General features: G+C 45.9%; 2 protein-coding genes across 2 annotated transcripts; both read left to right on the top strand.

The window, feature by feature from the left end:
* Window positions 1–8,821: 8,821 nt before the first annotated feature.
* On the top strand, window positions 8,822–24,491 carry SLCO4A1 (solute carrier organic anion transporter family member 4A1). The gene is given in 12 exon segments (XM_030963258.1): window positions 8,822–9,177; window positions 9,179–9,776; window positions 11,778–11,868; window positions 12,741–12,862; window positions 13,300–13,411; window positions 17,485–17,639; window positions 18,305–18,500; window positions 19,073–19,238; window positions 19,832–20,004; window positions 20,394–20,458; window positions 20,961–21,109; window positions 21,900–24,491. Coding segments are annotated over 12 exon segments (2,223 nt in total). The 5' UTR covers window positions 8,822–8,931; the 3' UTR covers window positions 22,050–24,491.
* Window positions 24,492–51,331: 26,840 nt separating this feature from the next.
* Window positions 51,332–107,810, top strand: NTSR1 (neurotensin receptor 1). Its single transcript, XM_030963338.1, has 4 exons — window positions 51,332–52,024; window positions 87,954–88,155; window positions 102,100–102,190; window positions 104,936–107,810. The coding sequence occupies exons 1-4, from the start codon at window positions 51,359–51,361 to the stop codon at window positions 105,183–105,185; spliced, it is 1,209 nt and encodes a 402-aa protein (XP_030819198.1). The 5' UTR covers window positions 51,332–51,358; the 3' UTR covers window positions 105,186–107,810.
* Window positions 107,811–143,680: the final 35,870 nt, after the last annotated feature.

Here is a 143,680-nt window from a genome sequence, read left to right on the forward strand (position 1 = left end):
CAGTGGCAGCGTGGCTGTCCCTGCACCTGTGCCCAGCTATCCCAGCCCTGTGTGCCTGTGGGATCTCCTCTCCTGCAGCCACTCTCCCTTTTCAGCCCTGATTTATTCCTAGAGCTCCCCACCACAGGATTAGTTTTGTTCCATCTTGGCCCCGAGTGACCCGGTGGCGTGCGAGCCGCTGGACGGCGGGGCTGGAGAACAAAGAGTTCCTGCACACATGATCGAGGGAAAACGCTCCCACAGAGCCAGAGACTTCATCTGTTCTGTGAATCCCACACAAAACCATCCATCCCACTTCAGTAGATGGGATAAGTGATTGTAGACAAGTGCTCAGAGAGGGCCACCAACTTCAGTGGATTTTATGTCAGCTCTCCCGAGTACAGAGGAGAGCGTGTGATGAGGCAGTGAAGTGTTTATTATTAGCAGAGCAGTGTTGTTCTAACCTTAAATCTCTCTTCAGGCAGAAGTACCCCTGAACCTGGGGTTCTGCAATGTTGCTGCTGCCAGAAATAGTGTCAATTCCACCTCTAGATTGTAAATGAGCTTGAGCAGTGGGCATGTGTTAGCACTGGGAAATACTCTGTTTATCCTGGTTCACCTCATTCAGCAAAGTGCTGAGCCTTTCCAGCAGCTCTTGAAATTCCTACAGCAGTGAAGTCCCCTTTATTCACTTGTGCTACTTCACTGACATCTGTAGAGTTATAATAAAACTGAATTTAATTGCTATTGTTAATGGCATATTTCTATATGGCATCAATAATCTTCAGTCACTGGAACTCCCAGAGCTTGGCTGGTTGCTTCAAGAAGAAAAATGAAATGCTGACAAGCTTTGTTTAGCTGTGGCTGATGTTTGAAGGAGTTAGGGAGTCATTTCTATGTTGAGAAAGCAGGATCAAATATTTTTTTCCCTAAAAAATACTTTGATTTTGTAATATTCTGGCTGAACAAAAAATCCAAGAAAAAGTACTTTTTGTCATATTTTATAGCTTCATATCTGTCAGTTCAAGTGCTTTGGATATCTTCTATGATAGGAATTTATTTTTTGGGATGGGATTAAGAGAGGAAAAAAATAACATTTAGATTTTAGAGTTTTGATAAATGGTAGCAACCCATGACACAGAAATAAAAAGTCCCCAAAATATCTGAAGGTCTTGAGCTCTTTTAGACCTTTTTTCTCTCCTAGCCTCTCCTTGAAAAACTACATCAATCTTTTTAGCTTGCCATATTCCAAATAAATCAGGTTTGAAATTTTAATTCAGTATTCTTTTGCTTTAAAAGCCCAGTAGGAAACAGAATCTCAGCCAGTCAGATGAAGGGTGTGCCAGCCTGCAGGGCCTGTGGTGCATGCAGGGCGTGTGCACTCACCTCTGAACATCTCTCTGTCCCTTGGTGTGGATGTTGATGTGTGTGTGTGGAATTGCTGTTTCATGCTGAGCTGGGGTTCTCTTAATGCTGGAGGATATGGCTCAGCATTTTCCCACCTCTCAAAGGAGTTGGTGGAGTCTCACCTCTTCTGATCAGAGGGGATTTTTATTTATTTTTTTAGAGGCGTCCAGCCATGGGAGAAGCCAGCAGCCATGGACAGCACAGCCAGGATGCACCTGCCCATTTACACCCCCTTGTGCTTTGTGGGCATCATGCTTGAGATGTTCAGGGCTTTCTGCATGAGAAGTTACTGCACCCTCTGTTGGAACTTGCAGTACAAGGAGCTGCCATTGGAATGAATCTGAGGTTTCTAAGGGAAGGAGCATGCCAGGTTGGCTTCTTCCCACCCATCCTTGGTGGCAGTGGCCAGCTGCCCTGCACGCTGCCACTGTGCTGGCCTTGTGCTCTGCCCCAATTCTCCTGTGGTCTTTAGTTCCTGCCCTTCATTTCATAGCTGCTCCAATTCTTGGTTGTAGGATTTTGAGTCAGAGAATGAAGAGAAGTCATCCCTTTGAAAGTGTTCATCATTTCCTCTTGATGACACAAACAGGGATCTGCCCTCTTCAGAGAAATCCCCCAGTATACCACAGCCTGGCAAGATCTAGGGTATTGCATGAGCAAATGCAAATTATCTGCAAGATGACATTCTGTTTGTCTAAAAGCATGAAATAAAATGAAGTGTGATGCCTGTTTAAGTCATCTTTAGAGGTGGGTGGGGAGTACTTGGTATCAGGAAACTTAGAGGCTATACCATGTCAGAAGTCTTACAGCCGTGTGAGCCTGTGCCAGTGCTGGACCAAATTCCCGTGCCACATCAGATTTGTGCTGAATGGGTTAATTTTGCACCATCTGGCTTTGTGCTAGATCTAATATTGTTTCTGTTGTGGTAGCCAACATGAGGCCAGGATAAGCTGGGAGTAATATCCTCAGTTAATCCAACAGAAATATGATTGTGTACCTGTTCCTTCTCCAGGTCATATCTGCAATAATGGGTGATTTAGCAACCAAAATAATCCTTGTGGAGACAGGGGAGAGGACTGAGGGTGGAACACTTCTGCTGGGAATACAGACTCTCACAGCTGGGGTTGTTCAGCCTGGAGAAGGTGTGGCTCTGGGGAGAATTTAGAGCCCCTTCCAGTGCCTAAAGGAAGCTGGAGAAGGAATTTTTACAGGGGCATGGAGTGATAGACAAGTGGGAGTAGCTTGAAACTGAAAGAAAATAGTTTTAGGTTAGATATTAGTACGGAATTCTTCCATGTGAGGGTGGTGAGGCCTTGGCACAGAGAAGCTGTGGCTGCCCCTGCATCCCTGGAAGTGTCCAAGGCCAGGTTGGATGGGGCTTGGAGTAGCCTGGGATAGTGGAAGGTATCTCTGCTCATGGGCAGGAACTGGATGGTCTCTGAGCTCCCTTCCAAACCAAACCATTCTGTGATTCTGTGACTTGAGGGCTGTGGATAAGCTGAATGTGACGATCTCCTTGCAGTTGGCAACAGAGACACAATAGGAATGTCTAACTCAGATTAGGTACTTAGCTTTAAACAAGTCATTATGAGACAAAAAAATGCAGTCCTAGTGCAGAATTGCTTCCTAGGGAGTCACCTGAGGCACAGAAATGGAGGTGATTTAACTTGGCAGTTTTGCACGCCGCAGTGACCTCCAAGGCGCTAATCTGAGGTTAACCAAAGCAGAACAGCTGGAGTTCTACTGCATTTTGAAGCATTGCACATTTCAAGCAGTGAGTTCATTTAAGTGCTGTCTGGGAGGCTCTGCTGCTCCCCTGCTTGGCAGGAATCTCAAGACTAATACCTAAGAGGATTAGGGAGCATCGCTGGATGTTAAACAAGATCCAGGCTAAGCGGTGTGCACCGGTGAGCTTGTGCTCCCAGGGCTGTTTGGGGAAGCTGTAACTTGCTGATCTACAAAAAACAAGGGGATTTGTGGGGAAATGCCCTTCCCTCAGCTGAATCCTTGGTGTGTGTCTCTCCTGCTCTCACCTGGCTCTGTGTTTCCACCTGCACATCTCATGTTGTCCTGTGGTGAGTGTTGCGGGAGGTGCTGATGAACAGCAAGTTTCCTTTTCTGTGATGATTTTAGCTCTTCTAAAGTGCTTCATTGAGCTCTGTGTTGTCTGGTTGGACTTGAATGAGTGAGCATCCAGCCCACCAACACAGGGCTCAGCTGGAGTACTTGTCATAGAAAGCTCAAGCTCTGTCCTTGGCTGGTAGAGCAAAATGACTTTGTGGTACATGATTTTCCCCAAAAAGTCCCTGTAGTGCAGAGAAGAGGGGCTGGAAGGCAATTGTGTCTCGGGAAAAAGTGAAGTTCTAGGTAGTTTCATGGTAACATTCCACCTGGTTTTCTTTTTTTGTTTCTACCTTCATACTGATTAAATCATAAGTATAAAAAAGTGTAAGTGCCTGTAAACCATGGTAAATGTCAGCATGAGATTATTGAATCTCAATAATATTGAAATACATCTATTATTTGAAATACATGTATTATTGAAGTACCTCTATTCTGAAATACATCTATTCTCAACATCCTTGAGTTGTGTAACACAGGATGTTGCATTTTTTGCATTTTAGTGCTTCTGTCTTTAGAAGCACCAGAGGATCACGTGTTTCGTGTTCTTTATTTGGGTTTTGCTAATTTCGTTTAATTTCTTACATCATAAAGGATTTGCCTGAGTCTGCATCTTCTGCTTGGAAACAGAGAAGGGACAGCTGTAGGAACTAACTGGTAATCCTTGGGAAGAGCTGACCAGCAGCTCATGCAGAAAGAGTGCTGAATATAAAATATTCTTTAATGGGTTGTAAGAGTCTAAATGATGGAAAATAACACCATGCAGGGGTTGGGAAAATGCTGGCAGTGGAAACACCCAGCTCCATGGGCAGTGACAGTGCTGTGCCAGCATGGAAACCTTCCCAGCACTGGCCAAATGTATGGGTAGGAAAAAGACATTAAAGCAAGAGTGATATTAGGGAGGGGGAAGTTAGGAATTATAGCATAAAAGACCCTTTTGTCTGGTTAATCTGTGCTATGGCAAAAAGCAATGTCCGGGTTAAATCTGCTCTGTACATTGGCACTGCAAGTTTCTAAAGATGGTCTGAGGCAGCTGCAGCCAATTGTATTTGCACAGATAAGCTGGAACAAGTAAATAGACTCAGAAAATCTGGCTAGATGTATCTTCAAAGTATTTTCAAGCAGCTAATTGAAAACTATCCAAGCCACCTTCCTGATTCCTTGCGTATATTGCAATAATTTCCCGGTGAATGGAAAGCACTTGGAAAACATACAAAGGGTTTGTGAGTGCTAAGCTCTACTATTTGGAATTTATGTAATTATAAATATATCCTTGCTCATGTGATAATTCGGAGCCAGTTTCTGCTGCTCTCTTCCATGTTTCAGACTCCAGTAGGGCTAATCATGTAAAAGCAGGTCTCTGACATGAGGGGTGGGTCAGGATATTCCTATTGCCCCCCATTCCTAGGAAGCTCCTCCCTCATCCTCCCTCTGTCCCTGCAACACTGATGGTAAATACAGCATTCAGCTCATGGTCAGCTGGCTGCTCTCTGGGTGTGTTTCTCATTCCTGAAACTTTTCCATGTGTGCAGGACCACGCTGTTCCCACAGGAATTGATTATCAAAAGTTCCAGTCCAGTCCTTGTGCCAATCCCACAACAGCAGCATCCTCTGTGTTGCTGATCCAAAGAGATGCTTTGAAAAACTGGGCTAAAAATGTGAAGTTTACACTTGGTGTGAGCTGGATGGAGTTCCTCAGCTGCCAGGAAACCAGTTCAGTGTTACTCAGAACAACTCACTCATCCCATTCTTGCTTTTATCTCCTTTGCACTGAACCAGTGCCCTAAGGACAAGCCCTGTTCACGGGACTGGGACGTGGATTTATCTCACTTGTGGGAGGCTTCCCCACTCCTAAAGAGTCAGTGGATTACACTTGATTCCATATGGTGTTTATTAGCCATGACAGAAGGAGTGCTGCTAATCCTCTGAAGCCAAACTCTCCGAGGAAAATTCACTGTGTGTTACCAAGGGAAGTTAAATGGCCAAACCCAGATGAATTTATCCTTTGCTGCAGTAATATGAGCTTGGTACTGGGATATGGACTTGGATATGGTACTTGGATATGGACCAGAGTCTAAGTACTTGATCAGTAATTCCAGGCTCACTCACACATCGAGGAAAATAAAAATAGAGGAGACTCATCACAGCCACCAAGCATTGCCTGAGGCTGCTCCTCTCCTGTTTGCAGTACACTTCCTGATCATTTTTAATCCCTCACCCCTGTTCATTAGGAAATACCTCCATGTATGCAATAGAATTGAAAAAAATGCTAAGTCTACTCATAAACTGCGCTCAGCTGTGGAAAGCAGAAGTTATGTATAGATGTTATTTGCCACAATAATACCATATAAAAGTCAAAAAACCGTAATGTGGAAGGGAAGATTAACTATTATTGGGCATGTTTCAGCAAATGGGATTATTTTGCATGTCAGTTACGAGTTAATTTGCAACATTAATCTCATTGCAGTCCTTGGCAGAAATACAAAATGTTTTTAATTGGTCCTGTGACTTTTTAAATGATCACCTGATGAAAAGCTTGTAAGTTTTACTATTGATTTAATGCTAAATATTATGGGGGGGGGAAGTCTTTACAGATTTCATCAGGAGATACAAATCATATGCTTTCATTGCCTTGCTACTTCTGCTGTGTTGACTCGATAATGTTGGCACTCTGGAACCAGCTGTACAGTGGGAAAAAAAAGTAGAAATCTTGCAGCAAAATGAGGAAATCTATAGCAGAGAGATAATAGCGTTGGTACTGATTCAGTGTAAGCAAGAAATCACCCGCTGAGTCATTAAAAACAGAGATGAATGGGAGGCAATAAATGGATGGCTCGGAAGAATATGAATGATTAGGAAGTGCATGAAGTTGCTTGGATTTTTTCCCCTGAAGATTATATTTTGTCCTCTGAAGTGGCATATGGCTCCTGTGAAAGCTGATACCCACAGTGAAGGTGTCACAGCCAGTTTATAAATGCTTCAAGAGGTGCCAGGCAGCTCGGGGGGCAGCGCAGAGCAGGAGTGGGCTCCCTGCCCACAGCACCTGGGCACGAGTCATCAGCCCAGGTCCACTGGGATGTGTACAGGAGGGGCTGAGAAAGCTTCTGGGTAGGGGAAAACATCTGCTGCCTGGAGGAAAGGCTGGCTGCTTTCTTGGAAGTGTTTCACCCTGTTTGCTGTTAACAGTGGCAGGAGTTGAAGAGGGGATGATGTGGTCACCTGGGTCTGGTGGCCCAAACCGCTGCCACCAAGGAAATCAAACCTTTGATGAAGAGCTGTAATCTCTTTCCTGACTCATGAAATACCAAAATATCAATATAAATTCATGAGGTATCAAAGGAGAGATCCCAGTGTTTAAAGGAGTTTTTCCTCCAGGGTGAAGCTGGGCTAGTTGGGGAGCTCAGGGCTCCTGCTTGCATATCAGGTAATAACAGAGATGTGCTGCTTCTGTCTGCTGCAATCAGTGAGAGCAAAATCAATCCTCAGCCAAGAAACCTTCTTTACAAGTGCAGTCAAGTGTAACATCAGACATGAGTCTGATACAAGTTTGATAGGAGGAGGGTGCAGCTGCAGCCCTGTCTGCTGTGCAAGGAGGCGTTTGATTTACATGAGTATGAACCATTCCGCCCCTTAGAGCCTGATTCAGCACCTAATAATCACTCCTGACTTTAACAGAGTGCTAAAGCAGGCTTATTTATTGCTTCCAATATTGCATCCAAAGATGAGAAACAGATTTAGAGCTGTAAGAGTCATAAGAACACTGGAGAGGCAAAAAAAGTGGAAAAAATAGAGCCTTGCACCAAGGCATCATTTATTTGTGCCAGCACATTACAACAGTCTGTCTCTGCAGCAAAATTTCAACCCCTGCAGTCAGTGTTTGCATTTACACTTTACAGATCAAAGTTACCTGGCTGTACTCAGCCAACTAAGGCAGGAGTTACCTGGAGGAGTGCAGCGTGGAGCTGCAAAGCAGTGCCCTCCTGCCCATCAGGCTCACCTGCCCTGCTCTGTCATCAAATCTCTGCTGGAATCTGGAGCTTGAAATAGGAAACAGTCCATGCACACTGCTCCCCAGACAGGGTAATTGAGATAAAGTTATTTGCAAGTGAAAGTTGAACCTCATTTGTTTAACCTACTTTGACCAGATGTGTTGTAGCACTCCTGACATGAATGTTTAAGATTTGGTAGCACATGTGGGCTGTCCTCTGCCCTTCTGGGGTAGGAGCAGCACCTTGGTGGTGCTCTGAGCATCACTTTCTGCCAAGTCCTCCTGAGATCTGCTGGTACACAGAAGCACATCTATTTACCAAATGTCAATTTTTTACAGCGACACACAGGTAAGTATTAAAGTCTTCACCAAAGGCTGCAATATTCCCAGGTTACAGCCATCTGAACATAGTTCATTTTATCAGGGAAAAAAAAATGCCCTTTTCCCCTCTTCCGTGCTGATGAGGCTGTCGTGTCAGGGGGAGCATTTTTGTGGGAACCTCTCGATCAGATATTGGCAAAATTATTGAGAAATACAGGATGCTTTGAGGATGCTCTCTGGTTAAACAGTTCTCACTTAGCATTTGGGGCATATTTAAGACCAGTATTCAAGGGGGAACCTTATTATTTTCATCACTTATAGTTCAGCCAAGGCATTTAAGGAAAAATACTCTTGGTTGCTGGCAGGGTCAGGTGATACAATGCACAGGAACAGGGTGAAAGAAGGCAGCCTGCATTGCTAATCAGGTTAGAGTCAGCTGCCTCTGCCCTCCAGCCTGCTCTGAAATGGCATGTAGTATAATTAGTTATAGAAAGGATTTTACTGAATAGTTGTAAACAGATCTGAGGGCTTGGAATAAAATCAATCTGACTGTGGAAACTTTTCAGGATAATTATAAACTGTTATTGGCAGAGTGTGAAAGAGAGACCAAAGGACTTCTAGCAGTGGGAAACTTGTAGCTGTGTGGGCTGTTCTCTGCAGGGAGAAGAAGGGGGATGCAGGTCTTTATCAGAGGAGGGATAAGGGGCTTCAGTTGGTGGGGACACTGCCTGAAGGTGCATTTTTTTAAGGCTCTTGAATGTTTTGTTCTTTTCTGTAATGTTAGTGATGCCTGACGCCTGAGGTACCAGCACATCCCATGGTGGAAGGCATGTGTCCAGGTAAACTGCATAGTGAAATGCTTATACGTCTTAAAATAAGGAAAAAAAAGGAAAAAAAGAAGACTATTTGAGGGGTTTAAGCATGGTTTTGTATAAAGGCATGTAAAAATTCTCTTTGCACAGATCAGAATGGTCTTGGCTCAGACTTTCACCATCTCCCTACTGAAATAAGTGCTGAAAACTGAATCTCCTGGACAGGCTGGTCCTCACTGCCCCACAGAGCCACCCTGGCCACCAGCCCACCCCTGTGTGCCGCTGGACTCTGCATTCCCGTTCATGGCAATGCCCCAGAGCTCCACCAGAGAAAATGGCTTTTGTTTCACCCAGCCCCTCGACTTCTCCCGCCCATCCCCTCACCGCGGCGAGGCCAGCCGGCCGTTGGGCGCAGCGCGGGAGGACGATGGCTGCAGCACCCCCCTGAGCAATGGCATGGCCTCCTCGGAGGCCCCCAGCCCCTTGGGGGCTCCCAGCCCCTCAGACTCCTCTGCCGAGCCCCTCTGCGCGCCCAGCCCGGCGCAGGACCCAATGCTGCACGGAAGAAGGGATCAAATACGTGTCTGCCGGAGGGGAGAAACTGGCCTGCGGCTGGGGGGCCTTCACTCCCGGCTGCCTGCAGCCCTGCAACACATCCAAAGGGGTCTTGTTCTTCCTCTGCGTGGCCTCCTTCCTGCAGGGCATGACCGTGAACGGCTTCATCAACACCGTCATCACCTCCATCGAGCGCCGCTTCGACCTGCGCAGTTACCAGAGCGGCCTGATCGCCAGCTCCTACGACATCGCGGCCTGCGTCTGCCTCACCTTCGTCAGCTACTTCGGGGGCAATGGCCACAAGCCCCGCTGGCTGGGCTGGGGGGTGCTGCTCATGGGCCTGGGCTCCCTGCTCTTCGCCCTGCCACACTTCACCACGGGCCCGTATGAGGCGCGCTCGGCGGCCCAGGTGGGCGTCTGCGGGGGGAACCAGAGCCTGCCCTGCTCCCAGGCCGCCTCCAGCCTCTCTGGCTACAGGTTTGTCTTCATGCTGGGGCAGTTCCTGCACGGCATGGGAGCCACGCCGCTCTACACGCTCGGCGTCACCTACTTGGATGAAAATGTCAAGACCAACTACTCCCCTGTGTACATTGGTGAGTGGGGCTGAAGGGTGTGACCGTGTTCACAGGGGTCGTAGGATGAGGGAAGAGACGAGGATCTGACTCCATGTTTCAGAAGGCTTGATTTATTATTTTATGATATATATTGTATTAAAACTATACTAAAAGAATAGAAGAAAGGATTTCATCAGAAGGCTAGCTAAGAATAGAAAAAGAAAGAATGATAACAAAGGCTTGTGGCTTGGACAGAGAGTCCGAGCCGGCTGGGCTGTGACTGGCCATTAATTAGAAACAACCAACATGGGCCAATCACAGATCCGCCTGTTGCATTCCACAGCAGCAGATAACCATTGTTTACATTTTGTTCCTGAGGCCTCTCAGCTTCTCAGGAGGAAAAATCCTAAGGAAAGGAGTTTTCATAAAAGATGCCTGTGACAGAAGGGCAGCTCCAGCCCTTTAGCAGCAGGGTGGTGGGAGGGAGAGGTCATGGTCCTTCATCATTGTGGGAACCCAGCAAATTCCTCTGGCTGCCCTGGAGGGCTCAAGGCCCTGTCATGGGGCTTGGAGACCTTGGCACAGAGCCCAAGACCCCTGTGCCTTTGATTTAGCCCTTGGAAAAAACAATTACCAAGCTCACTATCTAACATAGGTGATAGGTATTGGAAAGTAATTGTAAATATTGTACACGTAGTTTTTAGTATAAAAAGATAACACCACCCCGGGAGCAGGCAGAGTGCCTCTGACTGTCTTGCTGAGCAGACCTTGGCAGGCCAGGAGAAAGAATTTTATAGATAAGATACAATAAACAACCTTGAGACTGAGAAATGAAGAGTTCTGACTTCTTCTTCGACCTCCGGGCTGGGAAAAGAGAATTTCTAACTTATCTCGGGGTCACTCTGAGCAGCTAGAGACCCCGAGAATCATCTCCCAACCCACACTGGGAGCACCTCTCCCAACACTGCTCAGCCTTTTGTTCCTGTTGAGGGTGGAACTCAGAGGGATGTGGCAGCTGTTTTGATTATTTACCAGGAGGACAACTGTGAGCTCAGTTGGGTGTTTTTCCTCCCACAGCTCGTGCCCTGTTGGTGGGCAGTGCCTCCTGCTCCTGGCATGGGGCCAGCCATATGGCATTAGCATCACTGGCAGTCAGCCATGCGGCCATACCCCATATCCATGCAAGGGGGCATAGAATCACAGCATAATTTGGGCAAAAGGACCTTTAAAGGTCATCTAGTCCAATGAGAAGGGACGCCTTCAACTCAATCAGATAGCTCAGAGACACGTCTAATCTGACCTTGAATGTGTCAAGGGATGGAATATCCACCACCTGTTTGGGCAGCCTGTGCCAGTGTTTTATCACCATCATTTATATCTGATGTAAATCTTTAGATCATCATCCCTTCGGGCCTCAGCACAGCAGGGATGGTCACTGGGCTGCTCAGCTACTGCTGGTGCAAAGCACAGCCAAGAGAAGAGGCTCAGCTCACTCCTCTGCATCGCTGGTCGCTCAGCAGCTGCCAGACACTCACAGTCCTGTTGGTGAAAGTGCCAAAAGGGTGATCTTTGAGCAATTTCAAAATGTGTCAGTCTGCCCATGCTGTATCAGAAGGCTCTGTAGTGTGGGAAGGAGATCATGAGATCATCAGCAAGTTGATCTTTCCACGTGTCATGGTTTAAACAGCAAACTGAAATAAGTGCTGTGTTTAGTGTAGACATTCCGTGTTGTCAGTGGGGAGAGAATCCTGTTGCTCATTGCAGTCGGGATGTGGCAATGGGATCTATAGCATCCCTGCTAAATATGGTTTAATTCTGAACCAATTTTGCCTGCCCAATAAAACTTCCCAGGTTGGATGCAAAAGCTTCTCTGGAGCAGAAGCATGAGAGGAAAACTTGTGGGAACGATATGGATTTGTGTCTTGGTGGTTTAGTGGGAAGGGTGTGAGGCAGCCAGAGGCTGAGCATCCTGCATCCAGGAGGGAATCACACTGGGATCCCTGGCTGACGTTGTCTAACACGACTTGTTTTCCCTTTCAGCTGTTTTCTACACTGCTGCAATCCTTGGGCCTGCAGCGGGTTATCTGGTAGGAGGAATGTTTCTAAATATTTATACTGAAATTGGCAGAGAGTAAGTCGTTAAAAAAAAATCTTGTTCCTTTCCCTTTCTGCTCTGTGTTTCATTTGGGGTAGAAAAAAATAATACCAATGATCTGGAGCAATGAGCTGGTGGCTGGGTGGAAGTGTGCCTGGGGTGTTGGGTGGTGTGTCTGCAGGCAGGGAGGCTGGAAGGGTGGTTTGCATTAGTGCTGCTGCTGAGGGGAAATTGCTGACAAACCTGTCAGCTTAAATCCTTCCTCATGCTGCACTGCCTGTGCTAATGAGGCTGCGAGCAGCAGGTGAATTTTTTGAATGAGTTCCCTGATGAGGTTGTGCTCCCAGCAGTGCTGCTCACCCTCCCAGTCATCCCACCAGGATGCTTAGTCCATCTTTGCTTTGTAATATTTGTGGTTTATTCTTCTTTCCTTCCAGGCTCTTTGGTAGATCACAGAATCACAGAATGCTTTGGGTTGGAAGGGACCTTAATGATCGTGTAGTTCCAGCCCCTCTGCCTTAGGCAGGGACACCATTTACTAGGCCAGATGAATGGATTAAAGAGGGGGAATGGGTTTCTAGGGGAAGAAATGAGTTATTTCCACCATTTTTTTTTTTGCAAAGGGTGTTTTTGGGGTGGAGCAAGGATCTTGGCAACCCTGAAAGCACAGCTGAAAAGCAGTGAGGTGAATGATGAGAATGGTGTGATTTCCTGGGCTCATGTTGTGCTGCGCTGAGGCTGGAGGCATGGAGGACATGGCATCCCCATCAGATCACTCAGTGTCCTTTGCTGTCACCCCCGTGACCCCTTGGCCCTTGCCAGCCTCAGGGAGAGGCCCACGGGGCTGCCCTGCTCTGTCCCCAACCATCACCTCTGTTCCTTTGTCCCTTTGGCTTCTCTTCCTGCAGGACCGACATGGCCCCCGAGAACACGCTGTGGGTGGGGGCCTGGTGGATTGGCTTCCTGGGGGCTGGAGCTGCCTCTCTGCTCATCTCCATCCCCATCCTGGGCTACCCCCAGCGCCTCCCAGGTACAGGGGATCCTCCTGGGCTTGGGGTTTGGGGCTAGGACTGCACAGTGCTCTGCTCGCCCTGGGGCTTCCATCCATCCTCCTGCACGTGCCTGGCTGGGGACGTGGGAGCAAAGGAACAGCTCCCTGTGTTTAAATTGGAATTCCTCAATGGATTTCACCCCATCTGCTTCTGTTACTGCTTGTCCCTTGCAGCTGTTGCTGGAGGGAGGATGTCACGTTGCGTTTTCCCCCTGCAAATCCACGGCTTCAGTGGCAACCATACCCCGTGTCTGACACACTCCTGGTCCCTTTGCCTCTCATTACTGCTTGTCCCTTGCAGCTGTTGGTGGAGGGAGGATGCCACAATGTGTTGTTTTCCCCCTGCAAATCGAAAGCTTCGGTGGCATCCGTGTCTGACACACTCCTTGTTCCTTTTCCTCTCATTTTTCATGTAGGGTCCCAGCGCTACATCGTCATGAGGGTGTCAGAGGCTCATCAGCTGAAGGATGGCAGCCACAAAAAAGCGTTGGATCCAGACTTTGGGAAAACAGTGAAAGATCTGCCTCGGTGAGAAAAGCACCCCACACAGAGGTTAGGGAGCCCTGCAAAGGGGAGAGAGAGTAATGAGCTTCCTTCAGCCCTGCCAGCTCAAAGGTGTTGCCCTTCTTCGGGCAATGACACTTTCTTGCAGAGGAGGTGTCAAAGAGCCTGGTCCTGTCAAGGTCTGGGAGCTCTTGGCAAAGAGGCTGAGCTAGAGCTGGTGCTGGGGATCCCATGGGGGAGCAGGGGACAAGTGGCCAGTCCCATCTGGGTTTTCAGAAGCTCGTGTCCACCTGCAGTGCTGTGCCACACACTGAGTTTCACTGAGAGTGGCTTGATGCCCAGCTTCAGGTGATGGGAGATGCCCAGGCATTGCCAGCTCCCTCTCCCCAGCAGCATCATTTCTGCCTGTCTGTTTCTGCCTGGCCTCACCTGGCCCATGTTTCCAACAGCTCCTCCTCCCCAGCCCCTCAGGGCTTTATTCCTTTCCTCTATTTTTACTTGGGTTAGATCCCTGTTTTGTCCTTTTTAATGAGAAACGAGATGAAACAGGCCCTGTGATTCTCACAGCTCCATTCCAAAGCCGGGGAACAAAATATACCACACTGTAACTTTCAGTTCCTTTTCTCTTTTATTCTTGGTTTCCTTTTTTTTCTTTTGCCTTCACATCTTCCAGCCACCTTTTATATATTACTACTTCTTATCTCTCCAGCAAGGCAGTGACACAGCAACTTGCTTAATCTTGAGCTGCTGCTTGGCTCTGTGATGGGAACAAAGCAGGAGCCAAAATAAAATGTGATCTTTTAACCATGTATTTTTGTTATGGATTTTTGAAATATTTTATGATTTTGTTGTTGTTGTTGTGTTGAGTTGTACTGAAATGGAGGGCAGGGGGAGAGGTGCTGCTTTATGTATTGCAGGGGGTTAGCTGGCATGGAGGCTCTGGATGTTGCAGACATATCACACACCTGGATATTGATTCCTTTTGGAGCTTGCAGTCAATAAGGGGATCTGTCACTGTTGAGATCTTCTTTTTTTTTTTTATATTATTTCTCCCAGGATCGTTTTTAGGGAGGAGATTTTATCCATGTGTGATGGCTGCTCCCTGCAAAGATGTTGCTAAACCCCAGGCTGCTGCCAACAATCATTTCTGAGCATTAGCTGTGGTCTTTGTTGTGCTGGCAGTGGAGGATGGAAGCAGAACAGGTGCTCAGAACAGGAATTTTCAGCACCAGTCGAGCTGTGTTGTGTCAACACAACGACTCACACCCATCTGAAATGCTTGGAGACTTTGTAGGAAGTTTACCAGGGGTTAAGGCAGTTGTATGAAGAATATTACACTGAACAGACTTCAGTGCTGTTATTAAATGGCATTCTTGACTGGGTGCCATTTTCCGAGGTCACGGCTTGTTCTGCTCACGGAAATTGAATTCAAAACCTGCATTTAAATAACGATAAGTCTGTGACTAAAACTAACACAAACAGGGCAGCAGAGAGGGATGAAAGTCAGTGCTTGATGCTTTTCTTGCTTGTCTGGAACAAAGCTCCCACTGTTTCTGCTGTCTGACAGCAGGAACAGAGACAATCCTCCTCCAGGAGCATCTTTCACACCTTGTTTCTGAATAATAAATCCCAAAAGGTGGGAATTTGTATCAGGCAATTCAGACCAGTCCAGACCTCAGTGTGCTTTGAAGGCAGGAACCCAACAGACTTTTGTGGTCCCTGGTTTTGATTAATGAAAGGGAAGTGCCTTCAAGGCTTTCTGCTCTGGAAACTTGCATTAAAGAGGAGATCCCATCTGTGCAGGCAGCTCTTGGGGACACGTGGACCAGGCTGGAGGGTGAGGCCAAAGGACACTCCCTGTTCCTTTTGTCTTGGTCAGGGACTGTGTGCCACACATTTTCTCACAGTACCGGCAGTAACAGTCTCACAAAGATAAGCAGAAATACTGATGAAATAAAATACTGTTCCATGCCATCAGGTCCTTTCTGAGGGAGGTTCATGAGTTGCTGCATTCACAGTGCTGCCCGAGAGCTTACAGGAATGCAGCCCATGCAGCCTAATCCTCTGCCCTGGAGACACTTCTGTATTAACAGTATTTCACTGATCACTCCTGGATTAGGTGCAGGGTGGGACTTAGAAAAGCCATGAAATGGAACAAAGGGAGGTTGGTTTATGTTCCTGTGGGGTGCACGTGGTGCCCTCTGTTCCCTTGGTGCTGGTGACAGTGGGTGTCATTTTTTGCTGGAAAAGCCCCAATTCACATGCTGTAAAATTGGATAATATCCATTTATCTGGGGTCTTCTGAGCATGCCGTGCTCAGAGGAGCAGGCTCTGATCATGCAGGTGGTCCCAACCTACTCAGAGAACCATTATGTGAAAAAGAGTTCTGATATGTGAGAAAGAGACTGATATGTGCCCATATCAGTAAAGCCTTGGAGGCCCAGCTTTTTTAGCTGGTGGGATTCTTCTCTGCAGTGCTGGGCCTCCTGAAATCCCTTTGGCTGCAAGAACTGAGCACTGCCAAGGCTATTCAAGAATTAGGTGATTTCTGGGTTTGTTTAAAGTCCTACTGATGTAATAAAAAAGTTTGTGCTGTCTTTGGTAAGGTTTTATGTGCCATAGCTCCTCAAAACTGCATCTTCTGTCTTCAGACGATTAAATTGAGTGAATCCTTATTCTTAGTGCTGAAAGGAGTTCTTTTGCATATTCCTACTTGCAAGTCCAGCCTGTAACTTTTGGGCAGAGGGTACAAAGTCACACTAGTGCCAGGGAGCAACTCTTCTCCGTAAAAAGGTGAAGGCACTGTCTGTTTTCTGCCTCAGCCACAAGATCTACAAGCATTTTCTCACTCAAATATTAAGCTTTATGCTTCTAAATTAAGCACAGCCAAAAAAATCTGGAAAATAAAATAGTACATTAAACTAATCCCAAGAGCTAGGCAGTGTAAAGCCCCCTGTAATCAAAGTGTAGGAATGTGTGGCATTTCTGTCTTTCAGCTTCTTTGTTCTTTTGATGTAATGAAATTCTCCATGTGAGTAAAGTTGCATAAATCTGACTCTGAGCCTCGGCACGTCTCTCCCTTACTTGTACCAAGGCAGGTTTTCTCTGATCTCACATTTCCACCAGAGCAGGAGGTGGTGACTGTGCCTTTCTGCTCTGTGAGCATCCCATGGCATCACTCTTGCAGGATTTGTGCCCATCCCAGAAATGGGATAACCCATGGCCTGGGCTTGACTAGGGGGAAGTCATGGGGCAGAATTTGAAGCTGCTTACAAAACATCCCCTGAGAAGCAATGTCGGTCCTCTTAGTCCAATATCCGAGATAGTGAGAGATAATTGAGACCATTCCCTGTGCCTGAGGGCCTTTCTGCATCTCAGGGATGGAATTGTTGCTGGATCTGCATGTAAATGACACATGGCAATTTCTCAGGCATATCTGTGGCTCTCTCCTAAATCCCAGTGGGTCAAAGTAAAATGGAGTTACTCAATTTATACGTTAAGCTTCAAGTAAAACTGGGCTTAGATTGTGGCAGAAAGATTGCTTTCTGTTTTTCAGGTGTCTTGGAGGTGTTTCCTCCATATAGAAAGGCTTGCTTGGTATTTCCCCTGAGTTACAAAACATCTCTGGTTATCAGAGGTTGTTATTGTTCTGAGAGTGTGGGTGAACAAGTAACGTGTGTATGTGAGGATGTAGCACAAATTTGCTCTTGGTTGAGTCAGGAGTCCCAAGATATCTGCAGCAGGCACTAATAAAACCTTGAAATGATGGAGATTTGGTGAGGAGTTATGTCCTCTCAGTATTGCCCCATTGAAACAGACAAAGTACTCAGCCTGACCCCAAATGTTGGAAAATTCCTGCTGAAATCGTCCATGTAGAAGTTGTGGGTGCCCTTAGTGTGAGTTACATCACACACATGCACTCTGTGTCACTGATGGAAAAGCTCCTTCAAACCCCCGTTATCTTCCTTTTGGTGTTTTTCCTTTCAAAGAGTTGCAGGATGATGGGATGCTGTATGTAATCCTTGTGACTTGGAAGACCTGAAATCAAAATGTGCCTGAAATCAGTGATTCAATTCCGATATATTTGTCTTTCCCAGGTCAGTGCTGCTACTTCTGAAGAACCCCACCTTCATCTTCCTCTGCTTGGCAGGAGCAACTGAAGCAACCCTGATTGCTGGGATGTCCACCTTTGGACCCAAATTCCTGGAGTCTCAGTTTAGTTTAAGTGCCTCTGAAGCTGCCACCTTTTTTGGTAAGGAAAACATGTTTTTGCAATGTTTTCCCATTTTGCCAACAAATAGAAGAGCACTTTTAGCTTGCTTAGAATGGAGACAGATGCTTTGCAGTTTAATTATGGACTGGTTATCCCCCTCAGCTGTTGGATGGGATCATTTCCTATCAGCACACCTACACCCAGTGCATTTCCAGAGCTGCATCTACTGACATCAGGAGGAAATGTGTCACTTCTGTAGCCATCTGTTACCCTCTAGAGGAAGGCAAAATAATTGTAATTTGTCCTAGTGCATCACCAGGAAACATTGGCTAAACATTTCCTCTGAGGAGGGATGTCAGAGCTGGTGGGGGATATTTTGTCAGCATCCAAAAACAGAGATCCTCACCTAAGTGCTGTAACATAGACCAAGGAGTGGTGTCCAACAAGCATGAGCACTCCTCAAAGAGCCAGTTTTAAGATCTCTGGGTAGGAGAAGCTGCCTTAACAGGCTCATGCCAAATTACCTGAGCTGTTACACAGGACCACCCACTACAGCAACATCCACTGAACTCCCACCAAGAAGCCACACAGAAAGCAAGGAGTCATTTATATGCAAAACACACTGCAATTAATGTATTCAAACCTGAAAACTCCTCGCTGACATTTCCAAACTCACTTGAGGGTTTTTTCCTCTTCTTTTTCAGGTTATCTGGTGGTGCCAGCCGGAGGGGGAGGCACATTCCTGGGAGGATTCCTCGTGAATAAATTTAAACTGCGCTGCTCAGGAATCATCAAGTTGTGTTTGTTTTGCACAGTGTCGAGTCTGCTGGCCATCTTCATTTTTTTTATCCACTGCCCTAACATGCCCATGGCAGGAGTAACCCAGATGTATGATGGAAGGTAACAACAACCACCCTGTCTGTCTGTCTGTCTGTCTGTCTGTCTGTCCTGAGGGGCTCTGCTCAGAACAGGGTAACTCAAGCACACAGTGCTGGTGGCAGTTATGTGTGGGTGTGTTGGGGGTGGAAGTTGGTGTCTGGTCACCAGAGTGTGAGACAGAAAATAGATTTTCTGTGTGAGACACAGAAAATAGATGTCCTGAGTTTTGCAGTGAGATGGAGTTTATGGAAGAGGCTCCCTAGTTGGTGAGGGAGGGATGATCAGCAGCACCAGAGTGGGAGATACTCCCACTCCACCCTTCAGCTGCCTTTGCAGCAGCCCCCATCTCTATCCAGTGGGATAAGCTGGACCAAAAGTGGGAATCTCCTCTCTGAATGGAAGTGTCACCCTAAGAGCTGGTCACTTCAACTCCCTTGGTGGCTGTGGGAGAGACAGCTCCAGGACATGGTTAAAATTTGGTGGGATGAAAGCCTTTCCAAACCTGGGGATCCATCACAACTCCCACTGTCCCTTCCTCTCCCCATTTCCTCCTGTGAAGTGCTGCTCACTGACTGCTGCTGTGTTTCCCTCAGTGCTTTGCCAGGTGGGCACCTCAACCTGACAGCAGCCTGCAATGCCCAGTGTGGCTGCTTGCAGGGCACCTACAGCCCTGTCTGTGGCGCTGATGGCATCATGTACTACTCCCCCTGCCACGCTGGCTGCAAAAGTGTGTCTGTGAACCTCAGGAATGGCAAGAAGGTAGGTCTGGAAGCACTGTGCATGAGCAGGGTGGTGGCACATCTCTGGAGTGATTTGGCTGGCTCAAAAGGGTTTGAGCTTTGCTGCAAATCAGTGTAAAATCAGGCAGGGCAGGGTGGATGCTCTCAGGTACCACGTGAGATGGAGGCAGGAGGTACTCTGAGGTCACCCTGCTTTGCTTCTCTCGTTGTGTCCAATCATCCTTGCCTCATTCTGGGTCAAACTGTGCTGAAATCCATGGAAAATCACCCAGGCAGGCAGGGAGCTTGGTAAGCCCCTGATTTCTGTCCTAGTGCTCCTTTTGGGTCTCGAATGAACATGATGCACCTCCTCATCCTTCCAGCATGTTGCTCATGGAGTCAGGCAAAGGCTTAGAGAGGGTAGAGGTGATACTCAGCTGCCTGGCAGGGTTAATTTCCCTTGCTTGATTTTCCTGTTTGGAAACAGACGTGTGTCAAAAATGCAGCTTCATTTCTACTTCATTCTGGGAGTCTAACCAGCTGCTTTCTGCCCTCCCTGAAATTCTTATTTTTAAAGCTTTGACTGTCACCACACTCTCCTCAGCAGACCCCCCACCAGCCTTTCTTTCCCAGGTCTACCAAGAGTGCAGCTGTGTTGACAAAGCCCTCCTGCCTGGCTCTGGCAGAGCAGAGGCAGGGAAATGCACCTCCTCCTGTGCCAAAAAGCCCTTGCTCCTGTGCTTCATATTTGTGGTCATCCTCTTCACCTTCCTGAGCAGCATTCCTGCCCTGACTGCCACTCTGAGGTAAGCAGGGATGGCCCTGTCCTCTGCCAGCACTGCAGGAATCCTCAACGTCCTCCTCTCTGCTTTATCCCGCTGGATCAAGCATGGGAAAGGTGTGATGGGAACCACTGAGTTGGTGGCAGCCTGGAGATATCAGGGCTAATTCCTGTCCCAGTCTAGCTGGGAAAGGAAATTTCAGCATTGGGAACTTTGTCCTCTGACATGGGATACACACATTGACAGCAGGGGTGGAGGGACACTGCACTGGGGTGATCCTAAATCTCCACAGGGATGGAGGTCCCAGGTGAGCTGGAGGTCCCAGGTGTGCTGGACTCGAGGACCTGGAGTTGTGAAGCAGGGAGGTGATGCAGCCTGGCAGCATTTTTAAGCAAACCCCTTTTTCTCCCCAGGTGTGTCTCTGACAGACAAAGGTCCTTTGCACTCGGGATCCAGTGGATTGTGGTACGAACCTTAGGTATGGAGCAGAGGGAATTTGCACACCAAAAAGGTCTGGTGGTTCTGGGAGGTGTGTGCCAAGCTGTCACCCAGGAATAAAACACACTGGGTTAGAGAAGAAGGGATTAGGACACACACTGCTGAAAAGGAGGATGCTTTGTTTCTTTTGCTGTCTTCAGGACAACCTAATTCCCTTTGCATGTGATTTACAAACTGAATAGAGGGTTCTGTAACACATCACAGGTGACAGAGGTTCAATGTCCTGCCAATGTGCCCTAATTTTAAGGAAAGGAAGCAGAGGTGTTGAAGCTCCTGAGTGTCTTTTGGCTCTTATGCAACTTGTAGGTCAGGACAGCCAAAAGACCTGCTGGACTCTCAGATCTTGAAATCCAGCATATTTTTGATCCCTGGTGGCTCTGGATGTTGCCGGATGAGCTCTTTTAATCATGGTATCAGCAGAGCTTGGTGCTTTTCTGCAAGGTGCTGCCCAAACTGAAGATGCCCTCTCTCTCTGCCCACAGGAGGCATCCCTGGCCCCATTGCCTTTGGCTCCATGATTGATAAATCCTGCCTGCTGTGGCAGGACCAGTGTGGGGAGCAGGGCTCCTGCTACGTTTACCAGAACTCAGCCATGAGCCGCTACACCCTCGTCGCTGGACTGGTCTACAAGGTGATGCTGCTGCTTACCTCCACTCCCTGGTGAAGCAGACAGGTTTTTAGGACATAATGTTTTGCTCTAGGAAAGAATTTTACAAAATTGGGTTGCCCTGATCTGGCCCACTCCCAGACAAAATTCAATTTTCACGCAAGAAATTTCTCAGGGAAGGCAAAAGCCCTGTTAGCTTCTCATCAGGTAATGGTGCTCCAGACACCATCATTCTGTTAAATTCCCATTATTTTCTAGGATTACAGCTTCTATTGCACCATATGAAATACCTCCTTCCAACAGCAAACAAAGTGATTTTTGCTAGAAATGGAGTAAAATATCCAAGTGCAGTGTATTAGTGAGAGTGAGGGATGGCATTGTGGGCAGGCTGTAAATAACCATTCCCCAGTCACTGCTAGAAAATAAGAGAACTTAGAGCTGTGGGCTTTATTTATTAGCAGAAAACCATCATTTTAACTGCTCCCAAACAAGCACTTGCCCTAGATAGTAATGTTTAGCAGCTGCTGTGATAAAGGGGTTTTCAAAAGCCTTCCAGCAAAAGGCTGAGGCAGTGTTGGCTCATGCAGCACTGTGCTCCAGGTGTCTGTGTGGGGCTGAACTTTTCCAAATTCCCATTGCTATGGGGATGGCTAAATTCAGATTTTTACCCCCTCTGCTTCTGAGTGCTGCTCTGCTTCCCAGGCTGGCCAACATCATCTCCCCAAAGCTTGGTCAGCAAAGCTCATTGCAGATGTGGGGTGGGCCCTGGTTTTGGGGGAGAGCAGAGGGTAACGGGGTGTCTCCATGGCTGCAGGTCCTCGGGACAACCTTCTTTATAGTGGCCTGTTTACTGTACAAACCTCCACCTCCAGAGTCACCTCCTGGCAGCTTGGATGCATCTGAAAATGGCAGCAGTGACCTCCAGGAGCACAAGCCTTCACTGCCAGCTGAAGAGGATATGTAGTGCTGTCCACATGCAAGTGACTCTTTCAAACTGAGAAATACCACGAGAAGACATTATGCAGTTTCCCAAGGGGTTTTTAAATCAACAGTAATATTTTAAATTTTTATTCTTTTTTTAGTTGAAGATAAATAATTTAAGTAACCACTGGTGTGCTTTGCTATTTTCTTAACAGCAGAAGCACATTTAAAGTTGTGCGCTGGTGCCACGTGCAGTTATTTAATTTTATTTAAAGAAAGGGCTACTGTAGCTTTATTCTGTGTCTGTGACAAGCCAGGACCACGTTCTCCACTTGTGGAAGTAATCACTGGTAACTCCAATGGAGCATGTGGGGTTTCAACCACCAGAGGATCTGGGCCAACTGTATTGAATATCTCAATTGTAAAGCCAACTGTAGCAAAACTGCTCTTGGGACTTCCAAGCTGGAGAGGAGCACTGCTGTTCTGCAGTCTGCACTGCAAAGGGGTCAGCTGGCCCTTGAACTGTTGCATGCAAAGCAGACAGCCCTGGCAGTGTCCTCCTCCTTCCCATGGCACACAGAATCACTCTGTTCAGGAGCAGCTTCTCTCATTATGCAAGTTCCTATTACTGGGAGAGGAGATTTGATTAGCAAATCCATCAGTACACTACAGGCAGCCATTCCCAGAGCTGCCAAGCACTGTACACTCACTGCCTCACTCATTGCAGGGTTTACACCGTGGTGACACTTCGGTTTTTTTTATTTGTGTTGTTTAAAAGTGATGCCTTTTGTAATGTACTGTGCAAAACTTGAACTTCTTGCTGTTTGCTGGGCGTGGGAAGACGTGAGATACAGATCTATGCAATGTTTATCTTGGGTTGTTCTGTAAAGACAGTGGGTTTGGGTAAACAGAAAGGTTGGAGTGAGTTTAGTTTGTCTCTAGACCAGTAGCCTGAGGGATGGGTCTGCCTTGTGGAAGGGGGATGCTGGCTTGCAACTCTTGCAAGGAGAGAGGGCAGCGTTCCCAAAATGACCTTTGAATGTGCTCTTGCAGTGTGGATCAGGACCTTTCTGAGGGGCAGAAGTGGAACTGGGGCGTGTGTGAGTCTGGCTCCCCTCTGAGTGCAGATCAGGCCAGGCTGGTGCTTGGTGTGCAGTGTTTGCACAGCCACGGGGTGCAGGTGCATGCCCAGGGGGGCACAGGGAGCCCCTGGAATCCTGCCTGGTGTCACCGTGGTCACAGGACAGCTCCTGCAGCCCTGAGCTGCACAACTGCACTTCCTTCCTGCCAGCTCCCACTCAGAATTGCTTTGTAGATGTTTTTGTATATTCTGTGTATTTATGCTTCTACAGATGGACACAGGATGGGCATTTGCTTCCTTCATTAGCAAAGGACTGACTCTCAGTGTTCCTGTTGCAGACAGGGATGGTGCTGCTGGGAGTGGAGTTGATATTCAGGTCAGTGGAGGAAAGCAGCTTCTTCCATTCACAGATCCCCTTCCACCAAAGCCACAGGGTGAGCTCTCTGCTTCCAAAGCCCTTGTTTGCCAGCCCCTGATGAGTGCTGGGACACACTGTGCACCCCCTGCCCCATCCCTGGAAGTGCTCAGTGCCAGCTTGAGTGGGGTATTGAGCAAACCTGTCTAGCTGAAGATGTCTCTGCCCACAGCAGGGGATTGAAACAAAATGATTTTTAACCTAAACCATTCAATGATTCTGTTTCTATCTCTAGTAACTGCTGGAAAAACTAAAAGTGATAAGGGTGAGATGGATGATGGCTTTTGGCTGCTTGTGGAAGGGCAGCTGGTGCAGCTTTGATGGGGCACAGTGTGCAGGAGAGCCCTGTTTTTCTAGGGAGGCAGGATTAGACCCCTGATGCAGGATTTAACCCCAACACTGCCCCAGCACCTTCACCTGGGTTTGGAGCCACCTGCAAGCACGAGCCTGTCTCCAGGCCTTGCCCTTCCCAGCTTAGACACCTTGGGTACAAGCAGGGATCTTAGATAGGGAAATGCATGAATGTATTTTGGGAGCTTATTTTATGTATGATGTATTTATGAAAGTTAGAAGTTTTTCTTCACATATATATATATAAAAATATATATATATATACATGGATATTGCAATGCAATTTTAGTGTTTATAAAAATGAGCTTTATCTGAGTGTGTTGTTTCCAGAGCTAAACAAAAGCTCCTGGGATTCTGGGCATTTATTATGTTGCTGTGGGACTGGCAATTCAAGGATTTTAGTAAGCAGCAACATGGCATTCCTGTTCCATAACCAGGCTGTTTAGGTGTACAGGTAATTTAAAATATTTGGAAGTATGTTTTCCAATAGTATATGAAGTATTATATTGCTATAAAAGCATAGAAATATAACCACTCTTTCACAGGTACTTGTGTGTGTGTTTTTCATCACTTGTCACCCTTTCCCAGCTGCAGTTCTTGGCAGGGGTGTATCCATGGTACCATTTGCTGCAAGGCCATCGTGGCATCTCTGAGGAGGAAGGTTGGAACTCAGGTTTGTGTTTCATTTGTAGCATTAATAAAGCTTCTCATGGCTACAGGAGCTTCAGGCACCAGGTGACTGTGGAATTCACAGGGAGCCCCTGATGAGGGGAGAGAGAACGATGCATCTGACTCCATCTTATCAGAAGGCTAATTAATTACTTTATTATACTATATTATTCTGTACTATATTACATTATATCTGAAGCGAATCTGCCAAGCACTCAGCCCTGCACCCAACTCACAGAATCTCGTGACTGTCCCCCAAGAGTCCCAACACACACACACAGGCCAAGGAAACAAAACCCCATCACTCTGGGTAAACAATCTCCATATTGCATTCTACTTTTGCACAAACACGGGCACAGCAAATGACAAGAATTGTTTTTCCTTTCTCTGAGGTTCAGAGAATGTGAAACCCAGAGATATTCTTGGGAAGATTTGTGCCTTGCTTTTCTCTGTGAAGGGAAATGTGGGGCTACAGGTAGCATCGAGGCCCTGTGAGTTACTGTCTCCTGCTGGATTACCCTCTCCTCCTGCGACAGAGGATTGCTGCTTTTGAAGGCAAAAAGAGGTTTGTGTCTGCTGGGGAAGTGTTGGAACCCAGGACATTCCTCTGACTGCCCTGGATGACTTGAGACCCTGGTGAGGGGCTCAGAGACCTTGGCATGGAGACAAAGACACCTGTGCCTTTGATTTTAGCCCATGGACACAATTACCAACTTTGTGTGAGGATTTACAAGCCACAAGAGTTTGAGCAGAATGATAGTTAATTTGTCACAGGGTGAAAAAGTAGAATTTTGGGGTTGTAGAATGGGGGTTCAAGAGGCAAGGTCAAGGGATCTGGGTGTGTCCTGTCCTCCTTCTTCTTGTCCTCCATCTTCTGCTGTGATGGTGACACTTTTGGATTGGTTTAGACTGTCTAACATAGGTGATAGGTATTGGAAAATTACTGTAAATAAAGCACACGTAGTTCTTAGTATAAAAAGCTAACACCACCCCAAGGGCGGTCAGTGTGCCACGAACTGACCTGCTGGAGAGACCTCAGCAGGTCAGAGAAAGAATGTAATAGATAAAAAATAAACAACCTTGAAAAGCAGAGCTGAGGAATCTTGACTTCTTCTTCAGTGCTGGGGCTGGGAAAAAGACTTTTAATACCTCGGGAGCCATTTCAGCAACACAAAACCCAAGAGAGAAGAAAAATCATTTCCCTTCTTCATCCACAGAGCAGCCCTGTTGAAGCCATGGGGTGTCTGCCCTACCCTGGTAAGTGAAGATCAGCATCTGAGTGTCACCTGTTGTTTGCTCAGGGCCATTCACGCCCTTGGGGACTGCAAACAAACCGGGTCGGTGCTGAGCAGAGCTGCGGGGAAGTGACACAAATGAGCGCCTGGGGCAGGGCAGGCAGCAGGAACTGCATGGCATTTATTGTGGCAGCATCCCAGGCAGTCAATGAGCCGTTTCTCTCTGCTGAGGAGTTTGTTTGGAAGCTTCCTGGAGGTTTTAAAATGCCAGTAAATAAAAGCTTTGAGTGACACACAGATGGTTGTGCAGAGCTCCCTACCCTCGGTCTCTCCTACGCCTGGATGTGCAGGACAGCCTCATATTCCTCCCTGTCCCAGCAGCTGCATCGTTTGGCTTCCCTGCCCCATCCCTGCAGCTCTCCTGCCTTCGTGCCAGAGACAGGAATGGGAGCAAACACCGACAATTCACTTTCCATACTTAGCTTCATATAGCACAGGAAGGGAAAATAAACACCAACCAAACAGAAGGTGATTGGCATGATGTGATTTCAGCAAAAGGATGAACCCTCTCTTTTCCAAGGGCCAGCCCTTGCTGGTGGCCGTGGGTCAGGGATTTGTGCAGGGCCAGGTGGGCTGGGAAGGTGCCACTAGATGGCAATGGAGCTCGGTGCCATGGCCAGCACCTCCCTGGGCTGCTGGCAGCGAGTTCTTTTTGTATACGACAGAAACCCAGTCCGTGAACTGCATTCTGGCTTTGCAGCAGCAAAACCACAAATACCTTTTATGAGATCCAAATAAGGTCCAAAAGTAAAATTTTAGTATCTAGTCATACATTATTCCGGGGAAATATACAATTTGTAAGCAGAAAGCTGTGCAACAGGTGAGGGTTCAAACTGAGCCGCTGTATAATTGCTACAAAAAGCTGGTAAATTCCTGTTTCAAGCATTCCCTTCCCAAGCAGGGATGGAGGGCTCTGACCTGTCATTCATATAAAAAGGAAATTTTTATATTTTGATTTTCTTTCTTCAGTTGTTATAATTGGGGTTGCTATTAGCCTGATCCTTTCACCTCACTCTGAGACAAGCCTGCCTGGATTCTCCTGAAGTTAAAAGGATGTTTGGTTTGGTGCTCTGGTCCAGGTGCTCCGGCCCAGGTGGAACTCCATGGTAAACCTTATACTGAGCCCAGTGGTCTCTGGGTCAGGCTCATAATTAATAATTTATCTAACTTGCTTTAATATCAAACAGGAAAAAAAGAGGAGTGGTAGGTTAAGGGAAATGTGTGTGTTTTACCAGCCAGGGCAACCTCAACCCAGCAGATGTGAGGGTGGCCAGGAGGTGTGAGGGGTGGCTGTGGCTCTGCCAGGGAGCAGAGCTGGGTTTCCTTCACACAGTTCCAGGGAATTTGAGGAAGCAGAATGGGCTGGCATTTTCTCTTGCCAAATAATTTTCTTTAGAACAGAATAAATGCCAGAACTTTCTCTTCCCTCAAGTTTTGATATTGACCTGCAAGCAGCAATTTTAGAAGAGGAAAATGAGACCATTCTTCTCCTTCTAATGAGGTGCTGCATGTCTTCTCCAGCCAGGAACCCACCATCCAGTTTCCTAGAGAGGCACAGAAGAATGAATCTCACATTAAATTCGAATTTTCCGAGGTGTTACATCTCGCCTGCTTCATTACCAAGTAACACTCTGTCAGTTAAGAGACTCCTCTGAGAAACCTAAAAGTGCACACAAAGGGAGGACTCACCACAAATTCTCTTACAAACCTCTCCTTCTAGTAAGGGGGGAGCAGAGCTGCTGTAGAATGAATATTGCAGTAGTTCAGAGAAACCCTGATGCACGAGTAACTATAGAAACTGTAGCTCCACACATGAGTGTTCAACATACTAATGTGCCCTGCTCCAAACTAATGTGAAAAATGTGATCTCTTACTATTCTGGCTTTCTGCTTTAAAAATACAAAATCTGTTCCAAGTGGAGCGATGCTCTGAAAGTTGCTGAAATCACAGATGAAGCCTTGCACCTCAGCAGGGGGAAGAACAGAAAATCCTGAGCTACCCAAGCCTCTGTGGCATTGCAGGTAAAGTCTGCCCTGTAGTTCATGGAATCATGGACCCATGGAATGGTTTGGGTTGGAAGGGACCTCAAAGGTCATTGATTCCACCCCTCTGCCATGGGCAGGGACACCTTCCATTATCCCAGGATCCTCCCAGCCCCATCCAGCCTGGCCTTGGGCACTTCCAGGGATCCAGGGGCAGCCACAGCTGCTCTGGGCACCTGTGCCAATTCCAACTGTACACTTACCACCTAAAGAGTAGCAATGAAAGCATTTTTAATAGAAAAAGTGAAGTGCTTGTTGTCTCTGCATGCTTTCATTCCTAAGGGGGGATTGGCAGAGGATTTTTCTTGGGAGATGTAGACACTTTTGTTTTACTCTGTAAGGAGTAGGGTTGAGCTTGATGCACCAAAAAAAGGATGGATTCTTGATTTTTAAACATCGAGGGTTGTCCATTTAACTTCTCAAAAATTTGCTGCTCCCTGTGCTTCTCTTGAGAGACAGCCCAAGCTGGTAAAGAAACCCAGTCAGGGGCCTTCTGAGGTGTGGTTCATCTTTAACAATATCTTAAAACCTTATTTTCAACTCATTTTTTTCAATTTTCTCTTTTTAAATGTGATAATTCCCAATTCCCCACCAGCAATCTGAGAAGATCATTTGTACAATCCTTTTAACACTTCAGTTGGATCTGCTCTAAGAATATTCCCTCATTAAGGCACTGCAGTGTCTTTCATTTTCTCTGTGCTGGGAGCTGGGCCCTCAGCAGTGTGTTACCTGCATCTGCATAAATCAGATAACCAGGAGGAAAACTGATGAAGGCCCAATTTATCAGTGTTTTTCAGGCATCTCACACTTTGTAGGTCAGTGGATTTGTGAGTGTTCCTGGTGCCTTATCTGCTTCTTGTCTTGCTCTACATCTCACGACACTCTTCTCTGGGAGATAAAGCTCCTCTCATTTTTCCATAGCTCTGTTATTTTGCTATCCTGGAGATCCCAGCAGCTCCCAGGTGGCTCCTGGGAATGGGTTTTAGATTCCTGGAGGATGCTGTGAAGCTGGAGAACATCTGCTCCTCCCTGAGCTCCGCTGGGACAGCTCCAGCTCCATGGGCACTGGGAGCAGCCCAGGACAGACCTAGAGCTCCTAAACCTCTGCCTCCAGCCTCAAACACTTAAAAACCGTGGGGACAACTAGAAACAATCCCTGGCTGCTCTGCTGCCCGTCCCCAGGGTGGGCGCAGGGGATTCGCCTCCCTCCGGAGCATCCCGCAGCCAGATGGGTGATGCTCCACCCTGGGAGCTGCAGGGGGAAAACCCGAGCGGCCGTGCTCGTGTTCTGCTAATCTAATTAGGCTAAAGAACATCATTAATACTCGGTGTGCCTAATTGATTAGCATTAAGGTTGCTCTCGTTAGCGGAGTTTGGGAGCCGCGAATTCCTCCTTGCCCCGAGTCGCGAATGCGCTGTGATATCTCGAGGGCAGCGCCTCCTCCCCGCCTTGCTGAAGTGCTTTGCATTTTTACAGGGCTCTTAGTGATGGGGGGAAAGGGAGGAGATGGGGGAAAAACCCCCGAGTACGGAACAGCAGAGGGTTTTGCACAACGCAGGTTTGTTATCTTTTTGTGCCTCGTTAACAGTGAAAGGGCAGAAAGATTATTAATTGTTTCCAATCTCATAACATCATTTTTTTCCTATCCCAAAACGTGACAACAAGATTCTGCACAGGAAAAAAGATATTAACAGGGGCTTCAGTGAGCTGAAAACCTGGAACTGTAAAACTCCTTTCCATCAGAATGAATCAGACCTCAAAATTTTCATTTTGCAGGTCTCCTTTATCTTTTTTTTCCTTTCTTTTTTTCCTTTCTGTTTCATAAATATATGTATATTAATTTTTGCTTATACCAGGAATTTTCAGTTCCTGGAAGGATAAATGTGAGATGATTTATGTCTCTTGCCAGACACACACTGACCAGAGGGATTTCCCAGGCTCCAGCAGCTGATCTGGGTGTAGGAACAGAATTAAATTTAGGCCATCAAATTATTCCTTTTGCAAGCAACTACATGCAAATTCTGGTCGAATTTCCCCTTTTTCTTGTCCTACCAGAGGGATAAAAGGAGTAATAAAAATAATAAGAGCTCCAGACTCTTAGGGAATTTACTAAGACACTGCTTTTTCAGACAGCTTTGCCCTGTTTCCTAGAGGGAAAACTGTTTTTCTGCTTTTTTCTCAGTTGTATTTACCTGCCCCAATTTTCCCCAGCAGCAGAAATCAGTCTGTAAGTTACACATGGTCCATCTGAGCCCATCCAGGGCAAGTAAAAGCCCAGGGTGAGGCCAGTGCTACAAAACCTCCCTAAATGTGGACTGGCCTCTGCATTGTCTGGCCGTGTTTGGTCTCATTCCCCAGCGTGGTGACAAATCCCCTGTGAATCTGGGTCACACCAGGACAGTGACAAAGGAGCAGCACAGGCTATGTGTGCTGTGGCTTCTGCTCAAGGACAGCCCCTCTCCAGCTGGGAAAAAATGGGTTTATTCTTCAGGAATGCACATTAAAAAAAAAAAAAGAAGGCTAAGCAGATTAATGCAACTAATTGAGTTTCATGCTTTCTTCCTATAGAGTCATTGTGAAATTTTATTTCTGTTTGTTTCAGGGGAGAAAAAGGCACTTCCAAGAAGCAAATAATTGTATTTACAGAACTATTTTTGTGTTCATGGGCTCCTGGGGGAAAGCAGTGGGAATGAGTTGGGCCTGTTGTGATCTGACTCACAGATAAACTGCTCAATGGACCCACTTCCCAGACTGCTGCTGCTAATTTGGGCTGGCATTTGTTGACTGTTTTCCTTTCATGCTGCTCCTTTCCTCTCTCTCACCCGCCTGGCATCGCCCACACTTCTCCTTTCAGCAGGACAAAGCATCCAAAGGCTCAAGATGTTCAGGGAAGATCCCACGGCAAATGCTGCCCTGTGCCAGGGGGCAGCTGCAGGTTATTAAGGTTTATTCTTGTATTTTTCTGGCTTCCCATTTCCAAAGGGACACAGCTCAGGGAAGCCAGAGCCAGGGAAACCTGGATGAGGAGTCCTGTTGGTGGAGTAGAGATGGGACAGAGGGGCAGCAGCTTTGGGAGGGGATTTATTGACCCTCCTCCTCCAAACAGCTGCCCTGGGGGTCTCTCCCATCCACATCCCCTCCATAGCCACAGTGCAAGGAAGTGATCCCACATTTATTAAAATAAATTCATTTCATGTCTCTGCAGCTCAGGAAAAAGCACCCATCCTATACCTGGAGTCCAGTTCTTTTGAAACACATATTTTTGCATGTTTTCAGCCTAAAATAGGGCTTCTGTGGATTTAGGGGGGTTTTACCCACATCTACGCCAGATTAGGTTTTGAAAGAAATAACATCTTAGCTTATTCCACCCAGGATCACAGCAAATCCTCTACCTCTGGAGAGCTTTAGTTACCAGATTTTGTAGAATTCTTATACAAATCCTGTCAGTAGATTAAAGGCAGATCTGAGCATTTTATACCCTCCAGACCTGCAGGGCCAGGGCCCCTGGGTCCCCTTGTGGCCCAAAATGGGGGACAACCCTCCCCAGGCACACTGCAAAGGCTAAAAAGCTCTCACCCACATCTCCTCAAAATCTCTGAATAAGGTAAGCCAGAGAGGAGGTGTTCAGCAGGCCCTGGATTGTCTCAGCATCAGGAATAATTGCTGTGACATTGTGATTTTCTGTCTGCTCTATTAAGGCAACCTTGGGGACCAGGGTCCCCACGAGGACATGGCCTCCCTAAGGGTCCCTGTCACGTCTTCCAGCCCTTCTGGGGATGCCTCAGCTGCCCTGGGGGGTTCCAAAGCAGCACATGACGTGTGCTCAGGCACCTGGATCCCTCCTCAAATGTCAGCCTCCTTCAGAAGTCTTGCACTGCAAAAATTCACCTCACTTTCCCTCTGGCATTAGGTTACGTTGAGTATTGCAGGAATATGCATACACAGGGCTGGAGGAAGAAAGAAATGCTTTAAATGAAAGATCAGGTTATGAATTAAAGATAAAGGAAATGTGATTACTGCAGAAACCAACTGAGAGCAGGCAAATGCTGAGGTGGATTAAGGAGGAAGCGCTCACTGAGCGTTGCCACATTTGCTTCCATAATATTCTGTTTATAGAGATAAAACCAAAAACAATATGTAGCTTGAAAAGAGCAACATTTAACCTTCCCCGTGCCAAGTGCTTTGATTTAGGCTCCTCTTGGTGTGCCAGGTGTCATTAAAACTCCTCAGCAGCTGTGGAAATGGTGGAAACCCATCCTTTCCTACCTGCAGCCACTTGGAGGCTGTCACTGGAAGCAGCTGGTTAAGAAGGCACCAGGGACAGATCATTCCTGGTGACCTTTTGGCTGACAAGTGTGATGTTTGGGGCTTCCCTTCCCTCTCTCTGCTCCACAGCACTCCCCACCTCACTGCCTGGAGCTTTTCCCTTTCTCTCACACACAGGCAAGGAGTGACACTGTGCAGCTGTGGGGAAATTCACCCTGTGCAGCCTCCTGACCATGCACAGAGTTCAGAGATGCATCCTTCTGCAGTCCTGCTGCCCAATTAGGTATTACATACCTGGCTAACAACATTAAATGGACCCAGACTGGAAAATATCTTGAAAAAGACAAAAAAAGTTAATTTTTTGACTCAATATAACATGACGACCATGGTAGATTAGCTTAAAACTCTGTACCAGACCCAAGTGCTGCTAAACCTTGATATTCAGTTTTGAATCCAGGTAAGATCATACAAACTTTGGTGCAAACACTTAATTTTAGGAGCTTTAGGTCTGAGTTAAAACCCAAGGAGGGGTGGATCTTACATCTTGCTCAGCACCTGAGCAATCCAGGTGACTTCAACCCCTGCAGGGTCTTGGTGCTCAGCCCCACCTCTGGCCCACGCCTAAACTGAAATTTCTGCACAAATCTTCCCAGAACTAAGAAGTTTTACTTGACATTTTAGAAAATCGCTCGAGGGAGACAGAGTTAACACACATCATACCTCCCAGCCAGCAGCACATGTTTCGAAAATAGGCTTCATTTCACCAACTCAGGTTTTTTAGCACTATCCCTGCTGGAGAAGATGGCAGATAGCAAAAACACATGGTGGAACCAGGAGCTGAAAGAGAAATGTTCTTATCTCATGCTTACTCATTTATACCCTTAAGTTCTTATTTATCCCATGTCCACCAGCTGCTTTTCTCCTAATTAATCCCCTGTGGAGGGTAAACCTTCCTCCCACTGCCTTCCCCACACACTGGGCTCTTCAGAGATGCTCCAAGCTGCAGTTAGATTGTGCTCCACAAAGGCTAAATAAGCAAAGAATCACCTCCTTGGGGCATCCTGTAGCTGCAGGGAGCAGAGGGGACTCCCCAAATCCCGTGTTCTTTCTCCTCCTGCCTGGAACAGCATCTTGCCAGGTATCAGCGGCATTTGTCTCACTGCCATCACACCTGGTCCTGAAAACCTGAAAAGGTTTTCTGTGTGCTGTGCTCTCAGCTGCTAATTTGAGTAAAAGCATCGCTGTAATTAGTAGGGGGAAAAACCCACAGAAAGAAAAGGAGTCCTGGGGTGTGTAGGCAAAACAATGAGGTTTGTTTGAGATTCCTCACTGCTTTCTTGATCTGATCAGTGGTTGCAGTAAATACACACAAGTACATAAATTCGCTCAGTCTGGCTTTTTCCTCAGCTTACTCTCTGCAGACAGAATGTAAAAACCATCATCATTTGATACTACAAAACTGCTTGACATTTTTCATTGTGAATATCAAGATTGTTTTCTTGCCACCGCAAATCCCTGCGGATGCGTTATGCCCGGTTATCTCAGCTCAACACATTTCACAGGGGGACAGGTTGTAAGAGTGGCAGGACTGACAAAAATAAAAATTCACTTCAATGGAGAAGGCAAATCTATTTCTTGTTTGGCAGGCTCTGGCAACTGGTGCTTAAACAGCTCCTCATGCATTTCGGATGCACTCACAGCACTTGGGCTGAGAAATTGCTGCCTCCCAGTCTGGAGGAGAGACAGGCACTTTGCACCACCCGTCTGATCGTGGATCATCAGAGCTAAAGCTGCATTAAAGCTGCTGCTTAAGTGCATTTCAGCCTGGGGAATTCAGAGCTGCCTTTGGAAAACGTTCCACTGGTTTGTATCCAAGTGAATTGGATTAAGCATCACCCTGTGGTGGTGTTCGCAGGGGTCCTAGGATGAAGGAAGAGTTGAGAATCTTGACTCCATGTTTCAGAAGGCTGATTTATTATTTTATGATATATATTATATTAAAAAAAATTATGTACTAAAACTATACTAAAAGAATAGAAGAGATTTCATCAGAAGGCTAAAAGAAAGGAATGGAATGATAATAAAATCTTGTGACTGCTCACAGCCTCATACAGGTGGCTGTCATTGGTCTTCAAGTAAAAACAATCCACATGAGACCAATCAAAGATGCACCTGTTGCATTCCACAGCAGCAGACAATTGTTGTTTACATTTCATTTCTGAGGCCTCTCAGCTTCTCAGGAGAAAAAATCCTGGCAAAAGGATTTTTCATAAAGCGTGTCAGTGATATCACCCCTACCCAAGGCAGGGCAGAGTGAGGGGTGGTGGAGTTTGTGCTGCCTCAACTAAGCAAAGCAAATGGACATTTTGCACCACTTCTGGGTAAAAATTTCCTCCTCTAGGAATGGGGGCTGGGAGAGTTAAAACCCATTTCAGGACTCAAAATATTTTAAAGTATCTTATCCAGGACTTCATTCTGGTGGAGACTTGCCTTCAGCAGAAAATAAAAACCTAACAAGAGCTGGATAAGAAGAAAGAGCTGGTGGGACAGGCTGAATGGTGGGATTTGGGTTTTGTATTCTCCCTGGACTCTTCACCAGTCAACTCCTCTCCTGAGCTGGCCATGATGCCCAGAGATGTGGGCAAAGGTTGGGGTCCCAGTCCATGGCTTGATGTAGCTGGGAACCAGCTGTGGGTGGCACTGGAGCAGCAGCCACAGGTACTCACCAACTGTTATCCAGATTAATGGAAAATGGGCAGGAGACATGGCTGGCTCCCCTGGGTCTGGTGAGCAACAATCCCAATGCTGAGTGAATTGCAGGAACAGAGTGTGCCTCATTAGAAGAGCTCCTCATAAGTTATTCATTGTTATTTAGACTCAATACCAGACAGCAAAATTTAATCAGCCAGCATTGTGAAATAGCAGTGAGGGAAAACTGGCTAGCAGCTCCACATTTCCAGAGGAATTATGAAATGGTCCCTGTGGCTTTAGCTACTCATTTTGCCATGTTTTCAGCAGCCCTGCTCTTCCTGTGTTATTCTCACCAAGCAGAGCCTGTTGGTTTCACTCCTCTCCACGGCAGCTGGGAAGGTCCTTGCTCACCTGCTCTGACATGTCTTGGTGGGTGAGACCTTGTGGTTGGTGGCACACGGGCAGGAGAAGAATAACAAAGAGTTTTTGGTGGAGGATGTATTGTCTACACTGTGTTCACACTCAAAGCCAGCTCATCCTGTCCTTGAACATTTAAATGGAGAATGACTTTCAAAGAGACCTGCTCCAGAAACACAATTACGTGGATTATAATGCAAGAATATTACCAGTCTTCCATCCTTTTGATAATGCCAGGTCAAACCAGCAGCAGAACTTGACTGCCATGAGGAAGATGGGGCTTTCCTCTTTTTCCATCTTTTTCTATCTGCGTTTCAAGTCTGTAAATGTGTTCTCAAGGCTTCATTCACTTGACAATAATGTCGTATTAAGATTCCCATTCAAAGCCCCTCAGGTATTTCCTTTCCCTCAGTGCTGCTGTCCTGGGTGAACCAGAGAGTTCTTTAAACTGCAATAGTGATTAATTACCATCATTGTGAAGAGATGCTAAATTTCCCAGTTGTGACTTGATGGCTAATTTGGTTTGTGAGACGAGCAGAAAGGACCACTGGGCTCTTCTCGCTGGAGTTTGAAAAGTGATGTTTTAATTAAAGTTAGAGGCACCAAAGAGGATTACCCTGTCTGCAGCGCCAGCTCTGAAGGCACACAGATGAATGGGCAGGGGGATCAGCACAAGATCACTGCTAAGCTGGGGCACAGAGGGAGGGAGACACCCAAGCTGCCCCCAAAGAAAGGCTTGGCAGCCTCGCCTTTCCTGCTGCAATCCTCATTTGAAAAAAACTAGGAGAAATCAGAGAATAAACTCAGCTTCTGGATTTTCCCTGGAGCTCACAGGGGTTGCAATTGCTTTGGGAAAGATTATCTTGCGTTCAGCACAAGTGAAGCCCTGAGAGCCATGTTTGAGTTTCCCATGCTGTTAATAACAATGCACGATATTACTCACACTGCCAGGTTGAGTCCCCACCAAGAAGGAAAGGGAAAACATTCCAATAATTGCTATCATTGGCTTGTGGCTATTTACAGCACCTTGAGGGGCAGCATGCCCTGTCAGAGAGCTTTGTGATCCTTTATCTGAGTCCTCTCTTCAGCTAAAATTGGAGATACTCCCTTCTCATCTCCCTGATGTCCTTGGCAGGCAGCAAGCCATGTGCTTTTTAATACCTGCTGGTAACAGAATTTCCAAGTGCTCCAGAAGTCTGATATTTTTGTGTGCCTTTTTAAAATGGAAGGACACATTAATTAATTAATTAATTCCAGGATCCAGGAGAAGCTCCTTGCTTCCCAGCTACAGTCTCAGGGCTGGCTCCCAGTATCCATGTCAAACCATGCTGTATCTCTGTGAGATAAGGAAAAGGAGGGTAGCAAATCCCCCCGAGCCTGAAAGGCTGATGCATTAGCTTATTGCCTCTCCTACCCTCACTAATGCCATAATCTGATGGAATTAGGAGAGATGGCCCAAAAACCAGGAGAGTGGAATGGTTCCCTCCACAGCCATAGGTACCCATGGACTGCTAGTGCACATCTCCATTTTTGCTGGGTACCTGGGGTGAGAGGGGAGGCAGCAGTTATCCCAGCAGATGTGGAGGAGCAGGGCCATATGTTTGAGTGGTTTATGGCTCCCAGGGGGGCTGCTGCAATCACTGTCCTGTGGACAGCAACCCTTGCTGGGAAAGACAGCAGAGAGGCTGAGGCAGAGCATGTCCCAAGAGGAGATGGTTTCACAGATGTAGGAAAGGGCTGTTGGAGGGCCCTGTGAGCTCCTGGAAGAGGTGACAGGGTTTTCTCACTGGCTTGGCCCATCTTCCCTTCTCCTATCAGCACTTGGAGGGGTTCCATCCTGCAGCTTCATCTGCTTGGCTTCCTTCAGCAGTGCTTGTTCACAGCCAGCCTTCTGCTCTGCTTGCTGCTAATGAAGTAATCCAGCGTCTCTGCCAGCCACCTGGTGCCTTTGTTAAATGGGGAGGGAGCAGCAAACTGTTCTCATCTCATTGCTAAGCTGACAACTTTTCTCATGTGCAGAGTCATAAATATGCAGGAAATTCAGCGACCACATCAAATGCCTGATCCTGACTTCAACCTGACTCTCAAAGAAAGGCAAATCTGCTCAGAAATCCTGGACTTTGACTATTGTGCAGTGCCTGCTCTCTCCCCTGATCTTCATTGTGTCCCCTCCTGAGTTCTCACTAAATGAATAAATTCATACCTGTCAGTGCAAATTGGGAACCCTGTACCAAATGGGGGAGAGGTTTTGTGAATATTTAATCAAATGGAAGAACAATGAAAAGTGCCAAGGCATGCAGTGTTTCAAGCAGCAGGTGATGGAAAGCAGGTGTGAGAGGCTCTGCTGGTGGCTGGATTTGGCTTGGCATGGGGAATCCTCGAGGGGCTTTGTGCAGTGCAATGGTCTGTGGGGAAATAAGTGCTGGAGAACAGAGCTGGACCACTCCATCCATCAGGATTCAGAGGCAATTTTATGTGCTACGAGTCTCACGCATGCTTGTGTTGGTTTCCCACATATCTTGTGTTATTCATGGCCTGAAGCTGTAACTATTTGGCTGAGGAAGAGACTCTGGATGGGTCCTGATCTTTTTGCCAGCCTGCAGATAATGGTGTTACTCCACTGTCTCCACCTGAGTAAGAGATCTGAATGTGAACAGTGCATTTCGCATGCTGGAACAACATAAAATTATGGAGCTTGCCAAAGGTCACATAATGATGGAATTGGGAAATTATAAAGGTATTGGAAAAACATTAGATGATATCACATCTACAGGGCCACAGAGCTCTTAAAAGATTACCCCAAGCCATGGCAGCACTGACTGTGTTTTATGACTCATTGACTTTGTGGGAAAATATTTTGTCTAAAAATCTGCAGGACCTCTTGAATAAAAAGGACTTTCATTAAAACAAAAAGGAGTTCCAGCATTATCAGAGCTTTCCTTTTTCTTCTTTCAGGAGCTTCTTCAGAGTCTAAGATGGTATTTGTAAGTCTAGCTGGAATTTGGGAATTAATAAATAAAGATTATTTATTTAATAGACCAAAAGGGAACGAGTTATTAACTGCATTAAACACCAGGCTAGCCCTTTGTACCAGAAGTGAAGGAAAGTGGGTGGGTATGGATTAATTAAACTTGATCTTCTGGTTGCCAAAGAAATTTAAATTTGCCATGCCATGAATTTGCCACTCTTTTTCCCCCCCTTAGTTTTTATTTTCATCTCTCTGTTACAGAGTTTTAAATACTGACTCCAAATGTAATATGCTTCCAAAGCAGCATTAGTGCTGAGTCTAAACCAAACATTATCTGATTAAATCTTGACCCAGATGAGTTTGTCTACTTTCTGTGCTTCTAAATACATATTTACCATATGTTGCCTCATATGCTGCTTTTGTTTTTTACTGATTCTTGGGTCCAAATGCTGTAATAATCATATGTTCCTGTTAGTTGTGAGTCAAACAAAGTTCCAAGTTTGCAACCACGTTTGCAAGTCTGAAAATTAAAGAGCATCAACATCCATGGTCAACCATCACCCTGATCTGTCCTGATGCTGTCACTTCTTCCCAGCTCCAGAATCAGTGGCCAAAGCCTCAGTGGATGTGGATTTTTCCCTGTGCTGAGGCTGCCCAAGCACACAGCACCTTGCAGCCTCCTCAGGACCCCTTTTGTGCTGCAAAGTCCTGTATTGGTTACATTTATCTCATTTTCAAGCTGTAAGCAGCCCATGGCTCCATGCAGCCCTTGCTGCCTCAGGGAGGAGGTGATGCCTGCTCCTGCCCTGGATTTCTTCCCCATGAGGTTTCACCTCTTTCAGCCATGGGAAGGGCAGGACAGAGCTGAGCAGCTCCTGAGGGCTGGAGTGCACAGGTCAGGAGACCCCCACGGGCACCCAACCCTCTCCAGCTGGGCAACCTCAACATCACAAATCTTTTAGCAGCTGCTGAGCCTCCAGCCCCAGGTCACACTTGAGCTGTCAAATGATTCCACACAGAAATGTGTCACATTGGAGGGAGGGCTTTGGTTGAACCTGGCTGGTCCCTGGCTCCTCTTCTCCAGCATCCTGCAAGGAAAATGTGGGTTTTTTCTGCTGGGGAGGGCTGTGTGCACACTCCCGTGCAGCTTCTCTTTTGTGGCCAAATTTCCAGAGCAATCATGAGGAGGCTGTATGGATCCCATTTCTAGTCTGCTGCTTAAAAATATCTTACATTTTGGGCTGGGCACAAGGCTTACTAAGCTGCATGTTTATGCAGAGTATTCAGACTTCTTCATCGACTTAAATCAGATTTGACAGTGCCTACAAAACCTCTGAGGATCTAGAAAATCTAAATCTTTTTTAATGTGTTGAAGTATTTGCACTGTTGAAATGAAAATGAACATAAATGCTGGTTTAATATTTATCCCTGTTTGTACTTGGATTTTATTTTCAGGGTTCTGTGACAGCAACATAAATGTAAGTTATTGCTGATTCATATTCACACTTAATTCCTCTCTCCCAAACCTCTTTATACTTCTGCTACTTATTCTTGCTTGAGCTCTTCCTTTTTTTGCCTGTTTCCTAGCAAATTATAGTTAGAGGTGAAGCATTTTCTAGTTCAAGCTAATTTCTAGAATTATTCAAGCATTTAATTTAAGGAAAAGCGTGCAATTATAGCAAAGTACTTCGGAAAATTTTAATCCTTAACTAAGAAGCTGCCTTGGAGTTTCTGGGATGCACAGGCTGAACTGGGAGCTCACAACAAAACTCATGAATTTCATTCTCCAGTTTCAGCCCTGTGGTTGTGCTGTAGCAGACTCAACAAAGTTGAGTCCCATTAAACACACCTACGAGGAAGCCTCCCAAGGGAGTGGGTTCCTGCCTGAATAGCAGAAGTTGCTGTGTTTAATTTAAACATTTAACATCGAACATCCTCGCACCCCACGCTCAGAATTGATTATAAACCTGGGGATTTATGTCTCTTTCTGTCAAGGAAAATCCTCAGTGGGCAGAATGGGGAAGGGAAGCGAAAAAGGCTGCTCCTTTCATGGGCTCAAATCCACATGTGCTGGCCAAATCCCATTATGTATAATGTTTACACACATTCTGCATCCATAATCTGCCTTATTGCACTGCAGGTGCTCAGCCTGGCTCCAGGAGTGGCAGCTCTGAGCAGTAATTGCAGGTTTCCTGCAGGTTCATTGCAACCTGCACCACCAGCCGTCTCCTTGATTTATTCCAAAACAAAAACATTTCTCTGGATATAAGCACACAAATTTAATTTCATTCATCTGTGCCAGGTTAGAAATTGCACCCGTGAATGGAGTTTGCTGCTGGAGTAATGGGGAAACCACTTAATGTCATTTAAGCCATTTGGGACCAAACCTCACTGTCATGACAGCCCGGAGGACAAATCCATGGGCTGCAGGAACCAGGGGGCTTCAAGGGAGGTATTGTTTGAGATGTTTGCTCAGTGCCAAAACCAAGCATGAGGATTTGCTGCTATTTTATAGGTTGGCAAGAAGATCCACATAAACACAAGCTGTAATAATTCGCTTGAGACAGTAACACACGAGTGCACAGAGTTAGAGGGAGGGAGTGGATTTTGGCCCTGTTGTTTCTCCACTCCATTTTATTTAGGTGATGGCATAGAATCACAGAATCATTAAGGTTGGTGAAGACCTCCAGGACCGTCAAGACCAATCTTAATGGAAATATGAAAACACATTGGTGGTGATATCTGAACCCAGCCTGTTATTTGGCTCCTAATCAGCTGGGATGTGGCAAAAATCAGAAACTTCTGAATTCTGGTGCAGGTCTGGGCAGTCAGAAAGGCAGGATCAGACTCAGATGTGGAGCTCTGCCACTGATTCCAGACTCTGGGCAGAAACTGGGCTCGCTGAGGCTGTGTCTCCATCCTCCTTCCACAAACTGGCAACATTCAAACCTAATTTGCCTTGTAATGATTCCCATCTAATGTTTTTTCAGAAACAACAGTGAAACGTGTGATTTCATGAAGAGAAAATCAAAGATGCTCACAGGGTGTTCCTGTTATTATTGGCACATTTTGGGCTCTGTCTGTGTGATCAAATAAAGCAATGAGAATGATGATGATTGCTGTTGTCACTTGCAGCACAACCTGCCCGTGATCAATAGCAGGGCTCCTGCTGAGCCCAGGCCAGCCCATCCCCTGGGCCAGCAGGACAAGGTGATGCAGCAGGTCTGGATCTGCTCCTGCTCCCTCCTGCTGCTGGAACACAGCACAGGAGAGACCCTGCAGATTGCTGTGCTTGGATTTGCACTGCTGTGCATTGAGTTGAGCAGGGAATGGGGGACGGGAGTGCTCTGTGCACTAGACACTGAAGGGAAGTCCTTGTTTTTGGGGAGAATGCCCTCCTGATCCAGCTTGAGGTGGCTAAAGCCAAGGCACTTCTGCTCTTCATAAACCAGAACCATGATTGCAGATCTCCCTGCACATCCTGGACAGTGGATCTCCAGGAAATTGGGGTGACATTTATTTGTTTCCATTTTTATCAGCTCCCTGGAGCCAGCAGGACCACTCCCTGTGTTTCTCTGGTGTGTTGACACCCCATCTGTGAGGAAACCCTGGCTGGAAGGCTCCCCTCCAGCTGCTGTTTGCCATGAAGCTGAATAGAGCAGCTCCCTACCAGGCAGAAGAGGAGGAAAAGTGTTTTCTCCATGAAGTAGCTGTCTCCTGGAGGAGTTATAAAAGTAGGCTATCACCTGGTGAGGCTGGTGGGAAGATGGGCAGAGCCCTGTCAGTGAAGAGTGATTCACTGGATAACTGTTTTACAGGAGAGCTCGCAGCACTAATCACAACTTCTCACTTGCTAATGGCTGAGAAGAGTTAAATGAAGAGTAAAAATAGCTTCATGTCTTCTGAGTTCTGCATGAGCATGGCACCTGTGAGGAAGTCTGCAATTAGCCAAACTGAGAATCTAAAGACAAAAGGGTTTGACTTCTCTCCTTGACTTTTAGCACTTGAAGAAGAAATTCAGCCTGTCAGGAAGTGAACATGAGACTATTGCACCTCTCCTGGGTTAGGAGCATCACCTTCTCCCAGATCCTCTGTGATTAGGTTCAAAAGGCAAAGAGGATGAGGAGTCACCCCTCCAGCAGTCAGCCCTGTCTCCAGCTCTCTTCTCCCTTCTTTTGAGGCTGAGCCAAAGGGCTGGGCGCTGCCCTGGCTCCAGCAGAGTGCTGTGCTCCCACCATGGGCTGCAGGAGGGAGGGGACCAGCTGTGACAAGACCCTGCAGTTGGGTTTGCTATGGGTACGTTGGTGGCTGAGGGTGAGATTGTCACATTTTCTCTATTTGCTGTCAAAATCTGCTCTAAACCAATTTCGCTTAAATTCGCAAAATTGTTTCTTCACATTATCCCTTTTACATCTTGAAGCAAGTGTGCATTTGATCAAAATCTTTCTTTTTATACTTTGAGCTCAGGCTGTGACATGTCACGCAGCTAATTCAATACCTACACATGCCCTTTTATTCCAATAAAAGGCGAACAGATAAAGTGATCTCCTCATATTGCAACACGAGATGGATTTTATTTCTTGCAGGTTTGCCCTTTTTCAAGCATATCTCAGATCTCTTTATATGGCTGACTATCAATTTCTCCTTCTAGCTGGCATATTAGGCTCATAATAAAATGTGTTTGCATACTCATCAAGGGAAGCAGAGAGGCTCACAGAGGACAGGGGTGTATTTCTGAGCTCCTTGGAGGGGCTTCTGGGAAGTGAAGATCTCCATTAACGTACAGATACAAGCAGGTGGGAGCTACACATCTTCCTAATGCATCCAAAGCTTAGTCCTCACAAAGATGAATTTAGGACTTGCTGCTTGCTCAGCTCATTTGTCAGTGGTTGCAGAGGCTCATCAGTGCTGTTAATTTGTTATTCTCCCAGTTATGATCCACTGAGGTGTCTCAAGTGCCTCTGTTTCTTCAGCGAGACACACAAATGAGACACCCCTGGAGACAAGACTGTTTGGGGACAAGCGAAGAACTCCAAAAGGCTTTAAAAATAACTCTAAAAATCTTTTAAAATAACTCCTGGTATTTATGGTCAAAATCCCACATTTTTTTATATGCCCCATATTCGTTAGGCCTCAAACATTGGAAAATCATTTCCAAGCATTGGCCTTGCTGCGCAAATTAAGCTGTAGAGGTGTCAGAAAATGTTACCTGTGAACTTCTGCCCTCTAAAAGTATTACTTATGCAAACAAAATCCGGGCAGATCCTGCCACCCTGACTTCAGCTTGACTTTTGGCTTTTAATTCTTGAATTTCATAGCTCTGTGCCTCTTTGTGCCTCCCATGCAGAGGAACATTTCTCCTTGCACTGAGGTCAACCTGCTCATCTTGCCAGCATAGCTCCAGGTAAGACAAGGGCTTTAAGTGAACCTCACACAGTATCAGAGCCAAGCTGACCTGTTGCTGAAGGATCAGAGCAAATTCTGGAGAATCAAGTCATTTAAAGAAATAATTTTGTTAATTGAACTCTGTCCAGCTGTCTGCCAGTTCATCTCACAGCTGCTTTTGTGGAAGTTTCTGTCATTGTTACTCCACTTTACCACCTGGTGAAATATGACTTCCTTTGGTGACATTACTGAGGAAGAAGGACTCCATCTAATTTTTCTAACTTATTTCACATCCTTGTCACCAGTGTGGCTTTGCTGATGTTTAGCAATTTCCTGTATGAATGCACCCTTCTACCCAAATCATTCTCCAGACATTTTCCTCGGGCACTCAGACCTGGATTCAAGGCTGGGTGGGCAACTTCTTCTGTTCTGCTGTAAAATCATGTACTGCACTAAAAATGAACTTGTTTTGGTTTCCACATCTGTACACATGGGCTTTGTAAACAAAAGTTTACCAATTCTAGCAAAGACAACCCAGGATCACGCCTTGCTTCGGCATAAGGCTTTGGAATGATATTCACAGGTTAGGCAAGACAAGCAGCAGAGCAGGGAAGTCTCTAGAAGCAAAAATGAAAAGATGCTGCAAGAGCAGACATTGTTTTCTGTAAGATGAAAAAATCCAACTTGTTTTTTTAACAGTGAAACAGTTGGAAATATTTTCCCTTGGAGTCAGAACAGTTTGTCTGTGATTTATGAGAATCTTTATAATGATAGCTATTGTCCAGAGAGTTCCCCTTCTCAGTAAACATCTTTCCACTAAATCAACCAAAGATTTGTTTCCCACAAGCTGGGCTCTTTTTTCTTTTTTTCCCCACATTTCTTCAGTACCTGCAGTTCCCCAAACACTTCTGATGAGACTTATGGGAAAAAAGATGTCAGGCACTGAATGCAGCCCCAGTTATCACTAAAGGCACTGAATGAGCTCCCTCTCTAACACAGGATGAAAGGAATGAACTTCCCTGGCCTTTTTTTTTTGGTAGTTATATTTTTTCTTTATCTCTTGCATCCTTTGGTTGTTTCCTTACAGTTTAATTTAGAGCAGTCCCAGGGCTATATATTATATATACATAAGATATATAATATAATTATATATATATATATATAAATTATATATATAAAATATATATATATATAATAGAGCCTCTGGAGTTGGGGGCTTTTACCTGGTTATGGGAGCCTTTTCCCTTGGGTTGGGTGCAACAACCTCTGAGCCATATCAGAAAAAGGAAATGAAAATCCCTCTCCAGGGATTCTCTGCTCACTCTAACAGGGTTAATGCTGGTTTTGTCCTCTCTGGTTCAAGATGCTGAGAGTGTCTGGGTAAATATGGCCAAGGGGAGGAAGGACATCAGCACAGGCTGAGGTGTGAGATGTGGCTGGGAGGCATCAGGGTGGGCACAGGGCAGGGAGCTGGTGCCTCTGCAGATCTGCTGGGGTCAGCAGGACTGCACCTGCCTCGGAAACAAAGCACCCCAGGCAAGCCCGTGATGTGATCCTGACAGTTTCCTGGCCACAGGAGTGTGAATAAACCCTTCCTCTGAGTCATCAGAGCAGCAGGTCCTGCAGGGACATCAGTGAGGAAACAGGACAGAAACTGGGCTTCTCCAGGCTGAGCTCAGGCTGTGCCCAGGCAGCTGCAGGGCAGGGATGGAGCTCAGCAGACTCAACAGAGCCTCTTGTTCTTCCTCCTGATCAGGAGGGACCTTGTCATATCCTCAGAGGCTGCAGAGCAGTGTCAGCACCCTCGGCTCACACAGGGATAGGGATGCCAGGCCAGGCCCAGGATCAGCCCAGGCCCAGGAGCAGGCCCAGGCTCAGGATCAGCCCAGGCCCAGGACCAGGATCAGCTCAGGCTCAGGAGCAGCCCAGGCCCAGGACCAGGCCCAGGATCAGCCCAGGCCCAGGACCAGGATCAGCTCAGGCTCAGGAGCAGCCCAGGCCCAGGACCAGGCCCAGGATCAGCCCAGGCCCAGGAGCAGCCCAGGCCCAGGACCAGGCCCAGGACCAGCTCAGGCTCAGGATCAGCCCAGGCCCAGGACCAGGCCCAGGATCAGCCCAGGCCCAGGACCAGGCCCAGGATCAGCCCAGGCCCAGGATCAGCCCAGGCCCAGGAGCAGCCCAGGCCCAGGATCAGCCCATGCTCAGGGTGTCAGTGCTTGGAAAAATAGGAGGATGTGGGCTCTTAAAGGGAAGAATAGCAGGAACGAGCCAGATTACAGAGAACCAATAATAAGCATTTGCACAGGTCACAGCGTGCTTTGGAAGACACAAAGTGCCAAGTTTTTGAGTTTGAAATGTCAAAGTCAGTGTAGGGAATCCCAGGAAACTTTCCTGGGAATCTTTCTGGCGCTGAGCCTGCTGCATCCATTAGTGCTGGTCTCCCTGGAAAAGGAAAGGATTTTCTGGGTGCCAGGGACCAGGGTGAAGGGTGTCTGAACACATCCTGTTGTTTGGTGACATAGAGCCAAGGAAAAAGCTCTTCCAGCCCATGGCATTTCCAGCATTTAATAGAAAAGCTCACACCAGGAAAGAGCACAAAGCATGGCCAGTGCTTTTTATGTTTCCTGAAATCCAAGGCATGTAATCAGGATCTGTGAACACTTCAAACACACAGGAAGGTCACTGGGAAGAGACAGTAAAGAGCATTTTGCTGCCAGGGATTTTTGCTGTGCTGCATTTTCCTTCGCATTTTACAACTGCCAGGCCCACCGAAATTTTGGAAAACAGCATCAACTCTTTGGAGGAGGGCTGAGAAAATGAGGTTAATCTGCGAATTGAGTGCTGAGAGCTCCTGAAGGATGCTGGTGGGGTGTGTGAAGGGGCTGGGCTGGGCTGGAGCCTCCTGGCAGGCAGGGCTGTGCTCCGAGCCGGCACCGCTGTGTGGAGCTGTTGGGAGCACAGCTGGCACAGCCACTGCAAAAGCAGATTAAGCCCTGGGGAACCCAGGAACAGCCCATCTGCATGTGCCTGCTTGGGGCTACAATGCAGGGTCACAGCCACAGCGAGTGCAAAGTTTCCATTTAGATCCACTGTCCCTTTTTTGGGTATTTGTTCTTGGAATAAACCCCAGGATTTCCAAAGAGAAACCCTGTGGGCAGCACGTCTGTCGGCGTGGTGAGCACTTGTACTGCATATATAAAGGCAAAATGCATTTATTGCTATGAGGAATCAGATTTGGGCTTGTTGCAGTACCAGCCCAAGAGACCCCAAACTCCTTTATCTCCAAGCTAAAGCAGTTGATATCTCCTGTGTGTGTCCAGTTAATGCATCACTCTCTGATGTTTGAGACAAATACCACTGAGTCTGTCAGCCAGTACATTCATTATCTAAGAAGGGATTTTGCCGTAATAAAGGACTGAATTTGACCATGTAGCACACACAGCACAAGACCTGTAAAAGTTGCCTTGACACCTCATTTCCCAATTCTTCCTTCCCAGAGACTGATCCTTCTTCAGAGTGATTTTCTTTCCAATAGTACCATACACATCACGGCCTGTCCTGGGTTTTGGGCTGCCTTTTTCTTTTTTAAAGCTGCCCAAGAGCACACATGCTGGGGTGTGTGATCATTGCTCTGCTCTGGGCATGTCTGTCCACTCTGCCAACCCACACACCGACGTGCTCACACTGCAGAGCCTCCGTGGGTGAATCTGCCATGAAAACCAGAGTCAATAAATTTCCTGTGTATCAACTGGTTTGATTTAAAATACTCTTCTGAAAACAGTTCAGCCAAAGGCAGTAAATATTGTTTATTGCTCAGCCAAACCAACACTTTATTTTGCAGTAAGTTGAGCGTAGGAGTGCCTGTAAGTAATGATCCAGTCAATATTGCCACCAACGATGCTGATCAATGTCTCTTTTTCTACCACCTCTTTCTCCCTCACTTCCTCACTTTTCAGGCACAGCATGCCCCAAAAAAATCCCTGTACACTCCAGGATTTTACCTTCCCAACTCATCTTAGACAGTCCTGACTTTTAGGGGACAGCCTGTCTATAGTGAGCCCACTGGGAAGTGATTTTAAAGGCTTCCATCAGTCCATCATCCCCCGCCTCACAAACCTGCTCCAACAGGGGTTTGGGGCTGGGTGCTCCATGGGAAAAAGGTTGATGGTGTCTCTTAGCACCAACCTCTTGCAGAGCTTTCCCTTTGCTGCTTCCCATGCCCTTCAGAAAAATCCCTCCCGTTGAAATCGGGCAGGAATAAGATTAACATGAAAAATTCCTAGTGACTGGAATCACCTGGAAAAAGAAAAGATGAAAAATACTTGAGTGTCCGTAAAAGGGGAGTGAGGCTTCACATCTGAGGCACAGTGGGACCCTCGGCTTGAAGTCCAGGCAGTTTAAATAGATGAGGTTTTTGGGTGACATTTTCCTGCAAGATTTTAAGTAAATGCCTTGCTGTAACATTTGAGATCAGGCGTTTTTTTAGTTTCCATGTTTCTTTTCCTTTTTTAAGCCTCAGACACACACACACAAAATATATTAAAACGAGCCCAGATTAGCTAAAAGGTCGGCTGGTTCCGAAACAAACACTGGGGATTTATGGTGGAGGCTTTGGAGCACCAGAAGGAAGCGGTTCATCCTGCCTCTGCCTTGGCTGTGAGGGGAATGTGGATTAAAACCTTGCTGGGAGCAGGAGTGAAGGTGAGAAGAGATGTTTTTGTCATTCATTTTGTAGAGAGGGAATTCACAAATCCCCCAGGGCATTCGCTGGCAGCAGGGAGAGAAAAGAGGTGCTGCACAGAGAGGCAGGAAAGGGGTGGGAGTGGGGTGGGAAAGGGGGGAATATTTTGGGTGCCTTCCACGGCTGGCCTCAGGCTGGACCAGCCCAGCTCTGTAAAAGCCAGGTGAGGACAGAGGGGAGAACCTGCCTGGGTAAAAACTTTGTGGAAAGGGGGAAAGGTCGATCCCTGCCTGGGGAATGCAAGGCTGCATCCCAGGAGACAAGCTCTGTGCTCAGCACCCTGCCTGTGAGAAACAGAGCTGCCTGAGAATCCTTCTTGCGTGGCTGAGGCAGGTTTGACAAGGAATTATTAGAATTTACTTAATTAATTAGCTCATAGAAATGTGCTGCTGAGGCCTTTCCTGATGGGAGCACTCAGCCCATTTTTGGGGTGGTCCCCAACAACTTTTGGGGTAGCACCTTCCCCGCACACTTTTAGGAAAGGAGAGATTTGGTTGGTACAAACTGCACCAGCCTGTTGAAGTGTTGATTGTAAATCAACAGCCACATTATTTCCAGGTACCTGCTCTTTCAGTTTGCAATTAGAATTATTTTTTAGATTATATCTCTTGATATTCCCTGCAAGTGCTTGGCATGGAGGGAAAGTGGAGGAGGCAGCACATGGAGCCTCAGGAACAGCTGCTGGGGCAATTCTCTCCTTGTAGCCATGCCTGAGCATTGCCTGTGTGCAGAAAGATGAGGCAGCAAAAGCCAAACCAGAGCATTTCTGCAGACAGCTATTGATATAAACGTGCACATCCACACTGCAAAATTAGACCAGCAGATGGGTATCTTGTTTGTGGGAAGAGCAAGAGCTTTTCACAAGGCCAAAATGAAGTTACAGCACCAGAAGGGACAATAACTCTTCGTTACAGATGAAGATCCCAAAGGAACTCTCTTGCTGCATCTGTGGGAGAGCTGCTTTAGTCCATAACTGTGGGTTTGTGTTTAAATCTTGGGGCTCTGAGCTCCCCGCCAGCCTGGGGGCTGAGGGCTGGGGACAGTGGGCAGCCAGGAGAAGGTTTGCATCCCAGCTGCAGCTCTCCTTCAGTACACCCCACCAACTCACCTCATGTTCCACTCTCCTTTTCCAGGATACTCTTGATCCATCCCAAGACCTTGTCCAAGGCTCAGGAGCAACTGGGGAGACCAGCTGGGAACAGCAGCTCTGACAAACTCCTCTCAACTAATAGAAATTTCCTAATAGAAGAGCTTAAATGGAAGGAACATTGTTGTTAAGAGATTATTAGTCATTCTCTAAACTAGAGTGGGATGAGTGCCGGAAAATATTTCTCTCCAAATTGGTATGAATTACATGACTAAATAAATCTGATTTTGGTTAGTCTTCCATGGTGCTCTTATTGGAGGGATGTAGGAGGAGCAGAACTGGGGGGAATATTGACTCTTGGTGGATGGCTGGGGAAAGTGTGCTGCTTGTATTCAAGAGATGATTTGATAGACTGAAGAATTACACATCTTTCATCAGCTAGGTAAGTCTGAGTGAACACAGAGCCCACTGGCTATTGGAAACAAGGTACTCAGCATCTGCTAATGAACAGGAAAAATGATGGCTGTCTTTGGATAAACCAGTGATGTCCTGAATGGGATTTTCCTCCATCTCCTCTCTTCATTTTTAAAGATTTTTCTCTCAAAGGTGACTGAGTGGACAAACAGCTCACCAGAGATTTACAGGGTGGCTGAAAGGGTAACCCCATCACAGACCACCCATCCTTGGGGAACCTTTCCCTGTGGAGGATCCATTTGTCACCTTCAGCATCACCACGACACCCCCACAGCCCCTGTCCCTGCAGCAGGGAAGCTCATAGAGGAACCCATATCCCCAAATATGAAGATATTAAGGGAAAAGTCACTGATAGGGACCAAAGCAAAGCAGCTGTGCCATGGCACTGAGGGTGCCCTAGCAGGTCAGGGCACAGGTAGGTATTTATAAATGTGTTTCCCCCTTCATTTACATGCATTTATCCCAGCAGCAACAGGAGCTGAGTGGATATTGGGGAATCAGCAGCACCTACAGATGTACAAGAGTGTCAGAGCACCCCTGATCACTCTCCTCACCCTGTGGGGATGCAGGAGGGGGCTAAGCCCCACGAGCAGCTCCTTTACCAGCCCTCAGCTTCCAGCTGTGCCTGGCTTAGAGAGGGATGTGGGGCAGTCTCGGTGGGGAGCGGCTGTGCAGCCCAGCCCGGGACCTTCTCCCTGCCTCTCTCCCTGCACGGCCCGGGCCTTGGGGACAGGGCTGGGGCTGCAAAACCTCTCTCGGCAGCGGGGCTGGGGCACCGCGGTGAGCGGCGGGGAGGGCGCAGCGGAGCGGGGCGGGCGATGTGCGTGTCCCGGTGTGTGTGCACCTGTACCGGGGTGTGCGGGTGTGGATACCGGGGTGTGTGAGTCTGTGTGTACCGGTGTGTGTGTCCGTGTCCCGATGTGAGTGTGCCTGTGCCCACCGGTGTGTGTGCACCTGTACCGGGGTGTCCGTGTCCCAGCGTGTGTGCCCGTGTCCCAGCGTGTGTGTCCGTGTCCCGGTGTGCCTGTGCCGGTGTGTGTGTCAGTGTTCCGGTGTGTGCCCGAGTCCCGGTGAGTGTGTGTGCCTCTCCCGGTGTGTGTGTCCGTGTCCCGGTGTGTGTGTCCGCGTCCCGGTGTGTGTCCCGGTGCGTGTGTCGGTGTGTCGGTGTGTCGGTGTGTAGGTGTGCGTGCCTCTCCCGGTGTGTGTGTCCGTGTGTCCGTGTCCCGGTGCGGTGCGGGTGCTCCGCGCAGCACACACACACACACACACACCCACACACACCGTGTGCGGGGGAGCCGCAGGGAGCAGGGAGGAGGGATCCGGGGCCGCTCGCACCGACACCGAGCGGGGGGCGCGTCTCGCCCTCGCACACGCGCGGCAGCCCCGGGACCGCCGGCTCCTCCCGCCGCATTAAAACCGGCCAAGTTCCGCGCCGGGGGCAGCGGCGGCTCCGGGCGGTGCTGCCGGGGATGCACCCGAACGCCACGGCCCCGGCCGTGCCCGCGGGGCCGCTGCAGCCGCAGCCCAGCTATGCCAACGGCACCAACCGCTCCGACCTGCTCCCCAAAGTGCCCGACGAGGAGGACCTGGACGTCAACACCGACATCTACTCCAAAGTGATGGTGACCGTCATCTACCTGGCTCTGTTCTTGGTGGGCACCGTGGGCAACTCCATCACGGCGTACACGCTGGTGAGGAAGAAGTCGCTGCAGAACCTGCAGAGCACCGTGCACTACCACCTGGCCAGCCTCGCCTTCTCCGACCTCCTCATCTTCCTCCTCTGCATGCCCATCGAGCTCTACAACTTCATCTGGGTCCATCACCCCTGGGCTTTCGGGGGGGCCGTTTGCAAGGGCTACTACTTCCTCCGGGACGCCTGCACCTATGCCACGGCGCTCAACATCGCCAGCCTCAGCGTGGAGCGCTACATGGCCATCTGCCACCCCTTCAAAGCCAAGAGCATCATGTCCCGCAGCCGCACCAAGAAGTTCATCAGCTGCATCTGGATCGCCTCCTTCCTGCTCGCCATCCCCATGATCTTCACCATGGGGCAGATCTACGGCAAGGACCGGGATCCCGACTCCCTCATCTGCACGGCCATCGTGGACACCTCCACGCTCAAGACGGTGATCCAGGTGAGGAGCCTCCTCCCGCGGCTGGCCGAACTTTGCGGAGCCGGCCGGGGCAGGAGGGGGAGGCTGGAGCGGGGTCCGGCTCGGGATGGGATGTCCCGGCCATGGGATGTCTGGAATGGGATGTCCCGGGCAGCCCTGGCGGGACGCACCGACCCGGGGTGCGCTCAGGAGGGATTTGTGTGGGTCTCGGCTCCGCTCGCTGCTCCCCTCCTGCCCCGCCGTGCTGAGCAGAGACCTTGCACCGGGGAAAATCCTGCTCCGTGCTTAATCCGGCCCCTTCCCGTGCCCGGAGCCTCCCGTGTCCCGGTCCGGAGCTCCTGGTGGCCGATCATGGCCAGAAACCCCCGAATCTCCATCCTTTCCCTGCATTTTCTGCATCTCCCCCCTTTCTGCTGGAAAGCGGCCAGCAAGTTCAGGGGAAATAAAACCATCTCTCCCCAGTCTTTGTGTTGATCCAGAGCCCTTTTCTTCAGTGTAGTGACAGCTCCTAATTTCAGAAAGTTTTGGACAAAGGCTGTATCACAGGCTTCTGAAAAGGAGCTGCATGGTGGAAGCCAGAGGCTGCTATTTTTGCAGTTTTGGGGAAACCCGTAGCTGGTTTTAGCAGCCCCTCCTGACTTCAGCACGGCTTTGCTGCTCTCCACACGGTGCTAAATCCAACACGCCCATGCGTGGAGCGGATTTCAGCATCAACACTTGCCGTGCTCCAGTGCTCCGGCGGGTTGAGGCATTTGTTTACTGGAGCACTGAGCTTGAAAAATGTAAGAGACACGGAAGGAGGGACAGAAGAGAGCAAGACACCAATCTCCATGGCCCCTTGGCTGCCAGGCTTGCATGTGATAGCTGCTCAATTTTTTATTTGGAACATGAATTTCAGGTGGGGTTAATCAGCGGGCAGCTGGAATTTAAAGCTGCATGGGCACTGAAGTCACTGGGATGTTCCTACATTTGAAGGGAGGGAACTTAAGTGGAAATGAATCAGAATCATTCCTTCCCACTAAAAGCAGGTGAGGGTATGTGCATTTAGGTTTAAGACCAGAGTCGGTAAATGTTTAGACATAACTCTCCCAGTTTCCCCTCTGTACTGTTCAAGTAAACCAAAATCAAGCCCTGATAGAAGCCCTGGATTTCCTCTGCATTTTATCATGATCCCTAACTTTCAGCTGAGGCGGTGAGGGCTGCATTTCTCCTGTAGATGCCTGGAAGGTTTTGTCAGCGGCAGCCCAGTGTACTTAACCCAAATTCTCTGCTCTCTGAGGAGACTGAGCCATCTGATTTGAGAACAATGGGACTGAAATGCATTATTTCCACTCATCTTCCTTCTAGGATTAAACTGATGCTCGTTGTTACCATGGTAGGGCTAAAACCAGAGGATTATTTCCTAGCCATATCTTTGGAGATTACACTTTTAACAATTCTCAGTGTACCTTACACTCTTGCAATTATTCAGGCTATACCTTATCCCATTAGCCAAGTCAGGAGTAGGAAGACATGAATATATTATGTGTATGTGAAGTTCACCTGTGGGCTTTTCCTCATCTATATATCTTTAATTAACTAGTGGATTAATTTAAAAATTAAAAGAAAGAAGCAGCTGTTGGGGGAGAAGGAAGAACCAATCCCCAAACTGTGCCAATCTGTTCCTTCTCGGGGGATCTGGCTGCAGAAGTGACTTTGCCAAGCCAGGAAGGTTTTTTCATGGTTTCACTCCATTCCTCTGAGCACAGGGAAGTATCACACAACGTGAGGCAGGGCCCTGGGCCGGGGAGGGCTCTGGAGTGAATAAGCAAAGCAGCTGCAAGTCAGGTTTGAAGTGCGTTAATGGAAACCATGGCACAGCGTGTGAGCCGGCCCGAGCTGCACAGAGGTTTAAAAAAAGACAAATGATGGAAGAGCCAGGGGAGAAAGGGCAGTGCTGATGTGCAGTGTGACGTGCAGAGGTCTTGCTGGGTGGCAATCTGGAGCCCTGGTCTTTCGTGGTGGGTTCAAGCTGCTTTAGAGCATCTCTGCATCTCTTTGAATTCATTTTCTGTCTTTAAATTAAGGAGAGCAGTGATGCACTTGCTCGAGCTGGCAAATCACTTGTAATAAATCACTCAACACATTTCACTCCTATTCCTGTTTGGCAAACTGTCTAAAGCAAACTGGCATTTCTTTTTTGGAAGCCACTAGTTCTCCAAGTGGTTTTATTTGTTGACTGATTGAAAGAAGTTCAAGTTCCGTCCCAGAACAGGGCATTGTAACCATTTGTACCCTCAGAGACCAGCGTCAGCTATGGTTTTGCTGGGATCATTACAGGAGAATGATCCTCTCTGAACTGGAACAAGCTTCCTGGAAAAAGTATTTCACAGAATCACAGAATATTCTGAATTGTAAAGGCCTATTTGATTGTAGTAATTCAACATCTCTGATTTTGAAAAAGTTCCTCTGTATTTGCTTTGAGTATTCAAATTTTAGTGGACATTCCTCAGTGGAATTAGACTGAATGTGAACAATCAGGATTCCTTGTAAGAAAAATAAAAAAAGTAATTATTCAAACAACATTCAGCAAATTTGGTTCTTGCACGTATTAACCTGCACCACTTAAGCTCCACAACAACTCTAAGAGGTAATGACTGATATTCTTCTAGCAATTACAAATTGTTCAGGGCAGCACATAATCAGGAAGAGCAGCAGGTGAGACATTCTGCAGGGTGATGCTGTGTGTCCCCACCATCCCTACACCAGGCACATCTCACCTCTTGCCATCGAGGCATAAAGCCTTGTGTGGCCTCTAAAACAGAATTCTTAGAACAATTTCCCAGCTTTGCTCATCACTGTCCTTGCAGATGCTTTAATCAGCCTGTGGATCTGGTTTATTATGCATTCTCCACTGCCAAGTTTTCATGTTGCTTCTGCCAGTCAGGGATGTCTGCTTTGGATTTTGGCATCCACGTGGGATCTGGTACCAGGAGCAAGTCCATTATAGCCACATTATTTAGGTCTAGTAAACTCTTTAGCTGGCAGACATCCCCTGAAAAGCACTGCTGCCAGTTTTAGGTTCTTTTTCCACATAGATTAAACGCCTCTTTAAGCCATACAAGTAAATTCATGTTTTCATGGCACTTCAGCTGGAGGAGGTTTTAAAGCTCCCTGTTGTGGGAGCAATAGAAACGAGAGTTCTGGGGCAGGATGAGAGGTTTTCCCTGTTCACTTTTGAGTCTGTGCCTGTGGGGCTGGCTCTGGAACCAACTTCCCCCAAACAGGATCCCAGAGTGTCCTGCTCTACCATGCGCAGCCCTGTGTGCCATTAGCATTGCACAGCCTCAGCCCTGATTTTCAAAAAGCTCTGAATTTTACTGGTCAGATGCAGTGCAAATTGATTTTCCTGCTTATTCCTTTCTTACCTTCATCCCTGTTTTCTGGAGAGGTTCACAGCAGAACCTGGGGAAGAGGTGAAGCTGAAGGAAACACCTCCAATCCTGGTGCACTGTTGGTCCCCACACACATATAGAGCTCCTCAAACTAAAATCCCAGGATTTCATCTGAGCCTGGGCTGGGCACAAGGGGAGATGGGTGTGGGCAGCTCCTGCACCCCAAAATTCCCAGGGGAAGGTGTTTTCCCACTGGTGTGGCACAGCCTGTGCTTGGATGGCTCTGCTGCAAAATGTCCCCCAAGTCACAGCAAGTGCCTGGAGAGTGTCTGACACATGCTAATGTTTGATTTGCACAGACAGCTGGTGTGATCCCATTTATTAAAACACATGGCAGCAGGCCCTGCTCCTCCAGAAACTGCCACAGCTCCAGCAGCTCCAAGTTGCTCATTTGTGAGGGCAGCACTAGGGGAACTCCTCTGGCCCTCCTCACCCTTTGGCAGGATCTCTGTTCCATGTGGATCTGCTCTGCCTCAGCCCAGCCTGTGTGGCTGCAGCTCACCCATCCCTCCAGAGCCCTCGTTTATTATGTTTTATGAAGCCTGCTCACAGTTTGGATGATTTGTAGAGTAAATAACTCTGCACACTAAACAACTGTTTGCCCAAGTGGCTCCTCAGCTTTATTTCTGCCTACATTTCTTCATGTAATGCCTTTGAAGGGACCTGCCAAAGAGCCTCAGGTGTGAAGGGGACAGAAAGGAAGGACCAGGAGTCTTGACATCCATTGCCATGCTCTCTACACACTCTTTCAAGATCATCTATTTGATTTTCATTTGTGTGAGAGGCTCACAGAGTTATTAACTCCATATATGATGTTGCAAACACTCCCTTGCACTTTCCCCTGGTAATCTTGTACTTGCTTGTCCCAGAGGAAAAAAAATCCAAAATTTCTGCCTATATTTCTTCATACAATGCCTTTGAAGGGACCTGCCAAAGAGCCTCAGGTGTGAAGGGGACAGAAAGGAAGGACCAGGGGTCTTGACATCCATTGCCATGCTCTCTACACACTCTTTCAAGATCATCTATTTGATTTCCATTTGTATGAGAGGCTCACAGCGTTATTAACTCCATATATGATGTTGCAAGCACTCCCTTGCACTTTCCCCGGGTGAGGAGCACCTTGGCAGGGTGGTGGGATGTGCTCACTGCTCTGGTGCTGTGGAAGGCAGGGCCCTGCCCACCATCAGATCTGTGATGCAGAGTAAATAAACATGACAAGCTTTTCTCCATATTATGTGAAAATAGCAAGCCATAAAACCAAGTGGCTGAATTCTCTCCAGGTTTGCTGGCAAATCCTATCAAGGATTAGTCAATGCTCCAGGAATCCTGTGTTTATACTGGTATTGACTAGAGGAATTGAAGTTGATTTCTCTTCCTTAAGTCACAGCCAAACTCCTACTGTGGCTTTTAATAACAGAGCTGCTCTAAATCACTCCCTACACCAGAGAAGTCCTGGGTGCCACTCACCCCTCACAAAGGCACCTTTGTGGCAGAACTGTGTCCCATCAGGTCACGGTGCTGCCACACCCTCAGGTAGACAAGAAAATGAGGATTTTGGTGTGTAAATGTGCCTGGATCCATCCCCACAGTGGTGGAGAGGGACCCCTGGCCCAGCAGCAATCCCATCTGCTGTGGTGGGAGCATCCCTAAAATGCTGCCTTTTTTTCATGGGCTATTCAGGGAAGCCAGGGCTTTAACTCAGCATATGCACGACAGCCCAGCCTGCCTAATCCCAGCCCGTTTACACTCTGCTCTGTCTCGCAGCTAGATCTAATTTAAATAAGCTCTTGTGTTCATTGCTTTACATAACCGCTTCGCCTGCTGTGTTTTGCCAGTTCTTACATAATTTCTTCTCTTTTTTCCCCCCCAATTGATTTTAATTCACTTGATTTCTTTCTCCCTCCCCCTTCCCAAGATGTCAGCTGGAGAGATAATAAAAAAATGAGGAAATGTGGCCGATCAATTCAGCTCTTAGGTTTTCCTCTTACCAGCAGCTTGTGAAGGCAGAAGACATGAAGGTAATCTTGTACTTGCTTGTCCCAGAGAAAAAAAAAATCCAAAACCTTCATCTGCCTTTAATCTCTCAGATCATTTAAAACAGCTATTTAATTGTCATCTCCCTGCTTCCCCCCTCCTTTCCCTTACAGACTTTCACTCTTGTCTCTGTGCAGCATCTGCTCCAGACTCACAGATGGCTTTTTTTGCTTCCTGACGTTTGGAAACGCTTCTGTGTCCTGCCCGAGGCAGGCAGGATGTGCAGCACCCCCTCTGTGGGACACGGGGGTGCCTGGGTGGGGAATTTGGGCTTCCATGGTGTCCCCATGGCTTTTTCCCTGCTGTGAAGTTGTCCTTTGGTATGGGTCATGGGACAGAGAGCAAAGGTGGCTGGAGGGGCTGGGGGATGAGGTGAGAAGTCTGAGCCTTAAAGCAGAGAGCATTAAATGAGCCAAACCCATCAGTCCCAGAGCTGACACCTCTCCTTTCCCTCCCATTAGGCTGATGAATCTGGGTTTTACATTCCCAGTCTGTCTGGTTGCCCTCCAGGACAGGCCACTCTCGCTCTGAGAAGCTGGAGATGCCTGCAATGCCCAAATGGAGATGTCACTCAGTGCTCCAGTGACATCTCCTCCATGGCTTGCTGCCCATGGGTACCATTTCTCCTATCCAACTGCAGAGTCTCTTGGGTGTGGGATTCAACGAACCCCAAACATATAATGATGATGATAAATCAGATGAGTTATTTAGGGGAAAAGTGCTCGGGTTTAGAAAAGGTGGTGATGGTGGAGTACTGACCCTGACTGGGGAGCACATTTCTGAGCTGACAGTTCACTCCCAGTATTTTTCTGTATTCCCTTGTTTTCTGTGTATGGGAGGAAAATATTAGTGAGACAAGTTTGTATCCCATTATCCAAGCACCTTGTCTATGGAGGTCCATCCTCCTCCTCCCTGCTTGGGGTACCAGAAACTCATCACCCCCCCTGCTCCTGCCAGGACAGGGATGCTGTGGCACAGGGCTGGGCTGTGTGACTCTCATCCTCAGCCTTTGGAGAGGATGCATCTGCTGGGCTGGAGGAGCTGCTCACCTGCAGGTGGTTTCAGCATGTGAGACTTGCTCCTCATCTCCTGTGGCTTTTCCACTTCAGTAATTCTCAGTGCAGAGTGCCCTGCTGGGCTCCATGGGGGCTTTTCCTCTCCCAGGGAGAGAAAGATACAATGGACAAGGTCTTTGTAGCTGAAACTTTTCCTTTGAGGAAAAGTTCAGTGAGGTTTCTCTGAAGCTTTTGTGTTCTCGTGGGCTAGGGGTAATTGTCAGCAGAAGACAGGAATCAAAGAGATGAGATTCGCCTTGTAGAAATGATTAAAAAGAAAAAAACCAAAGGAAAAACGTAAACTTTCATAAAGCCTAATATTTGAAAGGGGAGAAAAAGCATCTATTTTATGCAAAATGCTCATGAAGAAGCTGGGAGTAGCTCTGAACTGAAGAGTCCTGGACAGAGCAGGCAGCATGCTCAGAATCACTAAATCAGGAGCACAGGAGGGGCAGCTGTGCCAGAGCTGTGCCTGGGCTGTGTGTCACCTGCAGGGGAGCAGCCCCTTGCTGCCAAGGCTCATCCAGGGCTGTCCCTGCTGCCTTCTCCTCCTGGGCAGGTCCTGCTGCTGGTCCCTCCTGCCAGGCTCAGCCTGAGGTGCTGCCTGGTCTGCTCTCAGGGCTTTGGGAGGTGTCAGACAGCCAGGGCAGGAGCAATCTCACCCCTTCACCATCCCATTTTCTTCCTCTAATCTTGAAAGAAGGGGTTCATCACCTTCCAGCTCCACCCAGAGCTGGGAGCAGGGACCTGCTGCAGATGTGCCACGAGCACTGGGATGCAGGATGACATCTGGCTCAGCAGACCCCTACTTTTGATCAGGACTCCAAGGAACTAATTAATATAGTCATTGCAATGCCACATCCTATTAATTTTAACTTAATCAAGAACAAAGGGTGTCTGCACTGCTGAACTGAGCAAATGTGGTCTTAATATGTGGCAGGGCTTTCGTACCACCTTGTTCCCTTGGAGAATTTGTTTAATAAGTCCATAACTATTTGAGTATGTTCAATAAGAAATTAACCCACTTTCCTCTCCTATTCAATGATTTTTTTTCAAAACCATCTTATAAAAATGCAGTTCACACAGCTGCTGGGAAAGTTTAACTCATTACTGGCATCACTATTGATTCCTCCTGCAAAGACCTTACACTTTATCCCCACGGGGGTAATTTATACAGTTTAATACTCTCATTTAATTCCAAAAAAGAAGCTCAATCCTTTGAGTTTCCCACGTTTCATTTTTTATTGCTGTCAGTCATGGGCTTGTGACACTGTCATACTTGTTCCTTAAATCCAAGTGTGTCAGGTTTGATAAAGCACTGTAGGCAGAAGAAGGATAGGTTTAGACTAATAAAGAGACTATTTGACCTCAAGGTACAATGATGGGGAGCTGTGTATGCCCCAAACACTTAATAGACTGCACTTACTAAGCCAAGGAGCAAACTGCCTCAGGCTTGTCTCCCTGACAGCTTGCAGGTGTTTCCTGGCTAATGCAGGATAGAAAATCCCTTGAAAGGGAAACAAGAAAGGGCAGGGATTTGATCAGTAAGTGTCTCAGAGTGCAGCAGTCCAGAGGAGCTGGGCACATGGCCAGCCTGGCACTCAGAACCCAGCCTGGAGATCAAACCATGCCAGGAGAAAAAATCCCTGTAATACCTGAGGCTCCACGAGGCCGAGAGGAGCTGCAGCAGAGAAAAACACTGAGGAAAAGCAGTAATAAAGTAACCAAGAAGTTCACTTCTCCTTTGGGATAAGTCCTTTTTTTCTCCCTTGAAAGTCTAATTGAATTTTCTTTGCTGCCATCCCCAGCAGCCCAGGGAGAAGCTCCAGCACAGCCTGCTCAGCCTTTATGGAGAAAATCCATAGGCAGAGTGTGGGCATGGGAGAGAGGGAAGCAAAACTGTCCACAATACTTCCAGCACTCAGAGAGCTTGGGCTGACACCCTTAGCCTCAGAAAACAGGTTAATTTTCTCCAAAAAAAGAGTTTCTCGGGGCACCAGTGCTGAACTTGCCACCACTTTTCCCTTCAGCAGGTCAGGCAGATGAGCAGAGCTGCCCTGGCCACTGTCAGCAGCTCTCACACTTGGGGCTGCAGACAGCAGGGGGACAGTGTTTGACTCAAATATGGCCTTTCATTTATTTATACTGCATATCCACCACTCAGTATCATATTTAATGCAAGTAACATTCAAGTGAAATCCCCACTGAGAGGCACATTATGAAGATTTACAGCCTGGCTTTTCCATTACTGTGGTTTATACACTGTGGATTTGTGCCTTGTGCTTTGTAGGCAAGTGCTGGCAATATTTGAATCCAGAAATCTATACCTAAGCCTGCTGTTTTGCAAAAAATCAGTGCCCAAGAGCCTACTTGTGATTCCACAGCCAAAGCAAAGGGCTGGAGGCATGAAAACCTCTGGGAAATGCTGGCATCCAGGTAGGTGAGAACCTAGAGAGGTTATTTTTGCTGATCACATAACAGGGCATTGGAGAGGGGTTTATTTCTTTTAATCATATAACCCACTTTTCTTTTAAAAAGGCTGTCAGGAAAATTAACCTCCCCAAGTTTAAGGTGATACTGAACATATCCTCATGCCCTGGAATTATCTGGAGCTGGTTTATTCCTTTGGATCTTTTCCGGTGAATTTGTCAGGTGAAATGCCATAGGCCCAGCACGTCATTATGGATTTTTCTAGTAGGGTTTGGGTCTGTTTTGGGTCTGTTCCTCCCTCTGTTCACCTTTCATGGAGGAGAAATGTGACCAACACCACACTGTTTGCTGCCCCTCCATGGAGAGTGATGCCACTTGTTCCCTGTGCCACCCCACAGACACTGGCTCTGTCACTGCTGCACTGGCTGCCTGCTGAGAGCTTGTCTCTTGTGGCAGAGAGGAAGGGAAACCTCTCCCTCCTTTCTCCAAGGGGGACTCGAGCAGTGATGAGACTGCCAAGGGCAGCGGCTGCTCCAGGGCAGGGCTGGAGCATCAGGAGGGAACAGCTTTAGCTGGACAGGGGTCAGTGCAATGGCAGCATGGCCAGAAACACTGCCTGAGCTGACAGTTGTTTTCCAAGAGCATCCTGGAGCCAAGGAAATACCATTTATTCTTTAGTATCCAGCAAGAAAGGGAGTTTGTTTGAAGACAGAGCACCAGCAGCTGCAATAGCCAGTTTCTGAGTCAAAGGAAGCAGCAGAAGCCTTTTAGACCTTGTGTCACTGCTGAATACCCTGCTGGGGAGCAGGAAAAAGCTCAGGGAGTTTCCAGATGAGCTCCATGATGGGTGCATTTTCTCTCAGCTCCTCACAAGCCAAAGTATGGGGGTGTCACCAGCAGTGTGTCCCAGGGCAGTGCTTCCAGTGAGAATCTCAATTACCCAAAGAAAAAAGGGCTTTTCCAAGGGGCCAGGGCAGAGAGGGGGCAATAACAGCAAAACAGAGAGGCTGTGGCTCCCAGCACCCCCTGCCCAAGCTCAGCCCCAGCCACAAACCCTCCCTGCTCCTCCAGGCCCCATCAGGTGCCACTGGTGCTTCCCATAATGTCCTGTCTCAACCAGGTTCCACCTTGGTGCGATCCCTGCTCTCCCAATTCCCCCTCTGCAGGGTGGTTCCCACTGCAGGAGGAGCAGGCTGGAACCTCAAGGAGATGCTTGGAAGGAAGAGAAATGTTTTAGCTTAAAAACAGGGATGAAGCTTCAGGATGGAGCTGTGCCTGAGGGAGCTGCTCTGCTTTTTTATAAGGAAGACCAGGCCTCTTGCTCAGTGATATTAATGTTAGGGGTCCTGCAGGAAAAGAGGATGGAGATGAAGCATGGCAGGAGCCATTTATTGTTGAGAATGAGATGCCAGCTGCTTTGCTGCTTTGCAACTCTGTCTCTTCCCAGCCAATGAGTCTCCCACCCCTGTCCCTGCCTAGCTGAGTTCCTCTAAAAGGGGCTGGAGATGTGATCTGCAGGGAATGGATTTATCAGAGGGACACGAGGCAGAAGGTCCTTCCCTTTCATGATTGCTTTTATCTTCCCTCTTGCCCCTGTTATCAATGGAGCTGCTGCAAGAATTACTGCTACAAATATAGTGAACACCAGAAATAAATAAACTCCTTTTTGCTTTAAAAAGAGTGTGTTTGGGAAAGGGAAAATCGCTGGTCATACCCCAGAGGTCTTCTCCTATCATGTAGAGCTCTGCTAAACTTCATCCCTTAAATATTGCCCAGGCAAAATTTGCTGTTAAGGGCCCTCAGGAGCTGCCCCCTCATTGTGAGGTTATATCTCTGTGCTCTTCATAAACTATGTTCAAATAATGTTTCTGTTTTCTGCTCCAAAGGTTGTTGGTTTTACCCCCATGAAATAATGGAAAAATTTGTTAAACTCATCAACTATTTCGGGGAAAAATGCAATTTACTCAGTTTCAATTAAAAGAAAACACCCAAAGCAATAAAAAACCAAAATTGGCAGCCTGCAAGAAGTAGAAGCAAAGAGGCAAGGCCAGAAACAGGGCAAGAAATGACAGTTTTATAAACCTCCTGCTGGGTAGGAATAGAAGAGGTCTTTGTGCCTGCAAAACAAAACTGTTTTTTCTGTAAAGCAGCTATTGACTGGGGCTCTACAACTGCAGCTGGAGCTGCACACAGCAGCCACACGCCTGCACACAGGCTGACTTCCTCCCCACTGAATTCAGAGGAGACAGCCAATGCTTTCCCTTGGGGCTCCAAATCAGAGCTCTGCTCTCAAATTTGAGAAAAAAAAAAGCCCTGAAACATTCCAGGTGATTTTTCAGGAGAAGGAGTTAGTTCAGGTGATTTGCAAGCCTTCCTTTCCCTCCCCCCCAGTTTCACAGGTGCCCTTTGCTGGGGCTGTGTCTGTCAGGGTGCAGTGCCTGATTTTCCATCTGGATTTGCTCTGACACCTTTCCTGAGCCTCGTGGCAGCATAGAGGAGTTTAAAAGGCCACATGCATTGATCAGGCTGTGGAGATGGTCTTGACTTGTGACCTCTGGGTACTGCTGAGACAAGATTGAAGCACAGCTGAAAATCATCTGGGCATTAATTCCATTCCAGCACTGGGCTTCTTTCCTCTTTGGGAGGCTGGTCCACACCTCAGTTCCTCACCCTTTGGAGGGTCAGCCTCTGCTCCCAGGCAGTGATTGGTAGGATGAGGTGAAACAGCCTCAGACTGCACAGGGGAGGGTCAGCTTGGATGTTAGGAAAAATTCCCAAAATGAGTGGCTAAGCAGTGATAATTCTGTGAAAACCTTAATAGTTTGCAGATTTCTCTCTATTTTTGTCCTACAAATTTCACAAATTTCCATCCCTTGGACCCACCCCATCCTCCTCTCCACTTCCAGGCACCCTCAGCAGCAGTGCTGCTCTCCTGCCCAGACCCAGCCTGTGGCTGGGGCCTCTCAGGTGGAGAAAGATTCCTTCTGCCTGGCTGCCTTCCCTTACAAACAGACAGCAGTCCCAAACAGGGGCTGGAGCTGAGGTGGGGTGAAGCTGCTTTCCTTCCTCAGAGCTGGGGAATCGCCCAGGAATGGGTTTGGCAATCAAAGACCTCTTCCCCAGTGGTGAATTACAGAATCACAGGATGGTTTTAGTTGGAAGGGACCTAAAGATCATCTCATTCCAACCCCCTGCTGTGGACAGGGACAACTTCCAACAGACCAGGTTGTCCCAAACCCTGTCCAACCCGGCCTTGGGAATTGCTGTGCCCAGCATCCCAAGAGACTGACGGGGAGAAAATCCCCCAACCCTTTCTGGGAATGAACTTGATGAAAATTATTACCAGCAAACATCAAGAAAGAAGTCTTGAAAAATTACTTTCCAGGCTGTGGCAGTGGTTGTTTTGACAGAGTTTTGATGCCTTCATTCAATATTCCATTGAAGCTTTGCTGGAGATAAGTGATCTCATAGAAAACAGGGCTTTTGTGTCTGGTCACAAAGAATGATTTGCAAAGACTGCTGAGGGAAGTAGAGTACTTATCCAGGGAGACAAGAATTTCAGCTGAAAATAATCATGGCTTTTTCATTTATAATTCTAGCTGCAACTTTGTCAGAAATCTGCCTCCATCCAAGCTGATTGGGCTGGAAATGGAGCAAACCAGTGAAAAAAAAGTGGACTGGTCACCCTTAAGAAAACAGCTTGTTCCAAAACTTACTCACAAAATGCTTCCAGCTTCTCTTTCTGCTCACAACGTGGTGTGCAACAAAACCTGGGATGTTTTTAGGAGCACATGGATGAGGCAGTAATGTAGATGTGGAGCTGCTGCCCTGCCAGCCTCTCACAGCTGTTGGGTGAAGTTTTGTATTGAAGTTGTTTTAAAGGTGAACGAGACAAACTTGCCTGGAGCACCAGCACCAAGCCCAGCAAAAAGTGGACTGATTAAATAAACAGAGATCTCCCTGTTATTAGTGCTGTTTAGATAACTTTGAAATGCTTATTTTTCAAAGTAAATGAATTACATAACTCTTTTCCCTATTTTTGGCTCAAGAAGGAGTCAGTGAATTTTCTGTTTCAGAGCAGAACATTTGTGCTTTTCCCCATGATTCAGGGAACAGTTTTTAGTCTGGAACTGGTGTGTGGATGATTCACAGTGACACATTTTGTGTTGGCAGCAGGCTCCACCTCAACAGCCTTGATGCACTGGGTGCTCTGGGCTGTGCCTCTCCAAAATTTGGGTTTGAAGCTGCTCTGAGTCTGGGGGAACCAGGCTGAGCCCTGGACCACACCAGAGTGCAAGCTGGTCTGTGACAGCCTTCCTTATCAGAGCACATCCTTATACTTGTGAAAAGTTTCATGAGTTATTTTACTTCCAGTTTTCCCTTTCTTTTGTTCTACTTTCCATCATGGTTTACATGTTCTCCTCCATTTTTGATGTTTTCTGGGCATCTTTTGGTTTGGAGCTCTGAGGCTTTTCTTCCTTTTTTTTTTTTTTTTTTAACAAAACAGGCAGGGTTGGAGTGTGGACTGAGTCTGTTTCCCAGAAAGGTTCCTTGCTGCACTGGAAGGAAAATAATTTCCCACCCTAGCTGTCCCTGGCTTCCATCACTGAAAGTGAGAAGAGATGGAATGGTGCAAAAAGTGCTGTGGAAACTGTGCTGTGTAACTCTCCCTTTAATGTGTGTGATCCATCAAAGTAATTACACGCGGCTCAGGAACCCCAGACTGCAACAATGGCATTCTCCTGTAGCTTTTCTATTTCCATCTAATTAAAATGTTATTGTTTCCTTGATGTTAGTTTGCATTTTAAATAAGGAGATAGGGACAGACTGGCTGATTGGTAACTTATTCTCTGTGTGAGTAAAGATCAGCACTAATCACCCTGTCACACTTGTGCTTTCCTCTTCCTCATGCATCTCAGACATCAAATTGCAAAAGAAGGGGAGAAAGAGGCTGGGGTTTGATGACAACAGATGACATTGATTTATTTTCTCTGCTGGGTGTCAGGAGGGGAAGGTGATGTGTCCTTGCCCACTGCCTGAGTAGTCACTGTCTGCACAAGTTGAATTTTGAGGAGTGAAGGAATATTCATCCCAAAACACAGCTCTAGTTTAGAATTTAATGGGCTTCCATCTCCTCTTGCCTTTAACTTTTGCTGTGTTTTATCCCCTGCCTCCTCATTGTGCCGAGAGAGGGCAGGGAGGGGAGCAAGGCTGGGCATGTGTGGAAACATCCCTGCTGGAAACAGAACTTGAAATTATCTCCATTAAACATGGCAGGGCTCTGCAGCACCTCAGAGCCACGATTTGCTCCCCAGAGAGCCAGGATGCAGCAGGGACCATCCCCACCACCCTGGGCAGGCTCAGCAGCTCAGGCTCCCCATTCCCTGGCCACAAAGCCCCCCAGCCATGGGAGGATGCTCCTGGAGGTTTGGGCACATGAGCTGGGGGCAGAGGTGTGAGACCCAGCCCAGCTGGGGAGGGAGGATCTGGGATCTGACCATTTAAAACCCCTCCTGCTCCCAAGGCTGAGCTGGGATCTGGCCATTTAAAACCTCCCCTGCTCCAAAGGCTGAGCTGGGATCTGCATTTAAAACCTCCCCTGTTCCCAAGGCTGAGCTGGGATCTGACCATTTAAAACCCCCCCTGCTCCCAAGGCTGAGCTGGGATCTTGCCATTTAAAACCTCCCCTGCTCCAAAGGGTTTCTGCAGCCCTGGAGCACGTGTGCTTTTGGAAGGTATTTTTAGCAAACTTCAGTTTACTGAGGGTCACAGAGAACTGGAGCATCAGCATCTGGAGGAGCTGTCATTCCACTTCCAGTCTTGCAGGAGTAACACATTGACTTATTTATGAGAGCAGTCAGCTCCCCTCTCCCTGTGTGTAACAATCTGCTTTACCTCTCCCAGCTCAGAGAAATAATTTTATTGTCAACCATTCTGTGCCTTAAATAAAACCTTAAAACAAGTTAAGCAAGCTTTGAGGGAAATGGGAATGTTCCCGGATTTTATTTTATTTTATTTTATTTTATTTTTTTTTCATTCTTTCTAGAATAACCCACTCTTTCACTGCCTAAACCAGCAAGCAGTAATCACTGCTCTGGCCAAAAGGAGGGGGAGGAAATTACTTATTTTGCAAGACAACATCCAAATACTTTGCACCCAGTAGGAGAAGCCTAATCTGTTGGCTGGAAAATGCCTATGTCAAGAATGACTAATCTGAGACCAAATGATACCTGGAAAATGAAGATATTCAGTTCTCCCTGCAGAGAAAGATCCATCAAAATGAAAGGACGGGCTGTTTCCTCCTCCTTTGTTTCAGTCCAGATGAAGTTTCTTCATTTCTACAGTTTTGGGGTTTTTTCTGGATGGGGGTGGGAAAGGCAAAATACTCTGAAGGCACTGGTGGTTCATGCTTGAAAACAAAGTTTTCTTGCTGTCACAACCCCTGCACCCAAATGCTGGGCTCACAAAAGCTCTGATGCTTTGGGAGAAATCCTGACGTCCTCTGCTGTGGCAGGAACCCAGAGAAATGTTGGTTAAGCAGGCTCCAGATGAGATCAGAGCAGGTGGGGGATCCCCAGGGGCTGCAGCCTTTATTCCTCCTCCCTTCCCACTGGAGATGTTCCTCCTGCACGTGGGAGAATGATGGGGCTTGTGGTTTCATGGTGAAATAATTTGTTTTCAAAGGAGAAAAAGGAGCTCGGGTCAAACCAAGAAGAATGAACTAAGAAATTTATCAGGGATGAGTCAAACAAAGCAATTAATCTGGGGTTATCAAATTAAACCTACAGCACTTTGTGTGCAAATTGAGCTTCTAGTTCGAGCTGAGGTGGATCACTCTGCTTCAGTTTGGGCTTGTAACCCATCTTTTTCTTCTTTCTTCTTTAGCTTAGAACAATTCTGAAATAAAGCAGGAGATCAACATTCTTATTTATTTATTTTGAAACAAAATGTGTTGGGTTTTTAAGGAGAAAAGTGTTTATTTGAAAACACTGAAATCGTTCAACATTTCCCCCTTTTTGGGCTGTACTGTATATTGAATTATGACATGAAGCTTTTGGTTTCCTTCCAAAAATTCATTTTGCATCAAATTCACCACTCTCTTAAGGAGATTGTTTGTCCATAACTGCTGCATTCCTAAGCAAGGGAATTCCTGTGTCCTGTGCCCCCAGGTTTGTAACTCCCCACCTTCTGCCTCAGCCTTCGTGGGTCACTGGTTGAGCTGCTGGAGCTTGAGCCAGGCACCTCCAGAGGTACAAGCACAGGGTTTTACCCTCAATTTAGAGGCTTCATTCTGCAGAGGGGTCCAAAAACACACTGCAAAAGCTCTTGGAGCAGCTCTGGGTTATAGCAGATATTCACAGCTCATAACACAGCTACAGGAGGCTTCTAGGGCCACAAGATTTGCTTTCACTTTTTCATTTTATTAGGTTTTTTTTCTAATTGCCTTTAGTCAAGGCAATGAGAACTGCTTCAGCTATTAGAAGCCTCTTACAGGACAAAAGCATTTTTCAGTCGTTTTTGTAACTTGTGTTCTCACGTCTCCTCAGTCCCTGTACTTTTCATTGCCTTACAACAGCATGTCAAAACTCCTTAAATTCACAAAGATCTTAAATTCTCCAAACAGATCTTCCTGGTAATATTTTTGTACAGCTTTCCCTGTGTCACTGTGATGACTCAAAGCACAACTGATTTGGCTTCATCACTCCCTGAGCCAGGTTCCACTTCTTTTAAGCATTTTAATTAATGCATAATAAATGAGTAAACTGATACTTCAGTTGTCCCCTAGAAGTTAGGCACAATCTTCTTGGCATTCTCACTTGATCCATTTTGTTTGAAGTATCTGTCTTCAGTGTGTCTTTTTTAAAATTTATTTTGCTTTTGCTCCTTCACTGCTAAAGATCAAATGTTTTTCCTTGCCTGTTTCAGGTATAGACTAGAGAGGTCCTGGGGGAAGAGTCTTTAATAAGGTCTCTAATTTGTTCTAAATACATTAATCCAAATAGCACTCAAGTGGCTGATGTCTCTCCTTCTTTATGTTTGGTTTGTGCTTTTTATTTTGGCTCTCAGGTTGTGAGACTGGCTGTATCATTAAAGATCAGACCAATCCCTTTTTTTTCCATCTGTGGGATCTCTGCTTTACCAAAGGCTGTGCAGAAAAGCAGAATTTCTGAATGCCTATGCATCAACAGAGAGAGGTCCTCACCTGTGAAGTTTTGAATTAGGTTTGAACCCTGCCTTTGGAATTAAAGCTGGTCCATGCATGTATTCATACAAACAACCTTTTTTCATGCAAAAATGGCTTCATTATTGCACTGAAATGGGATTTTTGCAGAGGCAACAGCTTTGTCTGCTTGCAACAAGTGCAGCTGCAGTGACCTGCGTGTAGCTGGATGCCCACAAGCTTGGCCTGAGTGAGGAGGGACCTGCCCCTCTCAGCTCCCTTGTGTAAGCTGAAAAAGTGGTCAAAGCTGCCATAGACCTGTCACTGGAGCATTTTTTCCAAATGAAGCAGTGCCAGGAAATAGAAGGTGAAATGACTGAGAGCTGTAAGTAGTGGAGGAGGAAGCGGCAGTGTGTGTTGACCATCCCCGCAGGAGAACACCTGCAGCAGTGAGGGAGTGATGCTCTGCAACTCCCCTGGGCTGGCTGAGCCCTGCCTTTGGCCACTGTCCTTGTCTCCACCTCCCTCCTGCTGGTTGTAAACAGCGGCTCAGCAGGGAGCTGAGTTTGGGGAATGTTTAATTTCTATCTTAAACAAAATCCAGCTCTCTGAGCTGGCAACTCAGCACAGCCTAAAGGGAGGGAATTGCTCGCATGGTGAGACCCTGGCACAGGGTGCCCAGAAAAGCTGTGGGTGCCCCATTCCTGGAAGTGTTCACAACCAGGACAGACCTCAGAGCAACCTGATCTAGTGGAAGGTGTCCCTGCCCATGGCAGGGGGTGGCATGAGATGAGTTTTAGGGTCCCTTCCAACCCAAACCAGAGTGAGTTTGTGATTCCCACCAGGTTTGCCTGCAGTGCTTCACCTTTCCCAGCATTTAATTGCAGTATACACGAAGGAAGCAGCATTTGTATCCTTGCTAACATCTAGTTTTGAAACCAATTCAAAGACAGGAGCCAATTAGAAGGAAAATGTGCCATGACTCTTCCTTCTTTGCCCACGGTGTCACCTTTGCTGAGCGCTGCTTGCCCGAGACTTTGTGAGTCATTGCTACACAAGAGAGCTCAGAGTTCAGAGTGAAACCAGCACTTTTGTTCTTGCACACTCTTACTTGATATCCCTCCTCCTCCTTCAGCTCTTCCAGTGCCAGTGGAACAATTGAGAACATGGATGTTTTAATTTCCATGGCTTGGTTTCCAAGTTTGCAGCACACGGCAACAGAGGAGTCACTTCAAAATACTGCAAATTCCTCTAAACAACCATGGCAAGGCCCAGTTCTCTCTGAATTGGTGTAAAGGCATGTTTTTGTCCTGAAATCCAAATTTTGCTTCATTCATTTATAATATTCATGCACTCAGTCTTCCAGCCTGGCATTTCAGCTCCCCTGTGGATGTTTTTATTGCCTTTAGTCAAGGCAATATTGCACAGGATTTAGATGGAGGCATGGAAAGTCTGACTCTCCAAGGTCACTTGGAGGCTTCATTTATAAATAAACCTTGTTAGAAACCATAGAAAGTCACTGTGGAAATGCTTGGGCAGAAGAGGTTTAGGTCAGACCTAGTAATTTTCTGCCTCCATCTATTTACCTGAAGAAAAGGAATAATAAAAACTTATACCCAGAAGGGAATGGATGGTTTTGCTTAATGAATCACTTAATATCTTTGTCCATAAAATGATGCATAAATTCATCATAGCTCCACCGTTTCAGCACTGTGCATGCTACTCTCTCTCCATGAAAATTCATTGCAGTACCTGAATGCTGAGTGCTAATGAGAATTCTCTGCACTTAAAGGGTTGAAATTAAAATACTGCAATTACCAAAGTATCTTCCATTAGATGGAATTATTTATGAGAACTTGTCACTTAAAGACTCTCAGATTTTACTGAATTAAAAATCAAGAAGTTTCAGGCCATTGTCATGTCTTTCTTTCTACCAGAGAGACACAGGATCATCTCTTCCACATTGCCATGAGTTATCTGGGAGAACAAAGTCCAGGTTTTCTTATGAGTCTCCTCTAAACATTGTGGAGTCTCTGTGAACAATTCAGAGCTGAATTGCTTCATTTCACCAGTTTTGATGCTCATCCTTCTCATGTCTGGTCCTTCATGGAAAGTGAGTCTGGAAGGGCTTTGCTGTGCTGGACTAAATTTAGTCCTAGGCACTGACCAGAGGGAACATCACCCCACCAAATAATAACGTTTTTTAGGGTTTTTTTGGCAGAAACAGACCTGAAATCGGCATCCCTGATCTCCTATGGTCCATCTCACATTTTCAAAGCTTGGAGTTTCTGAGGCTACACTCAGATCCCAACTGAATGGGGCTTTACTGCAAAAATTGCTTTTCAAATGGAAGAGGTAAATAATATCAGAAGCGAGCCTGTCATCCATTGTGAACTGTTATTTTGTAGGTAGAGAAGACATCTTTTATTAAAATACTGAACTGAAATGAAAAGCAAACAAAGACAAAGTAAAGATGTGGGTGAGTTCCTGGGAAAGCAGGTCCTTCTTTGATCTCAGGTAGGAGCAGACACCTCAGTTATGTATCAGAAAATCAATCTCTCAGTGTAACTGTGGTGCAAAGGTGCCCACAGAAGAAAAGCCAAGGACACTCCTGGCAGCAGCAGAGGTACATTTGAGGTACATGTTTACTGTCCCTGGGGTGGAGGTGAGCTGGGGTATCCAACAGCCATAAAAGCAGTGTCAAAGTCCATCTTGTGTTAGTTAAAGCACTGGCTCTGCTCAGAAGTAGATGTTTATGAGTAAAATAAATTCCTTGGTTCAAGGGCAGAAAGGGTCACAGTGTATCTCAAAATTTTTATTAGCCTTTTGCAAATAGAAATTATTTTAAGAAATGGGTAGTAATAGTGCTGCTTCTCTGCCCCTGTCTTATTGTTGAAAGAAGAAAAAAGACTAGAGAAACTAATTAGGTTTGAAGTGTACCTGATATTAAAAAAAAATAAAAATTGCAGAAGCCATCAGTCACTGAAAAGAGGAGAATGTTTCATTATGGAGCCAATTTGCCCTTTTTGTGACTGATGTGTGCAGGTGTTTGCCTGCTCTGTGCCTCAGAGTTGGGCTCTGAGAGGATTCCCAGAGCCCTCTGCTCAACATCTGAGCTGATCCTGTCCCTCTTCCCATCCCACACTGACCCATGTTTTCACAATATGCTGGAGAAAAAATGGAGCAACTTTAGAGCATTTTGAGACAGAAATCAGCCACCAGAGAGACCCACACTGACAAGGGCAGGGGCTGGAGCATCTCAGCTCTGCTTCTCACCTGGGTTTCTGCTCAGGGAAGGGGAAGGGAATGTGGCACATCATCCCTGAGAGCTGCCAGCCCCCAGCACAGCCTTCTCTGTCACTGAAATTGTGTCAGAGCCTGCATGGATATGGGGGCTGCAGGACAGCAGCAAGAGGACACCTTGCTGTCCCTGCCAGAGGGGACAGGGACCCTGCCATGGCCTGGAGCCTGCTGCCTTCACCTGGGGTAGCTGAGGCCACCGTGCTGAAGTTGGCACTCTGTCACCTGGGCAGGGAAGGGACAGTGAGCTCCTTTTTTGGAGCACCAAAAAGGCTCTTTCCCCCACGCCTGGCATCCTTTCAGCAGGCAAAGCTGGGCTTTGTCTTCCCTGTGGCCACGCTCAGGGTGAGTGCATCATTGTCACTGCTAGAAGTGAAGGGAGGGACTATTTGCAAGCTAAGAAGGATTTATTGCTCAGATAAACATCAATCTCAGAGGCTGTGAGATTTTAGAGGAGCAGGCATTTGGCCATAGCTCAAGAGTAGTGACAAGTTCTTTGTTACAAGGCAATACAGAACTTTCTAACCCAATAGAGTTGCCACAGGGTTTATTTTGCTTTTCTAACCGATCACCTTTACTTAATTCTACTGCAGTGCAGATACTTTTATCTAAGGGACTTCTAACTCACAGGCACACAGATGCTTCTCTTAAAACTTCTAAACTCTCAGTTTATTCCATACAACCACACCCTTACATTATAAACCCTTCACCATCTTATCAGGAAAGTCTCTCACTTAAGGCATATTCTCACATACAACTATAATAAAATTTTATGATTTTTTTTTACTTAATATTTTACATCAATCCAAGCCTCTCCTAAGGCTGCAGATCAAACCCTGCAGTGTCTGTGGAAGTTTCTGTTTTCCTGATTCCCACAGGAGCAGAACTGCTGTGTTTGTGTGGCTGTGAAAGCCCAAAATGCTCTGCCTGCCCTCCCTGTGCAGGGCTGGACATGGCACAGACCAAAACAGCAGCAGCAGCCCCCCCTGAGAGCAGCTTTTTGCAGGAGATGGAAGGGAAAGGATCAAAGGATGGTTTTGCTGTCAATTTTTGTTCGGCAGCATCAAACAGAAGCGCGGCTGTGTCGGCTCATGTTGGGTAGCAGAGCCAGATGCTCCAGAGAAAATCTGCTTCATTTCATTCCTTCAGCTCACTCTGGAGCTGGTTTTTAGTAGTGAATTAAAAATATTAAAAAAAAAAAATTCAAGGCTAAATAGTCGATTCTTGGCTATGAATATTTATGGCAGTATTGGACTTGCAAATCCAAGGTAATTTAAATGTCAAAACTGGTGTAAAGTCTCTCCTTTGGAGGGTAAGTCAGAAAATTAAACTTGATTACAAGCCATAATATTTGGAAATTAGCATCTTAGGGTATCAGTGATAAACACTTCTGTACATCCCCTTTTTAAGTGATACATTTTTAAAATATGAGAATTAATTTTAATAAAAAAATGATCCCTTAATTAACAGTGAGGTGATTAACAGGGAAACCCTGGTTGCATTCATGACACTGTGATTACTTCATCTTGCTAAATCACTTCCTCTTTTGCAAGGAATCTGCCTCCACAACTCTTTGGACAGGAATGGCTCCTACCTGAGACAGCCTTGTGTCTGGGCAGCCTGCCTCAGGGATAAAAGCAGCAATTTTTGTGCTGAAATTTTTGTGCTTCGAAAAGGAAATTATTTTGGTTAATGCATAGCACAGGCCAGTGTAAGTAAGTGCCAGCAACAGCAGCTGCAACATCTCTGTGAGCAGAGGGGGATGTGACCAGCAGCCATGCTCAGAGCCTTGGACAGCACCATGCAGAGGTTCTGCTCCTGATTCCTGCACTGCACAAATCAGGACATTGGAAGCTGATACCTGCTCCAGGCCAACATTCTCAGCCATTCCTCCATGGAGCTCGGTGGTTTTGAGAAAGGTAAAGCTGAAAAACAACCCACCTGTTAAGAGCCTGTGAATTGTGCTGCAGGAGTTGGAGCTGCCGTGGGGAACTGGTTGGAGATTCTTCTAAACCTGCGATCAGAATCCTGATTTGAGGAATAGCAATTCATACCTTTGCTCCATACAGAGTCCAAGCAATTATACCCAGCACTTAGGGTTCCCTTATGTATTAGATTTTTTAGCAAACTTCAAATGCTGGCTACAGCCAGGTGGGTACCTCTACCTTTTGGGGTAAGGTCCAGAGAAATTTATAACAGCAAAGAAGCCACTCCACAGGCAAAACATCTTTCTCATGCCAGTCATTAGCTGGCTGGATTATGCTTTAGAGCAAAGCAGGTTACATAAAGTCTGTGCTCAGTAATGACTCCTCAGCAGAAACAAATCTGACATTTGGCCTATTAGCCTCATTTGCAGTCTGCTCCCATAGCATTTGGTCTCACATGTTCATTTTGTACTTTAATTTGGAAAAAAGAAAATCAATTTTGAGAAATGGGAAAGCATTCAGGGCTTGCCTGTGCTGTGGTTTGCAGGGGAGAGCCGTGACCTCCTCGATCTGTTTTGCCTTGGGTTCATTTTCTGAGAGACCATGAGGATTTGGGGTTATGGGGTCTTCCAGCTGCCCAGCCAGGCTTTGGACCCACAGCTCATTAGGACCTGACCTGTTCAATGCAGTGGCTTTTAATTGGCCAACAGAGACTCTGCCACCAGGGACAGATGGCTCATACCTGCTTTCCTCCCTACCTGTGCTAGATTTAGGATTTCTCCCCCTGCATGTCACTTGATCCTTCCATACTGTCCCCAGTATGGGGGTTTGAGCATTTCCCTGCTGATTTATCTTCATGGCAGGGCAGCAGCCTGAAACCAGGAGATGCTCTGAGCTCCTTGGAGATGCCAGGTCTCTCTGCAGCCCCTTGTTTGTCTCGTCTCCCTGGCAAAATGGCTTTTCTCCAAAAACCTGCCCCCCACACACACCTCCTCAGGATGACACCTGTAATTCTACTGTAAGAGCAGCAGAGTGCATAGTATTACTGTAAAAATATTAAATAGGCCCTTTCAAGTAACTTGAAAGCCTGTGCATGAATAATCACCCTGGTGTCTCCTCAGGAGCTCATGGTTTTCCATGCAGTAATGTTCCCAGACCCCAGGTGATGTCTCCACAGCAGCCCTGAGTGCCCATTGCAGCGCAGGTGGATCCATGTGGAGGGTGGTACTGGCTGTGGAGATGTCCAGGATGACTTGTGTCCACTGGGGACCCTCTCAGAGCAGCTGTTTTCCCTGAAAACCCCAAAACTGCAGTGCCAAGATACCCAAACCATTGCTCACCCTTGCACCCCTCTGTGGCTGCAGTTCCCAGCTGGTTCAACCCTTGTGTCCATCTTGCAGAGAAAATGACCTGTCCCAAAGCTTCAGGCATGGAAATTGCTCACTCAGAGGGAAATGGACAATTTCATCCAGTTCTTAAGCCTCCTCTGAAAAAAAAAGGGCTCTGAATGTCTCTGGCTATGAAGCTTTTATTTGCATTCCTTTCCACATTTCTCTGAGCCATTTGTATTTCATCCTTACAACGCAGAAGACAAAAAAGGGAAAAAAGAGTGATAGACACATTGACTGATAGTGAATGGGCTTTTTTTCCACCCTCTGGATTTATTCCTTTTCCTCCTCCAGCTCCTGACATCTTCAGTTCTCCAGCTCTCTTTTTCTGTAAATATCCTTAACAATGAATGGACTCGGGAAATGTTCTCAGGGACACACAGTTCCATGGAGAAACCAACAGCCACACTCAGATCGCACAGGCTGGGCTAAGAAAGCACCTAAAAATTATGATGATTATTAAAGCTGCTTCCCAGAGGCTGTTTCATCTCCTGAGGATGCTGGGGATGCTGGGCACAGCAGCAGGACCAAGCAGCAGCCACCAAATTCAGCAGGAGCCCTGGGAAGCCAGAGGGACCCAGTTTCCTTCTGACCTCCCTGCCTTGCTCCAGGAAAACTCCCTGGGTTTGTCCATAATGTTCACAAATTTTCTGCTGGTCTGTTTTTTCCTTTACAGCCATGGCAAGTACCCTGCAGGAAAAGGAGCTCATTTCAGCAGCTCCCCGAGCCAGCAGGAGCAGCCCTGGGAAACAATATAATGACAAGGCTGTTGATTTAAGTGGCATGAGCAGAGCAGGAGCACCAACACACTCCCAGGAGCACCAGGGGACCAGGGTGCTCCCATTTCACATTGTATTCCTATTTTTTCCCTCACTGGCATTCATCTTAAAAACTGGGGGTTGCAGTGGAATTAATGGGTGACGCAGAGCTAATGTGTGATGAAGACAAATCTGGTTTTGTGTGCAGTTTATGTCTTGCCCACAGCAAGAGTGAAAAAAACCCAAAAGGATTTGGCCATTATAAAGGAGGTGCTCCATGAAATACAAATGTGCTTTCTGACTTCCAAAATAGAAAAAATGCAGGGAAGTGACTGAAATTGTATCAGGCTAAGTAAGATCACAAAGAACCCGAGCCCTCCATGAATAGTGCCTTGATGATAAATCAGCAAAAGAAGTCTATAAACAATTGTGCTCTGTGATTTGCCTTGCTCACCCCGCTCAAGTGCAACAAAGAGAGAGAATTTTTTGTCTTCCTCAAGACTCTGCCTAGTCAATACTTTTCCTTGGTAGCTGATCCAATCACCCTGATTATGGGATGCTCTGAGGAGCAGGAATCAGGAGGGATGAGCTCTGCCTGACCTCCCCTCTTGGCTGTGTTTGCCAGGCAGAACTGCTTGAAGGAGAACTGGAGATTTTTCCAGCCTGCTGGGGAGAGGGACAGACAGGTACAGCCTGCTGGGAAGGGCTGCCACGGAAATAGGGACGTCAGGAGGGTCCCACAGCATTTCCTGAGAGAAAGCTCAAACCTCGCTCTGCTCAACGTCACCACTGTCCCCAAGTCTTTGTGTCAGCCAGGAGAGGGGCTGGGGCTGCCCAAGCTCTACTTCAGGCTGCAATTAATTGGTGTAAACTGGGAAAAAATAAAAAATGGGAAAGAAAAGGAAAAAAACAAAAGGAAAAAATAAACCCAAAACAACCAAGGAAATAAAAATCCACATTGCCACCGCTTAATAAAGCAGCCTGGGAGGAACTGTAGCATTTTCTCTGTAAAGTGAGGTATGTTCCAAACTTCAGCTTTTAAGTTCAGACCCCCAGAGAGATTGTTAGATTTTAATTGCTACCTTAATCAACATTTATTAGTGCTAACCAAAGCTCCTCATGGATTTAAAATTCAACCCAATTGTCAACTACTAATTACTTTAAGCAGACAAGCTGTTATTTTACCAGCTGTATTAATGAGACTTTACAGCACATGTGAAATATTACAAAAAGCTTCAGAAAATTGATCCCAAAATGTAATTCAACAGATAAATTTTTTTTGTCACGACATTACTTGTCTCTCAGGCACTATAGCATCTCTTACCCTCCTCTACCTCCACCTCACCTGGCAGAAATGCAAAACCAGAATTGGGTCTGAAGTATTTTTCAATAGGAGAATGATTTTTTTCTTTCCATTTGTTTGGGTTTTTGTTTAACCTAACTTTCCTTTGAATGGTTCTGAATTAGGTCTAATATGTTTTTCAATAGGAGAATGATTTGTTCTTTCCATTTCCTTGGGTTTTTTGTTTAAATTAACTTCCCTTTGGATCCTCCTGCAGTGTGCACCTCATGCATCAGGCTGAAGGCTGGTTTATAACAAAGTCTTTACCTTAAATCTTCAGCACCATCTTGGGGAATGGAGCTGATTTATTAATTACCCTGTGCTCTAATGAGTTTCTGCTCTCCTGTCAGCCAGCTGCTGGTTGCACCCTCATTTTTTCCCCACAAAGGGCAGGACAGAGGGACACGAGTGGCAGAGGGGAGCCCAGCACCTGAGTGCTCCACGCTCATTTATTTACACACTCATTCCAAGTAGATTACACACTCATTGCAAGTGTAAAACTGGAGAAACCTGGAGTCTGACAGCCCCACGTGAGCCAAACAGACCCACACGTTTATCTGTCATGATCCACCTACCAGGAGAGTGTGGGAAGGAAGGAAGAAAGAAAGCAAGCACCATTTGATTCAACTGTTTGCTGCTCTTCACAGGCAGAAATCTTTGCTTGTTATGCTCCTGTGCTCGTGTCTCTGGCTTTGTTCCCCTGCTAGAGCAGACTGTTCAGCTGGAATCCTGAAACAGCCACTGCAAGTGACTTCATACCCATGTGGGAAAAAGGCATCCATTTTGATGATGAGGGATGAAATGACTCAGTATTGCCAGAACAAGAGAAGCTGGGGGATAATTGACTGCCACCAGGGGTTGAATATTTTTCTTGATGCTGTCTTTGAGTAAATATCCAAGCATAACAGTCTCATTCATGACAGCAGCCATCCCAAGCATGAACCAAAGAATGGAATAGCAGGCACAGGTTAGACAGCAAGGATCTGGATGCTGGCTCACAAAACCAGCTGCTGTGAGTTATTTACGTGGTGACAGTGCCCTCAGACACACCTGCAGCCTGTGCTGTCCTTAAGGCTCTGGTGGCTGCCCCTCCTGCAGCATCCCAGGCTGCAGAGGCCACACAGGAGTGTCAGATGTGCTGAGCACTTGCAGTTGTGGTGAGGAACACGGGAAAGATGTGATTTCCTGGGGTTTGAGAAGGAAATCATCAGCCATACTCAACACCAGCACCAGCCTGCTCCACAGGGAGCACCATGCAGACACTTTGGATGAAAGTCCACCCCGTGAGCCCCCACAACTTGCGCAACCCAGCAGCAAAGAAGAACCAAAAGAGGATAAGCAGAAAATAACTGCAAAATCTGGATTAGGATTACTCAGCTGTTAGGAGCATTAGGCACTGTATGAACATTTATTAAATTCTTTAGAGGGCTGACAAGCAGCAGAGCTGGAGAAACCCAAATACCTTGTGAAAGGCAATGGGCAATATCCCTTTGGCAAAAACAGGCAGGAACCAAAATACCAGCAGATAGTGAGAACTGAAATCCAACTGCGCTGGTAAATTATTTAAAGTGTATTTCCAGTCTGTCATTTGAAGTTGAAGGATTATTTCCCCTTCAGTAGAACATAGCTGCTGGGCAGGGTGAGGGGGAAATGGTACCAAAGACCTGTGTGTTCAAAGGGAAAAGCATGAACATTATTCACTGAGTTTTTGTTCAACCAAAAATATTGCCCTAAATAGTGCAATGGATCTGAGCAGCCAGGCTGAGGCCAGCAAACTGACAGCATATGAATTGACTTTGTTCCTGTTTGCAAGCAAAATTGGCTAAATTGAATTAATTTACCTTGTAGCTCACTGTACCAGTCACAGGAAAGGGAGAAGGAAGGAGCTGGACTTGGTGATCCTTGTGGGTCCCTTCCAGCTCAGAATTTTCTGTGATTTCCTGAGGGAGGAGGTGGGGAGGATTTGAAGCTTTGGGTTAATGATGATGGGATGGAGGATCCTCACTGCTGCTCTGTCACTTCTTCTGTCCTCCTTCACCAGGTATAGGAAAGCAGCAGCTGTCCCACACCAAACCCCGTCCTTTTTATATTCCACATGTCCCTCTTAAATCAGTAGCAGGAAGCCCTAAATTAACTGAAGTGAGATGGAAAAGGCCCCAAATTCATCATCTTCATCAAGCTCAATCCTAGAGAGAGCTTGGGTTATTTGGTTTTTGGGTTTCTTTGGCATTGGGCTTTTTTAATTACTCCTCCATTTTTCTAAATAAGCATTTTTCCTTCAGTTTTATTAAGAGAAAAAGCTGAGTATCCATGATATACAAGGCATTTCCAGTGCACAGTGGTAAACATTAGAACCTTCCAATTTGTCTATTCCCCAGTCCATTGTTTGCAGGATTTCCTGAATTTCAGTTTTTCTTTCTCTTTGGAAGGTGGAATCAGCAGAGCCATTCAAGTTTGAGTTTGATGGGCAAAGACCAGGAAAGGAGGAATTTTTCTCTTAAAAACAGTTATAATGGAGTAGGTTCTCCGGCATTTAAGGAGGTAATGAAAAGCTCTGAGATCCCCAGGGAGTTCAATATTTATGTATTACCCTTGTGTACAATTAGGAATAATAAGATTTAGATGAAACAGTTATGGATGAATCACACTTTTGCTGTTACTTACAATAAATAAATAAATCTGAAAATAGTTCAGGTCACAGCATTGTAACCATGCACAGAAATGAGGTTAAATGGTCCTTCAGGTATGCAGTCATGCTCAGGAATGCCACCATTATTCAGTGCTCTGCCATCTTTCCCAACCCATCATGAGCAAGAGGCCCATTTAAGTTGTTCTGCATCAGATGTTATTTTTTATGTACAAATGTTTTCTCCAAGGAGGGAAGTTTATGAATGGGAATGTTTTTGCCATGGATATGATGGATGTTTTTTTGTCAGTACGCAATTTATTTCCATCTGTTCTGTATCTGATTAACTCCTGCAGAGTATGTGATTAACTCAACTTCTCAACATCATTAGCTGCTCTGCATTCCCATTATAGTTCATCAGTGTGGGACCACACACAGGCTCCAAAATGGTACACGTTGGTTATTCTTAAAACCTTAATCCACACTGCCTGGTTATTCTCTGTGATGGCCACAGATCCAGGGAGAGAAGCCAGGAAAACATCACTACTGTGGAGCACACACAAAATGCTAATGAAAACAGAGTTTAAGCAGATCCTCTTTCTGATCTCAGTGCTTGAGCTAAATTAAGCCATTTGGAAGAGTTCAGGGCTGGTGTTATCCAGCTGGAGACAGCTCTGGAGGCATCCAGGCAGCACAGAGAGAGGAGAGGACCACTGCCCTGTGCATGGCCACGTCCTCCTGCTCAGCAGCAGGTTGGTGGTGCTAGCAAAATTAATCCACAAACACCAGAGGTTTATGTCCAAAAAGGAGACAGAGGAGTCCTTTCTGGCTTTATTTGAATAAAGGGAGAGGCCATGGGGCATTCCCCTGGGATGTCAGATTTTTGGAGGACACAGCCTCCCTTTTCATCCCAATTTCCCAGCCACATTTCCCTTCTCTCTTTCCCCATTGGCTGAGGTACCTGAGAGGTTCAGACTTCCCAATACACCTGATACCAAAGATTTCCCTCTAATGTATAACCCTCCCTTTTAATTTTTAATTCTTATGGAATTTAGGGGTTTTTCTTCCCCATTGTTTCTTTCATCTCTCAATGTCTAACTTCGTTTATCAGCAAACCTAAAGTTTATTTGTAAAAGCAAATATCTTTTCCCATTCATCAATCAGTGGAATCCTTCCCTTTGTTTCTTTTATTTTCCAGAGCTAGTTTCATCTACCAGCAGACCCACAGCTTGTTTGGAAAGACAAATCCTCTATTCCTCTCATAGGTACTTGCACCTTGTAGATCTCCAAGCACGGCACAGACTGCAGTCTGCCACCCCAAGCCTTGTAGTAATAAGGATTTTCTTCTGGTATAAATATCTACCAATACAAAATTGGTATAAATATCTACCAATACAAAACCTGAACCTCCTCCACAGCCTCGAGCAGCCAGAGCTCGAGAACAAGCCTTGTGCATTATCCTCTGGGCTGTCTTTGCAGGGGTTTTCCCTCAGTGAGTAGAGCAGTAAGTGGATGTGTCAGGAGCAGATGCTCCTTGCTGTGCAATTAAAGAGCTCCAGCCTCAGGGACACCCAATGGCTGCAGGGCAGCAGCAGCACAGGGACAGGAACCAGTCCAGGGACCCAAGAGCATCCAGAAGTTCCATCTGACCATTTATCTTCAGATTTATCTGCTCTCTTTCTCACCTCAGCACCAGTAGCTGCAGTCTGCTGTTCCCAGACCACATCCAAAGCAGAGACAAGGCTGGGGCTCCTGCAGAGGTCTGAAATACAGAGTGTTGGCCAATTCCAGCTCCCGTGGCTGATGTCAGCTGAGATCAACAAAACCTGCTGAGTTATTTAATCAGCAATGGACTGGCCAGGATGAGCCTGTGTTCCAGCTTTTCTTGGGGATTTTTCCCCCCTGCATGAAAAACTCTGGATGTCCTGCTCGTGTCTGTGCTCATGCTCACACTCTCATCACTGCCCCAGCCCCTGAGCTTCAGCTGCTTGTCACTGCCATCCACCCCCTGTGTCCTGGCTTCAGGCTCTGCCTCTTAACCCAGAGCTGATCATACATTTTGACATCAATACCTGTGACTGGGAGCCACATTTTACATCGCTGTAACCTTTCTTTGAAATGTCTGAGCTTGATATTCAGCGAGTTTGAAAAGGTCTCCCTGAGGCACAGGGAAGGTCTCTCTGAGCTCCTGCAGCTCCAGGGGGTGAACAGGGCAGCTCTTTGGGGTGAGATAGAGCAATTCACCCAGCCACACTCTGTTACCTTGGATAATGTGTGTGCAATGTGTACTCACCTCTAGCTGGGTAGAAGAGGCACAGGGTGTATCAGGATGTAACAAACAGAGGCTTTTGTGGCCAATTCTCAATACTTGAAAGAGAAAAATAATAGCTGGGTTTTGGTATCTTTTCTTTGATTATTCATTAAGCTAATGATGGGATATTACATCCTGGATCTACACAGATATTTGCATCCTGTCCCTTTTTGTGAGGAAAGGGCAGGGTTATTTCACAGGGCTGAGCTCGGTGGGGTTTGTGTCACTCTGGTGCTGTGAGGGGATACAGGATTCCACCATCCCCACCAGAAGTGTCTGCACAGGGCACAGAGTGCCCCCCAGCCAGGTCAGCAGGCATCCTCTGTCCGAGGGTGACAGCTGTGTCACCCCTGCCACGCTGCCAAGGCTCTGGAGACAGAGCTGCCCAAAATGAAGCGTGACAGGCAAACCTGCCCCAGATAAACCTGGCAGCCTGCAAAGGTCAGGCTCCTGCTCAAATGCACTGGTAGAGCTCCAGATACACACACAGGCTTTGGCCCTCGGCCAAATATTCCTATTTACCCAGCATTTGTGCTCCCACACCAGGATGCCCTGAACCAAGGTAAGGACCAGAGCCAAGACATTGCAGTACTGCTCCCCTCAAAAAATTCCAGAGGAGATGAATTCCCTTGCTAGGCTGCAGTTGTCCAGCTTCCACGCTTTTCCCTGTGCCAGGTACTGGCTCCAAAAGCAGGGTTGTTTTCTTCTATCACCCACAAACACTAACCTCTCCTGCCCTGCTGTAGCTAAGGAATGGCATTTACCTGACAATCCTGAGACACTTGGCATGGAAAGCTGGAGAGCCAATGTAAAGGTGGGGTTAATTAGATGGTTATTTATTTACTGTGGAGGAAAAAAAACCTGTGGATAGTTTTTTTCATCAGACACATCCTGGGAACATCAAACACGAGTGCCATTGCCAAATGCTCCCTTTGGCATCCCAACACAATGTACCTTCCCCTGCCCTGCTTTGTCTTGCACAGATTGCTGTATCCTGGAATGCAGTACTGTGCTTATTAACAGCTGAAATTATCCACTGGCTGGTTAAAAAAATGCTAATTCTGGCTACTGAGTGAGATAACCAGTAATTTTGTAAAGTACATTTAGTCAAATAAGATTTTTTGGCAGCCAAATGTTGTTGTAGCAGAATGTGCTTCCCTGATTGACATATGCTAACAATACTGCCTCCACAGTCAGGGGGAGGATAATTTACTTTCCATTTCCATTGGAAATGAGGTGAACCAGAATGTGGTAGATTGTTGAAATGCGGCTCTGTGGTTTAACAGATCTGCTCAAAACCACAAATCAAATGATGTGCTGTATCCTCATTCCTCTCCCTCGTCACTTCCAGGAAACCAGCAAGGACAAATCTCCTCCTGAGTCAGTTTTCAGCTCCTTTGGGGTTTCTCACCCATTTCCCCAGGAGTCTCTGCACTGAGAATCCTCCCCAGCAGAAAGCAGGGAGGCTGCAGCCATCTCACAGCATTCCCCAGGTGTGCCCAGGGAAATGAGCTATGACAGAAACTTAGTGGGTACAAATGAGGTTTTCCCAGCTCCTCGTCATCCACACTTCCCTCCATTTCAATTGTCCTTCCCACAGCCCTGAAAAGAAAGGCAGAAAAATCTCTTTGGGTGCCCCAGCTCACTGCTGGAAGGGGCTGTGTCCCTGGAGAGGCTGAGCTGACAGAGACCAAGGATTGGCTCTGCTCTCGCCTCACTTATCAGGCTACAAGGGAACATCTCTGATCTCTGACACAAAATCCCTGTCATAACCCAGGGTTAAAATCATCCCTCAATCTCAGCTGCCCCCTTGCCCACGCCAGGGGCCTTGCTGCTGCTGGCAGAGCACCCCAGCTGCTGCTCCATGGGATGCACCACACTGTGACCAGCATTTCATGCTCCACTGGCTTTGGGGGATTTTATTTACTTGTCAGGAAAAAAGGCATGAGGGAAAACACAAGACCTGTGTTCAGAAATCTTTTACGTTCTCAGTACCGGAACATTTCCTTTTTTCTCATCAAAACTCTTTCAATTAAAACGTTGTGAGTAGTTCGGATTCTGGGCTGTTTTTATCAGAAATACTTACAGTGACGAATTTGCCACTGTATCTCCAGAAGAGTCTCTAGCCTAATGTGTTTACTTTTAACCAGTTCTCCAAGGCTTCACTCATTTTTTCTGTGCCTGTCCAAAATCTTGTGCTGATAGACCATAGGAACAGTCAGCTGCAGGTGGCTCAGGGGATGGAGTTTTGCTGGGAGCAAAGGCGACCCATAAACAGGTGTAATACTCATAAATTTTACCCTCCTTGCCTTCAGATGTATCTAACAAAAAAAGTTTCATCTTGTACTAAGGATCCAAACCCCATCTTTTTCCAAAGTGGCCACTGATGTTGGAGACACTGTAAAAAATCCCATTAATCACCTCCAAAAGTCTTCCTGCTCCTGAACTTTCGAGTATGCAGTCCTGGGATCCCAGACCAGCTCCTCTTGAGCAAGTGGGAAATTTTCCACTGACTTTGAGAAGTTGTTGGAGGCACCAGCTCCAGCAGTGTGCAAAGTCACACTGAAAATGAAGTGTTGCTGCACTGATGTGCACAGGGTGCTGGGCTCCCAGCAAGCAGCTTAACAGAAAAACAGGGAATTTAAATGGTTTTCTTAGGAAAATTGGCTTTTCTAGCCCTTATGTACTTTGGGACTTTGTGTTTGCAAATAATTCATAATTCTTTCAACAAATTAAAACATTCTGCTACTGGGGAAAATATTGATTTTTTAATTTTTTTTTTAACATATGAGAGTTTTGCTACAAATCAAGGCAGAGAAAAAAATCTTTAAATACAGCCTTTGATGGAAACTATGCAATATTCCCACTTTTATCATAACAGTTCCTAAAAGGGAAAGTCAATGCTATTCTAGCCAATTTCATAAGCTCTTTAAAAGACTTCACAATGCAACTATGGAATGAATGAAGGCTTTTAAGACAGGTTGGAAAAGACTTTTAGAGTTCTGCAAAATTATATCAAGCAAGTGTAATTTACAGCTAGGGCAAAATTTTAGAATGAAAACCAATAAATCCTGAATCTCAGGTGACAGAGCGAAACATTTCCAGAGTTAAGTGGTGCATTTTGCTGATGTGCAGACATTGTTCAGTGGTGGGGAAGAGGAAGGGCATTCTGCAGCTAAAGCCACAGAAATTGGAGTGAGGAGCTACAGGGTTCATGTCTGACCTGGTAAATCTGAGCAATCATTTCCCCCCTGTGTGCTCCAGCTCAGCCTGGCTGCAGTGCAAGGGTTAAATAATTGGTCTTTACTGCTTAATGATCTGTCTTATCCTGTGGAGGCAGCTCCTAAAGATAACTCTTCTTTATATACAGGAGGCTGTGAGATCTTTTAGAAGCATAAAAATCTGCTTTATACTTAATAAAAGAGGCCATTAGCAGCTTGTAGTGGTGGGGTGTATCTAGGAATTCACTCAGCCCGCAGAGGAGCTCTGTTGTTATTACCAGCATAAACGGGAGAGGATGTTCTCACCATGTGGGAAGAGACAAAACCCAGCTGGTGCTTTTGCTTAACACATTTTGCTCCAGAGCACAAAGTTGTACAGACACTTGATCCATCCAAAGAAAAGCTGGGCAACAACCACAGAGCCTGTCTTCACCAAGAGAGGAGTTTCTGCTTCAGATCTATGGACAAAGGAAGTGAAGTGCTTCTGATGTGCCTCTGCTGCCCTGTGCTTATGTGCTGCTCATTATTTTACGGATGCCCTGCAGCATCTTGGGGAGGTGGTTGCGTGATTCCCATTCACCTCCAGCATTTCTGAATCCCCCCAGAGCGCAAAGCCCACAAATCTGCACCAGACACAGGGTGTACAGAGAACCCTGTTGGGTGATTCCCATTCACCTCCAGCATTTCTGAATCTCCCCAGAGCGCAGAGCCCACAAATCTGCACCAGACAAAGGGTGCACAGAGAACCCTGTCCACCGTGGTGATGGTCCAGCAGGGTGGGTGGGTAGAGAGGGGATATCTCCATCCCAGCAGATGGAGCACCTGTCTCTAGATGAGTTTTTGCAATCTACAGAGGGACCTGGCGTTGGCTCGGAGTGCAGGGGTGTTCAGTGTCCTAAATCACTGAGGTGAAAGATAAGTCCCTGTCTGGGAAAGAAGTCAGCCTGCCTTGGAGCTCTCCCACTGAGCAAATTCCCTCTTGAGTTTCAGAGTTTCATCTTTTTGTCATTTTATCACTTCTAATACAATTGCTTCCACAGCGATTTGCAGCACGGTTCAATTCTTGTCAATATTTTGAAATTCTAAAAACTTGAAGGGCTTTTCATTTGTTCCACACTCAGCTGAGTGATGTGCTGAGTCTCCTCCTGTGCCATCCAGCAGAGAGGATGAGCTCTTGGGCTCAGCAGAGCAGCTCCCCATCCCACCGTGGCAGATGTGCAGGCAAACCCTACCTGTGCCTCTGTTTCCCTGGGCTGCCCTTTGCCAAGCTCAGTTCCACTGGAGTTTTTAAACAGCCCAAAAGCCTTGCATTTGACATGAACTGTGACTTCCACTTGATTCAATCACTGCTTAATTTGATCCTCCATTTAATTTTATCAAAACTGTAGTAATCAAATAATTTGTACTAAAAACATTACAATTTCCACTTGTTTATTCTGATCAATTTTAATCCTTTAAGGCACAAGGTTTATTTAACGTAGTTATGAGGTAACAAAACACTGTCATTAAATCCACAAGGAAAGGACACAAGGAAAAAAAACATAGTTAAAAAGATCCCAAGGAGGGCTCATAATGCAGGAAAAAGACAATAACACACTGTTATTTAGAAGTCACGCTATGCATGATGAGAGCTAAGCAGCATCCTGCTGGTTGTGAGATGAAAAGATCAATGGCATGTTTCAGACAAGACATTTCTGGCAATGAACTGCACTGAAAAGGGGAAAATACATGAATGATCTGAATAGATTAGATATGAATGATTTTGCCTTTTTTGGGTGTTGACCAAATGAACCTGCGTTAGCAGTGTTTGAGTTCTCCCTCTGTACAACAAACCTCCAAAACCAGCTGAGTAAGAGGAGGGAAAGCTTTCCACTGCAGGCTGTTCCTCTGCTGCTTTGAGAAATAAAACCCAACCTCCTGCTCCGCTGCTCCTCTCCCTGATTGTGCCCCATCCCTCCCCCGCAGGTCAACACCTTCATCTCCTTCGTGTTCCCCATGGTCGTCATCTCGGTGCTCAACACCATCATCGCCAACCAGCTGCTGGTGATGTTCAGGCAGGCGGCCCAGGAGAACCAGGTGTGCACCATTGGTGGGCAGCAGACCATGCTCAGCATGTCCATGGAGCCCAGCAGAGTGCAAGCCCTGAAGCACGGCGTGAGGGTCCTGCGTGAGTATCGCCTTCCCTCGGGGAATAAAGGAATGGGACTGGAAGAGGAACAGGTGGGAATTGGAAAACACTTTTGCCCAAAACGCCCTCTCTTTGTGTCTTTTCTTGTTGGTGTTAGGAAAATTAATCTACAAACACCAGAGGTTTATGTCCAAAAAGGAGACAGAGGAGTCCTTTTACTTTGCTCAAATAAAGGGAGAGGCGATGGGGCATTCCCCTGGGATCTCTCAGATTTTTTGAGGATGCAGCCTCCCTTTTTATCCCAATTTCCCTCTCTCTTTCCCCATTGGCTGAGGTACTTGAGAGGTTCAGACTTCCCAAAATGCCTGATACCAGAGATTCCCCTCTAATGTATAACCCTCCCTTTTCATGTTTAATTCTTACTGAATTTAGGGGTTTTTCTTCTCCATTGTTTTCATCTTTCAATGTCTAATTTCATTTATCAGCAAACCTAAAGTTTATTTGTAAAAGCAAATATCTTTTTCCATTCATCAATCAGTGGAATCCTTCCCATTGTTTCTTTTATCTCCCAGAGCTAGTTTTATCTACCAGCGGACCCACAGCTGGTTTGTAAAGACAAATCTGCTATTCCTCTCATTGGTTTGCAAAGCTAAGGAGCAGACCTGCTCACTCTGGAAAAGCAAAACCAACCCAGCATTTTAATGATTTAGTTGACAGCAATTTAAGCCTTGTTTGTGTTGTTTCATTACTTCTCTTTTTCTGCATAGCTCTCGTTCAGACAGAGCTTGAATAAAAGATCCTGCACTCAGGAATTGAGCTGTACTGCAGAGTAGTGGATGTCTTGATTAAATAAACTGAGGAAAAGACCAAAGAATCTGGTAGCTTAACCTCAGAGAGGATAAGGCAAAAGCTGCCCAAAAATAGTACCCAAAATAGCTAACAAAGGGTGCCCATAGTGGTTTTAAACATGAGATGGGAGAATTTGTTAGCAGAAAGCTTTCTGATGTTCTGGTGTTTTTAGAAGGGTTTGGGTTGGCAGAGACCCCAAAGTTCACCTAGTCCCAAACCCTTGCCATGGGCAGAGACACCTTTCACTACCCCAGGTTGCTCCAAGTCCCATCCAGCCTGGCCTTGGACACTTCCAGGGATGGAGCATCTTGGTATTTGAAGTGCTTTGGCTCAGACCAGGTTTCCAATGAGAGAAATCCCTAGAGAAGGTACCAAGAGCCTCCATGACATTTTCCCAGTGTTTTTCACAAGGAATGCATCCCATGCAGCACTCCTTGCCTGTGCCATAGGTGAACCACTTGTGCATTCCCAACTGGGAAACACCTACTGAGAAAAAGGAAAGAAAAACCACAGGAGACATTAAATTCCCCACAATTATCTTGTTGGACTGTATTTGTTTACTGTCTGTGCACCCCAATGAACTGTTACCCAGGGGTGGGTGAGGAGGGAGCCTTGCTTCCCCATGGAGCCTACCAGGACCCTGCTCCTTGCTATCCCTTTGTTTTTTAACACTTCTGCCTGCTGCCACAAAGTGAGAAGCTGCCTTTTCTCACTCTACTACCCCCACCTCACACACCTCTCTCTCTCTCCTTTTAGTATTGGACCCTCTTTGATCATCAAGAAGAGAGAGCTCTTTATGAGTAATAGCAGAGAAACATAAATTTATAGCTTCCATTCCTCAGCACTGGAGGAAGTGCACCCCTCACATCTCCTCTTTTACGACAGGTGCGCTTTACGGCAGTTTTGTGACAGTCGTGCTTTACAACACCTTTTACGACAGTCGCAGCGCTTTACGGCAGTTTTACGACAGTCGCGGTTTCCGGTAAATTTTTTTGCGACAGTCGCACTTTACGGCAGTTTTACGACAGTATCGCTTTGCGGCAGCTTTACGACAGTCGTGCTTTACGGCAGTTTCACGACAGTCGCATTTTACTGCACCTTTTATGACAGTCGCGCTTTATCGCACCTTTTACGACAGTCGCGCTTTACGGCACTTTTGCGACGGGCGCGCTTTACGGCAGCCTTTTACGACAGTCGCGCTTTACGGCACCTTTTACGACAGTCGCGCTTTACGGCACTTTCTTGCGACAGTGTTGCTTTACGGCAGCTTTCACGACAGTGTTGCTTTATGGCAGCTTTTACGTCAGTCGCGCTTTACAGCACTTTTGCGACAGTCGCGCTTTACGGCAGTTTTTACGACAGTCGTGCTTTACGAGTTTTTCTTTACAGCATTTTACAACAGTTTCGCTTTGCATCACTTAAGGGCACTTTTTTAGCACTTTACGGTTTCTACTTTTTTAAATTTTTAATTAATTTTATTGGTTAATTTTTAATTTTTTTAAATTTAATTTTATTTTTAATTTTTTTATTTATATATTTTTTTTAAATTTGGTGCTGTGCAGACCAACTCTAGCCAGTGATTGTGATGCTGTTTGAGGGTCCCCAGGATGAGGGAAGATATGAGAATCTTGGATTCACCTTTCAGAAGGCTGATTTATTATTTTATGATATCTATTTTATTAAAAGAAAATGAGACATTAGAACTATACTACAAGAAAGAGCATGGAGACATCAGAAAGCTCGAAAGGAATGAATAATAAAAACCTGGGACTGCTCACAGCCTCAACACAGCTGGACCATGATTGCTCATCAAGTAGAAAGAATGCACAGGAGACCAATCCAAGATGCCCCTGTTGCTAAACCATCTCCAGCCCACACTCCACAGCCAGCAGATCGTTATTGGTTCAATTTCTGTTCTGAGGCTTCTCAGGAGAAAAATCCCAGCAAAAGGGTTTTTATCAAACACGTCAGGGCCAGGTGATGGTTCAGGCAGCATTGGCTGGCCAAGGTCACTGTGTCATCCCTGCCAGCCCGGGTGTCACAGCAAGGAGGAGCTCAGCCTGTGCTCACACAGCCCTGCCAAGGGACTGGCTGCCAAACCAGAGCTGTGCCATGCATGCCAGTGTCTGCATGGCAGAGAGAGGACATGAAAAGCCACTGAGGACAGACTGCCACCTCCTCCCTGAGCTCTGCCCTGCAGGCCTGGTCAAGGGCAGCCACTTTGGGAAGGCTGCATTTGCTGCCCATCAGCTCCTCCGTGTCTTACAGGAGTTTAAATGCCCCAGGTTTGGGTTGGTGCTGAGCAGAGGGCAGTGAGGAGAAAGGGAGAAGGCTGTGCTGCAGGGCAGCTGGATCCAGGCAGAGCCAGTTTGGGGAGCAGCCTTGTCTAACAGCATTTCATTTTCCAGTTCTACTACATTACATTTCATTTTGCACTTCTGCCTGCTGCCACAAAGTGAGAAGCTGCCTTTTCTCACTCTACTACCCCACCTCATACATCTCTCTCTCTCTCCCTCCTTTTAGTATTGTATCCTCTTTGATCATCAAGAAGAGAGAGCTCTTCATGAATAATAGCAGAGAAACCTAAATTTACATCTGGCATTCCTCAGCACTGGAGGAAGTGCACCCCTCGCCCACAGGTCCACATCTCCTCTAAGGAAAAACAACCCTTCACTTTCTGAACAATAAGCATAATTTTCTTTTTCATCTTCTTCTTCTTCCTCTTTTTTTCTTCTCCAGGCAAATTTTTGGGTTTGCTGTGTGCTGCAAAAGCTGAGAATATTTGGCAAAAGTGAGGGTTTTAGTCTGGAGCCTGAGGGGGTGCAAAAGTGGGTCAGATGTGGCACCAAGGGGCCCCAGTGTGCAGGGATGCCCAGATATTCCAGGCATCTCCTCAGGGCCACCCCAGCAGCAGGACTGAGCTCCCCTCCCTGCTGGGAAGGCAATGAAAGGGCAGCTGTTTGCTGCATTTCTATGCTGAGGAAGATCCAGCAAATAAAAAAATCCTCCCTCACTTTTGTCTGTGATTCACTCCACCATGCAGAAATGCTCTCTTTATCCAGAAAATGGGAGTGAAATCCTGTGCATTTCAGTTTTTCAGATGCAAGAAACTGATTTTTATTATTACTGGAAGTGCTTGATTCACACTTTTGTCACCTGTTCCTCATGAGTTACATTTTAATAAACCAGGTCTCTGAGCTGTCTGAAAAGTAGCAAAGAATACACAAGGATTCATATGATTTATCCTGGCATCCATGACAGCCAAAATCATGAACAGAGTCTGGGCTCATTTATGGAAGAGGGTGGGAAAAGAAAAATGACTTGTCCCCCCTTATAAAACTGCTGGCAGAGTATCAGAGCTTCATGGTGGTGAAAGTATTTTCCATTTTCAAAACTGAACTTTGGCCTGAGGTACAGAGAAGGAGGATTTAGGTCTAAGGGTGAAATGTTTCAGAACTTGTAAAAGCAGTGTACAGAAAACAATTTTTTGTGGTTCATGGTGTGCAGGGCTCTTGGATAAGATCAGAGCAGCAAGAAACTTCCTTGCTCCAAATGTACTGAGATTAAGTATTTGTTTACATTGAAATAAGAGCTAAAAGTGGCCAGGCTAACAGCCTCATTCAAAACATCCACAACAGTGTTTTCCTCCCTTTTGGTAGCATTTGTGTATTTTCTTGGCTCTGTCTGACTGTGGTCATGTACAAAATAATGAGGGTGATGAGGATCAAGGGATGTGTCAGGCCTGTTGCCTGGGAGCCAACTCATTAAGTCAGTAAGCAAGAGATTCCTGATTGTAATTCCCTCTCTGCTGTCAGAGCTCACCAGGTGTGAGGATTCAAATTCAGAGGGCTCCAGGCACTCACAGTTTCCCAGATTTTTATTGAAGACATCGGGGCAACCTGGTCTGTTGTTAAAAATACCTTCCACCAAGAGATTCCTCACTATGGGAATAAAATCCTAATATTACCAGGTGGAATGTGCCTGGGCTCTTCTGGGCCTTGCTGCTTGGCCAGAGGCAGCAGCTGTGGTCAGTGTCTTTCAGGTGGAGTGCTTCTGTCAGCTGCAACCTGTAAGGCTCATTGACAGAAGACACGGTTAACATAGGTTCACCTAAATCATAACAAAAGTTATTTTGTTTCTCTTTCAACAATGGGTTAGCAAACGTGGTCTTTGAAGCATCTGCTTCACTTACAGAAATATTAATATTACCCTGTGCTTGGTTTATTTTCCTTCCCTTATTCCCTTCGCCTGCTCTTTTTGTGTCTGCACACCTGGCAGGCCGGCACTCCCCATTCAGTTTTTTTGCTGTTGCTGACCCCCCAGGAGTGCTTGCAGTTCTCCTCCCCTGCCATTTCTAAATTCAACAAATTGCATTTTCAGGGGGCACTGGCTACTCCAGTGCCCAAGGTTATTGCAAAGCAGGCATGGCTTTGTGGGGTCAACCATTGCTGTTCTTCGCTGCTTCCCAGGGTACTGCTGTGCTGAGGGAATGGGCGCAGGGCTGGCAACGGCGACACGCTGAGGTGGTCTTGGCAGCAGCCTTGGTCTGGTGTCTTCAGCAACACTCATCAGAGGCACTTTCCTGTTGCAAACTAGAAGCATATCTTTTAGTGTAGGGGGAGGGGTCTAGAGGAAGGCTCAAAATTGCCGCTCAACACTGTTCATTTGCATTTGTAAATACCATTTTTTCTAAAACCTCTTCCCTTGCATTCTCTTTTTTAACTTGTATTTCAATGGCTCTAGTTAACCTTTCTACAAATTTCAGAAAAGGCTCGGATGGTAGCTGCTTGATCTTACTATAGGGCTCAAATGGGCCCTCAGGTTGAAGGGAAAAGAAGGCCTTTTCAGCTGCTTCTTTGACTTTCTCAAGTGTTTCTACAGGAATTGAGGTAGATTGGATTGAGGGTAAAGACCATTGGTCTTCACCGGAGAGATGCTCAATGGTAATTGGCATGCCATTGGTATCTTTTGCTGTGTTTGGATCAGCATGCAAGCCTGGGAGAGCATCTTTTAGCAGTTGTTTCCATGCTAATCCCCACAATTTGAATTCTGTAGAGGTCATGAGGCATGAGAAGAGCTGTTTTAAATCATGTGGGACTACTACAGTCCTGCTCAGCTCAGAATTTAAAAGGCCACGGAAGTATGGGTGCGTGGGCCATACTCCTCATGGGATTTGCAAATCTCTTTAATCAATTCTCATCCAAAAGTTTTCCAATTAGCAGCTGGGGCTGCTCCCCCTTGTGCTGCAGGCTGATACGTAACAGGAGCGAACGACAAAGTGGGACCCTGTATTGAGTCTGAGGTTCCCTGCCCTGTATCCTTTGAATCGGAAGCATGGGGATAACAAATACAGCAGTGGGGACATGCAGTGGGCGTGCCCCCACCGTGGGAACCCAGAGAGGGGGCGGGGCAAGGGGTGGGGATGCCATGGGAACAGGGGGCAGGGACACCTGATGACATCACATCAACAGACACCCCCTGGGAGGAGTAGAGGGGCGGAGCTGAGGGTACAGCAGGTAAGGGGTGGGGAGGCGAGGCAGCCAAAGCTCTTCCAGTGGGTGCTCAGCTGCCTTTTAGCTTTTCCGAGGTTCTGAGATCCGTTCTTGGGGCTCTGAGTCGATCAGCCGCACGTTGGGGGCTGGGGGAGGGGAAGGGGTAGGCGTGCCACCCACCAGGCAGGAAGGGGGGAAGGCTCAGGGGACAAATGACACTTGGCTAGGCCAATGACCCCCGGGCTGAGGGGCATCTCTTGAACTTCACCAATCACACGACGCCCTCGCTGGAATGTGAAGCTTGACGGACAGCAGCCAGCAAGGGGAAGGGAGAAGGTATTGGCACACCTGGGAATGGACTGGGATAGCTGAAAGAGGAAACTGCATCAGACTGCAACACCACACTCTCCTTCGCCCATCCAATTCCTTCCATTAAACCACCTCCAGGTTGTGTTGCTATTCCTTGGCTATGCTGGAGCCCTGGAATGCTGAGTCTCCCAAAGCTGTGAGATGCTTCACAGGAGTATGAGCATTTTCTGATTGCACAGCCTGATATGCCAGTCACTTGATAAAATTCTAAATAACCTTAAGTACTCACATGTATGCACACACCAGAGCAATCATAGAATCATGGAATGGTTTGGGTTGGAAGGGATCTTAAAGCTCATCTCATTCCACCCCTGCCATGGACAGGGACACCTTCCATTATCCCAGGTTGCTCCAAGCCCTGTCCAGCCTGGCCTTGGACACTTCCAGGGATCCAGGGGCAGCCACAGCTTCTCTGGGCACCCTGTACCAGGGCCTCCCCACCCTCACAGGGAAGAATTTCTTCTTAATATCCAGTCTAACCCTTCCTTCTTTCACTCTAAATCCACTCCCCCGTACTGTAACTCCAGGCCCTTGTCCCAAGTCCCTCTCCAGCCTGCTTGGAGCTCCTTTAGGCGCTGAACAACCCCAGGCTGAACAGCCCAAATTATCTATGCTGCTCAAAAATCAGTGTGTATTTGAGCTTGGCTCAGAATGAAAGCCCTGTTCAGCCAAAATGTCTTCTGGAAATGGGGCAGTTTTGGGGCATGGACTGATACCCCCACCAATACCCCTGCCTGCAGCCCCTTCTCCTCCAGGCAGCCCTCAGCAGCTCCTGCTGCCTGTCAGACCATTCCCACGTGGATGGAAGGAAGGCAGGAGTTACTGAATGGCACAGCTGAGCTCTGATAACGACACTGAGACAAATTGATGGACATCAAGGGGAGGCTTTGCACGGGGGACGTTGGCTAAGCCTATTAAAATGTAATCAGTCCCAGGTAGCGTTTGCTCTGTCACTGAAGCTGCTTAGTGAAAGCAATTACAAAGCACTTAAGGGTTTAGCCAATTAAAAGAATATCCTTCAGTCTCCCACAGCTGGCTGGGTGATCCTTCAGTAAAATGCCTCTTAGCAGATGAAATCACGATGCATTTTTTACTGAACATCTGTGAATTTTTAAATTATTGGGGCCTCTGTATTTTGTCAAGTAATACAAGACAAAGGCCAAGAATTAATGATGTATCCATGTATTTCATTAATTTGTGCATTAATAATTCCCCTCTGAACAAACACTTTGAAGAGTCCATTCATTTCTCCTCAGCAATGCTCCAAGTCTGAGTTATTCATTTCAGGAGGAGAATATTGCCATGAGATTTAGTTTAACCAGCCTACAAGCAGGAATTTCTCATACTTTGCAGCCCCAATACACAGAAGAGCACCAGCCTAAAACTCCTTAAACAGTTGTATTTCATAATTCCTATATTCTAAGGAAAGCAGATTTATTTGTTCATGAATAATTTCTTTTCAAGAAAGGAATAAATTTCATGGCAGTTTGTATCTCTAATAAAAAGTCTGAGCAACTCCAAGTGGAGTTCAGCAAAACCCCTGTGGCATTAAGCTTGAGTAGAAGCTGATTTTAACAGCTGAAGTGTCACACTGAAATTTGGGAGGATAAATTACCCATTTAACAATTGTATATATTTCCCAGAGATGTTTGTAGTTGTAGGTTTACTTTGCAGCCTGCCAAGTGAGATAAAACGGGCATCAGAGTGCTCTATAAACACCCTCCAAGGAGCAAAAACCAGGGGTGGCTGTGCCTCTTGGGGCAGGGAGTCTCTTTTTTCCCCTCTCCCTTTGCTTGGCCTGGCACTGCATTCCTGAAGGAATTGCAGGTTCTTGTGGCTGCATCTCTGCAGGAAACTCCAGCTTTGGCCATGCCCTGAAAGCAGATTTTCCAGGTGTTAAGCCGTGACAGTGTGAGTGTTTAAAAAGTTAACTAATGTGATTCTGAACATGAAGTCTTGCCAGGGCTTCAGTCAGTGTGGAAGCATGCAGTGAATACAGCTCCAGGGTCCCTTTGATGAGCAGAAACTGTTCTGGGAGGAACAACGGATATGTGAAACTCAAAACTGGAGGGGAAAGAAGAAAGGGCGGCAGAGGAAGGCAGTTCGGGTTACACCTGATCTCACCAAATAGAAAGAGACTTGAATGTGGTGAGGATAAAATGGGATCCCTTCTTTACCTTTGAAAGAGGAAATTCTCTGCCTTTCTTCTTCCTTCTCCTCCAAAAATCCAGACATCCCCAGGGGAAATGGCACGAATGACGTTTAAATGGAATCAAGCAACCTCTTCTCTAATTTACAAAAGAATAATTACCTTGGAAGGAAACTTGGGAAGAGACCCCAGTGTGCACTGGGACAGCAGTGCTGTGCTGCTTGCTAGTGCCTGTTCTTGGGCCAGCTTTAATCTGCATTTTCTGCCTTGCCCCTTATGGATGGAACTGGTGCCAGGGGATGATTTAACCACTGGCGTGAGCTGGGGCAGGAATTCACATCTATTTTCAAATCTGTCATGTGAAGCCATTAAAAATCAGGACTGGAGAATACAGTCTGGGTGAAATATGTTGATTTTGAATGCCAAAAGGTTTTTCCATTCTCTGTGCTGTCTCACTTTCACTAATAAAGAAGAACTTGGGGTTTTTTTGATCATACATTCAGGAGAATTAGGGGATTGTATCCAGTAAATGTTGTGTGTTTTCTGTGGTGTTTAAAGGAGCTGAGGACTTCTCAAGCTCACTGTTACTTCCAGTTTCTTCTTTGCTCTCCTGAGTACTCCTGGTTCATGCTGGTGGTCCCCAAACCCTGCTGATTGTTACTGACTTTTATGGAAATCCTTTATTCCACAGCCTCATGACCCAAATGCCAGCATAAGTAGTTTTAATTTTACTGGGCTCCTTCAACCCCTACTTTGGGGCCTGCTGATATAAATATTGCCAGGAGCCTGTCAGGTAGAACATCATGTTAATATAAACAGCACCCCAAGGTTTAAGGAGGCAGTGCCAGCGGTGCCTGCACTGGCCCAGCTTTCACCACTCTCAGGTCAAACAGATCTTTGGGAGAGCTTCTCTTGTAATGGCATAAACTAAATAAGTATACAAAACCCAGGAGACTGGGATTTACAAGGATTGTTTCTCCAAAAACCACCCTGATAACCTTTTTCAAACCTCATTAGTACCAGCCGGTGGGTGTGCACCCCCTGGGCAGCGTTTGGGATGAGTCTGAAGCACAGAAAAAGCTGAGAGCTGCTGTTCAGGGGGGCCAACACCTCCCCAGACAGCTCCTGCCTTTGCTCAGGAATTCCACTGCGCTGCTCCACATCTGTATGTGGCTCAGATCCCCTTCAAGTGCAGAGAAAAAGAAATAAATTGGCTGAAATAGCCTGGACAAAACTATCAAGGGGAGATGGATCCGAGCCTCTCTGAAGGCCTTAGCAGCAGCAGGGGTGGTTTTAAGAAGGAATAGCATCCCTTTTCTGCCTCTCCTGGAGAAAGGAGGACAGGACAGAGGGATACCCTCGCCCAGGGCCACCCGAGGCTGCAGGGCTGTGACTCAGCATCCCAGAGGGGCTGGAGGAGGAGGAGGAGGAAGAGGAACACAAGCCCAGCCCAGCCCAGCTTTGTGCCGCAGCAGCTCCGGGTGAGTCAGCGGCTGTGGCTCCTCACCCGTCACTGTCCCAGGGCTCTGAGTCACTGTGAACCTCACATGGCCCCACCAGGGCATGGGGGCTGCAAACCCCTCCTGAGCCCACTCCTGAGCTCAGCCAAACCAGCCAAACCATGGCCTTCCTACTCATGGTGCCCTCCCTGTGCATGTGCTAACCCAGAGGAGCTCCTGGGGCAGGGCAGTCCCCAGCCTCAGCCCAGGGTACACACAAGGCAAAATAGAACACTCAGTGTGATTTAATGGAGTTTAACTTCCAGGATTGCTGCCATGTCCAGTTGAGTCTGAGAGTAGAGACTGGCATAGTTTAAATCTCCTCTCAATGAAAAAGATGTCAGTCAGACTTGATGTTTCTCTCTGCAGGACTTCTGAAGGAAAAACAAACCAGGGCTCGTCCTCTGCCACTCCTCCTTCCTCTCCCCTTCTTCCTTGGCATGCAGTTCAAACAGACAGTGAAAAGAGCCATAATAGGACAAAATAGAAAAACACAGGATGTAATAATTCATGGTTTAATGCGCATTTAAATTGGGAGTTTGATTTAGAAGGGAAATGAGGGCATACATTGGTGAAAGGATCATTCCCTGACACCCCTGGCACACTGGGATCATCCTGCTGGGGTCCCACATCCACTCCCCAGCCTTGAGGTTTGGCACTTCATTTGCTCAATTATGGGAAATATCAGAAGCTCATGGAGCAGCTCTGCTCCTATTAGAACCTTATTGAATTAATTAGAAGTGAGGGATGTGTCTGGTTTATTTTTAGTTCAAAAAATAAAGGCAGGAAATCTCCAACCTCACAAACACCATCCTGGACAGTGACCCCATCACATATTGAGTCAAACCCTTCCCCTGCAGTGCTCAGCTCCAGTAGGCTGATCTGCTCCTTCTTACTCCACCAAAGGAACCCATGTGTCAAGCTTTTGATGATGAAGAACACATCCTAGGAGCTCATAACAACAATAAAAATTCATTTTGGCAGATGGTTTGCCCAGGATTTGTTTTACAGCTCAACCATTTTGACAGGAGAAGGAACCAGGTATCTGGGAGAAAAGGGAATTTTCATTCTCTATTAGGTGAAAGTTAACACAGTCTCATGTTTCATATTCCTCCCAGGGGAGATGAGCCAAGAGGGCAGGATTGCCACCCTAAATCTGCCTGATCCCTTGTATGATAAAATGAAAACATACGGATTAAGGGTGACAAATTCAGGTCGGGATCTCCTAATCTGTGCAGCGCAGAACTGCACAGTGTGTCACCCAGCTGGGACTTCCAAATCAGACCAGAAGTGTCTCCAGTGCACTTCACATGTTTAATAGAGATTTAATTGCGGAGTGATTGCGTGTGGTATTACAGAATTATCACAGATCGCTTAATTGCTGATGTTAAGCAGATACTCCCCTCAATTTGTGTTTTTGTTACTATAGATCCATATTATTTGGCGCAGCATTGCCTGAGCAGCAGAAGAAGCAGAGATCATTTACCAGGAGAAAACCACTTTGATTTAACGTGTTGGTAAATTTAACAAGCAGATGTGTGAGATTCTTATAATTGGCTGTGGAAAGAATCTGGATCCTGCCGTTCCTAAAGAGCTGCACACAGGGGTGAGCAGCTGAGAAGTGCCAGAGTGTGGAGGTTTCTGCAAAAATTAAGATGTGCCTGAATGAACCTGTGTTTGGAGGCTGCTTTTGCAGCCTGAAAGTGCAGCTAATCCTGTGCAGGCGCTGGGAGAGCAGATGGGCTGGAGCTGTGGTGTTGGCTCGTTCCCCTCAGCCCGAGGCTGACGGATGCAGGAGGAGAGGCTGGAGAGTTTTGCTTCTCCTGCAGCCCCTGGGAGGGATCTCCTGAAGAATGACAGGGCAAACCAAAGGCCCATCCAGCAGAGAAATGGATTTCTGGAGGTGGCCAAAAGTAGAAATGTGAAGGAGCAAGGCAGGCAGCCACGCTCCCACCGACCTCCCAGGGGATGTCCCCACCTCTCCTGTGCCACACATCGTGCAGGGGCTCTCCTGCCAAAGTCCCATCAGAGCTCTTCAGGGAAGGATCAGACACAGGTCAAATTCATTCACTTGATGGCATCTGAAGGGCTGCAGGCTATGCAGTGATGAGTTACATCTGTGATCACTGTGGCCAGAGAGCGGCCAAAAAAACAGTTTGAAAAAATGAATTCACTTGGACAAGAGAATAAAAACAGACCCTCTAGCCTTCTTTCCAAAACACGTCCCTTCAGTTGCTTAAATCTTTATTGGATAAATGGCTTTTGCAGCATTCCTGGAAGATGCTGTCATGCATCATGGAATAGAACCTTCTCCACTGTTAGCTGTGTGTTTGAGAGAGGGAGCTCATGGAGTTGGAGTAGGGTGGGAGTAGGGAGCTGGACACCAGGGATTTTCTAATTTCTGCTCTCCTGTGCCTCTTAGCTAAGCATCAGTGATGGGGAGATGCAGCCACAGCCAGACTTATTCCTCCTGGACTGCATTATCCAAGGGAAACATCTCCTTGAGCTACAACCTGGTCCCTCTGGGATGACAGTGTCTGGGTTTGGGACATATCCACATAAATATTTTTAACTCCAAGGCAGAAAACCCCCCAGCCTTTGGCTCCACATGCCAAATCCACATTTGTGGTACCTCACTCTGGAGCAGAGCTTTGCTGCTTCCCAGCCCCTTACAGGTCACATAAAGGACATGAGTGATGTGTCCCTTGTTGTCTGTAGAGCAAATTTGGGACCAAAAATAACTTAATTATTTTATTTAGCTTTTATTTTCTTCTTGCCTTTTATTGTGTTACGTTTTAACTGAGATTTCTTTATTTCCTGCTAGGATTCTGCCAGAATCCTGCTGCTCCATACGGAAGTTGAAACACATATTACAAAAGAAACAAATCTTTCTCTTGATTGCCTGATAGATCTGCTTTTTAATCCAGACTGACAACTGCGCTCTATCAGCAGCACTTTTATGCCTCAGAGTTGTTGCATTTTATTTTCCATTGTCTGATATTCCTCAGAATCTGGAAAGGAAAAAAGCAACAGTGTCTTTCTCTGCTTACCCTTTAATTGATCATTTTTATTATAACAAAGTCCAGACCCAAACACATTGTAATCTCAGGTATGGCACAAATGTAGAACAAAAGGATGAGCCCTGCCACTAGAAAGAGCAGTTTAATGATGCTCAGCACTGTGGCCAGTGGCTCCAGTAGTAACAAACTAATGGGATTAGAGTGGCCCTGGCTCCCTGTCTACCTGGATGGAAAACATACACCAGCTGTCTCTGTGAATACCATGGACAAAAACCCTGTGCCACAAGGGCGTGAAATTCAGATGCAAACAGAGTTTCCTTTGAGCCAGGAGCCAGGCATGGCCAGTCCTTCATCTGTACCTTCTGTTCCTCATGTCCCTGCCCCAGTGCTTAGTGCTGTTCTCCATTACTTCTGTTTTGCTTGTTTTTACAGACATTTGCAGGCTGCTTGTCCCTCAGGGTTATCAATTCTTTGCACTACAGCAACACAAGAACAAGTGGGGCTGCAGGAAAACAGTTACAGCAATTAAACCCAAGCAGACAGGTCCCTTTTTCAGCCTGATGGAGAGCTGCTCACAAAGTTAAGGCTCTTTTCCTGCCTTGCAGGTGCTGTGGTGATTGCCTTCGTGGTCTGCTGGCTCCCTTACCACATACGGCGCCTCATGTTCTGCTATGTCCCCTCCAGCCACTGGACAGAGTGAGTCACAATTTGGGGACATGGTCCCCCCATGCCAGGACAGGCTGGGGGCTCAGGCTGGGCTGGGGATTCCAGGGCACCCCCAGGTGTGGAGATGGAGGTGGGGATCTGGGAACAAAGATGTTCTCCAGCCAAGGGGTTCAAGTCTCAAAACCTGTCATAGACATGTTTTATGAAAAATCCTTTCCTTAGGAGTTTTCCTCCTGAGAAGCTGAGAGGCCTCAGGAACAAAATGTAAACAATGGTTATCTGCTGCTGTGGAATGCGACAGGTGCATCTGTGATTGGTCTCATGTGGTTGTTTCTAATTAATGGCCAATCACAGCCCAGCTGTCCAGACTGTCTCGGTCAGTCACAAGCCTTTGTTATCATTCATTCTTTTGCTATTCTTAGCTAGCCTTCTGATGAAATCCTTTCTTCTATTCTTTTAGTATGGTTTTAATATAATATATATCATAAAATAATGAATCAAGCCTTCTGAAACATGGAGTCAAATCCTCATCTCTTCCCTCATCCTTAGACCCCTGCGAACTCCATCACAAAAACCAAATTGCTGTTTTGGTTTGTCTTTTGGATGTCTCAGTGTTTGCCAGGCAAATTAAGAGTTTTTGTTTTACCTAAATCCAACCTAATTGCTGTTTTGTTTTGTTTTTTTCTTTTGGATGTCTCAGTGTTTGCCAGGCAAATTAAGAATTTTGTTTTACCTAAATCCCTCAGGAAGCATTATTTTGAACCAAAAGGTACCATCAGCCCCTCCTTCTCCTTAGGGCTGCAAGCACAGGCTTCAGTCTGGCAGCCCTTGATGAAATGACATTTGGACAGGGAGGTTGGTACACCCAGAGTGGATTTCAGTCTCTGTGCAGAGATATTGATCCCCAGCCCTAAGATGCAGCAGCTCCTGTCAGCACACAATTTAGCTCCATGAGGCCACATTTCCTCTCTGACAGGGGAGATGACACAGGTGGGGGAATGGCTGTGCTACTTACTGAGGCTGGGCCAGGTTATTTACTGGGTTTTGCAGAGAGTGGATCAAAATGAAATGCCAGCAGTTGCTGCTGATTAGGAAATGCCCAGATTGTCAGAGAATTCCGGGATAATTGCACGGACGCTGCTCGCAGATGTGCCAAGGCACCCCCTGCTCCTTTCTGAGGCACCAGGCTAGGCTCTCCAGCAAAGCAGCCACAAAACTAATTATTATTTTTAAATATGTCATTAAGAGCTAATGCTGTCTGGGGACACACACTGAGGAAGGCTGAGATGCCAAGGGATGCTGTCTTGTGTCTCCTCCCATGGTGTTACACCCCTGCTCTCCCTGAGACCAGGCCTGTTTCTTTCAAGGGAAAGGAAAGAAAAATCTACAATGCCAAAAAGCAGAACAACAATAAATAAATTAAATTCTCTCAATTCCAGACTCAAAATATAATAAATTAGGATATAGCAGTCTACTGAATGGGATTGTGGATCCAACCACAGTAAAATCCAACATCTATCTTCACTCATGAAAACACAGCTCTAGGCACACACTGGGACAAATTCTTGTTTTTTCTTTGCTTTCCTATATGAAAAGCACTTAAGGCACTGTTCAATTATGTAATGACTGCACTTGCTTTGAGCAAGAGGGGTAGAGAAGTCTGTCTGCAGTTAGTGGGAATTTATGCATTGTGGCTGTGTTCACATAATATTTTTTCTTCTTTTTAAAACCATGATTAATTTTAGGAAAACACTGAATTTACAAAATGATAGTGAACTATCAGTCTGGTGGCTAACCAAGAGTTTGCAGCAGCTTGGCATGTTCATTTATAAACACATGTACCTTGCCCCTGAATAAGAGAAATTTTTGCAATATTAATTCTTCATAACTACACAGAGAAACTCTGCTTGTAAGGACTGGATGGGCCATGCAGCCCTTGGCAGTGCTGAGGGGGTGTGGAGGGATGGGCAACACAGTCCAGCACTCCTCTATTTATCTTTTGTAAAGACACTGCTCAGACTAGAAAAAAGATCTGCAATTTTCACCAAGATAAATGATTCTGAGGGACATCTTCCTGAAAATGAGACCCGTGGTGTTTATAAATGCTTTACCAGCTCAGGGCTGTTGTTCTTAGTTGGCCCAAGGAAAGATATATCTAAAAGCATAAAAGATAATAAAACATTTTCAACCAGTTCTAGTTGAAAACATTAAATTGTGGTGGTTAGGATGTGTTTCAGAAGCATGCTATCATCAGTTTGCCCCCAGAACAGGAAATGCTGTCCCACGTTATGGACAAATCCCAACCCAGGGACCCATTGAATGAGCTGATGCTGCTCTCACTGCCAGAGGGAGGAGAGAGATGCATCTGTTCCTGGAGTTTGGCTCTTCTGCAACCTCTGTAGATCAGAACTGCAGCCAAAAAAGTCAAGCTAATGTGTATGTATGACACAGAAGTGAATTTCCATCTGGCTCCTCGGGTTCCAGAATGACTACTTCCAAAGGAAAATGAGTGCATGAGGTAAATATCTTGTCTGGATGCAGGGCTTAAATAAGCCTCTAACTGCTGGTGAGTGGGGCAATATCTTCATGGAGGCATCTGGTCCATGTTTGACCAGTTCCAGTTGGAGATGTAGTGGGTTGTGGTGGCCCAGGCACCTCTGGTAAGCTCACGTTTGCAGCCTAGGAAGGTTAGCTGGAAAGCAGCTCATGTTTTTCTCACCTTTGTGAATTTGAGCTCTTCACACTCAGATTTTTCTCTTTCGTCTGTTCTTCCAGTTTCCTTTACAACTTCTACCACTACTTCTACATGCTGACAAACGTCCTCTTCTACGTCAGCTCAGCAATCAACCCCATCCTCTACAACTTGGTGTCGGCAAACTTCCGCCAGATCTTCCTCTCCACACTCACCATCCTGTGCCTGCCATGGAGGAAGAAGAAGAAACGACTGGCCTTCACCAGGAAATCCAACAGCATCTCCAGCAACCACACATTTTCCAGCCAGGTCACAAGGGAAACTACATACTGAAGCCAAAGGAGGAGGAGGAGGAACGCAATTCATCGTGGAGTCAAAACTTGAGAGAGGCCTCTGTGACTTCCATGCATGGTCTCCAAATTCACCTAACACAAATGTGTTTAGCAAAGTCATTTTTTTGGAAAAAATAGGCTTTGTTCTGCCAGTAACTTTGAGGTTATTTTCAAGCATTGGCCTTGCCTCTTGTGAGTAATGTCTACATGTATTGTAACTTCAGTCTGGCATAAATCCAGATGTGGTGTTAACTGGGAAGCCAAAATGTGTTCAACTTAGGCAAAACTGTTCTGCATTTCATCCTTTTCTCAGTGCAGAGATGCCATGTCCACATCCAAGGGTTTGTGATCACATCTCCTGGTGGCACCAAGCAGAGGGTTTGATGAGGAGAAAGAAGTTTGAGCAGAAAAGGATGTTCTTGGAGAATGGATGTGCTCATCTGTGGGATGTTCAATGAATGAGGAGCGAAAACTCAGGGAGCCAGGTGGTTATTTTAGAAATGTATCTCCATTGTGAGGAATATGACTGAGGTGCTCAAGAGAGCCTCTCTGGCTCCTTGAAATTAAATAAGAACAGATGATGCCTTACCTAGGCTGGGGTGGCTGTGGCCTGGGGAGTGGGGTCACCTTTGGCTTTAGGGCATCCACAGTGCCTGGCTTTGGCACCACTGCAGCAAAGTCTCTGGCAAAGTCAAGAATGCAGAGGCTGTGCCCAGATGGAGCGCTGAAAATGAACAGAAATGGAAAAATCTTCCTTTTGCCATACAGCCAAATCTTATTTTTTACCAGGGAGAACAGTTTGCTGGCTTGCATTAAGAGATGAGAAAACTCTGAGATCATGAGGGCTCCAGGCTGCTGAGATAAGAGCAATTTGCCCCATTTCTGTGGGACCTTCAGCTCTTTCCCATTCTTATTCCAGTTTTACTTGTTTCCTTGCCATTTCCACAAGGCTGACATCTCATATATAGCAGTTTTAGGCAGCAGGTCCTCTTGTTCTACCTTTTCTTGTATTACTTTTTGCTACCAGAACTGTTGGCACACCCATCTGCACCTCTAATATTTACATAGTTCAAATGCAGAGCATAAGAAACACTAAACTGGGGAGTCTTTGCTCTAAACCCACTTTCTTTTAACAAGCCAGAGGAACAGAAACAAGACCTGAAAATTCTCTTTGAAATTTAAGAGAGGAGGTAAGGAGAGCTTGAGCTTTTGTCCCATATGGTTCCACCTCTGATGGCCCCTTATATGATACAACAAATTGCTCCAGAGTCTTTAGTACTGAAACAACAGGGCTCAGAGACAAGCTAAAGGGCTTTTTGCCCAGATGGTGACCTTCCCAACTTGGAGCTGACCAATCACCCTGTGCTGGTGGTGACCTGGTGTCCCCTTTCACACCACACATCATCAGGAGAGCAGGACTTGCCTCTGAAAGGTGACAAAGCAGAAGAGTTGTCTCAGTTTGACTTTCTGGGCTTTGCCCATGTCACCCTTCAGCTAATGAGCACCTGTGGTCCCCAACTGGAGTCCCAGTGTTGGAGGTGAGGGTCACACAGTGATGGAGACCAGCACCACTGGTGACATCTCCTGCTGCAGATGTTGCATCACAGAATCACAGAACAGGTCAAGTTGGAAGGAACTCACAAGAATCATTGAATCCAACTCAATAGACTTGTGGTTTAGGTCCTGTTGGGCTCAGCACAAAGTGGAAACACCCATTTGCGGGCATTGGGTGTGAGTTTTTGGTGATGAATGACTACTTTTGAGGCATTTAGAACCTGTATGGTATTTTATTTTGTCATTTAGAACCTGTACCCTGCTGGCTGCCATGGCATCCCATCAGCCACACCTGCCAGGGATGGGAGGTGATTTTAATGCCTAGTACAGAATCCCTGCAAAAGAAAGGGCTCAAAATAAAAGCCACTGGGGCTTCAGTTCCTTCTGATTCAGCCAAACTGCAAGCTCTGTTCTGTCATGCCTTCTTGTGATTTCTTGCCCTGGTTGTACCAAGCAGAGGGCAGAGATTATATTTGACCAAGCACTTTTGTTGCTCATGGACTGTTGACTTCTTTTTGACAAAGAAAACAGGTAGTGGCACACAAATAAATAAGTTGAAACAAAGAGGAATAAGGGAGACTGATCTCTTCAGAAGGAAATCTGTGAGAAAACAGCAAGAATTTTGTGTGTGTGGTGTGTGTGAAATGATCTGGGCAGGTTGGAAGAAGACATGCTCATCCTGCCTAGTGGCAAAATCCAGGTGCAATGAACAGGAGAGGGGAAAAATCTGCCTTGAGAGAAAGAGGAGTCTTGATGTCACACATGTAACATTGGCCTTCCAGGCAAGACACTTCAAAAGTTTCTGGATTACTCAAATTATTTTACTTCACCTCTAAATACAGCCAGCAGCTGGGAGGAGCTTTCTGAAACCTCCCAGGGAAGCTGTAACTGCATTGCTTTGACTTTCATTACCATTTAACACCCTGCATGTCTCATTTGCTTTGAAATATTAAACATTATTACTACACTTGTTCAACACCAACTTGCTGAAATGTTGATTATCTTAGAAAACACTGTACAAAAATTGTTCTTTCACTAAGATGCTTGGTTTAGATTTTCACTGCTGAGATACACAGGCAGCTTACAGAATATTTGATCACAGCTCAGAGAAGCTGGCAGGTTTATTTTTGGTTTGACATGACAGTGGGAAAAAGCTGGAGTAAAAGTGAACTTATCATAAACTCTTTCTACAGTGTTTCTTGGACTACTTGAGTGCTGAAGAGCTGGGGGAATTTGGGGATTTATCCAAGTGGTTTGCTGACTTCTACAGCTCCGTTCTTTCAGTTTGACAGGAAAGCAGACCTAGGTCCATGGCCTTAATCTGAGATTGCAGCTCAAAGCTACCTCTTCCACTGGCCAAATCTGACAACCTTGAGCTGAGCAGTGTAAATTACAGCTGGTTTCATCCTCTCTTCCCTCCTTACCTAATTTTGCTATATTCAGCTTAGAGATGTGGATCCCTTAAGCTCAAAGAAGTGAGGATAGCTGATTCAAACCAGATGGTTTCATGATTTCCAGGGAATCACTGGACAGTTTGGGTTGGAAGGGACCTTAAAGATGATCCAGTTCCAAACCCCTGCCATGGGCAGGGACACTTTTCCCTAGACCAGGTTGCTCCAAGCCCTGTCCAACTTGGCCTTGTAAAAGAAAGCTGATACAGTAGAGAAGAAAAAGGTACAAACTTTCCCATATTTACCAGAGAAATGGTTCTTTAGATGCCTTTCAACAGTGACTGAACTGCGAACCCAAAAAGGTTTTTTAATTTAATCTCATGTGGATGGCTTTTGCCATTAGACAGAAAAACTCCCATCCATTGTGTCCCTGCCTTGGCTGCACTCTTCACCAAAGCAGAGGTGAGTTTTGGGGCCTCTGCTCATCTATGCAAATTCCCTGTGTTTGGAACTGTTTGCTTTGACTAAAAAAAGAATAAAATCTGTGGACCCCACAGATGTGAAGTGCTGCCAGGTGGATTCTGAGAAATCCCATTCTGAAGAAAGTCTATCAAGTGACCTCTTCAAACGTTATTTTGAGGCTTTGTTTCTCTTCAGAGTGCCCTTGCCAGAGCCATCAGCTTAGCAGAGTGTGAAATCAGGTTTATAAAGTAATTTTGCTATTCAGAAATGTCCCCCAGACAGGACTTTCTCACCACAGGCCCAGTCCATCAGTGCAGGAGTGCTCTGCTGAGCTTGTCTTTTTCTGCAAGGTGCATGAGGCCTCACTTCAGCGAGCTTTTCAGGAGAGAACTCAATGGGAAATCAGCCAGGAGGGTTGGCAGGGCACATGCTGTGAGCACAACAAGAGCAGGACCTTTGCATTTCCAGCATCCAGTGAAGCAGCCCTGGGTGTGCTGTGTCAGCCCAGTGTCCTCCTGGATGTGTTTTTGGTGACTCTTTAACCAAAGCTGTGTCTGCTGGAGCTCTGTCTGGTTCTTCACATATCACAGCTCACCCACTCTTCCAGTTCTCAGTCTGGATTTGCTTAAAAAGTAGAAATTGCTGATCCAAAATTTCATGATGCTGTGTCCTGGCTTTGTGATCCAGAGTCCTTCCCCAGCTGTGCCACCTGATAGTCCTGCACATATTGTATTTATGGCAAATATTTTTGAAGTGCACCTTTTTATTTTTATTTTATTCTGAGATACAAAATGTTGATGTGCTTTATTTTTTTTTTGTGGCCTGTTGCTCAATGGGGAAAAAATGAATGTTAAAAGTGTGTCAGTGTCTACTTTGTGATATTTTCTGTGACAAAGGGAAAGAAGAGGACGTGGAATCCTCCTGTATGGCAATGGGAAACACTCTTTCAGTGTAACATGCTATTATTGATACTGTATTTACTGATCAAAGTGTACTGAAATGGTTAATTCCTGATATAGCCTTTGTACTGTATGGTATTTTAATTTGTCATTTATTGATCCTAAGAAATAAATATCCCAATTTAAGGTTTGGGTTGTTTATTGCTTGAAGTGGCAGGTATGCCTTTATCACACAGCCTGGTTATCAGCACAGACACCCTGGCTGGGCTCTAAACTGGTGGAATCCTGTCGCAGACATCTTTTCATTAAAAATCCTTCTTTAGGAGTTTTCCTTCTGAGGAGCTGAGAAGCCTCAGAAACAGAATGTAAACAATGGTTATCTGCTGCTGTGGAATGCAACAGGTGGATCTGTGATTGGTCTCATGTAGTTGTTTGGAATTAGTGACCAGTCACGGCAGAGCTGGCTCTCTCTCTCTGTCCGAGCCACAGACCTTTGTTTGCATTCTTTCCTATTCTCTTCTTAGCTTAGCTAGCCTTCTGAAATGAAACTTTTTCTTCTATTCTTTTTAGTATAGTTTTAATGTAATATATATCATAAAATAACAAATCAAACCTTCTGAACATAGAGTCAACATTCTCGTCTCTTCCCTCACCTGAAAACCCCTGTGAGCACCGTCACAGAATCCCACTGGCCTTGAACTGGGATTTGCAGCTCCTCTGCAGAAGGGCCCTGGGTGCTCCTGTCCCTGCACTCTGCAGCTCAAACACATCCAAACATCAGCTGCTGCCTCTGACTTCAGCTCAGCAGACAAGCAGGGGGACTGGTTAGGTTTGATGGACACTCCCATCAGCGATGTTTGCCCTGAAAATCCTTCCTGGGATCTGTTAAATTATCAGATCTGTGCTGTCCTGCTCTGCTGTTGGGCAGAGCAATTGAGAGCATCCAGGACTTGCAGCATTGGGGTGCAGGAGCCTGAAGTGTGGGAATAATGAGATCTGAGCTCCAGACTGAGCAGCTCCAAGTGCTGAGATCCCAGTGGCACTGCAGGGGTCTGAGCTCCTGCCTTGCCTGTCTCCCCTGCTTGCTGTTCCCTGCGGCAGGGCAGATGTTACAGATGTTGTATCTTGGCCATTACTCTGCAGCAGCCTTGCCCAGAAAACTGAGCAGGTTGGGGCTTGATTGCACTGGGAGCTGTAGGGGCACAGCAAAAGAATCCTCACCCCCAAGAATGATGAAAAATAAGCAGGTTTATTGTCTTTTAACAGTGAGATTTCCCCTCCTACCCTCCCATCTTTAGTGTGATTCTCTTCCTCCCTGGCATTTATTTTTCTAACACAAATGTAATTTTGTGGGGACAGAATGCTTGGGTATTACCCACGATATTAAGGTGTCCTCACTTTAAATGAGCAAAAATCAGTCACCTTCATCCTCCTTGCAGCTCCTGGTTAATGTTCTGTTGTGCAATAACTGAGCTGAGCCATAAAATCTTCATAGTTTTTAACCATTCAACCCTTTTGTTTTGATTTCTGATGCAAGGGAAGGTTGCGTGGAAAGCAGCAAGAGAATAAAATTTAAATATTTGGAATCATTCGTGCCTGGAAAATCCATTTTCTAAAACCTAACTCAAATGGTCTCCAAAGGCTTTTTGGTGCTGCTTCCAGATGAGAAGAGCCAGAGCCTCTATTGTCCCTACACCATCAAGCACTAAAGAATGAAAATCATTTATTTTATGGACCCTTTGATTTGGTATTCAGCCCTGCTCTGCTCAGAGGTGTATTTTCAGCTCACAGCTCATGTCTGCAGCAGTGGAAATCCACAGCACGTGGCAGCATCCTTGTTTCCTGCCTGCAGGAGATTTCTGTGCTGGGCTCCCAGTGGAGCCTCCATGGTCTGTGCAGAAATCCAGCCCGTGCTCAAGCTGGAGTGAAAAACACTGCTGTCTGCTCGTGACTTGTCTAGCTGAGGGCTGACTCCCTGAAAAAGCCAAATCCTGGGAAGCTGAGCTTCCCATTCCTCCCAAGCCACCCCATGTCACGCAATCCTGCACCACGTCCCGCCCCAGAAATGTGCAGGAAAACAGAAGCTGTGGAGAGTCAAATAATTCTTTTTTTCCTTTAGAAAGGCACAAGGACTGTGCCTCAAACCATGAGGAATGCTTTGAGCTCAGCCCTTATTTCTCATTTCAATTATAAAAGCAATTTCCATAGTTCACGAGGGGAAAATTTCAGGCACCTTTCGGAAAAAAATGTTACGTTTTAGTAAATGGCTTCATAAAACTTAATAAACATCCATGCAGAAGTTAATTTATTTAAAATATCTTTAAATCCTGCTCTGCCTTATTGAATTTGTTTGGACAGTAGATCAGGCTGGAGTATATTCATGAGGGCATTTAAGCAATAAGGCAGCACATCACAGTTATTATTCCAGACCTCCTGTGGGCTGGGAAGCACAAAGCAGAACCTGACGTGATTTTGGGCACTCAAGTGCAAAACCTCTCCAGAAGCACAGGCACAGGCATGGCCTGAGTGTTGCAGGGTGGCCAAACCAAGCTGCTGGGGGTGTTTTCTGGGAACAAAAACTATGCCAGGGGAGCCCAGAGCAGCCAGCCCAGCATCCATGGGCTGCCAGCCCCGTCCTGGGCTCACTCAGCCAAATGCCAGTGGGAAAGGATCACAGAACCATGGAATCACAGGATGGTTTGTGTTGGAAAGAACATAAAATCTCATCTTATTCCAACCTCCTGCCATGAGCAGGGACAACTTCCACTATCCCAGGCTGCTCCAAGCCCTGTCCAACCTGGCCTTGACCACATCCAGCCACAGCTTCTCTGAGCACCCTGTGCAAGGGCCTCCACATCCTTAGAGAATTTCTTCCTAACATCTAATCTAAATAGAGAAGCAGCAAAGTTAGTTAATCACCATATCACTGGTGATACAAACCAGCCAAGCTAGCCAGGAGTTTCAAGAAGGAGAAAGGCCAAAAATTTGTAGTGAGTGTATAAGGGCATGTGTGGGTGCTGCAGCCACACCTGGGATGGTGTTTTGCCCAGGGTTGTTGAGACTGGAGAAAAGAAAGCTCCAGGGAGAACTTAGAACCCCTTTCAGTATTTAAGGAGGCTTCAAGAGAGCTGGAGAGGATAAAAACTCCAGTTTTTACAAGACCCTGGAGTGAGAGGACAAGGGGAATGACTTTAAGCAGAGGGAGGGTAGATTTAGATCTCACCAGCACCGCAAAATTTCACAAACATAACAGAGATGTAGTAGCCATTGTTACCAAGGTTTAACAGCATTAGGACACTTCCAACAACCCAGCCCACTCCATCCCTTTGTCACTGCAATGGAGCCCTTGTTTTAGGGATGGATTTCAGGCACAGGAACTTCACCCAAGGGCCACAATGAAATCCTGTAGACCAGAACCTCAAACCCCAGCATTTCCAGCAGACAACTCAGCTCCACCTTTCCCTTCATTCAGCATCAGCAGGTGCCTCATGAGCTATATTAAGCCTCCATTCCAAGACATATGTTAGCAAAACATGCCAACATTCAGCCATTAAAAGGCAGCTTCTCTCTGGCTGTCAGCAGCAGCAGCAGCAGCCCTTGTCAGAGCCCCTGGCAGCTCTGAGTGCTCCTGTTACCCTTGGGGTCTGCTCCCTGCACACTGCAGAGGGTGAAGCACTGTGTGCTGAATTTAAAAAACACCCAAACAGCAACAAACTCCATTAACTGGGGCTGACCTCAGCGGTGCCACGGGGAGCTGTAAGGAAATCTGTGGCACCTGACATTTTCAATGTTTTAGTTCTTCTGTCCAGCTGGAAAGCAGCGACAACTGCCAACAGCATTATTAGCACAGCTCCCACACAGAGCATGGATTCTTACAAAGTTTCACATTACTGCAATCAATCATTTGTTGTTTTCCTTCAGACCAGCAATTGGAATAAGATTAATTTCTCTTTAGCATCAACACAAGCATGAAGTGCCATTTTTCGTGACCAGCCCAGGAAAACACCTGATGTCCTGGTTGGTGCTTTCTGACTCAGAACTTGACACTTAATCCCTCTCCTTCCTCCTGGCTTGGGCCAGACCAGAGCAAGCAAATGGTGCAAGGATTTTAAAGCTGGTCACCATATCATTTAGCAGGGGAAAATGATGCTCTTCATTCTGTTCACAGCTCCAGCCTTAAATGCCAGAGGTGCTGACCAGATTAAAACAGAAATCAGGGTTCACAGATTGTGTCTAGAAAAAATAAAGACTTTGGTGCTGATTTTTATTGAATACAGAACAATATCTCTTGCTTTTTGTATATATTACAGGGGTGAGGGGGGAGAGCTTTTATCACAGCATGGCTCAGTGCTTTTTAATATGTTGTTCATCGTTTGGAGCTCACTGGCATTCACTTGCAGATTTCACTTTGTATCTTAAAATGTTTTCACGGAATTTTGGAGACAGCAAAAAATACATTCTGCCATGCTGCCAGTCTCACTCCAAGGATACACCACTACAATCACAGAATGGTTTGGGGTCGAATGGACCTTAAAAATCATCTCATTCCCATCCCCTGTCATGGGCAGGGACTCATTCCACTAAATCAGCTTGCTCCAAGCCCTGTCCAACCTGGCTGTGAACAACATCACCATGAAGAGCCTTGGAGAGCAATGTCTTTGTCTTAGAATGGCTGACTGGCAAAAATTCCTCTCCCTTTGCTCTAGGGTGATGTGATCTCTGGGAAATCAGCCACATTGTTATCATCTATCCCTGGGGAAGATTCTTCTGGGAGAACATTTCATCACTAAGCTAAGAAGAGTCAGTGTGTGTGTGGCAGCTTTATACTTGTGGTGAACAGGAAAGCCAAAGCTATGCAGAGATGAGCATTAAAATAAAACTTGGGGAGGGCTATTTCTGCTCCACTCCTCAGAAAATGCAAAATTAATGAACCTCTCTACAGGGAGATGGAGGCAGAAATGGTTTCTGCAGAGTGGGGATCTCACTGTGGCTCCCCCCAACCCAAAAACTCTGACTTTTCAAAGCTCAGCTTTGAGGGAGATTGTGCCATATCAGCTCAGGGTGTAGGATAAAAGGTACAAAGGATTTCAAATGTCTTCAGAAAGTGTGGGCACCGTCAGTGCACAATGACATTTCTATTTGCTCTCTGTACATCACGTCATCCAAAGGATTCGCAGATTTTCTCAGGGAGAATACAGTTGTGTCAGTAACATCAATGTGCAACGAAAAAAAACCACTGAAAAATGGAAAGGGGAAAAAAAAGAAAATACATTCTGCTCCTTTCTGATTTTTTTGAATTTTAAAAGATCAGTTAAAAGCTTTTCTCTTCAGCCAAAATCTCACTTCCATTTGTTTACAACAATTCATCCCCTGGTGCTGTTCATTTTCGTGGGAGATCAGCTCCAGGGCTCAGGATCTGCCTGTGTTTCATATCCATCTCTCCAGAAGGCACCACAGGGTTTGAAGATTGGTTGTCCTCATCGGGAGGAAAAGCCTGTTTTCTGTAAGAAGGGACCATGAGTCACAGCACGACTTTGATGAAACCAACAGACTTCCTTAGAGGCTGGCACCAGAGTGCTGCAGAATTGGGAGCTGTAGGACCAAAATGAAATAATGAATCAGAGGATGTCATGGGAAAGGTGTTTTGTTGGAATGAAAATTTTTAAAACCGAGGGTAAGGCGTGTTTATTTTGAAATTGAGCGTTTTTCTTGTGATGCGCAAATCACGTTTCTCAGGAAGGTTTTTAACTGTGCACAGAGAAATCCAGAATAGGATTGTGCTAAAAAGGAGGGGAAACAGGGCTGGGCACAGGATCACCCACTGCAGGGGGATGAAGCAAAGGCACAAGTACAGCCCGGTCAACCTGCCCAGTAAATCAGCCCTCACCAAGCATCAGAGTAAAGCAGAAAGCAAAGAGTTAACTTTGCTCACATCTCCCAGCAAATGCCTGTTCCCACAATCCCTGGCTCTTTTTGGCCAGAGTTCTGTATTTTTTAGCTGTTCTCAACTCTCTTGTAGAGCAATTATTCCTAAGTGCAACTGAGGACATTTTCCCTTCTGCTCAGATGAAATTTACTTCAGTTCAGTTTGGAGGTAGCTCCTCAGAGAACCTAAGGAAATCTCCTGTCCTTAGAGTCATCCTTGTAGCTGCAAAAACACTCGATGGTTTAGCAGAGGGGGAGGATCAGAGCTGCAGAGGCTGAGGAATGGGACACTCACCTGGCTTGCTGGAGAAAGACACAAGTGGGATACCTGGGAGAGAGACAAACTCCCAAATCTGGGAAGGTTTTCAGGATTTCCTGCTGCCAAACACAGCTCCAGAGCATTTAATCTGCATCTTTACCACTGCCCACCTTCCCACATTTGTATTTTCAATCACAGATGTTTTCAAAGTCATCCCTACTCTCCAAATATTAAATTTAGAAGAAATGTTCAGTCACGGACCCTCAAAATGAGGGCGTGTTTGGTTTGATTGATCTCAACTCCGGTGCAAATATTCACATCTTTCCTACCAGTTCCTTTTATTTAGGATTAACAAGTACAAGTTTCACTTGAGCAGCTGTGGTTCTACCTCATGAATGTTGAAATTGAGAATAATTTGTGTTTCTGTTCATATCAAAGTATCTGCTCTATAAAATAGCTTGGGTCAGCTCTACATTTTTAGTGTTTATGAGCAGAAATATTTCTGGCTTATTGGTGTTGTGGATAGCCTTGTTCCTTGCTCTGTTTTATTTAGTAAGACTGTAGCTTTAATAAGATTTTAATACTGAGATTTAAACGACAGAAATTTCAAATAAATGTGCTCACTGATCAAGGCACAAAAGAGAAAATATTTTAATAAATTGAATATTGCCTTCTATCTCCTGTTCTCCCAGCAATAATGACTTGCATTCTGAAATACAATTCAACTCTAGCCATAAATATTCATAGCTGAGAGTCCTTATTTTCCTTTAAACTGTTCTGTGGTGCTGGAAAGTCTAATGTTTCAAAAGTCAAACACTGAGACCTCATCATAACCAGAGGTACCAGAAAAACCTTGATGCAGAAAAGTGGATTTCATTTCAAACAAATCATGAGCTGTGGTGGGAAAAAAAAAAATATTATATATAATATATATAAATATATTATAAATAAATATATAAATAAATGTTACATAAATAAATGTAAACATTATATAGATAAATATAATTCTTATATAGGTGTTATATAATTATATCTAAATGATACACATTATTTATATCATGTTATACATAAATATATGCATGCTGTGTTCTGATGCACAACATTTCCATAGGTACAGAGAAACCAAATCCAAGTCAGGCAAAGCTGGGATTGCACAGCCAGATGTGGGCTATGAGACACTGCAGCCCCACCATGGGGATTGTGCAGCCACACGTGGATCTCACCTCAAGGAAAGCTCTCCAGGAAGAAGAGACCAGCTCCTTTTAAAGCATCACTTTGGAAAGCCCAGTTCTAGCTCTGGGTATCAGCCCTGCAGCACTCCAGGAGGGCATCAGGTGCATGAACATCAGGTGCATGAACATCAGGTGCATGAACATTTCCTTCCTCCCACATTTCTCCTCTCTGCTCCCATCCCCTTGGCTGGGGACCACGTTTCCTCCTAAGCCACACCAGGAGCTGGCAGCTGACATCCCCAGGAGCAGGTGGACCCCAGGACACCTCTGAGCAAGGCTCCCACCCCTACCTGCAGAGCCAGAGGCACTTTGGGCTGTTTGCTGTGTTCATGCACAAGCAGGGGACAGGAAGAAAGGGTGTCTCATAAACCCCATGACAAATGGGAAGACAGCAGTAATTCAATTACTCTGCCCAATAATGTTACCAAAAAGGATGAAGAACTTAAGTAGATAATTGTTTATCCTTTGTGCTCATTGTTGATTCAAAACTAATACAATTACTTGTGCAGGTGATGTCTCAGTTCTGATTCACAGGGGGGAGGCAGCACTTCTTGTGCCTTATGAGCTGTTAATTCAACATGACAGGCTTGACCTGAGGACACCAACAATGTCATCTCAGCTGCCTGATGGCCCAAAGCTGAACTGATCCATTCTGTCTCAAAGGCTCAGGGAATTCTGTGAATTTGGTGGAAGTGTGTGGTGGTGTTTGAGGGTCCCCAGGATGAGGGAAGAGATGAGAATCTTGACTCCATGTTTCAGAAGGCTGATTTATTTTGATGTGATGATATGAAAATGATATATCAAAACTATACTAAAGAAAGAGAAAGGAGACATCAGAAGGCTAGAAAAGAAATGAATAATAAAATCTCCTGACAGACTCAGAGAGTCTGACAAGCTGGCTGTGATTTGCCATTAATTAAAAACAATTTACATGCAACCAAAAATGCACCTGTTGGTAAACCGTCTCCACACCACATATTCCACAGCCATCAGATAGTTATTGTTTACATTTCTTTTCTGACACGTCTCAGCTTCTCAGGAGAAAAATCCTAGTGAAAGGATTTTCATAAGATATGTCAGTGACAGAAATGGAAATCTCTCAGGTGACAACTGTGTGCCAGGGGAGCTTCTGTCCTTTTTTCCCCCCATAACTCATAGCCATGGTCCTCTTACACCACCCAAGTCTTTGCTGTATTTTAGCTCCAGGAAGGGAAGGGATGTCACAGGGAAGTCACCTGCAGAGCGGGCTTTGGAGCACAGGAGGCAGCCTGGCTGTGGCCGGGCTGTTCACTGCTCTGCCTCTGTCTCCTGCTGTCAGCAGAGAGCTGCTTCCTTTCTCCCCCAGTTTTCCCTGTCACTCTGTGCCAAAACCCCCATCCTGCTTTCCAGGGGCTCCTTGCCATAGGAGGAGGCTGGGCTTGTGCCAGGGACCCTGCTCTTTGAGCAGTCCCAGGTTGGGTTTCCAAACACTCCCACACAGCCCCTGGCAGGTTCCTCTGTGCCCAAGCACAGCCCCCTGTGGGAGCTGGTACCTGGGCCAATGTCCTGGCACCTGGGACTTTCTGAGGAGGGACAGATCATCCCAAAGCTGTGCAGAGCTGCCAGGCTGCTGCTAAAGCACCTGCACATCCCAGGGACAACATCAGCCTAAAGGCTGGGGAATGGAGCAAGCACAGTCTCAGCAGCGCCCAAAGGAAATAATTCCCAAACAGAGATCAGACACAAAATACCAGCTAGGAACCAGAGCTGTGGGATGCCTCTTCTCACAGCCTCCTCCTCTGCTGCTGACAGAAATAAACCTGCTCAGCTGTCACTTTGGAGCTGGGGATGGGCTGTGGGGAGGCAGGACGTGTGGGGGTGGATGAGGGGGAAGGATTTTTTTTTTCTCTGTGAAAACATCCAGTTTCCCCACTGACAAGTCTGACAGGTGGAAACCAATTTAAAAAAATCCTACTCACAAGTGCCTGGCATCTTTGGAGAAGTTCCTCAGTTTTGCCCACTCCTCTGTAGTAACTGCTGGGGGCACTGCCCTCCTGCTGAAACAGGGGCTGGGCTGAGGTTTTGGCAGATAAGGGGTGATGTGGTCACATCCCTCGTTTGCACATTTCTGTGGGCTCACACATGAACCACCCTGTTTGGAGCAATGCTGCAGAAATGTTGATTTCAGCCTCTTGCTCCCATTTTCCCATGAGATACTGACAAAGTGTCTCAGGAAAGCATCAGCTATTTCAGTTTGATGCTTGGAAAAGCAAGGATAAGGATTAGCCTACCTTCACCATTCCATTTTCTATTACACACTCAAAAGGATCTAAATGAAAGTATCTGTGAGGCAGGTCCTGCCAATTCATCATCATCACTCGGGCTTGACACAAGAGCAGAAAATTGGTTCTTCCCTTCCAAGGGTCAAGTTTGAATTTAAACACAAGTTTGAATTTAAACACGTGTATTCCTGGAAACCTGCATCAGAGATCCTGAACACCTCATAACAGAAGAAGCAGGATGGCAAAAGAATGTTATCATTCAGCTACATTTGCAAAATTCCCATGCAAAATAAATGTGCATTAGATGGCTGCTGCAGCATCTCTGAATTGCAGGCACTTCGATGTTTTAAAATTCCCTCATGAGCTTTGCTCTGCCAGCTACTAAGCAAGTTTCCCCCTGTACCTTGAAGAAAGTAAGTGTGGAGAGCTGCCAACACTTTGTAGGGTAAAGCTTTTCCCGAGAAAAGCTTTTCCAGAAAATCAACTTGCTTTTTGTCACTTCAGAAAAGCCCCAGGAGATCTGAGCCCCGCAGGCTCAGACAGAAGCAGTCTGGGTTTAATGTTCCAAAACAGATCAGCCACCAAGAGTATCAGCTCCTCCTCAGCTCTGCAGGTTTGGGAAACAGCACCACAGGCTCCCTGGTTGTGCTGCATTTCCAAGCCAGGAAACCCAACAACCATGCACCCCTTTCCCAGGGATTCTCCTCACAAATGGGGAAACTTTATAAGGAACATCTGGGTAAGCTCAGCAAACATGGTCAAGCAGCCACAACAGTGCAAAGGGTTTTGGTTTTTCAGTAATTATCATGATGGGCTCTAATGTCACGAGAAATCAAGTCATTCTTTGGATTTCTCCTAATTATAGGACAGGTAGGACAACAGCATTTTGTGACAGCAGCAACAACTCTTTCTTAAATTAGAGTATTAAATTTAAAGTACTAAATTAGCTGTGGAGATTACTAAGAGCAGCCACAGCAAGCAGTCCTGGCTTTCCCTGGCTGACAGCAGAGATCTCACCTCAGTGCTGCAGCCCCAGCTCAAGCAGAGGAGTCTCTTTCTCTCCCTCCAATGTTCCTGTCACTGTTTTCCCTGCAGTGTTTGTTCACCTCTCAGGGTGCTGCCCACTCCTGTGATCCATTACAGATCTCATACTTTGGAGCCTTTTAAAACATTTCCCCTTCCTTGAGTGCCACTTCTCTTCAAGGAGCCGCCATGGCCTGCTGAGCTAAGTCTACATCCACCATCAGCCAGAGCTGCACAGCTGCATAACCCAGCTGAGAGCAGTGCAAGGATCATTAACACAACCTGCCTTCGTCATTAACACAACCTGCCTTCATCACCAACACAACCTGCCTTCATCAGCAACACAACCTGCCTTCATCATTAACACAACCTGCCTTCATCACCAACACAACCTGCCTTCATCATTAACACAACCTGCCTTCATCAGCAACACAACCTGCCTTCATCATTGCAACACAACCTGCCTTCATCATTAACACAACCTGCCTTCATCAGCAACACAACCTGCCTTCATCAGCAACACAACCTGCCTTCATCACTAACACAACCTGCCTTCATCAGCAACACAACCTGCCTTCATCAGCAACACAACCTGCCTTCATCGTTAACACAACCTGCCTTCATCAGCAACACAACCTGACTTCATCACTAACACAACCTGCCTTCATCACCAACACAACCTGCCTTCATCATTAACACAACCTGCCTTCATCGTTAACACAACCTGCCTTCATCATTAACACAACCTGCCTTCATCGTTAACACAACCTGCCTTCGTCATCAACACAACCTGCCTTCGTCATCAACACGACCTGCCTTCATCACCAACACAACCTGCCTTCATCACCAGTCCTTACAGGACGGCCTTTGGGACTGCTTGGCAAATCACACAGTGAGGCCCCATAACCCCAGCTTACCCATTCCTGCCCTAAAAAAAGAATCTGTGGGGTGATGACTGACAGAAGGGCTGATTGGCCAATGTCTCTTACCCTGCACTCATGAATTTTCATCCCAACACCTTCCTCACTGGGCTTCCAAGAGCCAGGCTGATTTTATTGAATGTGACAGGAGATAACAGTGCCTTATAACAATTGTGCTTTTTCCATTGTGAAGACCACAGAATGCAGCAACCTGCAGCTCTCTGATGAGCAAAGGGACACCTGCCTGAGCCACAGGCTGGGATGTGGGCAGGGGAGCTCTGCCTGCCCTCATTCCATCCCACACAAAGAGGAGCACCCAGGAGGTTGGAGCTGGCATCCAAAGCATCTCATGACTCACTTGGTTCCCTCATGGGCAGCACAGAAGAGATTAACTGGGAGCAGAAACACACTGGAGTGCACCTCCAGGGAATTAATAAAATGGTTTGCCCTACCTTGTTATTCTAATTTATTCCTAGAGAAAGGCAGTTAAGTGCTGGGTAAGTCCAACGAGGGAATCTTCTTCCATGGGCAAGAAAAATCTTGCCTTCATTTGTGAGACTCAAAGGAATTGATGACCGAAAAGTTCTCCAAAACCAAAGGGAAGACTTCTGCCTAGATCTGTCTCTCTCACATGGGCATCACCACATGTGTTAGAAGGACAGGAGGTGCAGCAGGTTGGACCCTGGCAGTGTTGAGAGCAGAGGAACAGGACCCAGATGTGTTCAAGGCTTGTTGTCCCACGTGCTGTCAGACTCTTGGCTGCACAGTGGTTCCCAGCAGTGGCTGTGATTCAGGCTGCAAGCACGGAAAAAACTGGCTGCACATTTGCTAGCAGAAAATCAGGAAGTTTGGTGAAGATTACAGCCAGAGCAGGAAGCAAATTTGCTCCAAATTCTTTTTGCATAAAACCACCAGTATAGAAATATCAGTATCCTAAGGGAATGCTCACATATTTCGTTTCTTCCTTTCAGCTCCATCATTCTCCAGTGACTTTCAGTTTGCTCCACTTGTAATATATTTTCTCCAACAATAATGAAATTGATGCTATTTTCACTAGTCCTCAATTTCCTGCTCATGCTAAGTAACACTCCTGGAGACTGATCCAGGGAGTATGTTGCTGTCATTTGAAAGCAAGAATTAATTAAGGTGCCTGCAGCCATCCCTCAGGTGTAGTCCTTGGCTGAGCACAGCCAAAATGAGACAGTGGAAGGATCACATCTGGAAAAGGGAACATGGATATCACTCCTACAACCTCCAGCACCAAAATGCTCCAAAAAGATCCTGCAGCATTTCCATGCACACATACTGGAACATGCCCCACACGAATTTTGTGAGATCATGGGAAGGATTACTAAAAAAAAAACCAACAAAAAACCCCATGGATTCTTGCAAAGGCACATGGCAGATTGGTCTTTCTCATTTGTTGCCCAACCCAGGTTTTTGGTCTCTTCGCTTTTCCCACTTTGTTATTCTTTGGTTGATATGATGGAATTTCACCTTGATCTCAGGAAGGACTGATGAGCTATGATGCTTTTCCCTCTTAGCAGCTCCCTGCACCAGCCTGACAACAATAAGGTGGAGCACAAGAGATGTAAAAAGTTTCTGATTTTAGGAAGATTTCAGACTCGCAGCTGATTCTTAGTGCACTGATCTGGCAAACATTTTATGATGCTGCATGTGAAGGACGTTGTGTGAAATTATTGTACTACATTTAATTAGCTCTCTGTCTCCTTTTCAGGTCTGCTACACATACATTTCCTTTCTTCCTGTTCAATTAATCTACACTGCTCTCTTTCAACTTGTGTTTTCATTTAGCAGTGTAGCTGACTCTGTAGCTGGTTGTTTACTTAGGAAAGTGGAACTGAGGCAATTTGTACAGGACAAAAAAAGCCCTCCTGTCCTACAATATGCATTTCTAGTGGCAGCCACAGGCCCAGACTCTTTCTCCTCCACCCTGTAAACCCCAAATAGCTGAAATTCCCCCTGACTGCACTGTGTGAAGCAGAGCTGCAGCCCAGCTCTGATCCGTGCCATTCCCACCTCCTTGGCAGCATTTTAAAGGCTGGAGGAGCCGATGCCCACAGCCTTGTATCAAAGCCGTACATCTGCCCACCTTTGGACAGAGAATATGCTCTGAGTCATTTGCAACTCAATACCATATGCAGCAGAGCTGTGTTAATTCTGCTGTTTGGACACTGTATCCTGGTTTGGATTAGCAGAAATTCCCATTCCTGCGTTGGAATGATAATATTCTCACTACTTGTTTTTTTAGTGCTGTTTTTCACTAAACAGGAAGACACCTTGGCAGAAGCAGAAGCAGACACAAATATGAGCATTAACATAAACACAGCACATCCACAAAGTGATGCAGGAACTGTTGGCAGCAGAAGGATCAGAGGAGCCACAATCCAAAGAGCATCACTCAGGAGGGTTGGGAGGAGCAGGAAGGTGGCTGATGAGCTGATGTGAGCTATGCAATCAAGGACAATCACACACTAATATTTACCATCACAGGCAAATACTGGTTAGGAAATCATATCCCAGTGGCTTTTCTTATAGCCTTGAAGCAGCCCAACCTGCAGCCATCACCACTGGATGATGGTGACATTGGAAAGAGTAATATATCACAGACATCTTTTATGAAAAATCCTTTCCTTAGGATTTTTCCTCCTGAGAAGCTGAGAGGCCTCAGGAACAAAATGTAAACAATGGTTATCTGCTGCTGTGGAATGCAACAGGTGCATCTGTGATTGGCCCATGTTGGTTGTTTCTAATTAATGGCCAATCACAGTCAGCTGGCTCAGACTTTCTGTCCTAGACACAAGCTTTTGTTATCATTCCTTCTTTTGCTATTCTTAGCCAGCCTTCTGATGAGATCCTTTCTTCTGTTCTTTTAGTATAGTTTTAATATAATATATATCATAAAATAATAAATCAGCATTCTGAAACATGGAGTCAGATCCTCGTCTCTTCCCTCATCCTAAGATCCCTGTGAACATGGTCACAGTAATATATTGTCTCATAAACTGATGGCAAGGAAATCTATGCAGATTTGTTTTTCATCCACAGTGAAGCTGAGATTTGGTCCTCTTCAAGCTCTCAGTCATTGAAAAAATAATTTGATGGGACTTTGCCTACTCCTCCCTTCTCTGAGTTCTGCTAGGATTTTCTTGGGAAAATCTACAATTCAACAGCCAAAGAAACTCTCAGAGAGCTCAGCTGTAAAGCCAGGCTTCCAATGTTGGAATTTATACACAGGGGAGCAAGTATTTATGTTTGCTTCTGCCAGAATCTGTGCACAAACCCTGAGTGTATTTGTTGGTGAGGAAGAGAAGTGAATCAAGGTAGCAGTACATGAAATTGCATTAACACTCTCCCTTTGCCGACAAGAATTAAAGCTTGGGACCAAAGGTCTATTCCTCACCTGATTTTATTATCTGGCCTGGATTTAATTGTGAGCATCTGTCATCAGCTGTGTTCATTCTCTTCATCAGGCTCCAGACACACACACAGAGTCACACACAAAAGCCTCCCCCTGCTATTCCAGCTGTCTCCAAACTGCACCGGTTTTCAGGGCAGCATCAGTGGATCCTGGGATGCCAGAGGGAAGCTTAAATGAAGGTGGACAAAAACATGTAGCCAGTTAAAAACCTGCCACATTAGAGTCACATAAATAAATGTTGATGTGGCTGGAAGGGGAACATGTTTTAACATCAGGGTTTAGAACAGCAAGGATTAGAAAAACATGAAGAAATGATCTGTTACTGAAAAGCCAGCCTGGGGAAGTGATCCCCTTCTCTGTTTACCCAGTTTTGTCTGTGGGTCTATTGTTTTCATTGCTTATTTATCACTCAGCTCCATTCTGTACTTCCTTCCCCATCCCTGGAAGTGTCCAAGGCCAGGTTGGATGGGGCTTGGAGTAACCTGGGGCAGTGGAAGGTGTCCCTGCCCATGGCAGATGAATTTTAAGGTCCCTTCCAACCCAAACCATTCTATGAATCTCTGAGTCGTCCTGCTGCCTACACACAACCAAACCTGTTTTGGGGTTTTCCCTCTCTGCTCCCTCACAACCCACTTTCTGAAGTTCCCATCACAGGCTGGGACCAAATGATAGTGAAAATGTGATTTTGTAACATGAAATTTCATAATGTGCCCCTTCCTAGCACATGAATTCAGACGTGGCAGCCTCAAAACAGCACCACTGCCACAAGTTTGAGGCCAAACACTCAAAGAGCCTTTATTTATGATTTCCAGCAACTGTTAGTAAGCGCAGCCTAAACTCCACATCCAGACTGTAAGGAAAGCATTTGGAATACATAAATACCCCTGGTCAGTGCCCTGCCTGTGGTACAAATGTGCCTGTGAGAGACCAGCTTGTAAATCTGGGCCAGAGCCAGCTGAATTCAAAGGATGATTTCCTATCATCCCTGATGGGCTTTGGGATCAGGCCCAGCTTGCCTTAAATCAGGCATCTGGCACTTAAATAAACTAAAAGGTTTCTTAGTTTGTGGTTTTAAGGCAGCCAGGCTAGCAGCAATATGTTGTGCAAAGAGAAAGCTCTCATGTAATATTCCTTTCTGGCTATAGCTTTGTCCTAAGATGACAAATGTTTCCAAATAGATTCACATGATATAATTCTATTAAGGATGCTCTGTGCATGTTTCATGACTGGCCCTTCTATTTCTATAAATCCCTTCCTGAAGCATATTTTCTATTAACTATATTGATTTATATGTGTCAGAAACCATATGCTTAAAGGAAAAAGACAAACTAAGGGGTTTTTTTGGTTCTTTTTTTAAGGAAAGAGAAGCAGGAAATAACAGAGAATAACTGTAGTATGTGAGGGTAATTATCTGCTGAAGGAAGAGATAAAGCCTGTTCCTAAACAAGATCAGGTGGATGGGGACAGATCACCCCAGCATGAAATTAGCCCTTGTTTTTCTACAGAAATGTCCTGTCAGAGGTTTCTCTGTTCAGCTGAAATCTGGTTTCTGCTCAACCCTGAGAGAACTGATCAAGTACTTGCATGACCTGATGGGCACAGATGGAGTTTTCATCTTGGCCAAGCAAGGGAAAGTTGTCAGCAGTGCCAGGATGTCGTGGCCTTGTTTGATGTGATAATCAGAGACTCGGAAGTGTTGCAGGGATCTGTCAAACCCTCCTGACACTGCTCCTCCATCATGCTCTGACAGCCTCTGTTGGTTATTTCAGTTTTCTACACATTGCACCTTCAAACATCCCTCAGCTGCTGCTGTTTCATGAGGAGCAAAAGGGACAATTTGGTAGAGGAAGGACCCAGCCCTTCAGTGCCACAGGACTCCCAGCTTGGTTTGTGCATCCCTGACCTGCACTTTCCCTTTCTTCTGCCTAGAAATAAATGTATGCATGAAACCCCTGGCACTCAATACCTAGGGGATCTGCTTTTGGCCAAGAATTTTCTGCAAGGAATCCCATTTGTTAAATTCTCTGAATCCTAATTAGAGAAGGCAGTCCCTAACATTTATTGGTTTTCATGTATATCTTTGGCTTTCACAGCCTCTTCTTTCCCAATGGCCCAAATAGTTTCTGTCATGTCTTGCTGATAATCTGACTGTGATAAAACCTCTCTTAGTGTTATTAATCTCTCATGTGGAATCATGTGAGCTTGCCAAAGCCTGTTTCAGGAGGCCTTTGAAATTAATTCTCCCATTGCAGAGAGTTGGACTCAATGACCTTAGAGGTACTTTCCAACTTTAATGATTCTACAAGGTGAACTTATAGATCAGGCTTTAAATATGAGAGCAAATGTCAAGATTACATTCATGTGCACAGGGACTTACTGCAAATTTTATTTATTTACCTTAAGTCTGTGACTGCCAACTGCTATTATATCAAAAGCAACCATAGCTACTTCAGCTTTTATTGTATTGATTAAACAGCATGGACACAAAGCAAAAATTGATTTCTGAGCATGGTGAAAAGCTCTTCCTTCAGCTCAGGAATATCCCTGGCAGGATGTAGGCTGGCCCAGGCAGTGTTAGGGCAATGGGCCGCCCTTTGCAGTTCCCATCCTCTCCCAGGTTTGTCTCCCCACGTTCCTCCTCTCCCAGATTTGCAGTGACATCCCCAGCAGGAGCTGCTGGAGCCTTGAGCTCTCTGCCAATCATTTGCTGCTTCTGATGAGAATTGGATGCTCAGGGCAATCCCGGGGGAGGGTGGAGGGCAGGGAAGCAATTAGCAATCCACCCACTGCAGGGATGAAACCATTTGCTCCAGCAGCTGTGGGGGCAGCTGGAAGGAGGAGTTTCTTGGATTAGGATGCCTCTTGCTGCTCTCTTTTGGAAGAAGGACTGGAGGGAAAAGATGAATTGGGATATAGCTGTGATTTCAATGTTTTTCAGTCTTTTCAGGCTCTCTTTGCAACAATGGCAGGATGTAAGATATACAGCAAGGGCAGAAATGTGGGAAATTATATTAATGAGAGAAAAGCTCAAGCCAAAGAATTCTTTGGAGGAAATGAAATCTCTCTGAGTCGTCGTATCTTTTCTCAGCGTCTTTCTTTGTCTGATATTTGGCTAATGGCCATGTCTCCTGGCTCTCTCTCCCCTTCCCTGCTCCTGGGGAAGGTGTTATACTCCAGCAGTGGGCATTTTTCTGGGGTTTGGATTGGTTCTGTTCAGTGCAGCACTGGAGTCTGCCTCTGAGGTGGAAGCAGTGCCCTTGAGAGCAGAGACTGAAATGCACCCAAGCCATGGATGTGTGATATTTCTGTCCTGTCACAGCCCATTAATGAGAAAAGTTGGCAAAACATTGATGTTATGGTAGAAGTTAGTGTTACGGTAGAAGTTCTTTCTGCCAAGTTTTATTTGGTTTACTGTAGCACCTCCAGACAACAGCAAAGCCAACATCCCTCTGGGTTTGATGTTGCTCTAACCTGGACACCCCTTGCCTACATTTGCTCTCCACTCTGGCCAAAATCCAGAGACTTTGGAGCATCAGATCAAAAATTTCATTTTGGGTTCATCACTGTGACAGGTGGGTGAGTTTACTCCTTTCATGGCTTGAAGATAAGCAATTTTTTTCCCCAAGTATCAGCATAACTTTTATTGAGTCTTTGCAAGCAAGATTCTATTGTTTAGTCAGAGTTATTGTTGGTAGAAAATGAATGGTTGTGCGGGCTGCTGGGGACTGGAACTTTCCCTGGATTTGAATTGAATGATAAATCTAAATTAACTCTGCTATAGAAATGAAAGGAAGGCAGCAGCTGTTATAAATCTGTGTCTTTGTGGAAAGAAAAGTGGAGCTTCCTGCTGATGTGCAGGTGCTAGCTCTGGGTCCCAGTGCATGGTTTGCCAAGGGGAGTTACACCGAGGTTCAATGAATCAAACAGCTGTAACTGCATTGGGAGAGACTAAAATCCCCTATTACAATAAAAAACAACCAGCCAAATTATTTCTACCTTGCTGTTTCCTCTGGCTGAGAGTATGGTCTTATTCTTAGGAGAAATAGAAGGGTCAAAGATGAGTCCTGGAACATGATTGGAACAATTTCCAACACTTTGTGCATCATTTTGCACTCCTTGATCTCTCAGCAGATCCCAGATGTGGGAATTTCCCCCAGATGTGTGTAGTGGTGCCATAGCAGTAATGACTTGCAGTGACCTGCAAGATAGGGAGCAGAAAATTGCCAAAACCTGGAAATACGTTACAGTGAGCACACCAGGGAGTCCAGGGTCATGCAAAACCAGAGGTGAGACTGTGCACTGCTGAGCAACACAGACTCTACAATTCTAAATTCACTGGGACATGTGAGGATAGAAGACAGGAGCAAAGGCAAAGTACTCAAATTTTCAGATAGAGTTGTCTCACCAGCTAAACATTATCCCACTTAAAATTTAACATAAATAAATAAAATTTATTTTATTTAAATAAAATTTAACATAAATAATTTTTTAAGCATAAATTAAATATTTTTTAATATGCCTAGAGAAAAAGGGATTATGGGATTGGAAGGGCTATGGGCAGAGCTGGGATCTAGATGAGCCATGTCACGTGTCAGTGGTTTTTACCACAACTACAACATAAAAAGTTCATCATCCTCTCCTGCCTGCAAAGTGAGTTTGTCATTTCCTCTGCTTAGAAAGGGGAAAAAAAAAGACAGAAAAATGGAAATGCTGTTCTTCTCTTGTAGCCCATCTCCCAAAACATCACATCAGATGTGATAGCTGTGAGTGAAAGTGGGTCACTCAGCTACAGCAAGTGACTTTAATTAAACTTCTTGGCAGGATCCAGGAAGGCACTGTGTTCACACCTCTAATTTAATCTTTTTTGGGTGGCTGCATCCAGCCACAGGATCCCCCTTTGTCCCTGTGCTCTGCTAACATCCTCAGTGCCCTCTGACCCCACCAGCCCATTTTCATAGAGAAGATACAAGGAGAAAACCCCATTTTCATACAGAAGATACAAGAAGAAAAGCTCGTTTTCATACAGAAGACAAAAGGAGAAAAGTCGATTTTCATACAGAAGATAAAAGGAGAAAAGCTCATGGAGCTGAGTGCCAGGGGCTGGATTGCTGGTGGTTTTGGGATGCCCCTTTCTTCCCTCCCTGCTCTCCGCAGAGATGGTGAAGAGAGGCCAGGGTGGCCCTGAAACAAGCAGCCACCACGGCCCTGTACACTGGGGTGGGAGATTTTGGTGCAAGGATGAGAACTTTTGAGCCAGCCCTCTGCAAAATGTGGCAAGGTGCTGCCTCCTGCTCTGAAGCTCTGAGCTGTGCCCTAGTGCCTACTCCATCAGGCTGGATTAGATTAAGCCCAGCAGCAGGAGAGTGCCTCACACAGCATCCTGGGGTATTAACCTGAATTTGTGCTCAGCCTGTGTGCATCAGATGATAATGGCTCCCCGTCAGCAGAGCTGGTTGGGAAAAGGAAGACAATTAATACAGGCATAATGAAAACAGAGAGAGTGGGAATAATTACATTTCCTAGTTCTTGTTAGAGGCCTAGTGTGGCTCAGGGAGTGGCCTGAACACAGCAAGAAAGGAAGAAAGGAACAATTAAGGGAATCCAGAAGTGAGGGGGAAAAATATTCCCACAGAAATTAATACCAGACAACATCTCTTCTTCTTTTTGTTCTTCTTTCCTGAAACTATATGTCACCAAATAAATAACTACTCATGGAGATCTCTTTGGAAGCAGGCTAATTTGGGATTTCTGTCCCTGGTAACAGACAAGCATTTGTTGGGTTTATAGGAAGAAAAAGGTGTTTCTTGGGAAAGGTCTGAAGTTCCAGGCACCTTATTTCTGTCTTCCAGGCTTCTCATCAGAGGAATCAAACTTGATTTAGCACTGATTACTGTCCATGAGTCACCTGTAATTTAGCCATCACTGATTTAGAGAGGTATCAGGCATAAATGGACATGGACTAGAAGCCAATGTACAACTGAGATTTTTCTATCAAAGACAATAACTCATAACACAGAAAACAGGCCACAGCTGATTTAAAGATGATCACACTCTTGGAGAAGTAGTGAAAAACTTGTCAAACTCTATCTTCTGCAGGTTTATTTTTAGCAGGTATATCTTACATATTCAGAAGTCCCTGGAGGAATAGATGAAACAGAACAGGTTTTTAGGATGCCACCTGACAAGGGACTCTTGTGGTCAAGATGTTGGACTGGGAGTGAGAAGAATGTGCTTTAGACCTGTAATATCATATTTATTCTTCTGATGCCTCCAAAATAAATAAAATAAGAAAAAAAAATCTTAGTATTGTTGCCCAGCCAGAGGGTACTGCAGTGATAAATGCATTTGTGCCTCTGAGGCACCCAAGCAGTGCCAAGGCTGCAGCCTCATTGGGACCAAGACAGATGCTCCACACCCACCACTCACCTCTGGGTCACCAAGTCACTCCAGACCCTCTAAATGGAAGTGACAGACACAGGACAAATTGCAGGGCTCTGGGAGAAATGGATCTGTTGTGTGCTTCTGACCCTGTCACCTGCCCTCTGCCCACAAATCCATTTATTCCACCCTTCCCCATCATTGCAAGCTCCAGTCTGCCAGCATTTGACAACTGAATCTTGGCTTTGATGAGGAATCTTTAGGAGCTTCTTTGGGATATCTGCAAGGTGAGCACTGTTCTGATTCACCAGGGCTCAGGTGTCTGGGCACAGAGTGGGAAGTGTCTCCCATTTTCTCTTTAAACTATTGCTTTGCATTTGTTGATTCCCTGTCCCTGGAAGGGCTCAAAACCAGGTTGGATGGGGCTTGGAGCAACCTGGTCTAGAGCAAAGTATCCCTGCCCATGGCAGGAGGATGGAATGAGATCAGATTTAAAGTGCCTTCCAACCCAAACCAGTCTGTGATTCTGTGATTCAAAGAATATTCAAACAAAACCCTGCAGTCACCAGCAACCAATTTCATTTCCCGTGTCAGGGAATAAGTTACCCCACATTAGCAATAAATAGAGGGAGAATGTAACAATTCTAGAGAGAAATGTTGTTCCAAAGGAACTCAAGTGGACCCGAATGGAATAACACAGCACAAAAAAAATCCCTCATCACCAGCTACTTGCAGCAAGCACAGCATCAGCCACACTACCCCAAGGCAGCCCTGTCAGGATCAATGACATCTTTAATTAATCCAGCCAAGACAAAAACAAAGGAAAAAAAAACCTCTGTGTTCAATATCTTCCTTGTACTTTGTGCACGTCACGAAGATGAACTCTGGGGAAGGCAGTGTAATTAAAGCATTTTGGTAGCCAGGCATCCATCAGCTCTCCCTGCACTTCCAGCTGCCTTGCAAGCTGGATGGGAAACAGCTGTCTGCACCACAGAAGGATCTGAGACTTTGAGCTTCTGGTCTGTTAGAAGCCTGATTAGTCACAGAGATTTTATTGGCCCTTTGTAGGGGCTGACCACTGAAATTGTGGTGTCACACACTCCTTACGAGGATACTTGCTTGTGTTCCTTCAGTACCTGCCCTCTGTTACAGTTTCTCGGGAGAAGTCTAAGAAAATAGATTAATCTCTCAGTCTCTAGACCCCAGTTTTTTATTTTAAATTGCCTCTTTTGCTTTGCACATGGAAGGTTTGAGAGTGAAGCTGCCCAAGGCCACAATTTAATTTGGGTGAATCACACACCTAAGCAGACCTGAGAAATTAGAGAATTGGCAACAGCACCAGCCCAGAGACAGCCCTGCCGACCAGTGCATGGTCTGAGGTAGACCAGATTGTTATTAAACATGATCTCAGCACAGATAATGTTTTAGAAACTAGAAGTTTATTAGGCTCAATATTGACACTCCAATCCCCAGCAGTTGACAGAACAAGCAGAAATTCATCTTCTGCCTGACTGGGCATCCCTCTGCTCCTCTCACATTGACAGACTCAGCTGAAGAACATTTGCAGCTTTCTTGGCAGATAAGTCAAGGATTTCTGCCATCTGAGCTATCTGAGGCCAGACTGATTCACTGCCTGGTCCATGCACACCCAGCTCAGGACAGGGCACAGCACCTATCATTCACTCACAGGGGGAAACAGGACAGCTCAGAGCCAGGTGACACTGTGACACTGCCAGGAGGGAGCTGTGGTGCTGAGAACATGCAGATATGTGTTTGTGTGTGTGTTGGAACTCAATCCAAACAACCTCCTCAGAAAAAGAGCACTACATTGACCCTGATGGGATTGGGAGGAAATTCTGGCCACTGTGTATACTTGAAATACAAAGGTAAGAGTAATAGAAAGCATTTTCTCTACTGATTCAGCCTCCCCAGATGCCTTTCCTATTACTCAGGGGAGTTTTTTATACTGTATTTGGAGCTGATGATGATTTCTAAGGATTTTCTGCTTGACCGTGAAGGCTGGGGATGGACTCAGTGCTCCTGGACCATGGAGCTCAGGTGCCATCAAGACCTTCCAGACAGCTCAGATGGCTCCAGGTAACACATCAGTTCCCTGGAGCACACAGAAATTCCAACTCTGAGGGGCTGAAGGAACTTCCCTGCTTTCAAGCCTGAGTTTTGCCACAAGTAGTGCCCCGTGCTTGTTATAAAGCACAATTTAACAAACTGTACCACAAAAAAAACCTCTTGCTACTGCCACTTCTTCTTGTTTTTGTGTTGCACAGGGTCACTGGAAGAAGCAGAGCTCTCTCAGACTCCCTGGGTTTCTGTGATTCCTCCTTTCCTTCAGGCAGAAAAGCAGATTTCTCTGGAGGGAGCACCTGCAGGGGGTCCAGACAAGGATTTTCTCATCAAGGGAACTGCCTGCTGTGCCTCTGCAATATTCACTGAAAATTGGTGTATATTCCTCAGAAATTCATACCAAAGAAGATCCAAGGCAGACATCAACCACTTCTCATCCTAATGGAAATAAAACTCTAAAAAGCTGTGAATACCAGCTGATCACACCAGTGAAAAGGGCAGCAATTCAATTAGCCAACCCATTAATTATTAACACAGTATTTGTTTCTTCACTTTCCTGAGGAAAAACATAAAACTCCACCATAAAAAAATCAAAATGGATGATAAAAGCAATCCCTGAATGTGTATTTATCAACTCTCACTTTCAAATTTGCATAGAGCTGCCACCTGTAAGGAAAAAAAAAAGTCCTCTTTGAATCTGATTTCAATCAAACCCACGCAATGAGCAGAGGGATCCCCATCCTGCTGAATGTGGGTGTCTGGCAGCAACTTCAGCTGGTTCCCAACACCTGCTGGTGATGCCAGCAGCTTCATCTGCAGGATTTTTGGCTGACTGCTTGACTGGGTTTTTACAGCTTGTCATCCCTGTGAGATGGGCACGGTCCAACCTGCCATCCCCATCTGTCAGAGGCTCCAAGGCTTTGCTGTCCATTCTTCTGCTTCACGGCACAAATTTCTGTAATTTGGTCAATTTGCACCTTTCCTGCATTCCCTGTGTGTGTCCCACTGTGACAGTCACTGCGCAGCTCTGCTGAGAGGCAGGGCCTGCTGGAAACCCTCTGGAAGCTGAAGGCAGAGGGTGGAGTGACTTTAGTGAATTTTGTGAACAGACAAGGTGGGGAAACAGGTTGTGCAATGTCACTTTCACAGAACCACAGGATGGTTTGGGTTGGAAGGGACCATAAAGCCCATCCAGTGCCAGCCCTGCCATGGGCAGGGACACCTTCCCTTATCCCAGGGTGCTCCAAACCCCATCCAAGCTTGAACCCTTCCAGGGGTGGAGCAGCCTCAGCTTCCCTGTGCCAGGGCCTCAGCACCCTCACAGGGAAGGATTTCTTCCTAGCATTTAATCTAAACCTTTTCTGGTTTAAAGCCATTCTCCCTTGTCCTACCACTATTTTATAGTTTAAGGTTTAAACTTAAGGCTGACCCATTTCTTGAATCCCAGCCCCGGGCCTTCCCTGAAGCCAATTTTCTGAGCTGTGGCTGTGATGGGATAACTTAAAAATTACCCCTTTGTTGTCAGCATCACCATTTTGATCCCATCCTGTTACCTCTCCCCAGGTGGAACAACATTCAGCCCTAAAGTTCATCTCACTTAAACTCCATGGAACGAGCAAGTCACCAATCAAGCTGAGAGCAGCCAGAATCTGGCCTTCAGAAGGGGCTGGGATGCAAAGGGGAGAGCACAGGGTCTCCAGGGAGTTTAAAGGGTCTGTCACGCACACACCAAAGCTCCAGTTAAGTGGGCTCCGGAAAGTTTAATTCATCCCAGACTGAATTCATTTGTTGGTGTGTGATGTTAATGAACCTGGGCTGCTCTGGCTGGAAACAGAGCCTGAGTGTGCATTATTTGGAGTGCGTGCATTATTTGGAGTGCATGCGTTATTTGGAGTGCATGCATTAGCCACCACTAGTGCCTTAGTTTGTCAGAGACTGTGTCTGAACAGAAAGGTTATGGAATAATAAGTGATAATGGCCTCTTATTGTATTTGCTGCTCTCTCCTGATTTATGGGACATTAAAAGAATGGTAAAGAGAAATAAGTTAATCAAAGTTATCCATGTTGTGGGCAAAAATGAAGCATGTATGTATTTCACAAATTATCTGAAGCTCTCAGAGTCAGAGAAGTTCAGCTTTGATGGAATTCCCTTTTCAAGGGACAATCTGCCTGCCAAAAAGCAGACATTTTTCATAGAGCCTTTGGAATCTGCCAGCTCCCTGTAATCCACTTGACTGATGCTCCAGCTCTCTTTAAAGAGCAGATCTGCATGCAAGCTACGTGCCAGGACAAAGGAAACAGGGCAGTTCCAAGAACTAAAATCCATCAAGGCTTTCTGGCAATGCACTGAGGTTCACAAAAAGACTTGGACCTGGAGAAACAGGGCAGGATTTAATGAGGAAAAGGGGCTGATTGATGGGAACACAAAACAGGCCAGGATGGTAGACAATGTCAAATTTCCTGGAGAGAAGGAGGACAGCTCTTGAAAGATGGGTTTTTATTTCTTAACAAAGATTTTTGCATTTTATTAAAGCAGATGATGGAGCAGTGCTCGCAAAGGCAGAGACAAGGATCCACCTGGAACAGGAGACTCAAGCTCTCCCCCTGGGAGAATCTCCCAACAAAGCCTCAAAGCCTCACCCCTTCTGCCCTGTCTCTTAATGGGGAACCCAATTATCTCCTTTTTATCCCCAGGCCAGGGAGAGATCCCCCTGATCCTGATCCTGACCCTGACCCTGACCCCAGGGCAGCAGTGGCCATTTCTATTTGCACAAACCTCTCTTCAGATCCTTGAGGACATTCTCATGCTGGAAATATGTGGAACCCAGGCCCATTCCCTCTGGTATGTCCCAGCTGGTCTGTTCTGATCGTTTCCTTCACTCTCAAATATAACCTCTTCTACCTTCACTCCCTTTCCTGTCACTTCTCTATTACTGATGAAACAAACAGGGTTTTTTTGGACTTTTTTTTACAAAAAATGAACATTTCTCTGTTCCACATAATTGTGCCTCAGTGTAATTGTGCAAGGCTTGATTTTGCCTCTGAGAGAACCATTTGCACACACAGACTCCCTCCCTCCCCCAGGTATTTTCCTTTGCCTTATTGCTTAGAATGAAATGTAAACACTCCAGTCCCTGCATGGTTCTGCATTTCATTGTGTCTCATTTCCATACTTCCAGTTTCCTAGCAAGTCACACTCCATGATTTATAGCAAAAGGAAAATAAGAGACCAATCTGTCAGCTCTGTCATTGAAAACCTGACACATTAGAATGTCTAGAGAATTGCCCCTAATCAAACAATTAGTGAAATTGCGGTGTATTTAATTATTGGTAAACTTACCACATACCCTTAGCACACAGCAGTCAAAACCCATTCAGAAATAATTTTCCTTTGGAAAGCTGCTTTCTTGTGTCAGGATAATATTTGCCATGTTCAAACTTCTCAGCCTGGATTAGCAGAGTCTTTAACGTAGACAAGGATTAGTGTATTGTTAGCAAACTTATATATTCAAATGCTGATGCCATGATGATGCAAGCAGTATTTTTTTCAAAGTCTGGAGTATAAATTAAACACTGAGGGAGATGAAAATCATCTAAGGCTGTTTTGAAGATCACAAAGGAACAGTGAGAGTGACATAGATGCTTTTTCATTTCAACAAGAAATTTAATTTTACAGAACTTTAAAACCGATCTCTGACAAAAGCTTTACGCAAACTATTTTTTTTCCACCAGAATTTTTTTTCTGACCAGCCTTGGCTCACAGTCCTGTCACAAACATCTTTAAAGAAGAAAGGGGCTGCACAGCATCGGCCTCAAGAGGAAAAGCCATCTGCAGCTGTAGCTGTCAGCAGGATGCAGAGCATCCTGAGAAGTCCTGGCTATCAAGAGCTCCAAGATGAATCACAGCCACCTGGAGCTGCAGAGAGGGAGAGTGAAGCTATCACATCTAAGGATGAAGAGCCTGTTGCAGGCTTACAGCTCTCATGGTTAGGAAAAGCCTTTTAATCAGCCCAAGGGAGGTGTCCTTATCACTCCAGACAGCAGCTCCTGAGCCTTCCACTCCTAGCTCATGGCTTTAATAGAGGAGGGGAGAAGAAAGGTTGGGAACAGGAGATTTAATGAAAACTCCTTTTTGAATTGGAGTGATTCATAGATAATGCTTTATTGAGGTTTATCCCACTTCAAGCCATCAAGTAAATGCTAGTGAGAAGGATCAGATGCTTCTCCCCCAGAGTGGAAGGACTGAGAGACAGATTTGAGCTTATTCATACCCAGCTACAGAACCTCCTGTGCTGCCCTTTTTCATCTTCTTCTGCCACACAGAAGGGAATTACTGGCAGAGGAACACTGGAATTGCCCAGAGCCCTCTTTGAGGGGGACTAGAGTGGGCAATCTCTGCCATCTCTGACACATGATGCATACTTGGCTCTGGCTTAATGTCCCAGAGGAACAAAATTCAGCACCTAAAAGCTGAAGTTAGACACTGCAACAGACTAAATAAAATCCTGTTATCTTCGGATTTATCCTGGGTATCCCCCTAGTCATGTATCAGTCAGACAAAAATAAGTCAACAGCAAGGTAAATGGTTGATATTTCATGTCTGTGGTGCACCTGGAGGTAAAAAAAAAAAGACTTTATTTCATTCTAGCTTTGAGATCAACAGGTTTGTAATGTGTTACTATGGCTATAAAGTAGTCCTTGGTCAGACATTTTGGATTATTTCATGTAATAACATGGTGGTGCCCAAAGGACACGGAGCATTTCATCCCTCAGGGTCCTGTCCCTTAGTCCCTTCAGCAATATTTATTTCCCAGAAAACAAATTTCATTTTCCAAAAACTGACTGTTGTGCCTTTTCTATGTGCAATGCTGAGAAGGAAGGAAACATCTGGAAATTTCATTTAACAAACTTAAGAAGTAAAGTTGGTTTTTGGGGCTGCATATTCTCACTGGAACACCTCCAACTCCTTACTCAAAGCTCTTTTGGTCTCCTCAGGGGAAGCATTATAGCAGAACTGATGCCCTGATGGATTAGACAATTTCTTAATAATTAATGACACTTTCCCTGAGCAGCTTGGTCAGCATCCCACTAAACAGAACAAAACAAATGAGGTAACAACAAAGTAGTTAACCAGGAGGGAAAACAGGGCAGGAGCTCTGAGTCTTCTTTAATTTTGCCAAGCACCTTTCAAACCCTGGTGTGGGCAGGTGCAGAGCAGGACTGGTGCTCCCAGAGCTGTGTCACACTGGCCTCGTGCCTCTTTTTCTGTGTGACCACTAGAGCAGAAGGCTTGGCCAGTCTCTCCTGGAACTCAGTGGATGGGGGATTTCCAGCAGGGAAAGCTGACTTTTTTACCTTTTAAAAAATTACTCAGGTTCTCTTGTATCACAGGTGCCTAAGTCTCCATCTCATGAATAAGTAAATACAATTGCTGATTAGACTAATAATAATAATATATATTGTATATTATTTATATTATAATATATTTAATAATAATTTATGTGTAGTGTTTTGGTAAAAAACAGTGCCACCAACTTTCTGAAAGCATTGGGATTTTGGAAGGGAAGGGAAGGGAAGGGAAGGGAAGGGAAGGGAAGGGAAGGGAAGGGAAGGGAAGGGAAGGGAAGGGAAGGGAAGGGAAGGGAAGGGAAGGGAAGGGAAGGGAAGGGAGAAGGGAAGGGAAGGGAAGGGAAGGGAAGGGAAGGAGGGAAGGGAAGGGAAGACACATCTACAAAGGACTGCTACAAAAGGATTCTTCTGGGATTTGTCTTATGGGATTTTCTGGCTAGTTGTAGTAAGACCATACAAAGAAGAAATGCACCTGGACATTGAACAAAGATTAATGTGACAGGATAAGGCAAAAGATCATGTCAAGTATAGCTGGGGCAAAACAGATTTCATACTTATGACTTTTTTGTTTTTTAAGTTGATAAACACTTTCTTTGCTACTCTTCCCCTTTAAAAAATAAAGTCACTTAGGATTTTTGAAAGCTTCTCTCTTGCCGATTGTTTGAGAGTTGCCTGTTATTGCCCCAGGATGGCAGTAATCAGAGCAGAGCATTTTGAAATGAGCTCAGGAAACTTTCCCCAGGACATCTCAATCCATCCTCTGGACCAGTGTTTTCAGCTTCCCTGTCTGTGGCTCTGCATTAACAAGATTTATGTGGTTTCCCCTTGGCTGGGACAGGGGAGCCTCCTCTGCTCATCCATCACTGCTTCTCTCTGAGTCCCAGCAGCAGCAGCAGTGGCTATCCTGTGCTGTAGGAAATAATGCACTTTCTAGTCCTTCATGGTGTTAATTCACCAGATAAACTCAGTGAAATCCCAGAAGGACTGAAGTGCAGTTAGCAGCAGCCCAGAGAAAGAGCTGTGCTATGGAAAAGGGGCATTTCTTGTGTGAATCCATGGCTGCACTCTGTAGATAAGATAAATATTGCTTATTTAGCTGTCACCAGTAATGAAGATTTTCTTTTCTGCAGGCCAGTATTAGTAAGCATTAACACATCACTGCAGCAACTCTGGTTTATTGGGCTTTTTTTTTTTCCTGGTTTGTTGTTTTTTTCTGTTTTGGAGGGGTTTTCTGGCTTGTTTGTTTGGGGGTTTTGTGGGGTTTTGATTGCTCTTTGTAGGCTTGTTTGTTTGGGTTTTTTCTTGTTGTTTGTGGCTTTTTGATTCCTTGGGGTTTTGTTGTGGTTTTGTTTGGTTGATTCATTTGTTTTTGTGGGGTTTTTTTTTTCCTTTTTTTCAAGTTTGTTGTTGGCTAAGTTTGTTTATTGGTCTGGGGTTTTATTTCCAGAAAAACCTAACAGAGGGGGCAGATAGAAGAAATACTGGCAGAAGCCAATATTGAATGGAGATTAGGACAAAGGGAAGGATAAAGGAAAATCCATCCTGAAGAGGCCACTCCCACTTCTGTTGTCATTGATAGCAATTTTGAGCACAAACAGAACAGATTTGCTAACTACCCCTGCTGGTGTTCAGTTTGCAGAAACTGGTTTGTAATATGAGTTAAAGCAGAAACTGAATTGCAATATGAGAAAAAGCAAGATAAACGTATAAAAATGTATCAAACTCCCAATGATGTCTTTACAGCATTAATTCAGGGAGAAGCTGAACTGCTCTGATTGCAGAGGAGCTGCTCTTCACACACACACCCCTGGTGCTGTTAAAACAGTCACAAATGTCTTTTTTTAAGCTTTTGGAGGAATCCCTTGTGTTTTGTAATGTAGCAGTTACACCTTAAGTGAACTCCTGAAATCTCTGACAGAACCACAGGACCTCATTCTCTGTTCATTTTTTCTGGTAGAATTACTCAGTTTACACTGATACATGAGAATAAATAAACCCAGGCTGTGCACTGACATTCTCCAAAAGGCTCATTAAGGTAATTGTGCCTTGATTCGAGGCTCACCTCCAGAGCCAGCAGGGTTGGTTTGTGCACCCAAAGCCAACATTGAGAAAAGGCCTATGGAAAAGCAGAGTGTAAGTGAACAGCAGCACTCCCAGCACTCCCACACTTCCCTCTGCTCCCCGTGGATCTGCAGGAGCTGTAATGTATGCAAAGGACTCAGGGGGACCCGAATTTCCTCTGAAAATGTTCCTCACAGGAAGCCAAATTACATTTCTTCATTCAACCACACCAGCTACATTTGCATTTGCAGAATGAGTATTAATTTCTTCGTGATTTTTTGCTCCTCAGAGAGAGATTTCTTGTGGTTTGGGCCATTTCCACCACATGTGCAGATTTCCCACCCAGAATTGTGGCTGCTGAGTTACCACAACCTTGTGCACCGTGGTCAGTGCACTCCTAATGGAGAAACAGCATTTGCAGCACAGATATCAAACATCCACATTAAAATATTACTCTGAAATTCAAGATTTGTGTGCCAGCAATTTTATTGTAAATAAACAAAGGTGACCTATTTTAGTGCATCAGCTCCTCCCTGATATAGAAGGTTCTTCTAGTATTCCATTTTTGCTCTGGGTTAGAGTTTAATCCTTGTTACACATGTGTGACTATGGATCTACTGAAGAGATTTCAGTAGCTCTCACATTGATCTAAATAAGAAAATTTGGATTGTACTGACTTTGCCCAATGTTCCATAGTGGATTTGTGACAGAGATGAAATAAAATCCATCAGTTCTGATATACTCCCTGCTGTTCTCCCCCTTACACAACACTTTGTTACATAAAACTTTTTCTGGGGGGAAAAAAAATAAAAAAGGAGAGGGAATGGAAAAAAATAGCATCTTTTTGGTTGTAAGCCAGTTTTCTGTATCAACATGGCAGCAGCGTGTGAAGTGAAGCAAGATTTCCTTATAGCACCATGTGACAAAGCTAATCAAAATAAACATCCAAAAAATAAAGAAATTAAGGGTGAGGTAGCAGACTGTGGGGAGAGCAGATGGTTATTTAAAATAACAGCAAATTTTCCATGCTGACTGCAACTATAGCTCTTGTCACAAAACATTGTTGTTAATGGCGAAAGAGAAGGCAGAAACATCATCAGAGGATTTTGTGGGGCTGGGGAAAGCAAAAGGATGAAAAATATATGGGGAAGAGGGAATTTTCATCTCTCTCTCGAAAATCTTCCCCAAATATCAGTGGCACTAGAGCAGAGACAGCAGAAACAGCAATGCAGCAAGTGGAAGGAAGATCACATTGATCAAATTTATCACACACAATAAGAGGTCTCTCCCAAGCCCAAGGATCAGACACTGTGCTAAAGGAGAATCTTTTGTCTTCTCAGGAATGTAAAAACACAAAATTCATAGCTTGCAGTAGTTTGAAGCACAGAAAAGAGGATCCAGACCCTGAGAAAGGAGTTGGGAAACCAGGATTGACCTCAGCCCATTGCTGAAGTTGTGGTTCAGGATGAGCTACTCTCTCCCAACCTCAAGCACAAATCCACAATTAAGTTCCAAGTCATGGCTTTGGCCAATCCTGACATCTTACAGGCTCTTCCCACTTTTAAGGGCAGTGTATGCACCAGATGTGCTCTTTCACAAATTCAGATTTAAATGTTCTGCTGGAACAGGGACTTGCAGCTTCCAAGACAGAGAGTGCTGCAGCCAAGTGCCTCAGACTCAGTGCAGAGGGGACCTGGGAGCTGTCTGCAGCATTGCTCTGCCCACTTTGTACTCTGAATCCCCTCTTAAGGCTGAATAAAAGAACTAAAGATGAGAAATTGCAGACAAATTGGTGCCTCTGTGCAGTTCAAGTTTCCAGAAGTGAGCTGTCAGCGCCCTGGCAGAGCGGGGAGCCGCCGGCTCCGCTCGGCGCTGCGGAAGCGTTTTCAGCACTCCTGACACTCCAGGATCTTGGCACAGCAAGCGACAAATGCAGAAGCAGCATCTTTTCTGTCTCCTGCAGAGAAGGGGAAGTAGAGGGACATAGTCTAAAGCCCCAGAAGCTGGGATGGCTGTTGTGAGAAATGCGTGTATTTTATGATTGGCTTTTCGCAAATATTAAAATGAATATTATATGTGTTGTGTTAGCAAGTAATGCTGTATTAATTCTCTTAAGTACTGTATAGTTTTAAGTTATAAAAAATTGTTAAAATAGAAACTATGCTATATAAAATGCTTTGTTTAAAAGAAAAGACGCGCAGCCAGATAACAGCCACAAGACACTTAAATCTTTCAGAAGAGAAGAATTTATTGCTTTCCTATCAGAAGAAACAAACTGCTTCCCGCCTCGAAGGCACCATGAGTGTTAGAAAAGAGAAGTTGACACTGACCAGACAAAAATCCTGTGTTTGAATGGAATTTATGCATCATGTATGAAGTGTATGAATATGCAACAAGCTATTGCTCTTAAAGATTATTCCTTTTGTTAGAAGTGTGTCCTTTTTCCCAGGCCCGTGCTGCCTGGAAAAAGGTACCCGGACGTCCGTAACTCTTTGTCTTTATTGTCTCATATTGTCCTAACCTAGCTTGTCTACATTATTATTAGTCTAATTGTATTACTATTTTTATAACCATTTTTTACTATTAAACTTTTAAAATTTTGAAAACAAGTGATTGGCGTTTTTCACAGCTGTGACACAGAGGATGCAGCCGCAGCTTTTGCCAAGGATCCCGTGGATTTCACAGCACTCACCCCAGGCAGTCGTGTTGGATGTGGTGGTACCACCCTGAGCTGGCCTCTGGCAATACCCAAATCTGGGAGACCCTCCCTTATCACCTGCCCTTTCCTATCCTTCCAGCCTGCTCTGCCTGTCTAATTTAAATGTTTGTGTTTTCCATTACTGTGAGGCAGATTTTCCAGGAGCTATTTCACTCCTTTAGCAAAAAAATTTGGTTTCTGAGTTTTCCATTGAATGGCAGCTTCAGATCTGTTGCAGCAGCTTCTTCTCAGGCAGATACACCTCAGTTCTTGTTTTACACAACTTTCTACTTAAAAATATGTTCAGCAGCTCTCTAAGCAACAGAAAGGACAAAGGCAAATGCTTGTCTGCCCAGGAAAACAGAAATGTTCATCTGTCCATCCTGATGAACAACTGCAGCTGAACAGCAAAGGAAATTAAAGCATTTTTCTAATTCTCTTCCTCCTAAGGGATCATCCTTGCAAAACCTGACTGTGTGGATGCTCACAGTATTTAAAATCATGCTCAAAGGTGTTTTCTGAAGAACAAGAGAAGTTTTGCTGGGAGTCTCAACTCCTGG

Source organism: Camarhynchus parvulus, chromosome 20, assembly GCF_901933205.1.
Source record: "Camarhynchus parvulus chromosome 20, STF_HiC, whole genome shotgun sequence".
NCBI classification, from domain to species: Eukaryota; Metazoa; Chordata; class Aves; order Passeriformes; family Thraupidae; genus Camarhynchus; species Camarhynchus parvulus.

Bases quoted from the DNA above. Each gene is read 5' to 3' on its own strand.
- NTSR1 (XM_030963338.1), top strand. From the start codon at position 51,359: ATGCACCCGAACGCCACGGCCCCGGCCGTGCCCGCGGGGCCGCTGCAG. The intron at 52,025-87,953 runs GTGAGGAGCCTC...CCTCCCCCGCAG, and splicing joins CGCTCAAGACGGTGATCCAG to GTCAACACCTTCATCTCCTT. The intron at 88,156-102,099 runs GTGAGTATCGCC...CCTGCCTTGCAG, and splicing joins GCACGGCGTGAGGGTCCTGC to GTGCTGTGGTGATTGCCTTC.